The 144,179-nt window shown below is 35.5% G+C and overlaps 5 protein-coding genes, 1 non-coding gene and 3 pseudogenes across 7 annotated transcripts; 4 read left to right on the plus strand and 5 right to left on the minus strand.

The window, feature by feature from the left end:
* Positions 1–43,177: 43,177 nt before the first annotated feature.
* On the minus strand, positions 43,178–47,028 carry LOC120136931 (annotated as a pseudogene).
* Positions 47,029–64,686: 17,658 nt separating this feature from the next.
* LOC120136943 (actin-related protein 2/3 complex subunit 2B-like) lies at positions 64,687–94,775 on the plus strand. The gene is made up of 12 exons (XM_039152866.1): positions 64,687–64,875; positions 65,054–65,120; positions 65,236–65,440; positions 66,608–66,774; positions 66,891–66,968; positions 67,273–67,405; positions 67,542–67,633; positions 67,730–67,786; positions 68,000–68,051; positions 68,139–68,347; positions 93,655–93,666; positions 94,764–94,775. Exons 1-11 carry the CDS (start codon positions 64,817–64,819, stop codon positions 93,661–93,663), a joined length of 1,128 nt encoding a protein of 375 aa, XP_039008797.1. The 5' UTR covers positions 64,687–64,816; the 3' UTR covers positions 93,664–93,666; positions 94,764–94,775.
* On the plus strand, positions 69,329–69,988 carry LOC120136942 (protein PROTON GRADIENT REGULATION 5, chloroplastic-like). The gene is made up of 2 exons (XM_039152865.1): positions 69,329–69,615; positions 69,790–69,988. The coding sequence occupies exons 1-2, from the start codon at positions 69,346–69,348 to the stop codon at positions 69,892–69,894; spliced, it is 375 nt and encodes a 124-aa protein (XP_039008796.1). The 5' UTR covers positions 69,329–69,345; the 3' UTR covers positions 69,895–69,988.
* LOC120136940 (60S ribosomal protein L23-like) lies at positions 70,014–71,631 on the minus strand. 2 transcript variants are annotated; one of them, XM_039152864.1, is made up of 3 exons: positions 71,555–71,631; positions 71,136–71,431; positions 70,014–70,216 (listed from the first exon to the last, which is right to left on the minus strand). In XM_039152864.1, the coding sequence occupies exons 2-3, from the start codon at positions 71,386–71,388 to the stop codon at positions 70,110–70,112; spliced, it is 360 nt and encodes a 119-aa protein (XP_039008795.1). In that variant the 5' UTR covers positions 71,389–71,431; positions 71,555–71,631; the 3' UTR covers positions 70,014–70,109. The 2 variants fall into 2 exon arrangements, with proteins under 2 accessions (XP_039008795.1, XP_039008794.1); XM_039152863.1 differs by having other exon boundaries at positions 71,136–71,420; positions 71,555–71,611.
* On the minus strand, positions 89,742–93,219 carry LOC120136939. The gene is made up of 4 exons (XM_039152862.1): positions 92,874–93,219; positions 92,580–92,690; positions 90,246–92,019; positions 89,742–90,138 (listed from the first exon to the last, which is right to left on the minus strand). The coding sequence occupies exons 3-4, from the start codon at positions 91,890–91,892 to the stop codon at positions 89,971–89,973; spliced, it is 1,815 nt and encodes a 604-aa protein (XP_039008793.1). The 5' UTR covers positions 91,893–92,019; positions 92,580–92,690; positions 92,874–93,219; the 3' UTR covers positions 89,742–89,970.
* Positions 94,776–98,177: 3,402 nt separating the features above from the next.
* On the minus strand, positions 98,178–108,632 carry LOC120136932 (oxidation resistance protein 1-like). Its single transcript, XM_039152858.1, has 9 exons — positions 108,543–108,632; positions 108,263–108,276; positions 107,789–108,163; positions 107,627–107,699; positions 107,451–107,532; positions 107,301–107,363; positions 107,090–107,177; positions 98,581–98,665; positions 98,178–98,267 (listed from the first exon to the last, which is right to left on the minus strand). The coding sequence occupies exons 1-9, from the start codon at positions 108,630–108,632 to the stop codon at positions 98,178–98,180; spliced, it is 960 nt and encodes a 319-aa protein (XP_039008789.1).
* Positions 108,633–110,228: 1,596 nt separating this feature from the next.
* On the plus strand, positions 110,229–111,214 carry LOC120136933 (annotated as a pseudogene).
* A 5,727-nt stretch (positions 111,215–116,941) lies between these two features.
* On the plus strand, positions 116,942–118,577 carry LOC120136750 (annotated as a pseudogene).
* Positions 118,578–135,057: 16,480 nt separating this feature from the next.
* On the minus strand, positions 135,058–135,164 carry LOC120136956. Its single transcript, XR_005517393.1, has one exon. It is a non-coding gene; the product is annotated as a small nucleolar RNA R71 (small nucleolar RNA).
* Positions 135,165–144,179: the final 9,015 nt, after the last annotated feature.

A 144,179-nucleotide genomic window follows, 5' to 3' on the forward strand; every position in this document is an offset into this window, starting at 1 on the left:
GGTTCTTCATCAATTCTTACAACCAATTCTTTAAAATCACTTAACTCTTCAAAACCCATAAAACACAAAAATCAACATCCCCTTCATCAACTCAAGATGAACTTGAACATGAACCATAATAATATTCATGTCAAAACATAGAGAATTGAACGTAGAATATTTTTCCTAATCACACCTAAGTGTAATTCTCAACAAGATTGCTTCAAAATTGAAAACAAGAATACCTACCTTGCAAGCTTGGAGATGTCGGTCTTGGATGAAGAAGAAGCTGAAATTGCTCATCCATGATTGATATTTTATGATATAATAGTCTAACACATGCTTAATAATATATCATAATGGAATTTTTTATTCAACACCATAGGAAATTCCATTTTTGCCCTTAATGAATCTCCATAATCACCATAAAACCAAGCCATCTGATCCTTATCATATTAAAAAGTCAAACATGAATTATTTTGACTTTTATTTCCGAAATTCACCTTGAATTTTCAAATCTTACGTTTTAGTCACTAAATTCCACTGTTTCGGTTAAATCTAAAAAATTGCACAATTCCAAACCAAATTTCTCTAATACAAAATATTAAAATAATATTTCCAACCATTTTATAACATCTTTCAAATTTTTGTAAAATTCTAATTCGATCGGAATTACCGATTCCTTATCGGACTTTAACCCTTTCTAATTTTTCTTTATTAAAATTCCAATCCAAAAATATGATTTCTATAAAACCCCACTCTCAAGAGTAAACTATCTATTTATGGAATAAAATTCTTTTTAGGAAATTATCACTTAATTCCCTAAACTTTTTCCCAAATTTTCTACTTTGACCGTCAAACTTTCAAAATTTGTATTTTGATCATTATCTGAATTTTTGGGGTATTACAATTCTCCCCTCCTTAAGAAAATTCGTCTTCGAATTTTAAAACTTTCTATGAAAACCACAACTTCCTTTTTCCCTTGAAAATTCATATCTTAATTTAAGGTTGTACTGACTAGTAAGACGTGCTCACGCCTTAACTATTCTATTCAATTCTCAACCTGTTATGAAAATAAGTTGTGCCTATACTTTTTGTGAAAACCTCTTCTGGACTTGCCAACTTTTTGAATTCCGATTTTTCCTCTTTACTTTGGGAATTTCGTGAAGATCATGCAAATCATTATATTTTGAACCTATTCAATTCAATTCTCAACCTGTTATGAAAATATCTACACATTTTCATATCATCATCTCTTTCCCAAGTAAAGACCTCAACATTATGATTTTGCTAAATCACTTTGACTATAGGAATCATCTTATTACGTAGTTCTTTGATTTCTCGAGCTAAGACCCGAACCGATTCTTCTTCATAAGTCAAATGGTCAGATCTCAATTTCCTCTGATGAAATGACATATGAAAGATCTGATCGATACTTTAATAAAAACTTTATCGCCCTCATAAAATTTCAATCTCTTTTCACTTCAAGTATGCATAAGACTTTTGCCGATCAAATGCCATTTTGAGATTATCTTGAATTATCTTTACCTTATCCTCAATCTCTTTTAATAAATCTGGCCAACAGGATTTCGATCTTTTAACTTGAACCCATTCAATGATGTTTGGCATTTTCTCCCATATAAAACCTCATACGGAGCCATTTTGTTACTCAATTGATAACTGCCATTGTAGAAAAATTCTACAAAAATCAATTACTTTTCTTTTCCCATGATTCCTTGGAATAAATCTCACATGCACTCAGCATATATTTTAAAATCTGAATAGTACTTTCTGACTTACTATCCGTCTGTGGATGAAATATCGTACTGAAATTAAATCAAATACCAAAACTTTATGCAATTATTCCCAAAATCTTTAAGTAAACCATGGATCTCTCACCGATATAATGGACATTGATACTCCTTGTAATCAAACTATCTTCTTGATATACAACTATGTATATTTATTCAACGCATAGTCCATTTGCATCGGAATGAAATATGACAATTTAATTAACCAGTCACTATTACCTAAATGGAATCATTTTATTTGATATCAAAGGTAATTCAGTAACAAAATTCGTAGTGTATATTTACTATTTCCACTCTGGAATAGAAATCAGTTATAACAATTCCGAAAGCACTTGATTCTCTCAGCTTTTACCTTTTTGACATGTCAAACATGTAGCAACAACTCAGTAATGTTTCTTTTCATTCCTGACACCAAAATGACTCTTTACATCCTGATACATTTTGCTCCCGTCTGGATGCCTAGTCAGTGGACTATAATGTGCCTCAGAAAGAATATCTTTCTTTAACTCATCATTATGAGGAATACAATTTTTTCCTCGATAATCAGACATCCATCTAATTTGATTTCAACGTCTTTAGTCTTATTTTTTTTCCAAGCATCTGTCATCTTTCCTTTGTAGCTCTAATATCCGATATAAAAACATCCGTTTTACTTTTAATTCATCCAATAATGCTCTATTTTCTTTCAACAATAGTTGCACATCCAAAACTCGCAAAGCTGCAAAAGTTTTCCGACTAAGTGCATTTGCTACACATTTATCTTACCTGAATAATAATCAATGATCAAATCACAGTTCTTTAAAAGTTATATCCATCTTTGTTGTCTCAAATTGAGCTCTTTTTTTTTTCAGTCAACAAATATGTCAAACTCTTATAACCCGTGTAGATTTGGCATCTTTCACCATGATGCCAAATCTTTAGAGCAAAACAACTGCTGCTTACTCAAGATCATGAGTAGGATAATTCCTCTCATGCATCTTTAATTGTCGATAAACATAGGCTACCACCTTACCTTCTTGCATAAGTACACAACCCAAACCATTACGAGATGTATCATTATACACCACATACTCTTTGTTCGATTCCGGTTATACCAACACTGGTGCTTACGTTAAAATATTCTTTAAATCTTTAAAACTCTCTTGACATTTCTCAGTCCATGCAAATGAAACATCCTTTCTCAAGAGCTTGGTCAAATGAGAAGCAACCATCAAAAGTTTTTCACAAACCTTCGATAATAACCAACAAGTCCCAAAAACTTCGGACCTCTGAACATTCTTTGGAGGTTTCCAATGTTTCTTTTTATACCTTCTATCGGGACAACATAACCAAGAAAAGAAAATTCTGATAACCAACACTCACACTTTGACATTTTGGCATATAACTTTTTATCCTTAAGTATTTCAAGTACAATACGAAGATAAGCATCATGCTCTTTGTATTCGAGTATACCAGAATGTCATTAATACATACCACCTCAAATTAATCCAAGTAAAATTGAAATACTCAATTCATCAAATCCATGAATGCTGCCAAGGCATTTTTTTAAACCAAACGACATTACTACGAACTCGTAGTGTCTATACCGTTTCTTGAAAACTATCTTTGGAACATCTTCCTCTTTAATCTTTAACTGGTGATATCCCATTCGAATATCAATTCAAATTTTTTTATAAACAACACCGATTTACCCCAAGGTAAAATATTCGATCAAATGCATCCTCAATCTATCAATTATTGTAATTGGTTCTTTATTCTCTTAGCTCAATCACAACCATTCGATATGAACTCATAGATACATGATTAATGCCTTGATAACCATCAATATTAAATTCCACCTCTCAATCTAGAGGTAATCCACATAATAGATCTAAAAAGACATATGAAAATTCCCAAGTTATAGAAATATCATATGATCTTACTTCAAATACTTGAGTATCTATCACCTTAGCTACAAAAGATATGCATCCTTTTTATATCATTTTAATCGCAACCATTTATGATATCACTTATTTATGATTTCACCTTTTTCATCAATCATTAAAATATTTAACTTCTCTGAATTTTTCTAAATAAATCGCTTCTTGCGACCATTAACCCAACCTCAATGCAGAGACAACCAACTCATGATCAAAATGATCTTAAACTCGTTAATGATAATCCCGTAGGATTCATGCTCCTGAATCTTTATCGAACATTTACTATTTGTCCGACTAACACTTGTATCATGACCGTGACCTATTGGTCTTCCACTATAATATCACTCGATATCAAGTAGAATTGAATATTTCTTCTTTGAAATTCCTTATTTCATCTTAAGGAAATATGTATAATTTTTTTCCAAATCCCAAGATAATATTTTCGAATAGTTGAAACATTTTCAATCTCAAATGCAAGTCTCAATATTCACATCGTTCAACAAGAAAACTTGATAAATTTGTAGCAATAACTGCATAGCAGTTAATGCTAAAATCACACTAGCAAGCAAATTTACTATTTTTCCTCTCACTAGGAATTTGACACTTTTCACAATCTTGAGAATCCATCTCAATCCATACAATAATTCAATGTAGCATGGAAGGTTAGACAATCCATTTTCTCATATTTACCTTCACAAGGTAACTCTATCCATTTTTATGGACTTGATATATATTCTCAATCCAACTTATAACCATTTGATTCACTAATAACTCAACTTTCTTTAAACATGTAGCGGAAATCATATTTACCGCTTACTCAATTTCTCTTACTCAAATCAATAATGATTTAAACAATTTAATGCTTAGCTTAAATATTTCTCACTTATTTAAGCTTACTTGGATAAACCTCAGAATCATCATAGATTCAAAAAAAAACTCCTCTGGATCCTCATCCGATTCGACTTTTCTTGTAAGTCATTCAAACTTTTTAATCGATTCTTCCAATTTATAAAATTCATTGGAAACTGAAACATTTCTTCTACAAAATGGAGAAAAATCCTCTATAGCATCCACCCTTCTAAGGTGTTTTACATAAGTCATGTCGGGTCCCTTTTTGGTCGATTTCAATCTCAACCTTCTTTTCAACTTTTTCGATTTTCTACCTTTGTCTTTAATTCCAACATCTGAACATAGTCAGAATCATCATACATTAGTAAAGAATAACTTTACTCCCAATAAGCATCATCACAGTATATATACAACTATCAATAACTTTTGACATCCTAGTGGCATGTATACACTTTTTAACTCAAAACAACCTCGGTTTAGTCCTAGAATCGGCTAAACCTGTAGCTCTGATGCAAATAAATGTAACTCCCATAACCCGTATAATTATACCTATACAGATTATAGATGTTATCCGAATTTTATAAAACCATTTCTCAATTTGTGAGCGATTTAAAATTTATTTTCTTAAAATGGTAAATGATATTATAAAAATATCATATTATATAAATCATGTTTCGTTGTAACCAATTTAATTCGAAAGGTTTTTTTTAATTAGTAATGAACAATAACAGTTAACAGTACCCGTGAACTGTAGGGGAATCAGTACCCAAAATCATTCTGGAAATTTTGCTTAAAAACGTGGTTACTATTCATGCTACAATAGCTGCTACAGTAACTGCTACAATAACTTCCAAAAATACATATAAATTCATAAAAATTAACCTTTCATCACTATAAAAATTTCCAAAATTTGTCAACAAATAAATTGATTTAAATTGACACTATCTATACCTTTCGATTTATTGAAATATACCTTTCGATGCTTGATGTCACTTTGAACTCTTTAATCCACTATTGGCTTTTTACCTACGCGTGAAAATCATCACACGCTAAGTATAAACTTAGTGAGGCAATTAAAATATTTAACAGTGCAATACAATTCATGCATGATTTTCAATATCAAAAATCAAATTTCCATAAAATCATTTTACTAACATATCCAATATTTTACCATGATCAAAATAATATAAAATATCTTACCATTTATCCTATAAGCTCGTAAGCTTATTTACCAAAATACTTACCATTTAAATTCCATAAACTCATAAGCTTATTTTTCTAATATACTTGCCATTATTCCGTAAGCTCATAAGCTTATTTGCATGGTTACCATTTATTAACCAATAAAACATAATCCATAGCCAATAGCCCAATATTAAACCTTGAGGACCCTGGGTATTCGAGTAATATTTGCACCGTAGTGCTACACATAAGGTCGTGCCCACCATATACACCGAAGTGTATTATAAACCTGCAGCAGCTATACTCTATGGCATGCCAACTATACCCTGTCCCTCAATGACTTATTTGGGCATATAGTCTACTTTATTCGATCCATCCATGACAAAGTATATTATCAAATTTAACATTGGGCAGTTCATACCCGAAAACATTCATGGTAAAATATCACATTTTTCATGATCAATGCATTTTAATTTCATACTCTGACATATCAATGTCAATTTATAAAAAATGATATAAAATCATGCCGATATAAACAAGGTCGACTTATCGCAAGTCTTCCTTACGATGTATAAAACATCCATGTATAATTTCATGCATGTATTGCACTCACCTTCACACTTTATATCTTTCAAAATATATGAGCCTCACTATTGTCCACCATAAGCCCTTTTATATTTGATTTGCTTCGATTACAAATCAATCACAATCTGTATAAATCATCAATTCATAATGATACATATGTTAGTATTGTAGTAACATATACATATCCCAAAATAATTGCATAACATACTTCAAACTCATTTCCACCAAATAATTCATTACTTATTAATTATTTTAACATTGGAACCCACTTTTACCATTTACTCAAAATGGTCCTTCATAATTTTATCACTTAGATTCTTAATACCAATAATTACATTTAAGTACCCCAACTATGCAATGTTGTACTTAAACCACAAATCTTTTCAAACTTCCAAAATAGACATTTTTCATATATATATATATATATCACTCATTTAAATTCCCAATCAAAAACTTCCAGCATAATACATCAATTATACAACAACCCATCAATCTTCCAGAATTCCGACAACTCGCACTACCTTTAAAGAATCAGTATTCTGTACTAATATACACACTGGAATTCAATTCTGTTTCTTCCTTTAAAAACTAGACTCAAATACGGATCTATATATATATAAATAACTCCTTCTAATTAATTATGTATAATTTATGATGAATTTTCAAAGTTGACCAACAGAATCTGTTTTGCAGAATCTGCTGTCCGATTTTTCGACATTTCCTTGGTTAAAAATTCATATCTTTTTGTATACAACTTGAAATTGATCCCCGTTTGTTTTAAACGAAACTAGATCGATATAGCATAATATATAAAAAACTCCAAATTATTTTTATATAAATTCTGGTGAATTTTCGAACCTACTGCCAGATTCAAAATCCAAATTGTTTTCTTTAACTTCATTCTTAGGTTCTTCATCAATTCTTACAACCAATTCTTTAAAATCACTTAACTCTTCAAAACCCATAAAACACAAAAATCAACATCTCCTTCATCAACTCAAGATGAACTTGAACATGAACCCTATTAATATTCATGTCAAAACGTAGAGAATTGAACGTAGAATATTTTTCCTAATCACACCTAAGTGTAATTCTCAACAAGATTGCTTCAAAATTGAAAACAAGAATACTTACCTTGCAAGCTTGGAGATGTCGGTCTTGGATGAAGAAGAAGCTGAAATTGCTCATCCATGATTTATATTTTATGATATAATAGTCTAACACATGCTTAATAATATATCATAATGGAATTTTTTATTCAACACCATAGAAAATTCCATTTTTGCCCTTAATGAATCTCCATAATCACAATAAAACCAAGTCATCTAATCCTTATCATATTACAAAGTCAAACATGAATTATTTTGACTTTTATTTCCGAAATTCACCTTGAATTTTCAAATCTTACATCTTAGTCACTAAATTCCACTGTTTCGGTTAAATCTAAAAAGTTGCACAATTCCAAACCAAATTTCTCTAATCCAAAGTATTAAAATAATATTTCCAACCATTTTATAGCATCCTTCAAATTTTTATAAAATTCTAATTCGATCGGAATTACCGATTCCTTATCGGACTTTAACCCTTTCTAATTTTTCTTTATTATAATTCCAATCAAATAATATGATTTCTATAAAACCCTACTCTCAAGAGTAAACTATCTATTTATGGAATAAAATTCTTTTTAGGAAATTATCACTAAATTCCCTAAATTTTTTCCCAGATTTTCTACTTTGAAATTCAAACTTTCAAAATTTGCATTTTGATCATTATATGAATTTTTGGGTATTACAAACATATTCAAAGGTAAAAGGAAATATAGTTTAGTGATTTCCATGGATTGAATTCTGATTATGATATGTTTCATTGATGCACATAGTTGTATGAAATAATGATGTGAATTTCAGATATGAAATGTGATATGTGAATTGTGATGTATTCCGCAGCTCCACAACCGAACCCTCCTGTTGACATGTTGACTGAGGAAATCATAGGTGCCCTTTGTTGAGTCGTCCCTGATGTTGCGCCTGCTCCAGTGCCAGTTCCAGCGGGTAGAGGTTTTTTGATAGAATGTCCGAGAGCTTTGGGCTCTATGGAGTTTTCTGGTGCTCATCAGATTGAGCCGACAGTTGCTAAGGATTGGATCGAGAGTGTTGTTCGCATTTTAGATCAGATGGGTTATCCTGATGGCGAGAAGTTGGGTTGTGTTACGTCCTTGTTGCAAGGTGATGTGCATTGTTGGTGGACAACTATAAAAAGAAGTGTCACCGAGGACAGGTTGACTTGACCGCATTTCCTGGAGGTGTTTAGGAGTAAGTTTCTGGGTGAGCAATATATTGATGTAAGGAAGAAGAAATTTCTTGATTTGGTTCAGAGAAAGATGTCGGTAGCTGAGTATGAGGCAGAGTTTGTTCTTTTGAGTGGGTATGCCAGGGAGATAGTTCCGACAGAGTTAGATAGGTGTAAGAGGTTCAAAGATTGTCTCAAGAGGAAGATTCGTGCTTATATAGTTACCGGGTATTCTGAGGTGTTTGATATTTTGATGGATCAAGCTAGAGACGTTGAGAGTACTCTGGGCGGTGGTTTGATTCATGAGTTTACTGGGAAGAGACAAGGATATATGGGTTCTCAAAGTCGTTTGGAAAAGAGAGGTCAAAGTTTTGATCATCGTGATTCTCGTCATAGACAGTCTGGTAAGGGGTTACTTCAGCGGGTAATTGGCATCATTATCCTCTTTGTTCTATGTGTAGCAAGAGGTATCCAGCCAAGTGTTTGCGTTTTACTGGGGGGTTTTTTTGGTGTGGTGATTTAGGCCATCAATTACGATATTGTTTGAAGAGAGTTGAGGAGTGAGACAGTGCCCCTATTCTGGCCAAAGGAGGTGGTCGAGTTGGTCATAGAGGTAGAGGCTGTAGTCGTTCTATTACGACTGAGTCTGGTGATCGTGGTAGAGTGTACTCGATCCGTGAGCCTTAGGATCGTGTCCCGATAAATGTGATCACAAGTACCTGATCACATGTAAATAAATTATGTTGTGGCATGTAATTCTACGTAAGTACACAAAATCGATGCAAGTAATACAATAATGAGTGAGTGTCGTCTCCATAAAGATTTGGAGGTATTTTGCAAGCAAGCTATATCAAATAAAAGTTCTCACAAACTAAATCTAAATATATATATACGATGGTTAGAAAAATGAAAGTATAGATGTGGAAGATTGTATATATAAGGATGATGGAACGTTGTGGCAATAATGGAGTGAGGTGGACTGAAATTGCTATGGCAAAAGTTGATGAATTTGTAAAAGTGTGCCGAGGTAAGAATTAAAGTAAAATTCAAAAATATATTAAAGCAATAAAATAAATTGAACTTAGGAAAATGATATAAGATTGACAACCTCATACAATCAAGCTTCTCTAGAGGTAAATGACATGGATTTTATATGGTAACAATATTATGTGCTACGGATGATCTATGCTTATTGACAAGATTTGCTGAAAATGCCCTACACTTTCTCAAGCAAGAGACCTAATAAAACTAATGTTACGATATTACCTCTCAATTTCAACTGCAACACAAACCTATCGACGAAGTGATATCTCTTTTAGTTTAATAGAACCCTCTTTTATCTCTAAGGCCTATCAGAACCTCACCGCCTAGTTTAGCTTCCTTACTCACATAGATCTAACCTAGCTCTCTCGATACTGGGTATCTATACTTAGAATATGGCAATCTCTCAAAAGCTCTTACAAGACTAAGCATAATACACTTTAATAAATGGCAATCTCTCAAATGTTCTTACAATGCTAAAGCATATAAAAATAAAAATAGTGAGCAAAACAACATTTAAACATAAAACATCAAACCATCCATTAACATAAAAATCATCCAACACAAATCCAGCACCAAATAAGGTAGTACATGGTGTGGTTAAGTTCATCCAAGATCATTCAACTTTAATAAAAGCCCAAATAAGATAGAAAAATAAAAGTCCAAGGAGAAGAACACCCCCAATGAGATGCTTTTGTGACCCTTAGCTCCATCGCCATGCACCGACTTAGCAACCTAGCCTCTCTCGAGGGCCTAGCTGCTACCTCCTTGAAGCTCAGCTATGGAGGACACCACGAATAAGGGATGAAAAGAGGAAGGCAATGAAGGGTGTGTAGCCGTCTTTCTTTCTTAGGTCACCTCCCGAATATGCATCTTTAAATATAGTGTACCTTAGGTATTTATAGAGGGATTTTCTAGGTTTTGGGCCCAAAATTCTCTTTGTACCCTAGTTGGAGTCATCCTCATGTGAATTAGTGATTATTATGGAAGATAGTCCAAAAAAATTACAGTAGGGGCAGTGAGTCACGTGTGGCTGGACAACTTGGCAAATATATTTTTGCTTTTCTATCTTTTCTGGTCCAGATTCTACTGTCCACTTTTACTGAGGAAAGTCTTTCAGTTTCCCATCTACAGAATGCTACAACATCCATGTCTTCTCCTTAAACATTCCTCGCCTGCATAACACCACAAAAGCAAGACCTTTCCCTCAATAGTATTTGTTTTCAACAAATACGTGTTCCAGCAAGACTTTACCACCAAATGTAACTACATAACCTATATGTACTCTAATTGCTATAACATGGACTTTAAAACAAAGAACAACCTAAGTAAAAAGGCACAAAAATATAGCCTTTTTACTGGGTTATAACATCCCCAAACTTAAGTTATTGCTTTTCCTCAGGCAATGGAATGATTAGAAGAAAATAATGCTATGGCAAAAGTTTACTAAATGAAATAATGGTTGGATAAAATTTCAGCCCTAAAAAATAATTAGCTTCAACATGCTAGACAAGTCAAGATATCAAGAATGTTTCCCTAAAGTAAAACCTTTTGCATTGTGTGGGCGTGATTAATATCCAATCTATGCTTAATGAAGTTAAAAAATTTCTAGGCAAGTTCCTTATTTTGCGTTAGCATTTCTTTACTAATTTAGCATACATTTACTTCCATTTCCTTACCATTAATTAAATATTTTAAGCACTACAATGAGAGGAGTCAACATATCACAACTACCATCCTATACTCTAGATGAATTAGAGTAAACATGCCATCCCTGAGCTAGTCAGGTAGAGTCATCTCGTAACTACTTTCATTCACTCATATGCTACAATTGCGATTTATTGAAATGCAGTATCTATGTACTACTATAGAAAAGATGAGTATCACTCTATGCCGAAACATTTATTCGCAATTAAACAACATTGACAAACATAAGGGAGTTTAATTTAAGCATATACTCATTAAGTTCATTATTTACAAAGTTATGTTGCATTAGGTAAGAGTTCTTTAATAAAAAATATTCTAAGTTCCTTAAGCTTGGAAATCATACAATCGTGTATCAATATTCACAAAGGATCAGGCTATAAAGTTGTTCCTATCAACCCTAATAGTCATGTACATTCAATTTATAACCATGTCAAAAGTTTATCATCATCGGCCATCCTTAACTTATTTCAGCAAAAACTAACTTAACCTAACTAATGCCATAACAAAAATTCTACTAACATTATCAATGTAAATGCTTAACTATGGACAATACCTCCACCAAACTTGAAGGTTGCATTATCCTCAATGTATGGAGACTAAATTAGCTAAACTAAACTACATGAATGCAAGTTCTTAAAAAGGTACCTCATTGTGGTGGTGTCTTGTCCCCAGTACACTTGGTGTGTCTCTTTTTTAGGGTGGGCTCTTCTAGTTCGGTCTGTTAAGTGGTCTTGATTGGTGTTGTGGCTTTAGATTTGCGGCAACAATTTTGAATGTACGCCCGATTGACCTCTTCAAGCGATGTCGGGTCATGGGTGGGTCTACATTCTACGACAGAACATGTAAATGTGGGTTTTCCTTAGTTTTATTAGCAGAGTGTGGTAATGTTTCTTCATCAGTCTTATCGACGTCATCTTGACAGGAAGGAGTTTGTTACTCTGGAAAAAGAATCTCCTCATCCTCAACATCGGACAAAGGATAGGTGTTGAGCAACTCAACATCAAAGGGCTCCATGGGCTCGATTGCAATGAATTGGTTATCCTCGTCAAATGTTCTTCTTTAGTGGGTGGGGCAGTCGTCTATCTATTCTGGTTGTCTGTGGTATACGGGTCTTGGTCAGTAAATGTTATGGTAGCATTTTTCTCCTCCAAAATATTATGAGGGAAATGAGGAAAGCTATAAGTGTTGAGTGGCAGCATCTCCTAGAAAAAGAAGGACATAACCGCACCCCTTTGCCTCACATAGCTGAAGAAGGTATGCATCTTGGTCTCCAGCTTCCCCATTCATTCCTTAGTTTCTTGAGAGAAGGTCAATATAGGCGCCATTCTTGTCGTGGTAACAGTTTTTACACCTCTTTCGAGGGTCTCCTTGGGACCATCATCATCAAAGCCCATCAGCTTGGGAATCATCTTCATAGTTATGCCAGCCTTTGCTGGGATCGTCTTTTCGAACATCTCCACCTCTTTTTTTTCCATATGGATGTGATCAAGCTAGAAAAGACCAGTGCCCTTTTTGCTTGACATAATTGTATACTAGTTAGACGATGACCTCGCCAATATTGATCGGATGTCTAAAAATAATTGAATGCAAAAGAAGTATTCAATTCATAAGACAATTATATGGTGCGAGGTAGGCATTAATCGAGTTTTAAGGAAGTGATTACATATTCAGACAACACCTTTCCACGCTCCATTTACTCAGGTTCTCAACCTTCCATTGTGTCCCTTGGAAGCAGAGATCTTCCTAGACTACCATATAGGTTTTAGCATCTGCCTCGCCAACAAATTATGTATGAAGTCGGCCATGTTCTCCAGACCGAAGAATCGATTGATGGTTGTCGACGTGAAACAAATTTTCTTCCCTTTTACCCAAATTCCATGCATTGAAGGCTTGGTAATATGAGCGCAAAATTCCCTAACTATAGTTAGGGCAACATCACCTGTATGCTTAGTAAAACCCTCTCATTGATGTTTTGCTATAACATCTGTCATCTTAGGGATGAGAGGCTTTTTACCTTCCTCTAGCATAACAAAACCCTGCTCCAAGTACATTGTTCAACCTTTTATGTGTTAGAATCGCTCCCTCACTGCGTCATCTTTAAACTTATCGACAGGGGTTTGCGACAGTAGTTGAGAGGAAGATCCCTCAGTATCAGGCTATTTCTATTGTAACAGAAAAGAAAGATTTGTTACGACGACAATAGAGGTTACATGGTGGAAAGAAGAAAAAGAAAGAAAAGCTTGGACGATGGTTATGACAGTAATCGGGTAAACAAGAAAACATTGAGAGAAAAAGCGAAATAAAATAAAAAGATAAAGTGAATAAAGTGGGATTTAGACATTTAAATATAAAAGGGGTTGGTGTGATATGGAAGTTTTGGAAATGTAAATGGGGGAGTTAATGAAAAGTGGCAGAGAGAAAAGGAAAGAAATAAATAAAAAGATTTGATTACTAGGTTTGAAAATTAAAAATAAAAGCTCCTTGTTTTCTCATTCTTTTTGCTGCTTAAACCAAAAATTGCTAAGGTTTCTTTTTGTTATCTTTCAAGTCTCTCCCCCAAATAGCCACGTGTCCTTAGATGAACTAGAAAATAAACTAGAGTTAAAATCAAGCTGAAAAAGAAAGAAAAAAAAGAAAGGAAACAGTTAAGTTAAACCAATTATTTATATACAAATTATGAAAATAAAATAATGTAACAAAACTTTAAAAGGTAAATGGTGGAAACTCTAAAGCATCATTAAGGAGAAGTATTGACTTGTCTCACAGTATTGAGGCTCCACTATTCACCTTAAAGATCAAGCCATCATCGAGGTTCTTGATGTCCACGACTACATAGAGGTACAAGTGATGAATGAGGAAGGGTCCAGACCATCGGGACTTGTGCTTGCCTGAAAAAAGCTTCAGCCTAGAATTGTATAGGAGGACTTGTTAGGCTTTATGAAATTACCGCGGTAGAAGATTTTTGTCATGCCATCATTTGGTCTTCTCCTTATACAGTCAGACATTCTCGTAAGCTTGGGCCGAAATTCCTTCATTTCATTCAGCTCTAGCAATATTTTCTCTCCAGCTAGTTGTACATCCATATTGAGATTTTTAATCACCTAGTAGGCTGATAACTCCATAAAAAGACTCTATTTCTAGTCTTTTTACTCTTCTAAACAAAGTATGTTCAACACATTAGTTGCATTTAGGTTATATTTATTTGTGGTGGATAAGTTTTGCTTTGGTAAGATTTATTTGGTTTGACTGATGCTGCTGGGGAGAAAGGGTCTGTGTGGATTGTATATGTGCAGGAAATTTACTTAGGAAGAACATTTCAGTCACGACAACATAATTTGTAAGGGCCAATGGAATAGAGAAGTTAAAGAAAGTGAGGAGCAGATTTATCTCGCTAAGGTAAGGTTTATCTTAAAAGTCTGAAGCGGATATGAAGAAATCGCCTATGTCACATGCCAGCTGTACGACTTCCCTCATATGTAAGTAAGCCCTCAAGATTCTGACAACAGCCAGCCACCTTTCTTTTTTTAGCCTGGACAAGACAATAACGGGTATCTGGGGAATCTTCACTTATGCGAAACCCTAGGAGAATTCCCTTTATAAATACCCAGCCACAACCGTCAAAGAAAAAGGCACGGAAGTTAGGAGAGCTTTACCTTGAAGTGTGAGCAAGCAACTGTAGTGCTTCCCCACCGTTTACTAGCCGACCATCCTTGGCATCCTCCATAGCCAGACTGTAGCAGAGTAGAGGCTGGCCGCCAGGACAAGCATTGTGTTGATCAGAATTGTCACGATAGAGCCCCCGGTTTTGAGAGTCGTTCTTCCTTTGTTCTTAATTTCTTTACGTATTTGGGGTTGTATTAAAACAATGATACTTTGGTTGAATTTTTTATAACACCATGAACTGTCTTACTTGGTGTTAATCTTTGTTTTGCCTAAACAATTATTTTATGCTTTATGAATGATGAATTATGATTTTGTTCATGATTGTTTTGCTCATTGTTTTAATATTTTCCTTGACACTGTAAAAGCTTTGAGAGATTGCGTTAGGTCCAGGTGAAACACGTCTTGGCAATGTAAGAGCGTCGAGAGATTGTCGTTTGTCTAGATATTGATTCTTAGGTTCGAGAGAATTAAGATAGATCTATGTGAACAATGGAATAGATCCGAGATGGTGATGTTCTAACTTGTCTACCTTAGAGATAAGGAGTGGGTTTTAATCAACTAAAAGGGATAGATGCTAGAGTAGGATAAACAAAGATTATAGTTTGCGCTGAGAGGTATTGCTACAACAACAGTCTGACAAACCAAGGGTTGTAGTTAACGCTGAGTAGTATTGTTATAACAATTGTCTAAGAATACTTAGTAATCCTGTCGGGCAGCTTAAGCATGTTATAATAAATTCATTCTAAACTTAGAGTAATTACTTGGCATAACAAAATATTAGCATGAGCGCTCTGTGATAAGTCTGAATATGTGAGGTTGTTTTGAATATATTTGAATCAACGTTTGTCTTTGCTTTATTTTGATTCGATAGTTTTGCATATTTATTTTGTCTCGACCAAACTTTTCTGCAGTTATACTTTATAATATTTCCTTGTTTTGCTTTATTACTAATAGTTTCCTAATTTGACAAGATTGTGGGAATTAGCTTGTGACAACTAGTTCTGGTTGTGGTGAAGCTTAAAAATATTCGACCAATCCTTGAGGAGACAATAACTCACTTACCCTATATTACTTGATTCGATTGTGTATACTTGCACATAATTTCTTTCCTTAACATATACATTTACAAGCGATCAAGTTTTTGGCACCGTTGTCGGGGATTGGCAACTGACGAAATTTTTATTTTTTGCCATAACAAGTTTTTCTTGTCACCTTATATTTACTTAGTTTAACATATTTTATTTTTTATTTTCTTTTATACGTTTTTATCATTTCATGACCCTGAGATCTGCTGGTAAACCAATAGAACCATTCGACCATGAAATTGAATAGTTGTTCAGACAAAGATGACATAACGAACGAGCCAGAGAGCATATAAATCAACTAAAATTTCAGGACAACAACATGGGAGATTCTAATGCAACAATTAATCTTTAGAGAGAAGTTACAAGACCACAAGCAATACAAGATCACTTGAACCCAATTCTTGATAATTTAAATCCAGGCATCGTGGCACCTAAGATACAAACAACCCATTTTGAGCTTAAACCGGTGATTTTTAACATGCTAAATTTCATCGGTCAATTTGGTGGTTCACCTAATGAGGATGCTAGACAACATATTTGTGCCTTACTTGAAGTGTGTGATTTATTTCGACAACAAGGTGTGCATGAAGATGTGCTTAAACTTTTCCCGTATTCCTTACGTGATATATCAAGAGCTTGGCTCAGTGGAGTCCCTTCAGGCTCAATGGAATCTTGGGCGGATTTATGTAAAAGTTTCCTACTTCGATTCAATCCACCCAATATGAATACACAACTTCGAAATGATATTGCAAGTTTTCGCTAAGGAGATGACGAATCAATGTACGAATGTTGGAATAGGTATAAAAGTTTACTTCGTAAGTGTGTGAACCACATATTTCATGATTGGACTCAAGTCGTGATATTTTACAACGGAGTTAATGCACCCACTCGAATGATGTTAGATGCCTCAACAAATGGTACCTTACTTGACAAATCACTCGTGGAAGCCTTTGATATCCTCAACAGGATAGCAAATAACGACTAACAATTCCCAAATACAAGGCCGGGAACCGGAAGAAAAACATCTGGAGCATATGAAATTGAGGGTAAGGATTCAATAACTGCTCAACTTTCTGCTATAACTAATATGTTGAAAAATTTACAGCATCCTAATGAGGTGAGATAAGTAAATGCAACCAGTAATGCATGAATATTTTGTCACGACAACTATCATGAGAGTGAATATCCAGAATATCATGAGTCTACCAATATTGTGGGCAATTTCAACCGAAGCAACAATAACCCCTACTCAAATACATATAATCAAGGAAATAATAACAATCAAGTAGGGAATTAAAATAGGCCACAACTGAGTAACTCGGACCATCAACATTTTCAGAATCAACATCATCAACTACCTTGGCAAAACTAAAGGTACAACTTCTTCCTCTAATACCAATTCTAATTCTAACTCCTTAGAAGTTTCATTACAGGAACTCATGGCCTCGATAAAAGATTTCATGACTTCAACAAAGACTCTGATTCACGAGCACTCATCAACAATAAAAAACCAAGGAAATTTGTTGCAAAGTCAAGTGGTTCTTTTGTAAAGCCATAGCTCATCCCTGATAGAATTGAAGAACAAAGTGGGTCAAATTGCCACGACATTACACTCCTACCCACAAGGAAATCTCCCTAGTGATACTAAAATCACTAAACATCATGGAAAGGAGTAGTGCGGTGTACTTACACTAAGGAGTGAAACATAGGTTAACCAGAATGACAAGTTTGGGGGAGGACAGTCAAACAATTCTCGTCAAGGCATTACACAACTAGAAGATCAAGTTAAAGATGTGGAGAATGATGAATTGTATGATGAGAATGAAAAGGATGAGGGCCCCAAAAATCATCAACCAAATAATGAGAAATTTATGACCAAGGCCAAAAATTCTTTAGCACCAATTGTAGATGTCATGAGACCTCCACCACCATTTCCTCAATGATTAAAGAAACATAATGATGATATCCAGTTCAAGAAATTTGTTGATGTCCTGGATCAGTTGTTTATCAATGTGCCTTTACTTGAAGCCATCAAGCAAATGCCTTCATATACTAAGTTTCTAAAAGACATCATTACAAAGAAGAGGAATGAAGAAAATATTGCTACTGCAATAGAAATCTGCTCTGGAGTAAGCGAACTCCCACCAAAACAAAAAGACCCTGGCAGTTTTGTAATACCATGTTCAATTAGTAATAACTTTATAGGATGAGCTCTCGTTGACTTAGGGTCAAGCGTAAATTTAATACCAAAGTCTATATTTTTAAAACTAGAAAGGTATAACGCTAGCCCAACCACAGTTATTCTACAGCTAGCTGATCAGTCTTATGTGCGTCCTGAAGGAAGAATAGAAGATGTCATAGTAAAAGTGGATAAATTCGTATTTCCAGTTGATTTCCTTATCTTGGACTACGAAGCCGATGAAAACGCACTTATCATCCTTGGATGACCCTTTTTAGCCACTGGACGAATCCTAATTGATTGCGAGAAGGGAGAGTAAAGCATTACAATCAATGTATTCAACTCCATGAAAATGTGGACGACTTAGAAGAATGCCAATGCATTAGAAACATGGACCCAATAGAAGAAGAAGAAAAGGCAATTCTTGGCCATAATGAATATTTAAAGCTAGATGAATACAATACTTTGTGCCATGACTTAATAACCATGACACATGAACACGAAAATCATGGCCTATGTGAAATATTTTTAGAAGACGATTTTAAGAACTATGGCCTTGGCAGCAATAGTATGAATAAAGCACTAAACGGGTTCCTCGCCAATGACACCAAAGCATATTACAAAGGAAAATCGGAGGAACAATCTAGTTTCTTCATACTAGATCAGGTATGAAACTCGAACTCTTAGATTTTAATGAGGTTAGCCCCCAAAATAATCTCTACAGCATCCACCTAAATTGGAACTTAAAACTTTCCATCACATTTGAAATATGCCTACCTAGGTAGTGATGAAACTTTACCAGTAATAATTTCTGCCAATCTAATCTCCGAACAGGAGAATAGTTTGTTAAATGTTTTGTCACAACACAAAAAGGCTCCGGATGGACAATTACAAACTTGAAGGGAATTAGCCCTACCATATGCATGCATAAGATCAATTTAGAAGACAACCATAGTACTTCTGTGGAACCACAAAGAAGACTCAATCCGATCATGAAGAAGGTAGTCATGAAGAAATTCATAAAATGGCTAGATGCGGGAGTGATTTATCCTGTATCTGATAGTTCATGGGTTAGTCCGGTGCAATGTGTGCCTAAGAAGGGTGGTGTAACCGTGGTCAAAAATGAAAATGATGAGCTTTTAACTACTAGATTAGTCACGGGATGGCGAATATGTATGGACTATAGAAAGCTCAATAAAGCCACAAAGAAATACCATTTTCCCCTTTCTTTTATTAACCAAATGCTTGATAGGCTATCGGGAAAAGTTTTTTACTGCTTCCTTGATGGATATTCAGGATATAATCAAATAGCCATAGAACTAGAGGATCAAGAGAATACTACTTTCACAGGTCCATATGGTACCTATACATTTAGACGAATTTCGTTCGGGCTGTATAACGCCCCATCTACCTTTCAAAGATGCATGATGCCCATTTTTTCAGATATGGTGGAAGAGTGCATGGAAATATTTATGGATGACTTCTCCGTCTCAGGTGACGATTTCAACCGATGTCTCGTCAATTTATCCAAAGTATTAAAACGATTGAAGAAGCCAACCTAGTATTAAATTGGGAGAAATACCATTTTATAGTAACCGAGGAAATGATGTTGGGTCACAAAATTTCTTGTCAAGGCATTGAAGTCGACAGAGCCAAGGTGGAAGTAATCGCAAACCTACCTCCACTCACCAACATGAGAGGCGTACGTAGTTTCCTTGGACATGCAGGCTTCTACAGGCGGTTCATAAAAGATTTTTCTCAAATCTCAAAACCCTTGTGTCTTTTACTTCAACAAAATCAACCATTTGTATTTAATGATGATTGTTTGAATGCTTTATAGCTTTAAAGAAAAAACTTTTAGCAGCACCAATCGTTGTTCCATCTGACTGGAACGAACCTTTCGAGCTCATGTGTGATGCTAATGATTACGCAGTTGGAGCAGTGCTAGGAGAAAAAGTAAACTCTTTCATGTTATCTACTATGCTAGTCGTACTCTTAATTATGCACAAGTAAACTATACCACCAATGAAAAAGAACTTGCAGTAGTATTTACATTCGATACTTTTAGGCCATATCTCATAGGCACAATAATTGTGCATACAGGTCACTCAGCCATTAAATATTTGATCAATAAAAAAATGCAAAGCCTAGGCTAATCAGATGGATATTATTACTACAAGAATTCAATTTAGAGGTCAAGGATAGAAAGGGTATGAAAAACCAAGTAGCAAATCATTTGTCTAGACTAAATAACAAAATTAATTGTCATTACATGACAAAGATTCAAGAGGATTTCCCTTATGAGAAAATGTTATTTGTCATGGTTGTGTCGTTGAGGCTGACATAATAAACTTTCTTGTTAGTGGTATTGTGCCTCCAGATTTATCTAGCCAAGGCCAAAAAAAGTTTTAACGTGATGTGCAGATTACTATTGGGATGAACCATTCCTATTCAAACAATGTGGAGACCAAATAATCAGAAGATGTGTCCCATAATAAGAGTACAAAAGAAATTCTACTTCAATGTCACTCATTACCGTATGGACGACATTTTGGTGGAATAAGAACAGTGGTAAAGGTTCTTCAATCCAGATTTTATTGGCTAACCTTGTTCAATGATGTGCATGAATTCTACAAGTAATGTGATAGATGCCAACGAACAGGGAACATATCAAAAAGACATGAGATGCCATGGCAAAACATTCTGGAGGTTGAACTTTTCGACGTATGGGGGTAGATTTCATAGGACCCTTTCACACATCTTTTGGAGATCTGTATATTCTCTTGGCAGTAGATTATGTGTCCAAATGGGTGAAAGCCATCGCAACACCTAAAAATGATTCCAAGATCGTGCTGAAGTTTTTACACAAGAACATATTCACATGTTTTGGAACACCGCGAGCTATCATTATTGATGAAGGCACACATTTTGACAAAAAATTAACTTCAAAGGCGCTAAAATGATATGGAGTACGACATCGGATAGCTATGGCATATCACCTCTAGACTAATGGACAAGCCAAAGTCTCTAATCGGGAAATCAAACAGATCCCTGAGAAAGTGTCAACCCAAGATGAAAGGGCTGGTTGCCAAAGTTAGATGAAGTACTATGGGTCTATCGCATAACATTTAAGACACTACTAGGAATGTCCCCGTTCTAACTCATCTACGGTAAGAAATGCCATTTGCCTTTGGAACTTGAACATAAAGCTTAGTGGGCCATCAAGAAATTAAACATAGATGCTCAGTTTGCTAGAGAAAGAAGACTCTTGGAACTGAACGAAATGGATGAATTCAGAGCCCACGCTTACGAAAATGCCCGCCTATATAAAGAAAAAAACAAAACAATCGCATGACAGAAAAATATTTCCTAAGCAATTTTATTCTAGACAACAAGTACTACTCTATAATTCACGACTCAAATTATTCCCAGGCAAGTTCAAATCAAGATGGTCATGACCGTTCATCGTACATCAAGTCCATGATAATGGAGCAATAGAAACTAAGAACCGAGACGATGGATCCATTTTCAAAGTGAACGGGAAGAGACTAAAGGAATACAAAGGAGCACAAGTCATACGCGACAAACCAACATCAACAACACATGATGCCCAAGAGTTTACCTTACTCACCTGAACAAAATTCGTTGTCCAGGCAACGAAAATCTGAATTTTGTATATAAATAAATTAAGTTATTTTATGCACTATTTATTTGTTTTACTTTATTTTTTTTCTTTATTGCAGGCATACAAAGTACACGTGGCAGTATGGGCTGAGAACTTACTCATGAAAAGAAGAGAAACCCTAGGGCAAAGAAAATTTTGGGCGGCAATTGTAAAGAGGGAAAGTATCTTTTCCCCACTTTATGTCCAATCAAATATTGAGTATTCAATACAAAATATTTTTCCCTATCGTTTTCACTAATTTGCCTCGAAGAAACCACCAATTATTTTTCCAAAAAAACTAACTCCATCATATCTTCCTCATCATGCATCACTTTCTCACCTTCAAAAAGAAAAAATTTCCCTTCGAAAAATTTACCATGTCACCGCCGTGAAAAACACTGTACCAATGAATATCATGGCTAGATCAAAGAAAAACCCAGCCCCAACACCAAACTTTGAGCGTTTCCAGACAGTCAAAGTCGAGGCACGATTCAAGAACCTAAAAAAAGGCAAGTATATTTAGAGGATGGCTTTGTTTTTCCATCAAAAAATGAAGAACCATTCGGACCGGAAGTAATGGATGTGGTTCGAAAACACAACTGGGAGACGTTTACTCACCACCCTAAAGTCGTAGCACCAGTGATTATCAGAGAGTTTTACGCTCATCTAGAATACCCATCCCAACATATCATTTATGTTAGAGGGAAACTCCTTCGATTTTCCCCTTCAGCACTCAACAGATATTTCAAGTAAGGGAAAGTGGAGGATCAACATAAGAGGTTTGTGACTGAAGCAGACCAAGAGAGTTACAGTGGAGTACTCTAAGACCTTTGTTTCAGGCGGGCTAAGTTAGAGGGAAATACGCCAACAAGGAAACGGGTCGATTGTCAAGCCCTTAAACCGATGGTAAAGTTGTGGAATCACTTTCTCAAGGGCAAGCTAATGCTAACCTCACATAACATGACCGTGCTTGTGAAAAGACTGATGCTATTAGATTCGATAATCTATGGGAGAGCAATCAATGTTGGAGAACTCATCTTTGAGCAAATCCATGAATACGCGAAGAGAAACTAATGTAATCTCTTATTTTCTAACTTGATAACTACTCTGTGCAGGAAAAAGAAGATCCTGAGGAACCATTTGATAATTTCATCAAATCTAATGAGGGAATTACCAAAAACAAAGTGCCAAAGTTAATGAGCTTTGATGACAATGCCCCGCATGAAGGTCTGGAGAGAGGAGCAAAATCTATTGTCGCGACAAGAATGACAACAGTGATCATGCACACGCGAGAAACTTGTGAGAAGATCGAGCATTTGGAGAATCACATAGAGATCTTCTTTGGGTACGTCAAGGCATATGATGCACAACTCAATGCCTTTTTCAAGGAGTTACTCCCGATCACAAACGAAAACCTGGCGCCATTCCCTGATGTCATCATGAAACACACTATTAGCGGAAGCACATTCAACGCCTTGACACAGAATGTTCCCCCAGAGGTACCAACAGACGTTCTGCCACTCGTGTCTCGCCCATACCAGATGAAGGTCAAGGCGACACATATGAATTCCTCAGTTCCTCCTCCTTCTCTACTTTCAAAAGCACTCAGGAGATTCCACCAGACTTCTTTACCGATGAAGATTTCACTCCAGCCCGACTCAACCAGAGCAAGCACCAGTATAGTCCCCGGTCCGTCAAGCAATGCCAGTTCCTGAAAAGTTAAAGCCAAACTCCATTCGCTGCACAAGCCACTCTAGCTGAAGACCAACAAACACCAGCACGAGCCCCGAGCACCAAGCGACGTATCCAGCGAACGGCGGGCTGTGTCTTTCAGCCATCCCATCAACGATCACAATAGTAGATTCAGGATCATAAAGTCCCCTTTTTCCAAAATGATGCAGAACGCGTACGTCCAGTCAAGCCACACCACCACAGTAAGATCTCATTTTAATTTTTTTCCTTTTAGCATTTGCATATAGATACATGTAGTTTAATTTTTATGCATTGAAGACAATGCATCCCTCAAGTTTTGGGGAGGTATTGTAACAAACTTTGATAAAAAGCAATTGATTCTTTGAAAATCTATAAACATGATTGTAGGTTATCTCTGCTTAAGGTAATTAGTAAAAGTTTTAGGAAAGAACTCTCTTCTTGTCGAGACTTTGAAAAATTTTAAGGTTAAGGTCGAACTTCCTAGTATTTAAAACTTGAAAAATAAAAGGGACACTCCTCTAAGTAATGGCATAATCAGGAAACTCCATAAAAACTAAGAGTTACCGAGGCATATGAGTGAATGAAAGTAGTCACAGGATGACTCTACCCGACTAGCTTAGGGGTGGAAGGTATGCTCCCTTTCACCTAGAGTGTGGGAGGGTAGGTGTGATGAGCTAACTCCCAAAAAAATGATAAAGAACTAGGAGTGGAAAGTAAACCAGACAAATAATTTGACGTTTTGACAGACCAGAAGCACTTACTTGAAGTTTTCTAAATACCTTAATGCATAGGCTGATTATAATCACGCACACACAATAGCAAGGGATACTGACTAGGGAAGGTACTTGATTGATATAATAGTTGAACATATTGAGGCCAAACTTTTGCTGAGAGCTGAAATTTCAAACCATATGATTTGCCTAATACTACTTTGCCATGACAATTTTAATTTTTTTAGCTACTGTCCATTGCTTGAGGACAAGCAATAGCTTAAGTTTGGGGGTGTCATAACTCCATAAAAAGACTATATTTCTAGTCTTTTTACTTAAGTTATTGCTCGTCTAAACAAAGTATGCACAACATATTAGTTGCATTTAGGTTATATTTATTTGTGGTGGATAAGTTTTGCTTCGGTAAGATTTATTTGGTTTGACTGATGCTGCTAGGGAGAAAAGGGTATATGTGGATTGTATATGTGTAGGAAATTTACTTAGGAAGAACATTTCAATCGCGACAATGTAATTTGTAAGGGCTAATGGAATAGAGAAGTTACAGAAAGTGAGGAGAATATTTATCTTGCCAAAGCAAGGTTTATCTTGAAAGTCTGAAGCGGATATAACGAAATCGCCTATGTCACATGCCAACTATATAACTTTCCTCACGTGCAAGCAAGCCCTCAAGATTCTGATAACAGCCAGCCACCTTTCCTTTTTAGCCCGAACAAGACAATAACGGGTATCTAGGGAATCTTCACTTATGTGAAACCCTAGGCGAATTCCCTTTATAAATACCGAGCCACAGCCGCCAATAAAGAAGGCAAGGAAGTTAGGAGAGATTTAACTTGATGTGTGAGCAAGCAACTGCAGTGGTTCCTTACCGTTTACTAACCGACCGTCCTTGGTGTCCTCCATAGCCAAACTGTAGCAAAGCGGATGTCAGGCCTCGAGAGAGGCTGGCCACTAGGGCAGGAACGGTGTTGATCAGAATTGTCACGACAGAGCCCCCGATTTTGTGAGTCGTTCTTCTTTTGTTGTTAATTTCTTTATGTATCTAGGGTTGTATTAAAACGATGATACCTGGGTTAACTTTTTGATAACACCATGAACTGTCTTACTTGGTCTTAATCTTTGTTTTGCCTAAACAATTATTTTCTACTTTATGAATGATGAATTATGATTTTGCTCATAATTATTTTGTTCATTGTTTTAATATTTTGCCTTGACACTGTAAGAGCTTCGAGAGATTGCCTTGGGTCCAGGTGAAACACGTTTTGCCAATGTAAGAGCGTCGAGAGATTGTCGTTTGTCTAGATATTGATTCTTAGATTCGAGAGAATTAAGATATATCTACGTGAACAATGGAATGGATCAGGGATGGTGACGTTCTAACTTGTCTACCTTAGAGATAAAGAGGGAGTTTCAATCGACTAAAAGGGATAGACGCTATAGTAGGATAGACAACGATTATAGTTTTTGCTGAGAGGTATTGCTACAACAACAATCTGACAAACCAAGGGTTGTAGTTAACACTGAGTAGTATTGTTATAACAACCGTCTAAGAATACTTAGTAATCCTGTCGGGCAACTTAAGATTGTTATAATAAATTTATTCTAAACTTAGTGTAATTGCTTGGCATAATAAAATATTAGCATGAGTTCTCTGTGATAAGTCTGAATATGTGAGGTTGTTTTGAATATATTTAAATCAACATTCATCTTTGTTTTATTTTATTTTGATATTTTTGCATATTTATTTTGTCTCAACCAAACTTTTATGCAATTATACTTTATAATATTTCCTTGTTTTGCTTTATTACTAATAGTTTTCTAATTTGACAAGATTGAAATATTTGACCAATCCCCGAGGAGACGATAAATCACTTACCCTATATTACTTGATTCGATTGTATATACTTGCACATAATTGCTTGCCTTAGCATATACATTTACAAGCGACATAGTCCTTGTTCTCTAGCTCGATGGGAAGATGACACGCCTTGCCATAAATGAGCCTGAATGGTGACATACCACCAACTTCAACATCTCAAAACTCTTCTACCTCTCATCTGCCTACTAAAACTTGACATTATTTGAAACAACTTTGTCAGAGGAGATGCAATGAGCAAAAAATTCCACAAAGTGACGATAATAACCTGCTAACCCAAGGAAAGAACGAACCTCAGTAATACTCCTAAAGGGCTTCGACTCAACTATCGCCTTGTGGGTGAGCATATAATGTTGTGGCAATTTGGCCCATTTGGTTCTCCAATGCTCTCAAAGATGAGCTATGACTTTACAACAATGTTGCTTGGTTATGCTACAGTGTGCCTTAGATTTTAATGGATAATGAATGCTCATGTAGTAAAGCCCTCGTATGATCCATAAAATCATGGAGGGAGTCTTCTAGAGAGTTAGCACTTGAAGAAGATATTGAACCTTTGTTAACATTCTAACACGACATCTGTTGATACTGAAAATCTAAAGGTTTAATAATATTCTGTTATGACCTATTCTAGTTATTTGCATTATTGTTGTTAGCCATATGATTAACCAAAGAAAAGTTAGGATTTTGACACCATCCTCGATTGTAGGTGTTAGAGTAGGGGTTGTTGTTTCTTCGATTTAAATTCCCCATATAGTTGATAGATGCTTGCTTTTCGGGATATTCACTCTCATGGTGATTTTCACGGGATAAGATGCATATTTAGCTGGCCACCTTTACTTCTTTACCGGTTATAGCAGAAAGTTGGGCAGACACTGAATCTTTAGCATCTAACTTGAATGCTCCATATACCTTCCTTCCAATTCCAAGCCTTGAACAGGGAAACTGATAATTATTATTGGTTATCCTGTCAAGGATGTTAAAGGCCTCTTCGGGTAACTTATCAAGCAAAGTACCATTTGTTGAAGCATCTAACATCATGCGCGTAGGTGCATTTACTCCATTATAGAACAACATGACTTAAGTCTAGTCATGGAATTTGTAGTTGGTGTACTTGCGAAGCAAACCTTTATATCGATCTCAACACTTGTACATTGACTCGTCATTAGCTTGACGAAAACTTGTTATGTTATTTCTTAACTGAGTGTTCATGTTGGGTGGATTATATCACAACAAAAAGCTTTTATAAAGATCAACCCAAGATTTCATTGAGCCAGATGGAATTCCACTAAGCCAAGGTCTTGCGTGGTCACGTAAAGAATAGGGAAACATTTTTAGCTTTAACACATCCTTATGCACTTCTTCCTACCTGAATGAGTCACAAACTTCCAAGAAAGCACATATGTATTACCTAGCATCTTCATGAGGTGTGCCACCAAATTGTCTGATTAAATTGAACATATTGAACATGACTAGTTTAAGCTCAAAGTTGGGTGCCTGAATCTAAGGTGCCAAAATACCAAGGTTGAGATCATCAAGAATAGGAGCTAAGTGATCGTGAATAACTCTTTGTTAAGGTACAAGTCCTCATTCATAAATGTTGCAGCATTTGGATTTGCATGATCTCGAACTCATTGAACACCTTGGTTTTGATTGTTTATGACTCTATTAACACGTTGAGCGCATCTTCTTGATGGAATAAATGATCGATCTCTGAAACTAGAGGATAAAGTGGTTCCTCGACAGTTCTTCTTATCATGCAACAACAAAACCTAAAAAATAAATAATACAAAAGTAACAAATAAAACAAAAACAAAAATGACAAAAAAAACTCTTGCTATAATGAAACTTTCAAAATAACCAGTTGTTGATCCCCGATAATGACACCAAAAACTTGATCGCGTGTAAATATATTATGGTGTGGCACATAATTCTATACAAGTATACACAATTGATGCAAGTAATACAGTAGTGAGTGAGTATCATCTCCACAAGGATTGGAGGTATTTTGCAAGCAAGCTATATCAAACAAAAGTTGTCACAAACTAAATCTAAATATATATATGATGGTATATAAAAATTATAGTTGTGGAAGATGGTATGTATAAATGATGATGGAATATTTTGGCAATAATGGAGTGAGGTGGAGTGAAATTGTTGTGGTGAAAGTTGATGAATTGTAAAAGTGTGTTAAAGTAAGAATTTAAGTAAAATGCAAAAGTATGTTGAAGCAAAAAAATAAATTAAACCTTGGAAAATGAAATAAAGATTGACAACCTCACACAATCAAGCTTCTCTAGAGGTAAATGGCATGTATTTGCTATGGCAACAATATTCTGTGCTACAGATGATCTATTCTTCTATGAGTACGCTGCCAAACATGATTTGCTGAAAATGCCCCTAAACTCTCTCAAGTAAGGAACCTAATAAAACTAATGCTACGATAATACCTCTCAGCAAGAGATGTAACACTAGTCTATTAACAAAGTGTTATCCCTTCTAGTCGAAAGAAACTCTCTCCTTATCTCTGAGGCGAGTTAGAACCTCCCCATCCCATTTTGGCTCTCTTGCCCTAACTCTCTTGATACTAGGTATCTATACTTAGAAAATGACAATCTATCAAAAGCTCTTACAAGACTAAGCATAATAATATATAGCAAATGGAAATCTCTCAAAAGCTCTTACAATGCTAAAGCATATAAAAGTAAAAACAACAAACAAAACAACATTTAAATATAAAAACATCAAACCATCCATTAGCATAAAATAAAATCATCCAATATAAATCCAATACCAAATAAGGTAGTACATGGTGTGACTAAGTTCATCCAAGATCATTCAAGTTTAATACAAGCCCAAATAAGATAGAAAATAAAAGTACAAGGATAATAACACTCCTATGAGGTGTTGACGTAACCCTTAGCTCCCCTGCCATGTACCACTTTAGCAAGCTAGCCTCTTTAGAGGGCGTAACTACTACCTCCTTGAATCTCATCTATGGAGGACACCACAAATAATGAATGAAAAGAGGAAGGAAATGAAGGATGTGTAGCCACCTTTATCTCTTAGGTCACCTGCCAAAGATTCATCTTCAAATGTAGGGTACCTTAGGTATTTATAGAGGGAATATTTCTAGGGTTTTGGGCCCAAAATTCCCTTTTACCATAGGCGACATCACCCTCACGTGAATGGGTGGTTATTGTGGCATGTGGTCTAAAACATTACAACAAGGGCAATGAGTCACATGTGGCTAGACAGCTTTGTAAATCTACTTTGTTATTTTGTCTTTTCTGCTATCCACTTTTATTGTAGCAAGTCTTTCAGCTTTCCATCTACTGAATGCTACAGCATCCACATCTTCTCCTTGAGCTTTTCTCACCTGCACAACACTACAAAAGCAAGACTTTTCCCTTAGCATCACCAGTTTTCAACAAATACATGTTACAACAAGACATTATCACCAAATGCAACTACATGACATAAATGCACTTAAAATTCTATGACATGGGCTTTAAAAAACAACCTAAGTAAAAAGGCATAAAAATACAACATTTTTATGGGGTTATTAGTATCATTTTACTATAAACCTTTTCTTTGCTTGCCTTGATAAATTTTGGTTCTACGCATTCTTATATCCTTATTCATTCAATAAGTTGATTGAGTATTCCTGTTATTGTTAAGGATATAGGTTTGGTGGTAATCGTGTGCATTTGGATTTTGAGTTATCTCGTGCGATCTTGAAGACGTCATATAGAATGAAGCTTGTGGCGGTTGGTGAGAGGCCAGAGATCCTTTCAGTGTGGTTTCAACTTTGGATGCGAATAAGATGCTAAATCATGATTGTGAGGTGTTATTATCTTATGTTCTTAATTCAAGTGGTAAAGAGTTGTGTGTGCAAGATATTCGAGTGGTTAAGGACTTTTCAGATTTGTTCCCTGAAGAGCATTCAGTTTTACCGTTGGATCGTGAGATAGAGTTTTACATTGAAACTTATATTGATTTAGCCCCCGCATTTATTATTCCCTGTCGTATGGTACCTAAGGAGATGAAAGATTTGCAGGTGTTATTGTAAGATTTGTTGGATTGAGGGTTTATTCATCTAAGTATTTCTCTGTGGGGTGCTATAGTCTTGTTCGTTAAGAAGAATGATGGTACCATGTACATATTGATTATCGTCAGTTGAACAAGTTGATGATTGAGAATCAATACCCTTTATCAAGAATTTATGACTTGTTTGAAAAATTTTGAGGTGCTAAGGTATTTTCTAAGATCGACTTTTATTCAGGGTATTAAGAATTAAAGGTTAGTGAGTCAGATGTGATGAATACAACTTTTTGGATATGTTATGGTCATTATAAGTTCCTGGTGATGCTGTTTGGGTTGACTGCATTTATGGATCTAATAAATCATGTTTCCTATCAGTATCTCGACCGTTTTGTGGTGGTGTTCATTAACGACATCTTAATGTATTCATGTTCAGAGGAAGAGCATGATTTGCATCTTTGGATTGTATTGCAAGTGTTAAGAGAGAATAAGTTGTATGTGAAGTTTTAAGTGTGGGTTTTGGTTAAGTGAGGTGGCATTCCTTGGTCATGTTGTTTCAACTGAGGGTATTCAGGTTAATCTTAATAAGATTAAGGCGATAGTTGATTCAAAGCCACCTAGGAGTATTACCGAGGTTCGTTCTTTCCTTGGGTTAGCAGGTTATTATTGTCGCTTTATGGAATTTTTTTTGCTCGTTACGGCTCCTCTGACAAAGTTGTTGCAAAAGAATGTCAGGTTTGAGTAGACAGAAGAGAGGCAAAAGAGTTTTGAGAAGTTGAAGTTGGTGTTAACAAAGGCTACTATTTTGATACAACAAGTGTCAGGGAAGGATTTTTATAGTGTTTAGTGATGTGTCAATTACCGGTATTGGGCGTGTGTTAATGCAAGATGGTAGGGCGGTCATTTATGCCTCAAGGCAGTTGAAGCCACATGAGCGTAACTATCCCACGCATGATTTGGAGTTGGTTGCAGTAGTGTTTGCACTTATGATTTGGCGTCACTACTTGTATGGTGAGAGGTGTGTCGTTTACATCGATCATAAAAGTCTCAATCACCTTATTACACAGAATGAGTTAAATTTGAGGTAAATGCGTTGGGTAGAATTGTTAAAGGATTATAATTGTCCAATAGAGTATCATCTGGATAAAACAAATATAGTTGTTAATGCTTTGAGCCATAAGTCATTGGGTGAGTTGTGGGCTTTGTTCGTATATTTGAGTATGTCTGAAAGTGGAACATTGGTTGTCGAATTGTAAATTAGGTCTATGTGGTCTCCAGGTATTCGTGATATATAATCGAGTATAAGAAGTTAGAAATAAAGTTACAGCTTAAAATAGATGGTTGAGGTGGTGATTTCTCGTTGAATTATAAGGGTGTTTTATGTTTCCAAGGTAGGTTGTGTGTGCCTAAGGATGCGAGTTTGAGAAATGAGATTCTTTTGGAGGCACATAGTGGGTCGTTCGTGATGTATCCGGGCAGTACAAAGATGTACCTAGAGTTACGAGAGTTGTATTGGTGGTTAGGGTTGAATCATGTGGTTGTTGAGTTTGATGGTCAATGGTTGGTTTGTCAGCAAATTCGTATTCTATAGTGGAAGTGGGAGCGTATTAAGATGGTTTTTTTACGGGTCTGTCGTTGACGCCATCAAATAAGAATTCTATTTGGGTGATTGTTGATCTCTAAGATTGTGTATTTTCTGTCGATGCGTATTATGTTTACATTGCAGCATTTGTCAGAATTGTATATAGCGGAGATATTAAGGTTTCATGGGGTTCTTTTTCAATCATTTTAGATTATAATCCACGTTTGGAAGAGTTTGCATGAAGCAATAGGTTTGAAGCTTAGTTTTAGTATGACTTATCATCTGTAGAGAGATGGTTAGTCAGAGCGTCTAATTTAGGTTTTAGAGGTTATGCTTTGGGCTTGTTTTATAGATTTTGTAGGTTCTTGGGAGACTTATTTTCCATTGGTGGAGTTTATGTTTAATAATAGTTACCAGGTGAGTATTCAGATAGCTCCGTTTAAGGTGTTATATGGTCATAAGTGTTGTACTCCTTTGTGTTGGACTGAGTTGAGCAAGAGTCGTACTGTTGGCCCGAATTAGTTCAAGAGACTAAGGATAAGTTTAAGTTGATTAAGGAATGGTTAAAGGCTGCTTTTGATCGATAAAAGTCTTATGATGATTTGAAGCGTCGTGAGATTGAGTATGATGTGGGTGATTTTGAGTTCTTCAAGGTTTCACCTTGGAAGAAGGTGTTGCGATTTGGACGTAAGAGTAAGCTTAGTCCGAGATTTATAGGATCGTAAGAGGAATTAGAGCGCATTGGTCCAGTTGTGTATCATCTTAGGTTCCCGCCTAAGCTTGAGTGTATTCATGATGTGTTTCATGTGTCGATGTTATGTAGGTATCGGTCAGATCCTTCTAATGTTGTTGTGACAGATGAGGTTGAGGTCTGAGCCGATCTTTCTTATGAGGAAGAGTTTATTAAGATCTTAGCAAGTGACGTGAAAGTGCTTCGTAATAAGTCTGTTTCGTTAGTGAGGGTATTGTGGTATAATCACAAATGAAGAGGCGACGTAGGAGACAGAGGAGTCGATGTGAACTCAGTATTTGTAGTTGTTTGATTAAGGTAATTTCAAGGAAAAATTCTTTTTAGTGGAGATAGTTGTAACGTCCCAAACTTTGTGTTAGTAGTTTCAAGTCGGGTTTTGGATTTTCGGTAAAATATTGATTTTGATATTTTAGTAGTTAAATAATTATTAAATTGGTTTAAATGATTTGGAATTAGGGATTTGGTATTTTTGGGAATTTATTATTTTATTTTCCAAGTGATTAAATTGAATGATTTGAAAATAGTGTTTTAGTGATTAAATTGTAAAGATCGCAAAATAAAAGATTCCATCTAGATTCATTTTCCTAAACTAATCTCATTTTCATTTCTTAATTTTTATTTATCGTGTTTTTCATTTTCTATCTTCTAACCATTTTGTAACTTCTCCCTAATTCTCTCAAAATCATCTTGAATGGTTGAACATTCCTCTTTCTTTTTCTTCTCGTTTTGTTTCTAAATCTCATTTCGCATGATTTAATCAAAATTGTTTCTCTTTTCTTCTTCATTTGTCATTTTCTTTTTTTATCTTGATGGAGAGCCATTGATGATCATCATCCTTTTCTTTTTATTCATTTTTAGTAAGGTAATGCTCATTCTTTGGTTCTTTTATATGCTTCAACGATTAATGATCTACTGTGATAGATATTTTTTTATTTTAAACAATTCATTAAAGAGAGTTTTGTGAATTGAAATTGATTTTCAGAGTTAATTATTGAGATAATTCTCTTAAGTTTATTATGAGGTTTTCTTGATGAATTGAGATGTTTGGGATGATTATAATCATATTAAATCAGTTTTTCAATTGCTTTTGATTTTGGATAACGATTTTTAGAAAACAAGCTTGATTATATTATTTTTTGAAAATCTACGAATTAGATTAGAAGAAGTTAATTTTGAGCCTTTTAGTTGGGATTAGTTGTTAATAATAGTTATTTCTTATCAGTTCTTATCGAGGATGAGTTGTGCCAATTGAATCGGAAGTGCTAAGAATTTTGATTAGTTGTTGAGTTGCTTGTTGGGGGCGAATTGTTGGATTGTGTTTTTATGGTTGTTTCCTAAGTGTTCAGAGTCAATTTCAGTTTAGTGGATATCAAAGCTAAGTGACTCTCATTCTTTGTGTATGAACATATTCAAAGGTAAAAGTGGTATAGTTTAGTCATTTCCATAGATTTAATTCTCATTATGATATTTTTCATTGGCACACAAGTTGTATAAAGAAATGATGTGAATTTCGGATATGAATTGTGATATGTGAATTGTGATGTGTTGTGGATGATGCATGGCATTTTCAAAAGGTTATTTGGAAAATGTATATATATATATAAATATGTGTAGACGAGTGGAGTTATCTTGCAGTCCTTATGTATGGTTGATCATGACAACCAAAAGTAATAGTGTTTCAAAATGAATTTAAAAGTATATATACAAAAACATGCATCATTAACAACCACTCTTGATGAACTTGGATTAATTGGCTTATGTTCTTAATGGGACCATTGGATATGAAAGGCATGCCTAGGAAAGAGTACTCTATGTTTTTTGTCAAGTGTAAGTGTTATCGGGTTATGCGGGGCAAGGAAAGTGCATTAAGCTTTGCTCCGAGAAGTGTACGGGGTAAGGTAAGGCGTTAAGATTTGCTATGCAAACATGTGGTTTTGGACCTAAGTGAGTTCAGAAATAAAATGGAAGTTGTATAAATTCCGTTTATCCAATGAGTGATTTGTGTTTTGAACAAAGGCCATTGATCTTTAATTGGAAATAAAGTGTGTAAAATGTGTGTGTTAATCCAAAGAGGTAATTATACATGAGTGTATGTGATTGCTTTGGATAATTTGATGATTAATGGCATATGAATAATCTATTTATTTGCATATAATTATGGTGCATTATACCATGTCATAAGAACATGTGAGTTGTGAAAAGAGCATGAGAGGTATGATTGCACAAAGGACTTAGTTTAACTATTGAGTTGTGCATTGCTTAGAATGTCAGTTATTCAATGGGCTTTTCAGCTCACACTCGTTGTTTACCACTTTTAATAGGATTAGTTGCTAATTTGGAGGTAAGGAGAAGGCACTTGGTGTTATCAAGCAAGGCAATACTAAGAAATAAAGTGTATGTATGATTTTCCTAAAGATGGAAATGTAGGAACCCTTGGGAACCTAGACATTTTATTTGCATGTGATGTAATAAGGGGATTTTGAGTTTAGGAGGTTGATTGTGGTGATGATTGCTTAATGAGTTGGACTTGTGAAATTGTATGGTTACATGTGTGTTCTTGTTATTTTGAATATGTAAATTTGACCAATGTTGAAAAATGCTTTAAAAAAGTTATTGGAGTGTTTAGATAAGTGTCACTAAGTAAACTAAACATGGCACTCAAAAGTTGCATGAAATGACCCATAATGCATAATTGGCCTAGGTGACTTGTGTAAAAGATGAACTTTTATGCAATGTTTGACTTTTGTTGCCAAATTCTTGTTTGTTGTTGTGACTTGGGTTATGAAGCATGATACAACTGTATTTTTGTATGTATCATGTCGTGTGAAAGTTACCAAGCATGTATCTAGTTCCTAGGATCGATTACGTTAAAGTTTAGTGACACAACTATGCATGATCTTAAGGATTCTGCACTTTTCCAAGAAAAGGATCGATCCCTTAGGGGAAAGGATCGATACCTTCTCAAAAGGATCGATCCCTTGGCCTAGTGATCGATCCCAAACTCATTATTTTGCAAAAGATAGATCCCTTTCCAAAAAAAGGATCAATCTCTTGACTGTTGAGCCCAATGGGAAAGGGTAGAATTGCTTTCATTAAAGGTCAGAAGTATCTTAAAGTCTTAGTATGCATCCAACATGCTTGTATAAGTTCAGAATGGTCCATATCGTAAAACGTTAATTAAGAACAAACTGTAACTTAGAGTTTTAAGAAATTTTCTTGGTCACCCTTAAACTTAACTAATTACGTAATGGAAATGTCAATTGCACGTTTGCAAGACCGTATGCAACCTTTGAATTGTTTACGTTTTAGTCCCTAAAAATGTATGTTCGATTAGGTCCCTGTTTGATGTCTGATTGATCCAAAATTTTGCATTTAATTAATTCAGAATTATTAATGTTCAATGATAAACTTAATTTAATGATTTGACTATGAAATTATTTTTGGATGTGCTAAATGACGATTATGTCATTACTGATTGTTCCGATTATCATGCATCGCTCCGATTGATGCGAGAATTCAATTTATTATTTGTTAATCGCTACCACGTGTTATTTGATTATTGAATTTTAATTTGTATGCTTTCACATAGTGTGCATGTGTTAGGGTTATGTTTTGTCCGATAAGATTGGAACCTAATGTATGCTCAAGTATATGGGTTTTTCTTCAGACTGAGTATGGGGTGTTACAATACCATAGAATAGGCTTGATTTACTATAGTCAATGGTCTCATGTGGAAGATTTGGCCACGAACAGCAGCGTAAGTCTCATTAAGGCCCATCAAGAACTAAAAAAGTCACTGTTAAAGATCATGGCGAACAACATCTTGAGCTCTGGCACAATTGCAAGAAAAAAGTGGAACCATAACCGAATATCCATCCCATAGAAACTTTAACTAAACAGTCGCCTTGAACGAGTGTTGCAATTTCACGATGGAGAAAAAAATCCGAGAATCATCCCCTTTATCAATACGTTCCTTCAAATCGACCCAAACAAACGAGGCATTATAAGTGAAGACAACATCTATTGAAAGCTCATGCTGACGGAGTTGATGATCCAAGAAAGCACAATGGCATTGCACCAATCTTATTGTGATTGAAACGTTGCACCAAAGTCATCCTGATGATATAAACCATTGACAAAACCAATTTATTTTTTGTGAGCAAAGAAATTTTCATCGAACTACTCCAGAGACTAAAGTTATTGATCCCTGTGAGTGAATAAGACACAAGAAAAGCCCCTGGTGTATAAGAGGATGAATATACAGAGGATGATTAAGATCCAAAGGTTCTATCGAAGAAGACAAGGCAAAAACTTCGAAGGAATAATTAGGGGGAAAACCCTAACAATTGTCAAACTCAAAATCCCAAACACAAGAGGCCCAAGAAGATACCATCTGATACCATGTTGAGAAAATAAGAATCACGTGTATTTTCATATTTCTATATATTCAATAAATATGAAAACCAAGTTTATATACAAAGATATTCACTAACTAATTAACTGCCTAACAGAAAAGAATAACAAAATAACTACACAACAACTAAAAACAATTAAGCTTCTCTACAGTTTTAAGAAGCTTTATAGATGCAATGACAGAGAAATTATAAAACAAGAAACCCTAATCGATTTAATTTGGAAGTAGCAATAAATTGCCTGTCTACCAAGCACATGTATATGATCATTGATATATATATACACACTTTAGGCTTTTGATTTTCTGAAAAATAATGATTAAATAATTAATATATTACGAAATTTAGCTAATGATTTTAATAGTAAAAGGAAATATATATTGTTTTAAGTAATTTGGATTTGAATTGTATTATCTAAAAGAAATATATAAATTTTATTTAGAATCAGAACGAAACATATACTACACTAAGGTTATATTAAGAATGTTAAAAGAAATTAATTCATTCATTACCATTATTTTCATTTCTCATTTTTCAGAGGGTTGGTTAAGGTTGGACTCATGCATGTGTGTATTGATCGAAAAAGAACATGGTATTTAATCTATATTGGATTATGTCATTTTTATAACGTGGATAAAAAAATTATTCAATGATGTGAAATGATAAAGTATATGACAAATCCCTACTAAATGTGTCCAATCCTATTTAACATTTAATTTATTGAGCAACTATTTTCAAACTGAGTTGATATTAAATTATTTTATGACATGAATTCAGTCAATCATTTAATATATGATAAAGGAATCCAAACTCTGCCCGTATGAATACATTCGAGGTGGTAGGCAAGGGCATCGACCCACCTTAGTTGATGCACAATTGTAGTTTTACTCCCTTTAAAATTCAGTAATTCAATTTAATCCTTAGTTAAACGGAGAAAATACAGTTTCTCCTCTTTTTTAAGTAATAACAATTTAATTTAAAATGTTATAACACAGAAAAACTTTGACATGTTATTCTCTTAAGTTGAATTAAAAACTTTGAATAAATTATTTAAAACTTTTATATTCAAATATAAACGAGAACAAAGAATTAAATTTGAAACAACATAAATACTAATGAGGTAATATCAAAGAGGTATGGGTCAGCTACACCTATAAAACTCTTTATCTTATCATAAATAGTCCTAAAAACTTCCTTTTAAACTTGTGAAAATATTCTGAAATCTTCTTTCTCAAAATTTTAACTTGATCTTTCAAATTCTCTTTTATTTTCTCAAAATACATAAACTAGAGTGCTTCTCATGGTTCATCCCTACAGTGAATAATAAACAAGGTTTACTCTGAGTTTAATTCAATTAGTTCATAAAATTAATTAGTATAAAAAGTCGATAAGTTAAAATTTTGAATATCTTTACTACTAAACAAGCTTATAATTAGTTTTTCTGGTACGTAAACCAGATAAGGGTTGATCCCATGACTAGGGAAGAGAGCCTGACCTCGAGAGCTGGTTTGATACTTGATAATAGTAGCTAACATTATTACTTGGGGACTAAATGTGGCAAGTAAAGTAGTTAGTTGTTGACATGAATTAATGTGATCTCATTGGCCTATAAAAGCACATTGTCAGAATATGGATCTCATGAACGTAGTTAGAGTTGAATGAAAACGGTACGCTTTGCTAAAAGAATTGTCTTATTGTCTTTGCTTTGTTTTAATGTGTTTGTGGCGAATGTGGCTGCTAGAAATGTGGTGAAAGCATATAAGAATGAGGATGACAAGTACTTCCTGACAAAGGGTGTGGTGGTTTTGGAGGAGGTGGTGGTGGTGGAGGAGGGCTTGGAGGTGGAGTTGGTGGAGGGTTCGGGAAAGGAGGAGGCTTGGTGGTGGCATTGGAAAGGGTGGGGGACTTGGAGGTAGGTTTGGGAAAGGAGGAGACTTTGGTGGTGGCGGGATTGATGGTGGCATTGTAAAGAGAGGGGGACTTGGAGGTGGGTTTGGGAAAGGAAAAGGCTTTGGTGGTGGCTTTGGAAAGGGTTGAGGACTTGGTGGTCACATTGGAAAAGTCGGATGCCTTGGAGGAGGTATAGGAAAAGGTGGTGACATTGGTTTTGGTGGTGGAATTGGAAAGCGTGGAGGGCTTGATGGTGGCATTGGGAAAGGAGGAGGCCTTGGTGGTGGAATTGGTAAAGGATGAGGCATCGATGGTGGTATTGGCAAAGGAGGAGGCTTTAGGAAAAGAGTAGGATTTGGAGGTGGAATTGGAAAGGTTAGTGGACTTGGTGAAAGCATTGGGAAAGGTGGTGGCATTCGGGGTGGGATTGGAAAGGGTGGCCGCTTTGGTAAATGTGGTGGAATTGGAAAAGTGGGTGGCTTTGGAGGTCGTGTAAGTGGTGGTGGTGGATTTTGAGGTGATTTTGGTAGAGGTGCAAGTGTAGGTGGTGGTGGTGGAATTGGAGGACACACCTAAACTATAAGTACACATTCATGGTTGCATGGATCAAATTGTCTCAATTAGTCCAATATGAAAACATAAATTGAAAGATTGAATTAATAAAAACTTAATAAACTATATCAAATACCATATGTACTCAATGTTAAATTACTTTTACTTCTATTATTACCCATTTTAATTATTTCAGATATATATGTATTGTGTAAAACCTTTTTGTTATTGTCACGCCCACAGAGACTCCAACTCGAAAACATGTGGTTGTCACACCCTTGGACCTTTGAAACGTGCGGCTTTAGACACTCAATGACGATACTTGGTCGGTTTTGCGCCTAAGTCTTACACCACGTCTTAAGAGCACACTTTCTCGACAAAGGCTGGCAAAAAGTCCTCAAGACTTCAAAAGGATGACGAAGCTTTAACCCAATAGGCATCTAAAGCTACCAAAGTAGAACACTCGTGCGAAAGTGTAAATACCACGGGGGCTAAACTTAGCTACCTAGAGAGGCAACGAACAAAAAGAGAATAAACAACTTAAAACAACTAAATTGAGACAATAGAACTTAAAGCAAATGTCTCAAAGCTTTTGTTTACTCTTCTCTCAAAGTGATAGTGAAAGAATGATTTTGAATCATACAAATGAAAAGGAGAGACTCTATTTATAGTTAAGCTCCATCACAATCATTGGCTAGGATCGATTTATATCAACTGCCAAGATCAAATATAATCTCCTAAATCCCCAAATCAAAGAATTGTATCTACAATATATTCTTTTAACCGATTACATCAATTAGTACGATTTTTTCATTCGGTAAGCATTTACATTAGATATAGTAAGAATCCTCCACCATCTCTATTAATTTATTATCTCTTGTCATAATTACCGAGCTCCCATGATCATCTTCGCGCTTTCATGTTTGCACTGTCAATGTGTACACTCTCTAGCATTCTCCAATTGATGGGTCAAGTCTAATGGTCTTGGCAAGCCCGATGCCCCAAATCCACCCTCTTTGGCAAACTCATGCACCTCTTTGGCAAACTCATGCACTAATGTCTCAGACCTTATTGCACGGCATGTGACATTATCATCAATTTGGATGATACCTACATGTAAACAAAATTGGGGATATATTTTTTCCAATAAATAAATAATTTGAATAATGTGAGAAAATTGGGGATATATCATCAATTCGTGTGTTCATATGTTGTATGTTATGCTATTCGAATCTGGGACTTATGCATAAAAATTTCCATGTTCTAAAACATTGTATAATTCATGTGTCTTCAATAACTATGCAACTCCATACATGAAGAGCACAAAAGAGTATTTAAAGCACTTCAATTTGAGTCCATTAGCATTCAAAGCTACACATTGCCAATTAGAAAAAGCTAGTAACTTTGCCAAGATGGACTAAGGTCAAAGATTCACAAGCAAACTTCCAATGATGGTTCATTGAACATTTGAGTAAAATCTATATGAACATACACATATACAATGTGTCATCTCCACCGATCTGAAATCAATGTAGGATGATAACAAATAGCAGTGAAAGAGGCACATTTTGATGCAAGTCCATTAGCATTCAAAACTAAACATTGCCTATAAAAAGCTCTTTAGTTTTGCCAAGATGGACCGAGTTAAAAGCACTCAAACAAAACAACATTCAGGCACGTAATAATGTATCTTCCCCACTGATTTGAGCTCCTTGTTGAAGAAAAGAAGCACAAGAATAACTGTGAGAAAGACGATCATGTAAGTCCAATAACATTCAAAACTAAACATGGCCTGTTAAGGCTCTTCAGCTTTGCCAAGAGGACTAACATGCAAAAATGAATATTACAAACAACTCCAAATACAGAAAATGAGGTATTTTGAAGAACCAATCATACTAAAGAATAGATCTTTATGAAAGGAAACACAAAACCCAGAGACATAAACAACTTTAAACACTCAAAAGACAAGGAGGTAATCTTCCCCTTCCGAATACATCCGTACCCCCATCGTTTTTATTCACATTTTCTCGGCATCCAAACACTCAAAAGACTATGAAAGGACCAAGAAGAAAAGAACAGCAACGTGACGACCTTAGTGCGGGGATGAATTGGAGGCGCAGGGTAGAAGGAGAGAGTATTAGGGTTCTTGCCTTTAGAGATCGAGTAAGGGTGTATTTATCTTTGAATATTTGGGCCTTCTCATGAGAAGTATATGCAAATATTGGGCTTTGAATAAGACCCCTGCAATATTTCATATTTTTCTGGGAAAATTGGATTAAGTACACCGATATTCTCTAAACTTTGTAAAACCAAATTTTTTCAATGAACTCGCATACCAAGAGTCTAATGAAAATATCAAGCGTGTACATGATCATTCAAGGCCATTCAAAGCTAACACAAGTATATATGTACTTACAAATATAAGAATGACAGGAATATTGAGCTCATAACACAAGTACTGTATACCAAGGTTATTATTTTGCTTAGCAATAAGCTCCAAGTCTCACTCGAACAGGAACATATAGCTACCCACATCACAGCAACATCGTCATCAGCTTTCATTGCAGCTTTAATCTTGAAACCATATGCTCAGCCATTCGAAAAGGAATTGAGAGTGAATCCGACAACGGGGGTGGACCTGGGGGTGAGAGGGTGGAGGCGGTTGTCCCTCCTAAAAATATAAGATTATAATATATTTTATATTTTTTTCTTATGTATTTTCCATTGAAAATTTATTTTCGCTTTATTGAAATTTTATAAGTTCAAGTTCGTCACTCACAACTTAAATCCTGCGTCCGTCCCTGAGAAAAGTGTTCTATGTTGCTCCTGCTCGTCATTGTTTTCCTGGAAAACCATATCTGTTTTCGAACATGAGTATGAAATGTTACCCTTTAGGCTTTAGGTATCGTCCAGATACGTGAAAAAGACTTGTAAATCCGTATCCGCAGTCACATCCAAGGTTTCATCCCTATGCCAAAGGCAGATGCAAGTTTTGCACCAATTATGACGGGAGTTTCGATGTTCTAGTGGGGTAAGTGGTAACGAACCCTTTCTTAAGGTTATAAGATCAACTTTCGATCTAATAAAGTTATAATAGAAAAGCTTTCTGGATTGTATTTGAAATTTGGAATCAATCAGGGCAAGCTAGAGTGATTTTTTTTTGTATAAACATCGATATTTGATCTATTGATCGATTAATCCGAATCGGGTACTGCAGAGGTAAAGGTGGCTCTCCCAACCCAGTTTATTTCACTCGCAATCGTCAGAATTCGAACCTCTAACCTTGCATAAGGAATCTAGTGTCTCATCCTACTAGACCTACTGATTGTTGATCAAACTAGAGTGATTTGATATTGAAGTAACCTCTCGTTTTGTTACTTATTATTCACATTGTAAAAGTTATTATAGTAACCAAATTTTAAAAATGAGCACAACAAAGGGACCAAAACCTTAATCTTACCTTTATAATTATCAAACAAAGCTATCATATAAAGATTTAACAAAACACTCCACTTAAAAAACCTTTTATATCATTATGGTACATTTGCTCTCTGGAACCCCAATCTCCGTCCCCTGCCAGCAACATCTTCATATGTATACCAACAACAAACTAAAAAATTAGACCATAATTCACAGATTTCCCCAATCAAATCTGATTAAAACAATCATTTCAGTGAAAAACCCAATACACTATAAACCAAACCTGTTCTTCAAATTTCCAGTTTTATATACAATATGTTCTTGCCTGCTTCACAAGCTTCGTTTCGCCAAATGAAACGTTTTCTTCAAGAAATGGTTCGCCGTTCGGTCATTTTGATGGCACAACACTCTGAGTATTGTGTTCGGGTCCGATCGGTTCCATGTTCCTGTCCTTGGTGGCATTGGTAGCTTTTGGCCTATGCCACTGGTCTCATGTGGCAGTCCTGAACTCTTCTATTAGTTGTTCAGTGTTTTGCCCCATCAATGATATCACCCCTTCGGCTTTCTCGGCTTCCTTTTGGACTACGTCTTCGGATATCAACCTTTCTCCGAATGCGGAGAATACCCTTTTCAAGCTCTGGAAATCTTCCTCGATCATATTGTAATCGGATCGATTGAAGTTCCTCGCTGGCACTCCCGCGAGCAATATCACGAGGAACGCTTCAAACAATGTCTTCATGACTTCTTTCATTGCTAATGCTTGCACTTGGTCAATGAGGATTGAGTTGAGAAGCTTGATGTTCTCGTTTATGATTCTTAGGGCGGGTCGGATTCTCGAACTGGCTACACCGCTGATGTAAAGAGACTCGTAAAATACTAGGTTTGTATCGAGGAAGATCAGGCGGTAAGCGGCGATTTCCTATATGTGATCACATGCTGCTTTAATGAATGCATTGGCATGTTCGAAGTAGGAACGAAGCATCCTGTTGCTTCTGCTTGCGATTGCTGAAACGGTTTCGAGTTGAGACTCTTGGCGCAAGGGCGAGAGTTTTATTTAGGGAATGAATGTGGGAGATTAGATAGTGCAGTGTATTAAGGAGGATGTAAAGGCACTGTTTCTGAGGCTCGTCAATGGGGAGGGATGCTGGTATTCCATTGCCATGGCTTCGTGCATATCTTCGGCTCGAAAGCCGCATGGACTAGCCCTTTTCCAAAACCTGGACAACATTGAATCTTGGTTGCATCTGCTTAATGGAAAAAGTGTAGGAAGATAATTCTGCTTCGAACCTAGATAAAAGATACGGAACGATGAGAGTTCGACCGATCTATACGATGTTGATTTGCCGAGGGACGATAATCCAAAACGGTGAATGAAAAGTGACGAAAACAATGGTACACACCACATGATGCTGCAAAGGTGATATATTCTTGAATGACCTGCTCTATTCCTTCAGCCAGATCAAGAATCAAATCCTCTGTAATTCCAACTGGAATTTCAAGGAAATCATTCACAGTTTGCTTAATCAAGTTCATTAGCTCGACAGCAGAATGCGCGTACCGCTCGGATTTAGAAATCGGACACCATGTCTGCAACGTAAATTGCAACCGGTTAGTAAACTTAACCATAGACTATTTCAAAGGGGAAACAATAAGTGGATTTACTTCAGTTTTCTTTGCATTATAAATCAGCTTTCTCCCTTTGTTTAATCTTTCACCTATCCATTGTCCCAAAAGCCTTATTGTGACTGTCAATTTCATATAGCATCATTTCTTTGATAACCACTTTGCCTCCATTGGCACACTCTCCGAAATCTTCTACCACCATTTCATCCAAGACCTTTTCGAGTTTCGAAGCTCGTTCTAGTACCCAGACGATCTCGCTGTTCAGCATTCTTGTCCCGGCTAAATATTCCTTCAATACTGCTCCGTAGCATTGGTGCAGTATCACACCAGCAACACCGGCTGCAGTCGGATGCCATTTCTTCAATATCGGACTAAATAGCTCCCGCTCACGTGCTGCCAAATCCTCAGTTTCTTTAGCTAGTTGAAGAAGCTCTACATAAGCATCCTCTCTTCCTCCCATAGCATCATTTTTGGCATTTTCTTTTTCTACTATCTATAGCAAACAACAGAGTCAAGAAATGAGTATTTGATAACATGTAATTAATTGCGTATATGTGTACAAGTCACTCACCTTTGTAAAAGCTTTCTTCAGGGAAGATCGAAAGTAATGCTAGAAACGAGCACGTGTCGAATCAACACCCGGTGGTACATCCCTTCCGTTTTCTTAATGCATTCGACCAAGATCTTTGTCGACAACAATGCCATAGGTAAAAGATTCTCGATTCCACCAATATTTCCTCGATTGAAATATTCATGGTAGTTGAGCAGTTTTTTCTCTGCCCAATTCTGGATTGCAACCAACATGGATGACAACATCTTCACCTACATCTCGTCTCGGTTATGCGGCTTTCGAGCATCATTCTCCACCTCCGACAACATAATATAAGCTGCAAGAAGGTCGGGCTCCGTCTGGCTCGTCACGATGTATTGCTCGAAAAAGACCCAAGCGAAACAAGCATTGTGCATCGGTTTGTTGAGTCCCAACGTAGGCCATGTCTTCTTCATCAGTTCCAGCAACTCATCGACCTCATCCAATACTAATGTCTCATCCCTAATACTGAAAATAGACCGAAGGAGAGTCGTGTAGATGTGTACGTTGAGAGGGTACCCGTCAGCCCAATGGCAAGAAGTCGTAGGAGAGCCATTGTTACTTTGCCAACATAATGAAACGATACAGTTTCATAACGTTCTCATGGTGTCGGAGTTCTTTCCCATGTCGATAGGCTCGATTCACCGGATCGGATTATGTCACGTAAGGGGGATCATGAAGGAGCAGGCTTTGTCTATAGGGATTGATGGATATTGGATGAGCCCTGCATCTAGGATCTTAAGCTGACGTTTTTGCCAAAGATGGTACTCATGTGCATCGCTGAATTCAGATGGTTTTAAATACCTTAGAAGCTCAAGTGGTAGGATTATAGTCTCTGATCTCTTTCCAGTCTGTTGGAAAATATATATAAAAATTGCAGGGTTTAAGTTGTAAATAAACCCTGAGAAATTAGATACATTATAGAAAGGGTTAATTCCCTAAACATCCCAAACTATTTCTCTTATCCTAAATTGATCCCTAAACTTCAAAACACTAACGTAGAACGTATGTAAAAACATGTCAGTAAAGCCGTAAACATGCGTGTACATGTAGGCTTTGTCCATAATATGATTTGTTTCTTAAACTTAATTATATTTTTAAATTACGAATACAATGTCGCAGTGATTTTAAAAATGTTGATGTGACTGTTTTCCCGTGTTGTGGATGAAACTTAATACTATGCATGAAGGTATGTTATAATTTAATCAGAGGACTTCTACTTGAATTAACCCTTAAAATAGAATTTTAGGAAGTTATATTGAGACATACTTGGCCAACAAGGGTTCTCGTTATAGTCTTCCTGAGCCTATTATCACTTTGTTCCGTCACCTTCATTTGTTGCCTCATATCTCAGCCAACGTCAAAGGCCACCGCGGCCACAGTACTGGAGCCGTCAAAATCCCCATTCTAACGCTAGAACCATTGTGAATACTGAATACCGCCATGTCCTTGAGAAACAAAGGTCGACGTTCCAGACCCCGCACCACTGCCAGTGGATAAGCCCGTCGAAAACATTGACATCCTCCTAGAAGGTGACTTTTTCATCTTTAGACCCAAAGCCTTTTTAACCTTACTCGTCGGGGACATCACCACCCTATTCACCCGCCCGTTCGGTGAACCCGACCCCTGTGATTCATTCCCATTGTGATCATGTGAAGAATATAACGTTAACGTCGAGCCGGAAGCATTCCGACCACCTGAAAAACCCGGCGTCGATCGACAAGCCGTGAAGAATATCTCGTAGGCAGCTTCACGAATGTCATCCAGTCAAGGCTGTCAAGGTGGTCGAAAGGCCACTGGAGGTCAACAACAATGTCAACGTCGTCGTCGTTGTGTTGTTTATCTTCGAAGATGAAGTTGCTGCTGTTGGTGCTGCCATGTAGGGTACGGCAGTCCATGGCGGAAATGAAAATAGGGGATGGGGATAAGGATGGGGGCACTCGAACAACCGATGAAAATCAAAGATTCGGTGTGCATTTCAACGGGATGGGGAACGTGTTGAAAGTCAAAACTTTGGCTGCATAATAGTCCTATTTTGCTGTAAATTAGATTTTCAAGATTGGCAGCTGATTTTGGTTAAATTGACAAGGAAAATTATCCAATCTAATTCATGTATTTTGGGGTATTTATAAGATTTGTCCTTAAGATTCAATTATAAATACCATAACCAATTAGCTTCAAACATCCCAAATCATTCTAGGTTTCTCCAAATACTAGAGAAATTAGAGAGTTTTCTTGAAAATTGTTTTCTCTTTTTATCAAGAGAGAATTGTCATTGTTTTCTCCTGTTAGATCTAGAGAAGTTGTAATTCTTATTTTCTCATAGTGAAATTCTTTTATCTTTGCCCGTGGTTTTACCCTATATTATTTAGGGGTTTTCCAAGTAAAATTTGTGTTTTATTTATCTTCATTTTTATTTTTTTAAATTATCAGTTGCGATTTTGCTCTATCTGATAGCCGTATTCCTCAACAATTGTCATCAGAGCCAGATTTGAGTGTGTAATATCTACTTATTGTCTTTGTGGTTGCCACCAAAAGGTGGATCCTCCAACATAAGAAAGTAAGAAGGTATTACCCATTCTTTGAAGGTTCCAGAAACTATTCACTATAGTGAAATAGTGGGAGCTATCCGTAATAGAAGTTATGGCAACAAAATTTGATATTGAAAAGTTCAATGAGAGAAATTTCTCATTGTGAAAATTGAAGATGAAGGTCATCCTGGGGAAAGATGGTTGTCTAGCGGCTATTAGTGAAAGGCCGGTAGATTTCATAGATGACAAAAAATGGATCGAAATAGATGGGAATGCTATGGAAAAGTCTCATCTAGCATTAGCAGATGAAGTATTGTCAAACATCAAGGAGAAGAAGACAGCTAAGGGGATCATCTCACCAAATTATACGAGGTCACATCATTGCACAATAAAATTTTCCTTAAGAGGAAATTGTACACTCTTCGTATGCCAGAATCTACTTCAGTGATGGAGCACTTAAACATGCTGAACACTTTATTTTCTCAGCTTACATCCTTAAGATGTACAATAGGAGAACAAGAACGTGATGAACTTCTACTTTAAAGTCTACCTGATTCGTATGATCAACTCATCATCAACTTGACAAACAGTAATGCCATCAGTCTAGTCTTTGATGGCGTTAAATCCTTAATATGTACAATAGGAGAACAAGATCGTGATGGCGTTTGCGCAGTGCAAGGAAGAAAGATAAGTAAATCTGCAACAAGCAAAAGCGTTGACACGATGAGAGGGAGATCAACAGAACGTGGCCAAAGCAGCAGTCACAAAAATGGTAGATCAAAGTCGAGAAGTAAGAAGAATTTAAAGTGTTACAACTGTGGAAAGAAGGTCACTTGAAGAATGATTGTTGGAGTCTAGGTAAAAACTCCAATCCACAAGGCAATACCTCAAACACTTCAGATGATCGAGATGCTCTATGTTGTGAAGCGTTAACCACCGTGGAAGGTAGAAAGAGATTTTCAGATATATGGCTCATTGATTCGGGAGCAACATATCACATGACCTCAAGAGAGAATGATTTCATCATTATGAACCTGTCTCAAGAGGATCTGTGTAGTTGCAATGATCATGCCTTAGAGATCATTGGCGTTAGAACCATCAAATTGAAGATGTAGATGGAACAATTAAAGTTGTTCGAGATGTGCGGCACGTGAAAGGCCTAAAGAAAAATTATTATCTATGGATTGTTGGATAATAATGCAAGCAAGATGAAACACGGAAGGAATCATGAAGGTGTTTCGTGGAGCGCTTGTGGTGATGGAAAGGTAAAAAAATAGCAACAAACTTGTAAATTTTGAAGGGAGAGATTTTGCTAGAAGCATAAGTCTCTACTGCCTCATGTTCAGATTCTGTAATGCTATGTCATCAGAAACTTGAACACATGTCAGAACAAGTAATAAAAGTCCTTATGGAGCAAAAGCTACTTTCAGGCTTAACAAATGTATCACTTACTTTGTGTGTGAGCATTGTATAACAAGTAAGCATCACCGATTAAAATTCAACACGTCAAATTCTAGAGGCAAACGTTCTAGAATTGGTTCATTTGATATGTCAAGCACCAGTTACATCCTAGGCGGAGCAATACTTTCAGGCTTAACAAATGTATCACTTACTTTGTGTGAGCATTGTATAACAAGTAAGCATCACCGATTAAAATTCAACACGTCAAATTCTAGAGGCAAACGTGTTCTAGAATTGGTTCATTCTGTATGTCAAGCACCAGTTACATCCCTAGGCGGAGCAAAATACTTTTTCTCATTTATTGATGATTACTCTAGGAGATGTTGGGTATACCCTATTAAGAAGAAGTCAGATGTGTTTTCAAGTTTCAAAAACTTCAAAGCCCGGGTGGAACTTGATTTTAGAAATAAGATCAAATGATTCTAGAAATAAGATCAAGTGTTTCCGAACAGATAATGGAAGAGAATACACAAGTGAAGAATTTGATGACTTTTGCAAGAAAGAATGCATCAAAATATAGTTCACAGTGACGAACACTCCTCAACAAAATGGAGTGGAAGAGCGGATGAACAGAACCTTGTTAGAAAGAACAAGAGCAATGTTGAGGGCTGTAGGCCTAGAAAAATTATTTTGGGTAGAAGTAGTCAATATCGCCTATTATTTGGTGAATCGAGCTCCATCAACTGCAATAGAGATGAAGACACCAATGGAGATGTGGACTAGTAAACCAGCTGATTATTCAAACCTCCATGTATTTGGAAGTATATCTTGTAAAGATAAATTACAAAGAAAAGAAGAAGATGGTAGCGCTGAAAAGTCAAAGACTGCAAAGATACATATGGAAAATGAGTTTGAACAAGAAGATTCTTCTAAAGCATAACCAGCACATGATGAACAAGCACCAGAGAGTTATGAAGCTCCAACAACTCGTCAATCAGATCATGTGAAAAGACGTCCCAATTGGCACTCGATTATGTTATATAAGGAAATATTGCATATTGTCTTTTAACAGAGGACTGTAAGCCATCAATATTCCAGGAGGCAATAAACAGCCAGATGCTTCACTGTGGATGATGGCAATGCAAGAAGAAATTGAAGCCCTTTCATAAAAATAATAATGGTACCTTGTGCCACTACCACAAGGAAGGAAGCCAATTGGTACAAATGGTCTTTAAAATCAAGAGAAATGGTAACGATCAAGTTGAGAGGATTCGTGCAAAACTAGTGGTCAAAGGATATGCTTAAAAAGTATTGATTTCAATGAAATCTTTTCTCCTATGGTTTGACTAATAATAGTTCGAGTAGTCTTGGCAATGTGTGCTACATTGCACTTACATTTAGAGCACTAGATGTTAAATAGCTTTTCTTCATGGAGATCCTAAAAATAGATTTAATACTCCACCCTGAAGGTTTTGAAGAAAAATAAAAGAAGAACTGATTTACATGTGAACAAATCTCCGTACAGTCTAAAGGAGGTGCCAAGGTGTTGGTATAAGAGATTTGATTCCTTTATTATGTGCCTTGGATACAATGGACTTAATGCAGACCCTTGTGCTTATTTCAAGAGGTTTGGTGATAACGATTTTGTTATATTGTTGTTGTATGTAGATGACATTTGGTTGCAGGACCCAACAAAGATCATATTGAAGAATTGAAGGCCCAACTGGATAGGGAATTTGAAATGAAGGATTTGGTATCAGCAAACAAGATTCTAGGGATGCAAATTCACCGAGACAAAAGTAATAGGAAGATTTGCCTTTCACAAAATAATTACTTGAAGAAGATCTTGTCACGATTCAACATGCAAGATTGTAAGCCATTTTTACCTCTCTTCCTATTATCTTCAAATTATCTTCCAGTATGAGTCCTAGCATGAAGAAGAGAGGATAGAGATGTCTCGAGTACCGTATGCATCAGCAATGGGAAGTTTAATTTTCGCTATGATATGCACAAGACCAGACATTGCACAAGCATGGGAGTGGTTAGTCGATACATGGTGAATCCAGGAAAAGAGCATTGAATACAAAGAGGTACAGGTAGAAAGAATGGTGTGAAGATATGATTGTTTCAATCAAATCTTCAAGTGGGATTGAAAGTCAAAACTTTTGGCTGCATAATAGACCTATTTTGATGCAAATTAGATTTTCAAGATTGGCAACTGATTTTGGTTAAAAATTAGTAAGGGAAAATTACTCAATTTAGTCCCTATACTTTAGGGTATTTACAAGATTAGTCCTTAAGCTTCAACTATAAATACCCTAATCCATTTAGCTTCAAAACCATCCCAAATCATTCTAGTTTTCTCCCAATACTAGAGAAATTAGAGAGTTTTCTTGAGAATTATTTTCTCTTTTTTATCAAGAGAGAATTGTCATTGTTTTCTCCTTGTTAGATCGAGAGAAGTTGTAATTCCTATTTTCTCATAGTGAAATTCTTCTATCTTTGCCCGTGGTTTTTACCATATATAATTTAGGGGGTTTCCACATAAATTTGTGTTTCTTTATCTTCATTTTTATTTTCTCATATTATCAGTTGCGATTTTACTCTATCCGATAGTTATATTCCGCAACAGAACGGAGGGAGAGGGTTTGGTTTTCCTTTTATAGGGGTAGGAATAACGAAAGAACAGAGATTTTGTCGGCCATGCAATCAGTTTCATGCAATGAAAACCTGGAATGGTTGGCCGGTAAATTGCACTCAAGATAGCAAATCTTTCATTTCATCCGAGCTGTAATACTCATCTCTCTGTTTCCATATAAAATATGAACAATTTAAATAAAACATCAAAATGGAAAATCCATTCTAACCATATTATGGTAAAGTACACAAATAGTCCCTTGACTATAAGATATTACTTTATCAATTCCCTCGACTATTAAAAGTTACAAAATGATCATCTGACTATAGAGTGTTGTTTTGTTGAGTCCCTCAACTATTAAAAGTTACAAATTATCACCCGACTATTCATTAGTTCCTAACTCGTCATTTTCCGTTAAAAATTGACGGTATTCTAAGAGTTAAACGTTAACCTACTGACTGTGATATGATAAAATCTGATCTCAGAAACTCAAATGACTATCATATCCCAATCATAATGATAATGTCTAGCTCAGACAATCACCAATTTTTAAACGAAAAAGGATTGATCATGATAAATACTCGGGTGACCATTTTGTAACTTCGATGGCCGAGGGACTCAACAAAGCTAAACTCTATAGTCGGAGCTCCATTTTTTAACTTTTAATAATCGATGGACTTAATAAAACATATCCTATAGTCGAGGGGCCATTTGTGTACTTTACCCCATATTATTTGGTTTTACATTTATTATTTTATTAAATTGATTATTATTAATTATAAATTTATGATTTTTGGTGTTCACAGTTATTCATCTAATTGAAAAGATTAAATTATTTTATATAAAAAAATATATATTACATATTAAATATAAAATTTAAGAAGATAAAAACCTAGTTTAATTCAAATTTAAATTAAAAATAACTGAAAATATAATTATACCAAAAAACTTCCTTTCTCTATGATGAAATAGAATACAACCAATTACTGAAAATGAAACAATTATTTTTGTTTTGAGTTACACCTCTATAGGAATGTATTTTGTTAATATAATCAATAGGGTTGTGGTTCATGATGCTTTAGATAGATAGTAGATAAAACAGATTAGACGATAATTTATAATTAATTTCTTTTTATTTTCACAAAAAAAATCATTAAAGGACTAATTCGGGAGAGAAGAATTTTCATCTTTAGAAAATAACTATTCTCATCTGCCCTACGTTAGATTATATTTGATCTATTTTATTAATTTATTATCATATTTATAATGGATAATTAACTTTTTCTTGAATTGTCATATTTGTTAATATTTTTAAAGAAGCAATTAATTTATTCAAAATAGGAAATATCACAAATTATAACAAAGATTTAAAATCACAATCGTAAATTAAGCACATAATTAAGAAATTTTTCTATAATCATTGAAACAAAACTGACAACTTAAGATCACATAAATACCATAAAAGGAAGTATTAAAAATCTAATCAAGAAACTCGAACAAAGATAGATACAAGCAGATTTGATTGTATCGGCAAACAAACCACAAAATGAGATCAATTTATTAAAAGACCACCGATAAACCACATATCAGACTTGAGCTACGTGAAAAGCTATCCACGAATGCAAATTGGGTATCTAAATCCAATCCGTGGGTCCAAATCAGGGAAGATCAACAAGATGTTGGATAAGTGTCATCATGATCAATCGTGGCAATATCAAATTAACCCTTAGAAAAAATATAAATGAAAAAAAGGCCCAACAACCGAAAAGCATGCCAAAAACAATAAGAAACGTATCATAAAGTCAGATGAAAATGTGTCGTACATGCAGATTATTCAAAATCAAAAAACAAAAGAAAATAGAGATACAATATAGAAAAGAAAAAAGACAATAAAGAATATTGGTGTTTGGCAACCAACATTAAAATTGGTGTCACCGCTGATCAACAAAGACAAAAAGAAAATAGATGAACAACACACCAATAAAAGAAAACTAGGTTTTTTCAATATATATGTTAATATTTTTAAAGTAATGTCAAATTAATTTTTATTATAGTTCTATTTTAGATAAAATCATATTATAATAAGAAACTAACATATTTTTAGTAATTGATTAATGATGCTAGTTGCAATTTTCAATTAATGTTGTATGACGCCATAACAACACCAACATTTTACTGGACAATAAAAGTAAATTTTAAAAGTAGAATGATAAAATTTAAAATTTTGAAGATTAAATGATCAAAATATAAATAAAATGAAAGTTAAGTGTAAATGCATTGTTTTCCCTTTTACAATTTGACAAAGACATTATGGAGGGTCAAGATTTGAAATTATGGAAGGTTTTTTTTTTAAAAAAAAAGTAGATTTCATTAGGATCTAATTGTGTCCTTAATTACATCAGATTTAATACACTCATGCTTGTCATAATAGAATCAAAAATGATTGGGATTTAACAAAGCCAATTGAATGAGGTTATGTGTCACCTTGTTTGCCTCACAGATTGCGTAAAAAACTTTTAAGTCTCGTGTTGGAGACAAGTATTTTTACTTCGGAGTAACAATTCAATCGTGGAAACATCGTCAGTCTGATTGGAAAGCCTATTGACAATGGACACATCATCCCCTTCAATAATCGTATTGTTTCACCTGGTTTCTAATGTAAAATTGATCCCTTGGGTGAAGGCTTTAGCTTCTACTGATTCGGCGTTGAAAAGTGGTGAGATTTGTCTACACATTCCACCAAGCACCATTGCTATGTTATCCCTTGCCACAACTCCATTGGCAGCAGTATTTCTTGATGTGCAACAAGCCCCATCCACATCAATCTTAGTGATAGAGTTGGGGGTTTAGATCATCTCTGAGAATGGTAAGTGATTTTTGGTTTGTGTGTCCAACTCTCATTGATTTTAAAGAAATTAGAGAAAAAGTTCCAAGTTGCAATAACCACTTCTCTTTCATCATGTATGAGCGGATTACAACTAGATTAACCGTAGCAGATGTAACGTGTCCAAGTTCTTCAGTAAACATGTAACAGACTGATATGGATGGAGTATCAATGCGTAGGGTGTATCAATCAGAGGTATGACCAAATAATCATATTATGAGATAGCAGTCTCGTATACTGCAAGAACGACTAAGAGTGTTGGACGTACATTTATTCCTTTAATTTGAGGGTAAATTGAGGGAAAGCGTGGGATTAGCAAATAGAGTATCGCTACCTAGAAATAAACCCGAGTCAGAAACTAGGCCAGATAAAACCCTAGCCGGTAAGCAGTAACACAAAAATCATCGTGAAGTCTCAAATTATGTTGAGACTTCCCAACGTCATAGAATGAATATAATATCCTTGACTAGTGTATAACCAGAACAATATAGATTACCAGAAATAACATATTAGTAACTCCTCGCATAATGTTCTAGATTAGAGAACAAGAGAGTTAATAGCTAGGGTGAAAAGTAAATGAGATCAGAAATAAGTTAAAACATCTAAAAATAGTAACAACTAGAATCAATAACAGCTAGAAAAAGTAACAGCTATGATGTCATAAAATTGGCCTTTGTGTGACACTTGAGCAACAGCCCGGACACCCGAGTTACTTTAACAATACAACGTTATCTTGTTTGTTAGTATTTCCAGGTATATAACAGTCAGTATTTTAGCGCTTCTTTTTCTAGTTGGGCGTAGATGTCCCAAGACTTGACGGAGTAAGTTGGCAGGGTGTACATTTCCAATTTAGTTTCGGATCTGGCCCCATAAACCTAATAGGTTGGGTGTATATCTCCAATATAGTTTCGGATCTCACCCAGGCACCCAAGGGTATCCTTAGGTTGGCTAGAAGGGTGTGTGAGCTCCGAGATGCAGCCCCTCAACCGCACCATGATGCCTACCTCAACTTGTGTGTGTTGTATAGTAGTATTAGTGTTGCATTCAAACAATGCACAATAGAGTCAATACTTCATTCAGATAATGCACAACAGAATTGTCATGGAATTCAGTTAATGCATAGTAGAGCCACTATCATATTTAGATAATTCATAGTAGATTCAAACATTAGGGTTATAGACACCTCTTAGATGATTTAGAGAAGCTTAAGACCCCTACTTCACTGATAGAATAGTTAAGCCTTAAGTAGGTACCACTTGGTCGAGATCATACATGTACCTACTACTTAGTACCATGTCTTTAGCATACTTGTGTTTATGAAACTCTTATGATGCTCTAGATTACCGATTATATTGCTAGACTTTGTAAGCACAACATTCGAATATTTTTCGTTGGCATGTTAGTAGCATGAGCATTTCATGAAGCACCGTCGCAGCAAGATTTCTAGCATCTCCTTCAGAGTATTGTATCGTAGCTTAGTGAGCATATGTATTCATAGAACCTTACTCATGTATTCAGTTTATTAAACTCAAAGTCTTTATTATTTTTATTTTAAATTATGTGTCACAGAGTTCCATTTTGCAAAAGAATTCTATAACAATATTTATGTTTTATGTATGATACCATTCAACATGTTTGAAAAGAAAATGAACAGGTTTTGAAAATCAAGGGTATCCTCGGTAGCCCAATGTGACACTTTAGGTCTAATCAGGTTTAGGGTGTTATATTTAGTGGTATCAGAGTGTCAGGTTGAGTAGGTTCTAGGACCCAGTGGTCAATATTAGTAAGGTTATAGTGAATATATACCCCTAGGTACTGAAAGTACTTGTAAAAGCCTAGAATCCTGATGGTGCTTCCTTCCTTAACCTATGTTGTAGAATTTATGATGACATATATTTTCGATTGTAATTTAGAGAATCAGATAGAAAGGCGAGCCTCTCACCCTAGTAAAGTCAGGAAAGGATTTATGCGAAGGGTGGCAATTTTTTTTGTCCTGCCAGGAACGAGCATCGCAAAGGCGACCTTTTTCAGAGGTTTAATCTCCAATATCAGAATTAATGGATATCATTCCTGGATTGTAGATAGTTTAGATGACTAGTAGGGTACATTAGTTCCAATAGAATCCCTAGTAGAAAGGCTAAGGAAGTAATCAGACAGATGACTTCTTTGGTTCAAGCAGTAATGATATTATTCTAGCCGATCAGTAGGTACCAGAAACCGAGGTAATTTTAAGGTAGTTTCACCCTATCCATAAGATAAGCAAGTGTGTGTCACCATTTTGCTTTGAGTGATGTTATCGATTGGAAGAAGAATATAGGAATGACCCTACAACCAAAGGTACCCACGTGTAATCAATTCCTGGGTGAGTTTAAAGCAAGTATTTTAGTAAGGGACTTTATTTTGGATATAGTGAATAGTCAGCAACAGACTCGCTTAGAGATTTTAGTTCAAGGCATAAGGGTGATTTTGTTGCGTGAGTTTTGCACCCCGAGCAGAGGGACTTGTGTATCCATAGATCTATGCCAGTCAGTGGCATGGTGGACTAGAGTTTCGTGTAAGCATAGATGAGTGACGTCAGGTCAGTCACTCTAGTAAAGTTAGAATTTAGTTGTATAGTCTTATAGGGGACCGTCAGCTCCATTAACAGTGGTGAGCTTTAGAAGCTCTGGTAGAGTTTTTGATTATTTAAAAGTTATGGTAAAAATCAGTGAGGAAAATGACAGTTCTCTGCTCAGACATGAGAATAGTGGAGTAGATCAATCAGTTGTTGATTTAGCTTAGCAAATTGTAGAGAGACAAGGTCAAGATGTTGATGTCAGATAAAGAATCCAAAAGTGCAGATCCGAGTAGCTAGTAGGTAAAGCTTAGTGAATTAAGCGAGGTTACCCTAGTAAGTTGTTGAGGGCTTAGTTCAAACCCAATTATCGACCCAAGAGAGTAGTTTTAGCATAAGAGTTACTTGACCCAATAATTTCATGATTCAAGATCAGGAGAGCATGTGGTTGTTCCTTGTTGAGTTGAATACAAACTATAAGAAATGCTTAGTAGCAGAATCTTTCACCCTTGCGTGTTTCCAATGAGTATCTTTGTTTATAATTCCATCAAATACGAGACTATAAGAAGCATTTTTTGCATCGTCAATATAGGGATCATGTGATAGACCTATAGAGAATTAGTAATTCAAGGTTCAATCTTGGAGGTAGAGGCCTCCATGAGAATATTGAGAGTACTCAGGTTACTCTTCTCAGTATAACAATCACCATGTTGTCAAAAATCTCAGAATATGTCTCAGTAAGTGTCAAAGCATTTTAGTTGCTAAAAGGGTACAAGTGTCCCAAGTTCTCGTAAGGAGTAAGTTAGATGTGTATATTCCGATGCAGCAGTTTTAGAATTTCACCCCAGATTCTATAGGTGTTATAGTGAGTTGTGAGTCTCGAGGTGTAGTGAACCCTCAAACGTCACCATGATGTCTTGTTGTATGACTAAGTAAACCAAGCCTCGTTAGTGGCATCTTCGTGTTGATATATAAGCGTGAGCTATATACAACACATATCAGTAGTCAGTGTTCTATAGTACCAAGAATTTTAGTGCTTCAGACTTATAGAGATCAAGTGTGTTAAGCCACGTTTGACCAGCTTTAACTGTCATCGAATAACTTAGTAGTGGTGAGCGATAGTGAATGTCAAATACAGAGTATCAATATCTTTAGTCAGAATATGGTTGCGACAGATCTCCTCCTTGTGAGACGTACTCTCTGGGAACCAGATGTTGTTAGTTTGACTCATTTAAATGGCCAATTTCTAGTTGTAAGCACCTTAGATGCTTGATCAAGTGAGTAAAGCACATGTAAGTCGCAAGGTTATGAGAAACAACCTGGTACTTTGGATGAGTATTAAACTAGAGTTGTGCAAGAGAAGCATAGAGATCAACGTTGGTCGAGAATTATCAGTATGTATTTAGTAGTCAGTAACGAGACAGGGTTGACAAGTGCCATAAGATCTTAGGGTCTAGCTCGACAAGTTATCTATGTTCAGTAGGTAAAAGAGATTATTGGGTTATGCAGTGAATTAAATCGATTGAGCAAGGCTAGCCAGAGAAGGATTCAACGATAGCAGTGAGTTTGGATTAAGGTCCTCCTTGGGAAATGCCCCAAACAACTAGTATCAGACAGTAAGAGTGTGATTTCCTTAGCTTTATACTTCTTGAAGGGTTTCGCTTAAATATCAGCGTTGGTAGTGCCCTCAGAAAAGCATATACTAATTTTTTTTAGTCTAAAATGACATGTTAGGTTGCAAGGCCTTCTTCTTCGAGGATCAAATCAGATAAGAACCTTAGTATTTAGCCAAAGGTAAGTTGCTTTCAGTCCAAGGAAATTTTGAGGACGAAATTTCTTTTAAGGAGTGGAGAGTTGTAACGCCCTAAATTTCAGGTTAGTAGTTTTACATCTACCCGAGAGGTAAATGAACCCCGTAAAATTTATAATTTAAGTTGTTGTGCTTAATTGGGTTAGAGTTGAGCCCAATTAACATAAAAAGGAGATTTGTGAATTTCAAAAATATGAGGAATGACCTTTAGTGTAATTTTCCCATTTTGGAAAGATTGAGACTTTTTATCTTTTCCAACTTCATTTTCTCTTCATTTTCCGATCTTTTTATTTTCTTTTCCTCCCTCCTATCTAAGTTTCTTAGCAAAGGTAAGATCTTGATCCCATTTCAAGTTTTATTTTCGTTCTTAACCCCTCAAGCAAGATGGATTTAACCATTCAAGCCATTAGTTCTTTGTTTGTAAGAGAAAATTAAGGGTTTTATCATCCAAGCCATGGTGGGGGATGATTTCTAGATAAAGGAGATCAATTTTGGGATTCAATCAGAAAGGTATTGTATTTATAATCCTTTGGAGTATTTAGATTCCATAAATTACAAGTTTTAGCTAAAGATTTGGGTAGTTGAGCATATTAGGGTTTAAACTTGATTTCTAGATCAAATCACGTTGTAGACGTTAAAAATGTGTTTTTATGGCACCTTAAGACCCTAAATAACTTCCTAAATCTTCAAAACAAGTTCAGAAACCAACCCAAGATGTTTATGATGGTTTTAGGTGTTTTCCTAATCCTAAAATAACCATTCTTGAGTTTCAGAATCAAGACCGATTGAGCAGTATCAAGACTGGGGTGATTAAGGGGAAGATTAGGGTTTTTAGGCAAAGAGTATCGATTCTGCAGTAAAGGTATCGATACTTCCTGTTGAGATCGAGACCAAGAGTGATGGTCTCAAGATATGGCTATATTTTCAGCAGCAGAACGAAGTTTTGTATCAATACTCAATGGGGTAACGATACTTAACCTTAGGGTATCAATACTACAAATAGAGTATCGATACTGCCCATCTTGGAAGAACAAATTTGACCTAATTAAGATCCAAAAGAGCTAAGGATGATCAGTAAGGATAAAATTTAGTCTATGAGGGTCGTAAATGGCCAAAAGGGGCTTAGAACCACTCAAATGAGCGAATTACAACCAAAGTAACCATAGTAGACGTAACGCGTCCAAGTATCTTCATTAAGCATGTAACATATATATATGGATGGAGTACTAGTGTGCAGGGTGTATCGATGAGAGGTACGACCAAGTAATAAAATTATAAGACAACAATGTCGTATACCGCAAGAATGATTGAGAGTGTTGTACATACAATTATTCTTTTAGTTCGAGGATGAATGGAAGAAAAATGTAGGATTAGCGATTAGAGTATCGCTACCCATAAATAAACCCGAGTCAAATAACAGGTCAGACAGAACCCTAGATGGTAAGTAGTAAACATAGAAATAACCTTGAAGTCTTGAGCGCATAGAGACTTCTCCAGAGTCAAAGAATGGCTAGAATATCCTTGCGTAGTGTATAACCAAAACAATACAGATTACCAGAAATAACAGACTAGTAGCTCCTCGCATAACATTGTAGATTAGAGAACGAGAGATTTAACAGCTAAGGTGAATAGTAAACAAGATTAGTAATAACTCATAACATCTAAAAAATAGTAACAGCTAGAATCAGTAATAGCTAGAAACATAAATAACTAGGATGTCATAAAATTAGCCTTTGTGTGACACTCGGAAAACAACCCGAACACCCAAGTTACTTTAACAGTATGACGTTGTCTTGTATGTTAGTATGTCCATGTATATTCCAGTCAGTGCTTTAGCACTTCTTTTGCCAGCTAGGCGTAGATGCCCCAAGACTCGACGGAGTAAGTTGGCGAGGTGTATATTTTTGATATAGTTCTGGATCTCACCCCATAAACCGGTGTACGTCTCCGATGCAGGTTCGGATCTCACCCAGGCACCCAAGGGTATCCTTAGGTAGGCTAGAGGGGTGTGTGAGCTCCGAGATATAGCCCCTCAGCCACACCATGATGCCTACCTCAGCTTGTGTGTGTTGCATAGTAGTATTAGAGTTGCATTCAAACAATGCACAATAGAGTCAAAACTTCATTCAGATAATACACAACAAAATTAGCATGGCATTTAGTTAATGAATAGTAGAGCTAGTATCGTATTTAGATAATGCATAGTAGATTCAAACATTAGGGTTATAGACACCTTTTAGATGATTCAGAGACGCATGAGCCCCTTACTTTAGTGATAGAACAACTAAGCCTTAACTAGGTAGCACTTGATCTAGATCATGCATGTACCTACTGCTTAGTACCATGTCTTCAATATACTTGTGTTTATGAAACTGATATGCTGCTCTAGATTAGCGATTATACTGATGGGCTTTGTAAGCTCAACATTCGGATGTTTTTGTTGGCAGGTTAGTAGCATGATCAGTTCATGGAGCACCGTCGTAGCAGGATTTCCAATATCTCCTTCAGATTACTATATCGTAGCTTAGTGAGCATATGTATTCATAGAACATTACTTATGTATTCAGTTTATTAAACTCAAAGTCTGTATTATTTTAGTTTTAAATTATGTGTAACGAAGCTCCAATTTTGCAAAAGGATTTTATAACAGTATTTATGTTTTATGCATGATACCATTCGACGTGTTTTAAAAGAAAAAGAACAGGTTCTGAAAATCAAGGATTGTCTCGGTAACCCAATGTGGCACTTTAGGCCTAATTGGGTTTAGGTGTTACACAACCAATCTCCAAATTGGAGCTTCTTTATGCTATTGGCTGAATAGGTCTTTCATTCAATGATCGTGTGCCCAATGAGTCCACACCAATGGAAAAAACTTTGGAGTTTTTCGTATTTCAGGGGAAACCTTATTGGTTGTCCGTTCGCCCCAGTGCCAAGACTCAAGCAACGTCGAATGGGTTTTGTGATGTCAGTTTTGACCCGGGTGCGCAAGAAAGTGCCAAGTATTCCCTTTTCATTCCTAAAATCCACTGCTACTGCCGTGCATATGGTGTGACCAATCTTGACACCCAAGATCTTCCCTTTTCATTCCTAAGTCCGAGAGAACTGTTGCATCCAAAAGGGGAGGAAGGAGAAGTCATATTCCATGACTTCTTTCAGGTTTCTAAGGACCCAAAGCTTGACTTCTTTGTAAGATTCAGGACCAGCCTTGGAGAGTCCACAGCTGAGAAAGGTTTCTAAGGGCTGGACGTCTTTCAAAAAATAAACTGGTGACCAGGTCTTCGCTGTTGACTTCCTTTATCTAGTAAAAACCGTTCCTCCTTTGTAATGTGACCTTGTGAAACCTTTGTGCCGCCTTATTTTTGCTTTCCCCTCGATCTTCCTCTTGTTAGAATGAGGTTTGTTAATATAACATACCAAGTTTCCTTAGCTTCCTCTCTATTTCGTTTTCCTTTTTTCCCCTTCGTTTGCAAGTCCATGGGAATTTTCCAAGTGTCCATGATGAAATCTTGCTTCCTTTCCATCTTTCCTTTCTACGTGTGTTCTAGTTTGCAACTTGTTCTCTCTCTCCCCATTCCTTCCAAAATTGAATATACCTACTCGATCCTGCAAAACTACTAAAGAGATAATGTCAAATCTGAAGAAACACTTACCTTGCACAGGAGCACCTTGAAGAATTCTTCAAATCTGAAGAAACACTTACCTTGCACAGGAGCACCTTGAAGAATTCTTCCTAGAAGGTCTTGGCTTGGGAGAGGTGGGATAGACAAACGGACAAATATCTTTTGAAAAGAAGATAAATGACCCATTTTAACAACATTCCTATGAAAATCATGATAAGCATGATCGGGTTTAGGTGGACAACTAAAGAAACCATTTCTTTTGGAGAACCAAGATGAGGGAACAAGAGAGAAGGGAGAGTTTCTCTCACTAGAAACAACCATGTCTCCTAAAGAAAACTATGGAGGTGGGCAGTGATGTATGGTCGTTAATATTGTTATTTTCTTTGAATAATTATAAATTGCTTTGTATAGTATCTGTTATTGTCATTAAAACTTTATTTAAATCGAATATTTTTATTTTATATTCATTTTATTTTTCATGCTCAGAATTTAGAAATGTTCTTTTTAAGTATATTGTCTTGGTTTGAACACAATATGAAGAAAAATTAATACAAGCCTTTATTTTCCTCAGAAAAAGATTATATCATAATCAAATGCTATATAAATTATTCGATACGTTATTATGGTGATGATTTGGTCCAACAAATTCTCATTAGGTGCTTGGTAATCATCAATGAAACTTGGACTACAATAAAAGTTTGCAATATTAAAAATTAGTAAAACGGACACATCAACTAGAATTTCGTTGGTGCTTCTTATGCTTTATTTTCGAATAAACTTGAATTCAATTTTTTTTAAATATCATTTTTCAGAATAATTAGATAAATATGTATGCTTCAAATATTGAATTATAATTTTATTTTATGTTTAAATAATTAGATTAACTACCCAACTAATTTGATGTTTGATTTTCAGTTTAATAAGTTTAACCAGCTTGATTTAATAATTTTAACTACTTTTATATTTAAACACCAAGCATGAGTTCTAATATAAAATTAATTAATTAATTAAAGGTTCATTTCTCGTCGTTAATCATAAATAAAATTTGAAAAAATATAAAAACATTTTTTATTGATTCAATTATATTGAAGGATCTTTCTTAATTACATAGTCTATCAGAATCTTTAGGTGTTTTTGTTGGTGGATCTTTCAAATTACATGTTCGGTCTAAACTTCCAACAATTAAATATTATATTCCTCAAATGATAATGTAGTAGAGTGACTAAGGATTTTTCGCCCTACCCTGTTATGGGTCCCCGGGAGCTGAGGTTTTTAGTATTATTATTTTTTTTATAATCATCTGTTTTTGATATATAGATCGACTAATATAGATTAGATACTGTAGAGGTAAGAGCGACCCTTCCAACCTAATTTACTCAATTCACAATCGTAAGGATTCGAAACTAACATTGCTTAAGATATCTAATTCCTCATCCCACTAGACCAACTGGTTATTTGTAGAGGAGGAGATTATAGTATTGTGTAGGACGTGGAATATTTAATTTACCTTTGAATAGTGAGTCGCCGCATGATCATTTGGTTAAAAAATTTATTATAATGAGGATTAAATCGTAATATCTTCATGTGATCGATAAATTTTATTTTTATTATCGAACTGAATTTATTTTGATTACGTCAATTATCGATTGCAATATCCTAATTCAATCTGTTAAATATTTCCAACAAAATATTCCCAAAATAATGAGGCACAGCATTTAAATTTGGAAGAACCAACAAATCTATAATGAGACTCTAAAGTGAAATCCCACCTTGATTTAATTAGTTTATTGAAAATAAAAATCAATTGAATCCAATGTCTAGTTTTAGCACAAAGTTACAGAAAAAACAAATCAAAATTTAATATCAATGATTGCGAAACATCATGAGAGGACTCATCTTTTCACGGTGGAAACTGATCAATGAAGTAACATGATGATAGCTGACAAATCATCAATTTGGCTTACTCTACAAATGAGTTAATTTGTAAAGCAAATTTTATAAAAACATAGAGAGAGAGAGAGAGAGAGAGAGAGGAAAGTGGGTGATTGCTTAAGAGATGGCTAAGCATGATTGCAACATTGAACTTGCATTTTACTCCAAAACAAACAGATCATTCTCTCTCTTTTTTCAAATACATTTTATATTTCAGTTCAGAACCGCCATTGTTGAAGCTTTAAACACTTTGGGTGCTTGAGTTTTGAGGATATAATTGAGGGAGAAGAATTGGGTGCTTGAGTTTTGATCCAAAATGGCCAGTTTAGAGAGAGCTTCACCAGCTTTGAAGGAGATACTTCTCAGAATATACAAGTAAGCCACTGTTTCTTTTATGTTGAAAGAACTAAGAATCAGTCCATTGCAATCCATGTGTTCGTATAAGTGCCCGTGCTATATATCAATCTATAGAATATAGAATATGCAAATCGTTAGATGAATCAAAATAGACCATTGAGGAGGTGTGATGAAATTTAATTGTTTTTCATGGCAGTGCAGAGAGGCCTATAGAGATTGATCATCACTTGTATGAATTCGGGTCTGTTGAATACTACATTAAGGTAATCTTCCAACATTGTCTGCTATTTCGAGATCAAACATGACCAATCCTAAACCTGAACAAATTGTTTGAAAGCCACGCTTAACAATTCATCTTTCTGGTTTTCGTTTCAACAGTCTTCAGCATCCGAACCGTTTACCTACCTGTCGATATCGACGCCTCTGCTGTCCCAAGGAGTGTTTCTATCACATGGGCTATCCCCATATACCCTGCAAATGGTAAGGGGAATCTCCATTGATGTTCTTGACATTGTAGAGCCTCCGACAGATGGATACCAGCTTACTCTAAGACTTGATTTTTCCAAGCTCCCACGTAACAAAGGTTTGTAACTATCCACCATCTCAATGATATTTCAAGTTTTTATCAAAATATTTATATGGGATGTGAGTGTCGGATATAAGTATATGTCTGAAATGTGCATGTTCATTTGTTTTTTATTTTAATTTGTTTAGAATATCATCAGAAAGTTTATATTCCCTTATCCATCTCCAATAGGCAAAATTTTCGAGATAATGTTCTCGAATTTTTTATTTAACGATATAACGTACTCCCAAGATTAATTGTTCAAATAGGGCCGTAGGTCGCCATGCCTTCCGGGCGACCTACGGCTGCACTCCGGGCGACCTTGTAGGTCGCCATGCACTCCTGGCGACCTTGTAGGTCGCCATGCACTCCTCCTGCTCCTCGCGTGATTCCTCTTGCCCTCGGATGCCCTCGCATAGCTCGCTCGAATGGCCTCGGTCGGATGCCCTCTGTCGGATGGCTTCGGATGCCCAACGTGTTGGAACGTGCATGACACATGCAATCTCTCTCATAGCTCGCCGGGAAGACATGGCGACCTAGTAGGTCGCCCGGATGGCATGGCGACCTACGACCAACACTGTAAATTTCACCCTATTTGAGCAATTAATCTGAGGAGTGCATTATCTCGTGAATTAATTTATTCGAGAACGTTATCTCGAGAGTTTAGCCTCTCCACAATATGTATGGAACTAATGGACAAAGCAATTTTTAGTGTCAATTTTCCAACTTAGTCCTTAAACTATTTTTGTCCACGTTAGTCCTTGAACATGGCACATTATAATAAATGTCACATTACCAAAAAGATTCGAAATGAGAAAAGTTGACAAATTCAATGTGGATCGAAAAGGGATAAAGCAACTTTTAGTCCTCGAACTTGATCATTTTTCCAATTTAGTCCTTTGACTTTTTTGTTCGCATTAATCCCTGAATGTGGCACATTATCAAAATGCTACATCATCAGAAGGACTAAAGATGGGAAAAAATTTCAAATTCAAGGTTTAAAAGTTGTTTTATCCCTATGAAAAATGGAAATCGGGGACTGTAACGATGTAAGCAATGAAACTCTGAAAAGAGATACAACTACAATACAAGTCTTTGCTTGAATATGTTGAATTGAAAGCATATAAAAGCTAAACATGGGTATATCACAGAAATGTTAATGCTTTCTAATATATTTTTTTTCAGAATCTTTGAAGGTGGTCACAGAAGTTTCCTCAGTCCAAGCAGTAGTACTAAGTTCACAACTGAAAGAAATGTTGCAGAATGTGAATTCTTGGGATATATCTCAGGGGATGTATAAACCCATCAAACTTATTTATCATCCCAAAGAGCCTTTCTATGTCATCAGACAGGTAATTTACTAAATGAATGCTGTATGTCTATGTTACACAGAGCTAGGGTGTGAATGTCGAAAACGGATATATGTCAAACTTTATTTTTTCTAAATGAATGAGAACATTTTTGGCAGCCTCAAAAAATAATAGCAGTGTTTCCCATGAGGTTCAAAGATCATTCAGATGTGATCATTGCAACATCCTTCTTTCAGGTTTCTGATTAAGAACACAACACTTTCATTTTTGTTGAGGGATCTTCGGATTGTGTGGTTGGTTGGAATTCTCAACAATCAGGTATTGTCCAGGATTGCACTGTCATGGAATGCCCGGGTTTTGTCTCCCAACCCTTAGTGGATCCCGAGCGTTCCATGGCAGTTCTGTCTCAAAGATACAATACTTGGTTGCTATAGTTTTCCGACCAACTTCATAATTGAGAGGTCCCTCAACAATTCTCGCTATTACTACAGCTGCAAAATAATGGGATTTTTTTTTCTCCATACTTTGTTTCCTTGATAGGAGCTAATGGATGTGGGAAGTTCTGGGAAATGGGCTAAAGTACCTCCTTGCAACTGGTCACCTATTCCTCCTCCAGAACTCAGAGGGGAACCTTTTGAAGATTTGAGCACTAATGGAGGATTCGTCTCTTTTGGTATCTTCGTTTTTCTTTGTTGAAATACTCAGTATTGCATATTAACATGCTGGTCTTGGCAACATAACATAATCTTAAATTACATGCGACATGTTCAAATCCGAGTAAAATGTTCCGATGTCTTTCTGTTTAACAGATATATCTTCACACCATGTTGAAGGTAAAAGACTAGACAAGACCGTGTGGAGTTTGTTAAATTTCTATACCTATGTGAAACACCATGTAAAGGTAAACAGCAAAACTTTCTTAAATCCTTGTTTTCATATTTGGAATTGTAAGAACTGGAGCTTTAAACTTCCTTCTTCTGGCAATTTTTTTCCACAGTGCACCAGAGGCTTCATTCAGAGAAGGATGAGAAGGCGAATGGATAGTTTAGTTCAGGTACTGAGCTCAGTTCATGATCATACAGCATACGTATAACTATCTGACACCTACACGAATCTGGATATCCGAACACGGATATTTTTTAAAAAACTGTCGATCTAAAATTAGGGTTCATAGTATATATTGATATCGTTAACACACCCTACGTGATATAAATTACTTCATACCTCAACAACTAACTAACCAGTAATGTTGTTTGATCAACCTCAGGTCCTGGAAAAATCAATGAAAGAAGAGAATGGACAGATTCAAAAGGTTAAGGGTATGAATTCAGCTATTAGCACATGTGTGTGTGCATATATATATATTTGGAAATGATTATCTTCTCATTGTATTGTTTGGCTCGAAGGAAATGCAGGATGGAAGAAGATGAAAAACTGGGTGAGATTAACATCAAAATCCAAAATGATCAAACGAAGATATCATGATATCACGAAGAAGATAAAGAGAATCCGTTTCCGTATTAAAATCCATGGTTTCGGGCGTTTCCGTAGGCGATGGTTGACAATGCCCAACTTCTCTTCTTCAATGGGATACACTAAACTAAAGAAAACTAATTAATTATCCTTTGTTTTTACATAACTCGATTACCTTTTTTTATTGTGATAAAAAACAAATTAATGTTCATAAATTTAAAAAAATCACTCAATTAATAATTTGGTTATGAGTAATGTTTTTTTTTCAGGTATTAGATGTAATAATGGTTTGGTTTGATATAATAATAGTAGTTTGTTTTAAAAACTCGTACATTCTAAAAATTGTGTCTTAATTGTAAATAGATTAATAAATTTAATTCTTTATATCTAAAAATTACATCAGTATAGTTATTTTTTGTAACACTATCAAGTCAAGCGAGTCTATCTAATCAAAACAACAGTTGAATAATTGTATTTACTATAAAAATAAAATTGTAGGAGAAGAAAAAGTTAAATTTATATAAACTTAAATATGAAATATGAAATTTATTGAATTTAATTAAATTACAATCAAATTTATATAATTTATAAATTTTGAGAATTAAAATTATTATTATATCATACCGTGTTATTATTATATCTAATATATAATGTTCATTGATTTATTTGTAGCAATATTTAATTAATGATTGAATTATAATTTTTTTTAAAAAAAGTTGTTCATTTGTAACCCAACTAATAATCAATAGCCTAAAATTTATTTTACCTTAAAATAAATGGTGGAGAGGAATCTAAATTTGACGTTCAAGATCGTCGTATGAACAATCCAATGGATGTCATCATAACATCCAAAGAAGACCCACTAGATTACCAGATCCAGATTTTTCTGGAAATGGTGGACTGTAAATCACAAAAACAGTAACCAAGACACATATGTCAATCCCACCTTCCAAAGCCACTCGTATATGTGTGGCCACCAAATGCTTCAATGGCTCTCTTTCCTCCACACACAACCAAACCCTCAAAAAGAAGATATAAATCATTTCGCATAAACAAGAAAATACCAATCACAAGCTGGTGAACAACAAACAAAAGAAGAAAACCGGTGTCTCACATCAGAGCTAGAAGATAGCTTCTACTATGTCGTCGATGGCGGTTTCTTCGGTTTCCGCGGTCGGGTTTAAGGGAGGTTTGGGAAGTTCGTTTAAAGGAGGTGAAGACTATGCCATGTTGGCTAAATCGGTTCCGAACGTTGTACGCGTGGGAAAGGCGGTTAGAGCTCAGCCGGTGATGAAGAACGTTAACGAAGGGAAAGGATTGTTCGCTCCGCTGGTGGTGGTTACCCGCCAGATTGTTGGCAAGAAGAGGTTCAATCAGCTTAGAGGAAAAGCCATTGCCTTGCATTCTCAGGTCCGTTACATGAAATTTTTGGATAAATTAGAAGAATTAAATTTTAACAAGGTAGAGGGATTTAAACTATAATTAGACAGATTAAGAAACATGGAAATGAATGCATGAATTGTGAGACTCGACCAAGAATTGTGATAATTTTATTAATTATTCAAAAAAATTAATTATTTTCAGGTAATTAATGAGTTCTGCAAAGCAATAGGAGCTGACGGTAAACAAAGGCAAGGCTTGATTCGTCTGGCTAAAAAGAATGGCGAAAGGCTTGGATTCCTTGCGTGATTATATGACCGTAGACGTGTACTTTTTGTCTTTGATTATCATTACAGATGCTCCAAGTTTATGTAGTTTTTTGTTAAGAACATCCATCACTCTAGTTTGTATTATAGTATTTCAGACAATCAAACAAATTCTTCATCGATTAAGGTAACAAGTTATCCAAATTCGGTTCGAATTCAACTAGATTTCAAACTATGTAATTCGGAGAAGCAAAATCTCTATACAACGGCATTGGCTGCACTTACAATCCTTGGCCATAAATCAGCACTCTCCTTTCCGATCGGACCAGTTTCTCCCTTTGGATTCACAATGACACCGGCATTATCTGCAATTCAAACAAGATTCGAAACACAAACTTAGAACGGCAGAGCATCAGAAAAGCTGCGTCTGTTGAACATATAATTGATGGCAAATACAGGGCCCAAACGGAGCAGATGAATGCTCCAAGAACGAAATGCATCTACAATGACAGAGGCACTCGGTTTTCCAAACTAGTAGCTGCATCGATTCGTATGCTATAAATGATTATCTGAGACTGTCGAGACCATTTTCAATTACAAGGTTGACATCTTAGAATATGTAGGGCTCAAATAGAGCAGCTCAAATAGAGCAGATGCAAGCGTCAAAAGCTCAATGCATCTGCAACGATGAACACACTTGATTTTCCAGGCTAGTAACTGTATCAACCATTGAAGATTTGAAGTAGATACATGACTACCGTCTGGAATAAGATCGACAGGGAAAATTCCCGGAATAAGATAGTTATGCTGCTCGTAGGAAGCATCAAACGAGAGTAACGTCTACATCACGACACCGATTAACAACAAACCTCTATCTTCAGTAAACAGTCCAAACACCACTCATCGATTCCATACCAATAGCATCTACAATTTTACTAGACCTCAGTCCTAGACAAACTATGAACATTCATATTTCAGATGCTCAAGACCGATCCCGACCAACATATATCGATAGTTATGCTGCTCGAGGGAAGCATCAAAAGAGAGTAACATATACATCGTGACGCCCTTTAATGAAAAGAATCTGTCTTCAGCAATTCCATACCAATAGCATCCACAGTTTTTACTAGACCTAAGTCCTAAACTAAGTATGAACATTTGCATTTCAGATGCTTCCGACCGTGACCGAACAGAATAAGTCGATAAGTCTCTAATTTCAATCCACATTTCACCGACTACAAAACAATGACAATTCGCACATCTAGAAAGGATAAAAGAATCTACATTCAAAGTACATGTAAACACCATCCTTTCGGCGCCAGGGCTTGCGCTGCCTCACGATGACGGCAGGCAACACCTTCTTCCTCAGATCAGGCTTCCCTTTCTTGACAGTACCCATCACCATGTCTCCAACACAGGCTGATGGCAAGCGGTTAAGGCGGCCCTTGATTCCTTTCACCGATATGATGTAGACGTTTTTAGCACCAGTGTTATCGGCACAGTTCACGGTGACTGCCACCGGTAAACCCAGTGACATCCTAAACTTGTTTACAGCTGATCTTCCGCGTCCTAGTCGGAAACTGGAAAGAGAAGTAAAGATGAATACTTTTTCAGCTATCAAACAGCTTATGAAAAATACACAATAACCCATTTTTCTCGGGAAACAAACGGATGTGTTCCGAGAAATGGATATGTAAACTTACCTCGCTTCGACATTTTCGACGGCTGAAGAGAAACAATGAGTGAAAGCTAAGGTTTTCCGAAAATATATGCGGTTTTTTTTAACGTATTGTTGAAGATGATGATGGCTTCAAGCTCTAGACCTTGGTTTGTTTTTTTGGCCCATTATCCATAAATTAATTGGCCCAATAAGTCAGTCAAGTTTTTATTTTACAATATACGGTAAATGCTACAGTGAAGTAAGAATTTGTCACTTCGATATGATGAGTTTAATAAAAAATATTTTTAATGATCTCATGTCTATGGCCCATGTGAGTTAATATTATAATATATTTCTTAAGATTCATCATGTCAATGTGATAAATCTTATTTAAAGTTATTTTTTTAATTCAGTAATAATTTAGAAATAAAAAAAAATAAGGTAACTTGTCACGTAGAGGTAACGAGTTATCCTGAAATTTAAAAAAAATAGTCGTTGGGCAACAGACAGCTTTTGAATTTTAAAAATTTTATCCGATGAAACTCGTCACGCTGAGGTGATAAGTTTCGTCAAAATTAAATTTAAAAAATAATTTTCAAATTTACTAAAAAAATACAAAATAATTTAATTACAAACTATTAATAAAAGTTCCTACAAACTAATACAATGCATAATAAATTTATTTATATTTTCGTAATTCTTGACAATACCGAGAAATGATTGAATGATAATGACGCGAGACTCATCAAGTTCTCGTGGTCGTTCGCCTTGATCATCTTCATCTTTGTCTTCGTTTGTTTGTTGAACAGAAGGCGTACTGAACATCACTTCACTTTGAGATCCACCTTCGAAATATGGTGATGGAGTACTTAAAGTATTTGATCTCATCATTACCGTCATTAACTTGACTTGGCTACCAAAATTAGTACCTTCTTGACTATATATAATATGATCACGTTCACCCTTACACACATGCTTTGTCGAAGATGCTTGAGTACTTTGCATTGCATCCCATGAACCTTCAATCTAATTCGGCTGACTCTCCATTGAAGCATAATATATAGGATAAAAACCATAATTGGTCTGACATGCAAAATAATAGGTAGAAGCAAAAGATGAAGATGAAGATAATGATGTTTCCTTGCCCTATGCGAACTTGGCCTTCATTTGTTCCCATTGTTCCCTCTCTTCCGGTGTTGTTAAATATGGTTTCTTATTTGCTTCATAATTTCAGAGGTAGGGAGAAATGTTGAAATCAATGTCAACAACTGTAATTTCGAAATGCATAGGGACATATAAATGTCGTTCATTCTATTTTGAATGTATACAACATGCTTTATAGGCTAATTATCTTTATGTTCCCACACTTATCAATTTTATGGAGCACGCCCATATCAAATATTTGCATAGGAATTGTTGATAAAACACAAATTGTCACAACACTCTATCTGCGATATGCTTCTCAACAATCGCAAAGTGTAGTAAAGGCATAACGACACACCATAACTCCAACTCTTCAAAAAATTCCAATGGCAGTAACCATTGGATCTCATAGTCATAATACGGAATCCAAGAAAATGTAAACATTAATTATAAAAGTTAGTATAAATAAAAAAATTAGTATAAAAAATATAAAAGTTAGTAATTTACAGCATGTCGATCAATGATATTGATCCTTATCCGTACATATTTCTTATTTGCACCGGACAACTTAGTCTCGATAATTTTATGTCGTCATATAAATAATATAATAAATAAATTTAAAATAAATTTAAAAATTTACTAAAAAATTAAAGTTATAAAATTACATTACAACCAAAGGAAACTCGACGGGATGATGTAATTGGCGTAAAAAACGAGAACAAGTACCATGCCCAAGACTGTAGCAAGATTAGACAATCGGCAACATCGACTTTTTGACCCCTTTCAACGATTGTAGCCTTGCAAAGTACCTAGTATAAAAATGTAAAAATGATCGAGCCTCAACTAGTGTTGTGACACTTGGTAAAATTCTCCAATATATGTGAGCCAAATAACCAGACATATTCGGTAATAATATACCTTCAATCAATTGGAGAAGATACACTTAGGCTGCAAATATGACCTCCTCCTTGATAGAATCGTTAGTCACATTAAATTCGGACTCCAACCAAGTGATCCATATCTAGTACCCCTTTAAGACATTTGATGGTGGCATCCTTCCCAAAACTTGGTGAACAATAGCGAATCAGTTGAAATCGTTCTGCCTCACTAGTGTTGCACTATTAACCAGAACATCGAGTTAGTAAGCGACATCTTCCAACGTAATCGTTAATTCACCACTCAAAAAACGTAAAGTATGAATCTCAGGCCTCTAACGTTCAATCAAAGCCGAAATTAATGCCGGGTTCACCTTAAAACCAACACAAAAATATGACATTCCCAAAACTTTCAGATTGTGTAACACCCTAGTCTGATCCGACCCAAAACCCGATAGATTAGAATGTCACACGGAACCACGTAAGTTGCTAACCATTTTTTTAAAAATCTTTTTACCAAATCGACATATGCATAAAACAAAATATAATACGTTTACAAAATATAAGTATTTAAAATATAGGGAGCTCCCAACATCAATCTCCATAACATGTAAAAACAAAATAACATAGTTTATGACTCAATTTCAAATAAGGGTCTATGACAGTACATGCCCTCTACAACAGTTGAAACGTACTCTGAAAAGATGGATGAGTCTGGAATCCAAGTCTGGTGATGAGCTCCTCAGCTGGAACCTAAGAACCTGTGCACGGAAACACATTCCATACGCAAAGCTCACAAGCTCATTGCCACACAAATAACCCTACTATACTACATCATTTAACATATGATCATGCTACCAGTATGATTATGCATATTCTCACAAACTACTCAACAACCAAGGTAAGCATCATGGTGTACCTCGGGGTCACTTAGCATTATGGAACTCATATCCATCTTTGCTTTCTTAAGAATCTTAGTCGAGACCCAGGTTACAAAGCATCGGTGTCTCCCTATACTTTGAGCTGAGTCTGGGTCACGTATCATCGGAGCTCACTCATCTAGTCTATTCCTACAGAGTACTTGGGATTTTCTCGGGTCACATAGCATCGGTGTATCATCCAACTAGCATTTTAAGTGCACCAACACTTGATTTGGATATATCCGGATATTCCTTATACTATCACACTACCTTCATTTAAGTTTCGGGTTTCTTCATCATTTCTCGAGCATCAAACAAATGCATAAGTCTTATGGAATCTTACCTCATTTAGACTTAATGTTATCACATAATTATTAAGGTTTTCACTTGTATACTTATGGAAGAGTATCCCCTCTTAATAAAATCCCAACATGTTTCATCTAACTCAAACTAGCCTTACTTCCCAACATATCATATTGGTATCGATACTCCTTCTAAGGTATTGGTACTCCCTTTCTAGTGGTATAGATACTCCATTGGGTATCAGTAGCAAATTTGATTTTGATGTTTGTAATTTAATATCAGTATTGATAATCACCTGGAAGTATTGATACTCACCCTCCTCAGTATCGATACTCCCAAGAGTATCGATACTAAAGTTGTATTCGATGTTTTGAAAAATACCCCAATATCGATACCCCTTGGGGAATATTGATACTCCACTCATGGTATTGATACTCTGATGAGTACTGATACCAAACTCTGCTACTGAAATCCAATTTAGATCCCGAAGTATCGATATCATCTGAACAATATTGATACTTCTTAATGACGTATCGATACTCTCCTCACAAACCTTTGAATTTTGTCATTTTCGAATAGGCAGTATCATTACTATTCTTACAACACTGATACCCTCAAATCAAAAACTCTATTTTCTCTCATGAAAACTCTCCCAAATCACCCCTGAAGTTACCCTAAGGCCCCCAAATGGTGTTTAAAGCTTATGTATGGCTAGAGGATCATGAAAAGTCATTACTTTAATCATGAATAGCATCAAATCCATGTTTTAATGATTTGAACCCCGCAAGCGCACCAAATGGCTCATACATACAAAAAACAAGCAACAAACTACATATGCTGATCTACAAGCAGTAAGGAAGGGTAGAGATGTGTTATATTTCACCCATGAGTTGAAAAATAACTTCAAACTCAACCAAGGGTGACTTTCTCCTTGTTATTCACCTTTAAGCTTTCACCCACTTCTATCATTAACCAAAAGCAAATTAAATGATAAATAACTTACTTGAAGGCTTAAATAAGGCAAGAATTTGACTCTAAACTCTTTAGGAGATATTTAGACACCCAAGAGCCCTAGAATCCAAAACCCTTCTAACCCTCCCCCCCCCCCACAATGGCTTCCTTGAACATACCTTGAGATTTGGAGCTTCATTATGACTTTACATCCACAAATCCAGAATGAGAATAAAGAGAAACATACTTTCACCTTTTACTTGGAAACAAGAAGAATAATAAAATAGTTTGAATGAAATGTAGAATATAAAGAAGGAATAAGAAAAAAAAGGAAGCCTGGCACGTTTACATCATCGATTCTTAATAAGAATTCAACTTTCAAAAAGTTTAGAGGTTAATTGTCCTCTTAGTCCTCCTATTTTTTGTTCAATTTAAAAAAATCTTTTTTAGTCTTGATGGGTCTAAGCCCAACTATAATAAGTCCAAACCCTTAAATTCTTGGACAAGGCCTTCTCGCAAATCTAAAGGATTTATATAAATTTTATCTCGGGTTAGCCCAAACTTCTAACTCGAAATTTGGGGCGTTACAACTCTCTCATGCTAAAAACAATTGTCATCAAAATTTACCTGAGTAGAACGAATGTGGATACTGGAGCTATATATCCTCCTCGGTATCCCAAGTTGTTTCCTCAGTCTCATGGTTCCTCTACAAGACTTTCACTAATGGTATCCGTTTATTTCTTAATTCTTTTACATTTCGATCCAAATTCCTTATCGGTTCCTCTTCATAAGTCATTTCTTGACTTACTTCGATTTTTTTCAAATGAAATGATATGTGACGAGTCTGAATGATATCTTCTAAGCATCAAGACATGAAAAATAATGTGGATACACTCCATCTCCAATGGCAAAGCTAGTCGGTAGGCTACAAGTCTGACTCTCTCAAGGATCTCATATGATCCAATGGAACCCAGGGTCGATTTCCCTTTGTGTCCAAATCAAAACACTCTCTCCCACGGTAATACCTTTAGGAAAACCTTGTCACCTACTTTGAACTATATGTCTTTGCACTTCAAATTTGCATAGGATCTTTGATGGTCAAAAGCTTCCCTCAATCGATCTTGAATCAATCGAACATTCTCTTTCGCCTCTCGGGTCAAATGGGGACTAACTAGTTTCCTATCATCGAGCTCTATCCAACATAAAGGTTTCCTATATTTTCTCCTATACAAGGCTTCATATGGATCCATTTGAATGCTTGACTGGTAGTTGTTGTTGTATGCGAACTCAACCAACAGAAGGTGATCCTCTCAACTACCTTGAGGTCTATTATACAAAATCTGACCATATCCTCTAAAATTTGAATTATACGCTCGGACTGACCATTAGTTTACGAGTGGAAGATGGTAATAAAATGCAATTGGGTACCCAAGGCCTCATGAAGTACTCTTCAAAACCTCAATATAAAAATATGGATCTCAATCGAAGATAATCGACATTGGTACTCCATGCAATCTCACTATCTCTTGAATGTATAGCCTATCCAACCTATCTAGAATAAAGTTCATGCTAAACGGTAGAAAGTGAATGAACTTGGCCAATCTGTCGATTGCTACCTAGATAGCATCGTGCTTCCTTCACGTCATAGGCAATCCAGTCACAAAATCTATGGTCACTCTACCCCATTTCCACTATGGAATCTGAATAGGCTGAAGCAACCTGATGGAATGTGATGTTCTATTTTCACTTATTGGCACACCAAGCACCTAGATAGGAACTCAAATATCTTTTTTTTAATGACTGACCACTAATATAACTGACAAAGGTCTTGGTACATCTTGTTTCCAACTGGATAGACAGAAAATGGACTATAGTGTGCCTTCGTAAGAATCTTGGCTCGTAATTCATTTATTGACGAAACACACAATCATCCCTGAAAGTACAACACATCGTCACTCTTCAGTTCAAAACCTGACGCCTTACCTCAATGAGTTTGTTCAACCTTAGCCAACAAGCGAGAATCGATTATCTAAAGTTCTTTCACCTCCTTAACCAAATCGGGCTAAACTTGCACTCAACTAATAATCCCTTATCGGTGGTCAAACTCAAATGCATAAGCAAGGCTAGAATATTGGATACTATCTTTCGACTCAAAGCATCAGCCACCACATTCGGTTTACCCGGGTGGTAATTAATCATACAATCATAATCCTTAAGCAATTCCTCTCAACAATGTTGCCTCAAATTTAGCTCATTTTGCGTGTGCAAATACTTCAAACTCTTATGATTTGTGAAAATGTAACATTTCTCTCCGAACAAGTAGTGTCTTTAAATTTTTCAAGGCAAAAACCACAGTTGCTAGCTCCAAGTCATGCGTGGGGTAGTTGCACTCATGAGATTTAAGCTGTCTGGAATCATACGAAACCACTCGACCTTCTTGCATCAATACGCAACCCAAGCCATTCAATAAAGCAGCGCTGAACACGATAAAATCCTTGTTTGATTTCGGTTAAGTCAGCACTAATGCCTGAGTCAACACTTCCTTCAGCTTCTTGAAACTTTACTGACTCTTGTCATCCAAAACAAATGGTACCCCTTTTGTAAAAGTTTGGTCATCGAAACAGGAGATCATAGAAAACCCCTTAACAAAACGGTGGTAGTACCCAATAAGTTCTAGAAAGCTACGTACCTCTATTAAGTTTTGTGATGGTTCTCACTCGACCACTGCTCGAATCTTTTGAGGGTCAACTTTGATGCCTTTTGCGAACACCACGTGACCCAAAAATGGTACCTCGGACAACCAAAATTCGTACTTAATGAATAACTGGTGCTCCATCAAAGTCTATAGTACAATACAAAGATGGTAAATTGTTCTCCTCCTCTGAACGCAATTATACTAAGATGTCGTCAATGAACACCACTGTGAACTGGTCTAGATACTGATGGAAGATTCTATTCATTAAATCAATGAACAAGGATAGGGTATTCAGAGATCGAAAAACATCACTAGAAACTCATAATGACCATACCGAGTCCTAAACACATTCTTTGCTATGTCGACCTCTTTAACCTTTAACTGGTAGTACCCTGACCTCAAATCGAACTTAGAGAACACTCTAGCTCCCTTAAGATGGTCAAACAAATCTTTAATCATTGGGAGTGAGTATCGGTTATTCACAGTTAACTTGTTCAATTGACGATAGATAATTTACAACCTCATTGACCCATAATTCATTTTCACGAATAACACTGGTGCTCCCTACAGTGATACGCTTGGACGGATGAACCTCGCTCCAAAAATTCTTAGATTTTTCCTTGATTTCCTTTACCTTTTTCAGTTCCATGTGGTACGGGTTGATGGATACCGGGGTTAAACCAGGCATAAACTCGATACAAAATTCTAACTCTCGATCGGGAGGTAAGCCCAACAACTTCTCCGAGAATACTTCTGAGAAATCTCTCACTGTGCAAATTTTCTCTAGAACTGAATTGAAAACACAAGTTTCAACCACGTGAGCTAAAAGCACCTCACAACCCGTGCTTATCAACTTGTGGGCCTCCAAGACCGAAACAACCCTCGAGGTACAATTGAGTTTCTTGTTTTCCATTACAATCTTGGTGCCATCAGATTTATGAAGTTTGTTGTCTCGCTCTACACTTCAGGCTCGCATCATGTTCAGATGACCAATCCATCTCAAGGATCACATCAAACTCTCATAAAGGTAGTTCCATCAAATCAACTGGAAAGGTTTGTCTTTGAATTTCTACAATGCATCTACGGTGGATATTATTCACTAGCACATCTAACCCTAGAGGACTTGAAACATGAACCTTAACTTCTAAGTCTTCAACCGGAACATCTATATCTCAGATAAGATTACATCATATATATGAATGGGTTAACCTCGGATCTACCGAAGCAGTAACAAACATACCAAAAAATGTAAAGATACCTAAGATGATGTCAGCGGCCTCACAATCCTCCTACGCTCGGACTATTGATCTAGTGATACCTCTACTCTACTACCTAGAAGCCAAACTATCTCCCTCTAAAAGGATCCCTGACCTATATACACAGACTGAGTTAGTTTCTGAACAGTCGGTGACATTACATTCCCTGCCTCAAGGCAATCTATGATAAAATGATCAAATAACCCACATCCATAGCATGCTTGGGAGGCTCGATGACACTCCCCTGAGTGCCTCCTATCGTAAAGTCTATAAGTTGGGGACTTCATGGCCCTAGCTGAATCACACATACTCACTACATATATCGAAGCTAGTGGCATACTACGACCATCTGATCTTTTCTACAGACTGAACCCTATCCTGATCTCTGAGACTAAAAATATGAGGGTCTCATCGACCCTCGAGAGTCTCTGGCCCTCTTGACTGATGATTGGGATGATTTTACAGTGTCAGGAAGTCGATGACTTTACCCTGCAGAGCTACCCGACAAACTAGTTTTCCTCTTCAGAATCCTCCTAACTGCCTTTTCCTAACGGGTCAGGTCGGAGAACACTTTCAGTGGGTCAGCTACTAGATGAGTGAGAATATCAATGTGGAGGCCTTCCCTAAACCTCATACAGTGATGCTTCTATATGGATACTAGTTTTGGCATATATCGGCTCAAGCGAAAGAACTTGCTCTCATACTCATACATTGAGCGATCATCCTGGGTTAACAGTAAAAACTAATCTCTCACGTCATCAATGTAGGTCTCGTCTATGTATTTTTCTTTAAAGTCTGTCAAGAAAAGCTCCCAAGTTGGCCACTCAAGCTCCAGTGCCATCTCTACATTCTCCCACCAGTTTATCACATCACCTTTCAGCAGGGTGGTGATGCACTAAGGTAAGGTGAAGTTGTCACAAAGTGCGAAGGGTCTCGCGGAGCCTCTAGTCTATAGCTACATGATCATCGTTATCTGATCCCAGAAAATCGATTGTCTTATAGCTGTAAAATCTCTCGATGAGGGACTCTTGCAGGGATACTAGGGATGGTGTAGATAGAGTAGGTGCAACAAGTGCCCAAGAATAGGCCATAACGATATGCCCAGCGCCTGCGTGAGGTCTCTAAAGAATGTCGTCTCATCTATCCCAGCCTCCTCATGGAGGCCTAAATCTTTAAAGTCGGGGACGAATTTGTCACCCGTATCTCCAGCTAAAGTGGCACGACTCTCTTCACGATCCTTCTGAGGCGAGATCATCAACCATAACCTATAATTTCCAAGAAGAGAAAGGAGTCAGTATCGCCTTTTCCAGACATTTAAGTACGTTTAACACTCTAGAGGCAAGCACTTCATGGACACTTAACACCACTAACCCGTGAGTCCTAAAAAGACTGAACCTGGCGTTCTGATACCACTAAATATAACACCCTAATATGATCTGACCTAAAACATAATGGATTAAAATGTCATGCGGAACCACTTAAGTAGCTAACCAGTTTTTTAAATCAATTGATCAAATTGACATATGCATAAGCCAAAATATAATACGTTTACAAAATATAAATATTTATAATATGGGGGAACTCCCAACATCATTCTCTATAACATGTAAATACAAAATAACAGAGTTTACGACTCAATTTCAAATAAGGGTCTATGATAGTACATGCCCTCTACAATAACCTGGACGCACTCTAAAAAGACAGACGAGTCTGGAATCCAAGTCTGACGATGAGCTCTATAGCTGGCACCTAAAAACCTACATACATAAACACATTCCATAAGCTAAGCTCAATACCACACAGATAATCGTACTATATTATGTTCATTTAATATATGAGCATGATACAAGTATGGTTATGAACATTCGCATGCACTACTCAACAACCAAAGTAAGCATCATGGCGTAGCTCAGGATTACTTAGCATCACGGAACTGACACCCCTCTTTGCTTACTTAATAACCTTATCCAAGACCAGGGTCACAAAACATCAATGTCTCCATATACTTCAAACTTAGTCTGAGTCACGTATCATTGAAGCTCACTCGGCTAGTCTACTCCTCTAGAGTACTTGGGATTTACCTGGGTCACATAGCATCAGTGCATCATCCAACTAGCATTTTAAGTGCACCAGCACTTGATTTTGATATATTCGGATATTCCTTATACTATCACACTATTATCATTTCAATATCTCAGGTGTCTTCATTGTTTCTCGAGCATCAAACAAAGGTATAAGTCTTATTAAATCTTACCTCATTAAGACCTTATGTTATCACACAATTATTAAGGTTTTCACTTGTATTCCTATGGAATAGTATCACCTGTTAATAAAATCCCAACATGTTTCCTCTAATTCAAACTAGTCTTACTACCCAACATATCTTGCTGGTACCGATACTCCCCCTTAGGTATCAGTACTTCCTTTCTAGTGGTATCGATACTCCCTTGGGTATCTATACCAAATTTGTCATCGATAATTGGAATTTAATCTCAGTATCGATACTCACCTGAGAGTATCGATACTCGCCTGAGAGTATCGATACTCGCCTGAGAGTATCGATACTCACCCTTCTCAGTATCATACTCTCATGACTACCTATACTAAAATTGTATTCGATGTTTTAAAAAATCCCCCAGTATCGATACCTCTATGGGGAATATCGATTCTCCACCCTTGGTATCGATACTCCCATGAGTACCAATACTAAATTTGGCTACTAGAATCTGATTTGGGTCCCCCGAGTATCGATACTAGCTCACAAGTATCAATACCATTGGAGGAATACCGATACTCTATGATGGCGTATCATTATTCTCATCACGAACCTTTGAATTTTGTTATTTTTCAGTAGGTAGTATTGGTATTGTTCTTACAATGTCAATACCCTCAACCAGAAACAATGTTTTTTCTCGTGAAAACTCTCTCAAATCACCCCTAAAGTTACCTTAAGGCCCCAAATAATATTTAAAGCTTATGTATGGTTAGAGAATCATGAAAGGTTATTACTTTAAGCATGAATAACACCAAATCCCCATTTTCATGATTTAAACCCCCAAGTGCACCAAATAGCTCATACACACAAAAACAAGCAACAAACTACACATGATGATCTAAAAGTATAAAGGAAGGGTTAGAGGTGTGTTACCTTTCGCTCAACTAAGGGTCACTTTCTCCTTGTCATTCACCTTTGAGCTTTCAACCATTTCTCTCACTAATCAAAAGCAAATGAAAGGATTACTAATTTACTTGAAGGCTTAAAGATGGGAAGAACGTGACTCTAAACTCTTTGGGACGGATTTGGAGCACCCAAGAGCCCTATAATCCAAAATTGTTGAGCTTGTAAGAACAACCGAATATGCCAAGGGGGTGGATTGGCCTTTCAAAAAGCTTGGTGGAAGCAATCGAAAAATAGAACTTTTTGCACAAAGATTTGGTGTGGTTAACTTCTAAACCAAGTCTACATCCACTACCTTATCATCCACACTAAGGATTTCTCAAATCCAATATATTTTCTTACCTTTAAGGACAAGGTGTAACCTTACAAACACTACAAGATTTATACCCCAAAACCTTGAATAAACTCTCTCCTAAAGAGTAATTATAAATTTAGAAAACTAAAGAAAAACCTCACAAAGGCAAATAAGTTGCACTAATTAAGCTCTCACCTAAATTACACTTGAGAAAAATAAACAATGTAGCTCACAAATGTGTTTACAACAAAGAATTTACAAATTAAGCACAAAACTAAGCTTTGATGTTGGTAGATTGGTTCAATATGATTCTTGATGACCTTGGGAAGCTTTTATCTTCAATTTATACATTCTTCATTAATTCTAGCCGTTTGGAACCATTGGGGATCATTATAGTCATTACCTATAACCAAAAATAGCATTTAATGCACATGGGGTCGATTTTTTGTTGAAAAGAAGCGATTATTTTTCAAACAATTTGACCGTTGTAACAAAGAGATCGATCCTTTTGGTGAAAGGATCGATCCTAAACTCACTATTATCAAAAAACCCTTGGAAACTTAACTTTAAAGCATGAAAATGATCGAGTTTGTTTTTGAAAAGGTTTGACTAAGTCGGAAAACATTTAAAACATATTTTTCAAATAATTTGGATTTTGAATTATTTTTTTATAATTTTTTGACAAATTCAATTAAGTCCAAAATCAATTTTACAATTTAATGTTATATCAAAAATATTAATTCAACAATCTCCGCCTTTTTGATATAACAAAACTCTTTGAAAAATTGTTTTTGAAAAATACCCCCCTTTGAAAAATACTAAAACAATTTAAGAATTTGTGAAAAAAAATTAACCTTCAATTTTAATTTTGAAAAATCATTTTTCATTTTATATTTACTTCTCTGCCATTTTATATCAAAAATGATTTTAACAATGTTAGTAGCATATAACAATGGATATAAATTAATTAAAGTAAAGATAGAAACAATTACAGACATATGGAGAATTATATACATGAAGTATCAAGGTACTTTAACATAAATAGATGAATCCATATAAGGCATAAAGTACCAATTCAAATAACCAAATAAAAACATTCAAGTACCAAATACCAAATAAACATCAAAGATCCAAATAAAATAAATTTAGCAAAGTCTAAAAATGCAATAACAATGATATTATATGCATGGCCTAAGATGGTGACAAATGAGGGGGTAAAATCTGTCAATCTGACACTGAATAGCTCGAACCTCCTCGATTGTAGCATCCTGACGACGCACTATCTCATTAAGGCATGAATTGAAATAAGCTTAGATAGAATCAATCGACTGAAATATCTTCTCTTCAAACCCTCAAAAGAAATATGCATGAGGTATCGGGTCAATATGAGGCGCTCTCTCGGGCTCCTTGCCAACGTCGTCATGTACATTGTCCATGTGCTCATCTCCACCAATAATAACATTTGAGTAAAAATAATATGTCATTGAAGATCATGCTCACAAGATGAATCTTGCAACTTTGTTGGATGCAAAACATCCACCAATAGTCGCTCTCACGAACGGTCAGGAATTTTGTGCCTCGAGAACGGATGCAATATGAGACAACGAGATGGAGCAAAAAGTCATGTAGGGAGAATAGAGTCACTCTATTATTTCTAAGGCACATCAAGACAGGAAAAGGGCCTTTTTCATTATCATCGACGGTAAGAGGAAGGTCAAAAGACTTGGCGATGAAATCAACAGTGATAGTGATGGACTGACCCATAAGATATGAAACTATGGTCCAATAGATGGTGCCATCACGAGAAGTGGATGACACACGAGCATTTGAGTAAAAAGATCATACAAATAATGATAAGTGGGGCCATTGAAGTTTAAAAAAGTAAAAAGCTTTATATTTTTCAAGTATTGTTTGTTAGGAAAACCCAAGTTGTTTAAAAAAATCAAAATCAATTTTTTGAGTTTCTTTAATATGTCGAGATGCAAAGAACATATCAAAACGTTCATGAGCATTGGAATTTCGAAAACATCGGTTCATCCAAGACTCAATTGTAGGATTGCCAGAGAATGCCCCCTTTGAAGCCATGTTTTTTCTTTTCGGCGTTTTAGAAAAATGATGAAAAATATATTTTTGAACGAAAATCAGTGTTTAAGGATCCCAAAAAGGAATTTTGGAAGATTTAAAAATGAATTTTGTGCTTAAAATTGAGGTGTGGTCGAATGGGATAAAGGGTGGTTTTTGGTTGGATACTTTTATCGAACACCTAGTGGGTGTTAGATAAATATTTGGGATTTTCAAAATAATTGATTATGGGTAAAGCTCCCTACAATAAAACAACAATTTTTACAATAAATAAGTGTTCTCTAACCACCTAATTCAACCCAATTTTACCAAAATTGAAAAATTGAAAAATTGAAAAGTTAAGGTTTTGAAAAATTCTTACCCAAATGTGTTGATTCCTTCAAAATGATGATATGAAATGTTGAAAGGAAGTTTGAAGGATTATTTTAGCATAAAACCCAATTGTAATTCATTTGGATTGAAGATTTTTAGTAAAAATCAGACTCTGTGAGTTTTTTTTTTTTTTGAGGTTTTTGATTTGAAATAGGGCTTTGTAAGAGTAATATGCACCTAAAACAGATTTAAAGCGCCTTTTCTCTACAATTTCGACAATAAGGGATCGATCCTTTGAAAAAAGAGATTGATCCTTTATGAAAAGGGATCGATCCTTTTCAGGAATATGCAAGGGATCGATTCTTTTTACAAAAGGGATCAATCATTTTCCTTAAAAATTGTATCTTTTATTCCAATGACCAAAATTGATGACATAAGACACTAAATGGATGCAACCTAAGTCATATTATTGATAGAAAATTAATATTAGTGACCTAGGGGATACTAAATGTGTATGAATGTCAACTTGAAACTTCAAATTACGCAAAATTTTATTATTGATCAATTTAGTCCATAATTTGCACAAATAAGGTCCAAATAAAGTCACACAAACATACAATGACTCTAAAGATCCTAAATATGCATCTCAAAATCAACATATATAATCAATAGAAAGCATGAAGAACATGATTTCACCACAACAAACAAACATTGCAAATTTAAGGCCAAGATCATCATCATAAGCATTTAAGGCCATAAAATTGCAACTCATGCAAAAACTAAATTCCACTAACTAATTGTAATTTAGCACTATGTGGGGACACACAATCATGCATACAAACATATAAAATCATATAAAGCACAACATTGCATGAAATAAAAACTTGTTACCACTTGAATTAAGGTCGTCTCCCTTTCTTCAAGTGTCCTTCCTTAGTGTGTTTTAGAGCCTCAAAATTCATTGTCTTTGCTCATCATTGCTCCAACACACCTACAAGAGACATTTACTTGTCTTATTTTATAAGATTTTTTTCTTTATAGGACAAGTATTGGAATTATGACCATGATAATGGCAATACGAACATTTTGCCATTATTGACTTTGATGAATTGTGAGAAATAATTTTTTTCTATTTTATTAAGATATCAAGATTGATTTTCAAATCAAAATTTTCTTTTTCAAAATTTTCATTTTTCAATTTTGAAAGCTCCAAATCCTTTTTCTATATTTTATTTTTGCTTTTAAAATCCAATTTAGTTTCCAAAAAAAGAATCATTTTCAGTTTTAAATTTAGAAATTATTTTCTTATATTTGGAATTTATGGTCTCAAATTCCAAAATCAATTCATCATAAGCATCTTCTAACTCATCAAAAGAATATGAATTTAATTCATTTGAGTTAGAAGATACCTTGGGTTCTTCAATAGCCATTAAGCACACTACCTTTGGTACTTCTTCTTTATTGTCACCATATAGCTCTTCAAGCTTATTCCAAAGCTCATTGCATTTGAATAAAAAGAAATGCCTTCATAGACATCGAGACCAAATGCACAAAACAACATGTGCATGGCCTTGGTATTTTGTTGGATGTTCTTTCGTTCTTGGTCACTCCTCTCCTTCGTCTTCTTCATTGGAGAAGAGTAGTCATTCTCGATTATCTCCCATGCATTAAGATCATTGGATTGGATGAATAACTTCATTAATTTCTTCCAATGATGTTAGTTGGCCTCATTGAAGTTTGGAGGCTTGGTGATCGGTTGGGAGTCTTCCATGTAGAAATAGCCGAAAGTGGAAGCCATCTTTATCGATTGATTGAAGAAGTTGATAGAGCTCTTCTAGGATCTTCACAAGGTTGTTAAACCTCCAGTTGTGACCTGTTATAATACCAATTTTTGAGCTCATATAAAGAACTGAATATGCCAAGAGGGGTGAATTGGCCTTTTAAAAAGTTTGGTGGAAGCAATCGAAAAATAGAACTTTTTGCACAACAATTTATAGTGGTTCGACTTCTAAACCAAGTCGACATCCACTACCTTAGCATCCACACTAAGGATTTCTCAAATCCACTATATTTTCTTATCTTTAAGGACAAGGTGTAACCTTACAAACACTTCAAGTAAAATACCCCAAAACCTTGAATACACTCTCTCCCAAAGAGTACTTACAAATTTAGAAAACTAAAGAAAAACCTCACAAAGGTAAATAAGTTTGCACTAATTAAGTTCTCACCCAAATTACACTTGAGCAAAATAAACAATGTAGCTCACAAGTGTGTTTACAACAAAGAATTTACAAATTAAGCACAAAAATAAGCTTTGATGTTGGTAGATTGGTTTAATATGATTTTTGATGACCTTGGGAAGCTTTTACCTTCGATTTATACCTTCTCCATTAATTCTAGCCGTTTGGAGTTGTTAGGGATCATTATAGTCATTACCTACAACCAAAAATAACATTTAATGCACAATGGATCGAACCTTTGTTGAAAGGGATTGATTCTTTTTAAAAAATTTCAACCGTTGTAACAAAGGGATCAATCCTTTAAGGGAAATGATCGATCCTTTTCATCGAGGGGTCGATCCTTTTGTTGAAGGGATCGATCTTTTTCCTCTATGGATCGATCATTTTTGTAAAGGGATCGATCCCAAAGTTACTGTTATCCAAGGGATTGATCCTTTGGTCAAATGGATCGATCCTTTTGCTAGGGGATTGATACTTTGAGCCAAAAATCCTTGAAACTTAACTTTAAAGTACGAAAACGATCGAGTTTGTTTTTGAAAATGTTTGACTAAGTTGGAAAACATTTAAAACATATTTTTAAAGTTAATTTGGATTTTGAATTATTTTTGATAAATTTTTGACAAATTCAATTAAGTCGAAAATCAATTTTGCAATTTAATGTTATATCAAAATCTTAATTCAACAAAAACCCCTTTTAAAACCCCCACCATGGCTTTCATGGCCATACCTTGAGATTTGGAGCTTAAATGAAAGCTCTAGGGAAGGAGGTTATGACTCTTCCCTTCACAAATCCAAAATGAGAATAAAGAGCAACAAGTTTTCTCCTTTTGTTTGGACATAAGAAGAAGAATGAAAGAGTTTGAATGAAAGGAAGAAGACAAAAAAGGATGAAGAAAAAGAGGAAGCATGACACGTTTACGTCATCAATTATTAATGAGAATTCAACTTTAAAAAAGTTTAGGGGATAATTATTCTCTTAGTCCTCCTACTTTTATGTTCTCTTTTTTAGTCTTGATGGGTTTAAGACCAATTATAATAACCCCAAACCCTTAAATTCTTAAACAAAGCATTCTTACAAACCTAAAGGATTTATAAAAAGTTTCTCCCGGGTTAGCCTGAACTTCCAACCCGAAAATCGGGAAGTTACAGACCAAGTTCGGTCGAAGAAATATAGACATCAACAAGGCGTAACATTTCTTCTCAAGTATACATTTTTCAGGAATTCTTCAAAAATTATGAATTTTCTCAATTTTTTATTAACATTACATAATAAAATCCTAAACCTTAAACCCCTATTTATAACCCCCAAACCCAATGGCTATAAAAGGTTACATTTTTCAAAAATCCCACCGAACTCGTGACCTGGAGGTGACGAATTTCGCCTTGATCATTAATATTTAACTGTTGTAGTTGCCTGTTGCACATCAACTATAAAACGACTAGTTTTTTTTATTCAACAAAAAGTCTTTACCTCAACCTGAGGAGTTACCATTTTTTATTTTTAAAAAAATTATTAAATTTTAAAAAATTAACTTTAACCAGACGTAACGAGTCTTGAAAAATATATTTTAATATTGATCCATGTGGGACCCATGGACTTGAGATCATTAAACAATATTTTTTTATTAAATTTATCACATCAAAATGATGAGTTTCTACTTTACTGTAACATTTGTTGTATATTTTTAAATAAAAATTTGATTGACCTATTGGGCTAATTAATTTATCCACTTGAAGAATTGTGCAGAGAAACCCTATACCTTTCCCTACTTTGCTAGTTGAGGCCTGAGATCGACATTGGGCTTCCAGAATAAAACACGATTATTTCAGGAAAAATGACAGGCTAGAGGCAAAATATTCTTATCCATAGTAATTTGAGTATACATACCCTATGATTTTAGTCTGACACGATACGATATGATAAAAATATTATAAATTAATACGAACATACGAACAATGTATACCGTATACAAATAAATATACAATCACTCCCTCTAAAATTTATACATTCGATCAAAATGTGCAAAATACATTATATTTTTGTTTATGAGGAATGGAGGATAAATCAAAGCCTAGATAACATAACAATCTTAAACAACAGTCAAACTAGGTGCAACAAAACACGACAAAATATCAATCTCGAGTTGTAGTATAGAACACCTAAATTTCAACCTGCACAGGCTGCGATACAGTAAGGGGTCGGTTACAACTACATGAACTCTGATTCTAGATCGATCAACCTCAACTGCTGTACATTTTTCGAATGGATGTATGCCACTGCGATGGAGAAGGACTGTAGAGCTGAGAGTGTGGGTTGAAAATGAATGAAATACAGGCCATCATGAACATTTGATATGCTCAATGTGTGCTCGGAACCCTGAAACATGGAAGTCCAGAAACGGTCATCGCTGTGATTATGATATCATATAGTTTTTGTGTTTACACCACCATAATCTAAGGGGAAGCAGGGACGCTGGTGTGTACCTGAATGAAAAAATCGAATGACTTGCAGGCCACGGATGTTTCACTTTGAGACGATACTCCTTTATTTGATCTGGCTTTAAGTACCGTCAGCGGACATCCCAAGTCCCAGCCACCACAGTCGCAATGTCCACCAGAACTCCATCTTTCGATAAGGCTCGAGGGGCCGAAGTTTCGGATTCTTGGACCACCATGAATACCTGCTGGAACTATAATGTCCATACTTGTTGAGCAATCACCAGTATCGCGAGAACAAGCAGAACGAACAGGGGTTTCCGAAGGGTCAACCTTTAGCTTAATCCCTGTTTTCCTGAGAAAGTTTAAGCCCCAACCTCCGAGTTCCAAATGAGGATTTTCAGGCAAATGATCCTTCGAGACGATAGCAAGCAATTCAGAATTGGATGGATGTTGTTCCTCTAAAAGATCAGTGTCATCTACTGCATCAGAAATGTTGATCATATCTCGGCATGGATCTGAAGAAGAGCCTTCGATCAAGGAAATTGATCGACGAAATCTAGACATTGTTCTCTGCTTGGACAAAGGACCACTCTTGAATACTTGTGATACCTTTCTCGTTAGACCCTTATTCTTCCTGTGGTTATGGCTCGAAGTTTGCAGATCCGGACTAAAAGTTCCATCACCACCGAACAAAACAAACTCCGTCTCCATGATGTTAGAATCTCGGGAGCCGATGGAGAAAGAAGTAGATACCTTCATCTTACCAACAAGATGTAGCTCGTTATCACTAGTCCCATGTTCCATACGGCTGCCCTTGCTGGAACGGAACAAATACGTATAGCCCAGACCTTTTTTCCGAGCTGACCCCTCCTTCAACAAATTAGCTAAATATACCTCTCCCTGATTATCCAAGGATAAAACAAAATACGGAATCCCACCCTTCCAAGAGCATTGAAGCATTCCCTGCGAAATCGTTGAAGAATTCGACGAAAAGGACTGATCGGAGCATGTCGAGTTCGAGCTTGACACCGAAACAAGCTTTTTCTGCACAGTTTCAGATCCATATTTACAAGTATTTGATACCAGTGCTTCACTTCCGACCTCATTCGAACTCGGATCAACATCCAATGCACCAAACTTCTTTAACAACGGGCTCTTCAATATATTTGCCATACTCCTGCTGCCCATTATAGAACCTACGACCCATGGATCCACAGGACCAATGATGACACTTCCTGTATCAGCATCGAGTGGACAGTCGAAAACAAACCTGCCAAAATCGCATGCATCTCCATCTGGAATTTTAGTTGGATTCAGTCCATCGGCTAAAATACCAGTGTTTAGAGAGCTCAAGTTCACAGAGATGTTGCATTGAGCTGCTTTTGCTGCATTGATCTGAATCAAATCCAGGCAACGACGAAGATATTTCTCATCTAGAGTGACGATATGCCTCGGAATCTTACTACTTATGCCAGAAATACTCCGTCGGAACGAATCCTTTATAAGACTCTTTCCACCTTGTAAGCGTTTAACACTCAACATCAAAGCATGCCATGGATTTACCTTTCTCACCAGCTTCTTCAACTTCAATTCAGAATATTCCATTCCATTATCTCCCGAGATATCCCTGTTTTGTGACGAATCCTCATTCCCCTTGTTGTCTTTCCGACTGGTAACGAAGGCTTTCTCCATCTGCTTCCTCCAATCAACTACGGTGCCTAGCGACAGGTATGACTGATCACCATTTTTCTGTCTCAACGTGGATGATTCCGTGCCTATATAAGGCTCCAACTATTCGGATTCGTAACTCACAAGAAATCTGAAGAAAAACACGAATGATTACATCGATACAGAACCGAAAACAGGAAGAAAATACAAACGTAAATAGAGCCATGACTCATGCATTAACAATTCTTACTGCAACTAGAAGTACAATAACAAATATCCCACAGATCGAAGCATACTGTGTCGAACACCAGTCGTGTTTATATGTGTACATAAACTGTATGAAATATCCTACATTCCGAGCAAATGCCAATCAAAGGTAAGTTAGTTGGCAATCAAAATCAGTGGCATACAGAACATTTTTGCTCCAAAATAATCTATGTTACTCCAACTCTTCATTATTCCTAAACCATCCGCCCCCTACACATAACATTCGAATATACACGAAAAACTAAACATACTCGCATCGAACACAAACAGAACAATTAATCAACATACATAACCAAAATCAAAAGGCTTGATCTTTAATTCTCATGTCCATGAATCTCACTGTACAAACACAAAGAAATCAAATTGAAGATCACATCTCATTAGTTTCACCATAACAAGACCCCAGAAAGCTGGCTGGAAATTCATGCCACGAAAAAATCTTACCCTCAAAGCAGCGAGGAGATGAACCCCAAACCAGATTGATGAGAGGAATTCTTATGATCTCGATTAGCTTGATTTGCATAAAAAGTCGGAGCCTTTCGACCAGCACCTCAGCTGCACATAAAAACACTTTGAATCTAAGAAAACCAAACACTGAACCCCAGAAAATTTCAGTATTGAACACAAAGTTAAAGAACTAGAGAAAACCAACATAAAAATAGAAAATAAAGAGGAAAGTTGCAGACTTTTATGAATAGAATATGTGAAAAGATCCACTTTTTTTTAAAATTCTCTTACCTCAAGAGAAAAGGATCCAATAAACAAATATCAACCACCCCGATTCACCACACTAGAAAGAAGATTTCCAGTAATGGGGGAAAGCATGGCAATCACCTGTTAACCCTGAGTTTAATCCGAGTGAAGAAACGAGGATTTAGCCAATATAATGAAGGAATGAACAGAGACGAGTTTGTTTTTGGTCAGGAAGAAGCCAAGTCTTGTACTAGGTTCCAGAAAACACTGTTTTGGTTTGCTTTGCTGTTAGCCTATGATAATAATATAAGTACCAAAATTAATAGTATAAACACGACATGGATTTATGAATGCGGGTTAAGACGGCGATGTTACTTAGGCAGGGGAGGTAGTGGGAGGCGTGGAGGAGGAAGAAATGGTGCTGTGAGGCACGTTTTGTTGTGGAATTTTTGGTTTCCATGTTCATGTCTCCTCCATGGTTCTCAACTTTCGAGGAGGACCCCACTTTTTGGAAATATTACACCCAAAGTCAATTAATTATGTTTGATAAATAAATAAGTTAATTCTCTTCTAAACGTTACAAATAGGTCATTCATAATCATATTGGACTTGAATATTGACATGATGTGATCTGATATAATAATAGGTTTAGTTCTTAAATTTTATATAGTATATTAATTGAGTCCTAATTTGAGATAATTTAATAAATTCAGTCTTTCATATTAAAAATTGTTATTTTAATATTTATTCTTCACTTAAATTATTTGTTCTTCTCTTAGAAATGTTACATTAAATTCTATTATTTTTCCTATAATAACAGTTTAACAGTAAGTAATTAGTTATTACTTTATAATATAATGTAATTATTCAACTACTATTTTGATTCAATATACACTGAATTTGATAATATTATAAAAATATTAAATCAATAAAAAATTAAATATAAAACTTTAAATTTATTAAGTTATTTCAAATTATGATAAAATTGATAAGATGAGTAAATTTTCAAGACAAAATATTATTATATTATATTATATATCACATTAGACATTTGTTGCAATTTTATTCGAAGTGATATATTTGTAATAATATTTTAATTGAGAGGTAAATTTAAAACTTTTAAAAAAATGATATCTCTGTTATTAAACCCATAATTAAGTGGCATTGAATGTAAATTACCTTTTATTTTTATTTTAGTTTAGTCAAATTTGAAGATAATAATTAGAAATGGAAAAGGACCCAGATAAGGAAAAGGGGAAATCTTGATAAAGAAACCATTAAAAATTGCATTAAGAAAAAGAACGTAGAGTGAGCTGGAAACGCAGTGTGTAGACTTGCTAAATAGGAAGTATATCTGTGGATTTAATAGATGAGGCAGATATCATTAACATTAATATAAGATAAATCAATAATTAATTTTATTATAACTTAAACTTGATATATTTAAAATGATTATAAGTCTCTATTAATAAAGAATAATTAATGTACCGTCTTCAATTAGTAACATTTGATTAATAAGTATATTTAGTCAGTTGATAAATTTACTTATTATTTTTCATATTTTTAAGATTCATGAGTTTTAGATTCATTGAGAGTATTTTATTCTTTTTCTTTTATAGAATTTTTTCTTCACTCTAAATAAATTTAAGATTATAATTAAAATTTGTGTAAAGAAAAACCAGTAACATTTGATAACTGATTTTATAAAATATGAACATTGTTTTAATTATTTTACACAGATTAACTAATTTATCTCAAAAGGGTTATCTTTAAATTATTTTAATAATGTTTCACTATTGATTTCCTTGTTGAAAAAAATTTATATTTTCCCCAAGACATGTGAAGGAGAGAGAAAGAAGATAGAATAATGGAAGATTTGTGTGCAATGGTCAAAGTAGTGCCAAGTGGGTACCGTCATTTCCTTCTTTTTCAAAGATGGGTAAAATATAGGCGCTGTAAATTTGAAAGATGGATAAAATATAGAAGCTTTAGATGACATAAGATATATTGTATGCTATTCGAAATCGATTCGATTAAAATTTAATAAATATTTGACTCGAATGATTTGATTCGAGCTCAAACTCGACTCGACTTCTTAACGAATCGAAAATAGTTACTTGGTATTCGACTCAAAAGCTCACGAACAATTTGAAAATATAATATACTAAGATTTTATTTTAAGGAAATAAATTATTAATAATATTAATATTTATGTATTGATATTTTTTTAAATGTAATATAAGGTTTTCATATATTAAAGGTTCAGGTTCGAGTTTGAATTTGAGGTTTCAATCGAGTTAAGTTTAATCTTTTTTCCATTTCAAGATTTTACGAGCTTCAATTTATGGTTTTGAGTTCAAGTTGAGCTTAAAAATTATATACTCGCGAATTTTCAGGCAGAGTGGAGTTTCATTTTAAAGTTTTCGAGTTGAGTCGAGCTCAATAATACTCGAACTCGATTAGACTCGTTTACAGTCCTAGATACACTCAACAATATTCGAACTCAACTCGACTTCATTTTAATCAAATTTCAATTAAATTATTTTTTTAATTAATAAAAGTCATCAACTCGATAAAGATATTTGGTATTATCACTTTTTGAATTTGTCCCATGAGATTTTTTCTTTAATATGAAATTTTATATTTCTTTCACTCAAATATATTAAGAGTACAACACAATCTTATTTATGTATTTTAAAGACCAAACCACATAACCAACCACTCCTGAATGTCGTCTTCATTCGTCTCCACCTCTAAACCTGATTTGACGGTATCCGGTTTTTCAAGTCGATCTTGTCATAAGTCTCCCGGGGAGTCCATTAAACTTAAAAAAATATTATTAGTTTAGAGAAGAGTGATGAAATATAATTTTGAAAATAATTTGACTTTCGTAATCAATCATTAAGTTAGGTATGTTGGAAACAAAAAAAATGGTTTGCGTTTTATTAAAAATTCGTTTTTAAGAGTTCAGGAGTCGGTTACGTATGGGGAAGAGTGAGCACCCCACAACGCCCAAATTTTGATACCTAAACGATTATATATTGTTTAAATATTGAGAATTACAAACTCGAAAATATATTTAAATTACGATCCTTTTATTCATTTGACTTTATTCAAAAAGTGTCAATTTTCTGATAATTATGCCATTTTATGTGAACAATCTTCGGGAAAATCACTTACTTTGTAGTTAGGATACTTTCCCATAAATTCCCCTCACAAAAAAACATTGTTTTGCAATTTTCGTAAAGATAAAATACCATAAAATAAAACAAAATAAAAGTGAAAAGCGGTGAAAAATACTCGAAATAAATAAACGTGGAACAAATAAAATTATCGAATATAAAACAACATTTGTGTGGAAAACCCTCAAAAAAACATCTTCCCTTTAGTTAGGAGAAGTATTTGTAGATTTCTCTCACAATAAAATTTCTCATTTACATATAAGTATAAAATATGTAAAACAAATAAATATGTAAAAAGAATCAATCATAACAAAAAAAAATATTACATATCAAATTACAAATAGTCAAAACAATAAATAATCATATTCTATTTAAAAAGATCAAAATAGAAAAAAAGAAACTTAAGGGACTAAAATAGCAAAAATAGGAATTAAAAGGACTAAAATAGCAAAAATCAAAACTTAAGGGATTAAAATAGCAAAAATAAAAATTAAAAGGACTAAAATAGAAAGAAAAACAAAACTTAAGGGATTAAAATAGCATAAACATAAATTTAAAGGACTAAAATAGTAAAAATATACATTTAAGGGACTAAAATCACAAAAACAAAAACTTAAGGGACTAAATTAGTAAAAATACATTTAAAGGACTAAAATAGCAAAAACATAAATTTAAGGGACTAAAATAGCAAAACAAAAACTTAAGGGACTAAAACACAAATAAAATAAACCAGGTTCCCAAAATTGAAAATACTAAATAACACATGTACTAGAAATGAAAATAACCCCTAAACAATATTATGGACTAAAATAAAATAACAAGAAATATGAAGGATTAAACAATAATTAAACCATATGCAAGTAGTGACCAAAATAAAAGATACATAAATATCATGGCCAAATTCAAACATTCACAAAAATACACAAAACACAAAATTAGTGACTAAATTGAAATAATTACAAATATTGCAACAAAGTCAAACATTTACAATAATAATAATATTAGGATCATAAAATAAATACAGAAACTTAAGTGCTCAAAACATAATAAAGTAAAATTTTATTATGACTGAAACAATAAATTACAATTATGAGGGACCTAGGGTGCTATTTACCTTACCCAGAAAACACGGAGAAGACCCCTAGCAAAAACGACGCCATTTAGGTTTGATATTTAAGCCCAAAAAACCGAGCTTTCTTTGCTCACTTGCTTCATTTCTCATCTTCGCAAGAAAGAGAAAGAATGAGAGAGAGCTCCAGAGAGTTCTCAAGAACCGACGAGGAACCGTCGTGTTAGTCGCCACTGATCGGTGGCCACCGCCGTTAGCCAGCGTCGGAGAGGAGAGAAAAAGATATCCTCGAAGCGTCCTTTTGGCCCTGAACAAGGATCCGGGGCCCGTTTGGCCTAAAAAGGACCCAAACATTGTAGATCTATGAAGAACCTTTCGGTTCCTTCGGCTCCGACGACTGTTCAAGGGTGGGTATCACCTAAAGGTAACCTATTTTCCTTTGTTTTCTCTCATATTTCGCATTATTTCTCTCTATTTTTTCCTTTGGGTTTTTCTGTTTTTTTCTCTCCCTATGTATATTTTTTTTCTATATTTTCTCTTAAACCCCAAATGCCCCTTGCTACTTTCTCTATCCCCTTTTATTTATGCATGCCTCTATTTTTATCTTGCCTCTGATGGATTGGTGATGGATGTTGCAGATCTCCCTTGATTTGCTTTTTGATATTCTTTCATTTTTATGGGGATTTTAGATTGATATGATCTGATTCGGTCACTATAGGATGGATGGGTGCAGGCGGGATAGTCGACAGCAGCATCAGACAAGCGGCAGCGACTATAACAGCATCATACCTCTAGGGTTAGGTTTCAGAAACCCTAGGGGGTTGGGTCAAATTCGGGTCTCGGGTCGGATCTTGAGCTGCTTAGTGATTTCGGGTCGGGCTGGTAATGTTTTGGGCTTGACCAAGTGTAATTGGGTCTGGGTTGAGTTGGGCTGCTAATTTGGGCCTTGGGGATTGGGCTCCAAGTGGCCTGCAACAAAAATATAATTTGTAATTTAATAAAAATAAAAATAATAATATAATATCTTTGTAGACCTGGACAAAAATAGGTATCTAGAGATCTTTGAAAACACCTTATTTTATTTTTTTTGAAAACACCTTAAAACCATGCAAATGAAGTATTAGTATGTGATGACTCTTTCAGTGGCTTTCGATTGACGTATGGTGATCCATGTATGAAACCCCATAACTACAAGTAAACACATGATGGGCTCAAAACCAAAGGACAAATGTTATGCAAGTGAGTTCCTCGTAAGTGAAGGACCAAAGGCCCCCCTAAGTTTTGAATAGAATAATATTTTAAGTCCTCATTAGTCTAAATATTAGTCAAACAAGGTCTTCAATTGTCCCTCCCACTTTTTAGGTTTAAATACTTAATAGATGCTTACTCCTTCCGTTCGATTCAAAATCATGAGATTTCTAGGGGTTCTCTTTGTCCCTGAGATGATTACTAAAGTTGTTGTTTTGCACTCAACGTTGGGGAACAAATAACCAAACATTACCTCCACATTGTTTAGCTCAAAGTCCTGGTCGTGAGCCAAGCACAAGTTCCCAAATGTTTCACAAAGTCCCCTACTTCCACTCAAACTAAGAAAATCACAGACCACGAAAAAGAAAAGACACGATATTTTTAATAAGAGAAAATAACCTCAGTGACCGAAAATGCCTTATAATATACGATTTTAACCAATTTTTTTTGGATTTGCCAAAATGACCAACAAATTCGCAACACGAACTCCAATTTCGCAACCCAGTTTCCAATTTCGCAACGCGAATATGTAAATCGCATTGCGATTTTCCAAATTCACGTTGCGATTTTCCAAATTCGCGTTGCGATTTTCTAAATTCGCGTTGCGATTTTCTAAATTCGCGTTGCGATTTTCCAAATTCGCAACGTGAATCTGTAAATCGCAACGCGAATTTGTAAATCGCAACACAGAAGTCAAATTCGCAACGCGATAGTCAAATTCGCAACACAAAAGTCAAATTCGCAACACGGAATTTCAAATTCGTAACTAAATTTCAAATTCGCAACTGAATTTCAAATTCGCAACTAGATTTTCGAATTCGCAACACGAGTTTAATTTCGCAACAGGTTTTAGTTTCGCAACACAAATGTTTTGGGTATATTAACAACGCAGCAGCAGCAGCAGCAACTCATAACATAAATCCCTAAATCGCAACTCATTCCATCTCCATCTATCACTCTCTCTGATGACATCTGTTCCTATATCCAACGACATCCTTCCCAATCTCTAATTGTTTTTACATAATTTTATTTCTATATAATTTTTCAATGATTTCTCTCCCAAATTATCAGCTATCAACTTAATAAAGGTATGTTTTTCTCTAAGTTAGTGATGATATCTAGTTTATAGCTCGTTTGTTTAGTAAATTAATTTACAATTTGTATAATGAAATCATCTAATGTTGATCATGTTTGGATAGATTTGTGTTTTGGAGGGTCATGGGAGAATGTTCATGGTGTTTTACGATATGTGCCTTTACCCATGAATCTTCAACTAAAATTGTCATTAAAAAAGTTAACTTATGAAACTCTAATGTTATGTGTTGCAAAGAAATTGAATTTAGAGCCTCTAAGTGGATTTAGGCTATCTTATCAGAGAAAATGTAAAGTTTATTTGTTAACCGACAATGAAGATGTTGAACGATTCATTTTTTCATTAGTGTTTCGCAAGAAGATGATGTTACATTGTATGTTGTTTAACCTAGAAGTAGTGAAGTTGGGTCAGTAGCGGGTAGTAATCAACTAAGTTCTTCGACCCCAGTTTATGGTGCTCACAATGTACAACGTTGTTATCAACCTCAAAATTTAATGGTTCCACTACAATTTCATCACCAAGAAAATTTTGTTTCACCACATTTCCAATACCAAACACAATATCAAACACAGTCTCAAAACCCACAACCTTTTCCTAATCCAAATCCCAATCAACTTTCAGCACCAAATTCCGATTTTCGTATTGACCAGTTAGACGATTATGAGCCAATAGAAAAAATTGTGAGTACTAGTCAGGATTTGAAATTTGATCTTGGTCAATACCCGGACTTTGATATTAGTCAATACTCGGATTTTGATGATGTTTCAGAAGAATAAACAGACCCTGCAATTAATGATTTTGATATTGGTCAATACCCAAATTTTGATGATGAAACAGCCGCTGTCGAGGAATATGTTATTGATAATAATGAGGAGGAAGTTACGACTGTGAATGAACATATTGAACATCCATTATGTAATTCATATAACCTTGAATAAGAAAAAGAAGAAGTCCCCAAAGAAAAGAAAAAGAAGAAAATACCACGGGAGTATAACTGGAATATACCAGAATTACATCAGATACCGGAAGAAGAGTTGATAAAGATAGCAGTTGATTGTTACACAAAAGTTATTCGTATCAAGAAAGATGATTGTTTTGATACAAAGGAAGACTTGAAGATAGCTTTGTATACGAAATGTGTAGAAGATGGCTATCAACTAAAAGTTAACAAATCAAGCAAAGATCGTTTCGAAACAAAGTGTATGATTGACAAAAACTGTACGCGGCGTATGATTGCAAAAAGGATAAAAGATTGCGAAATGTTTCAAGTTAGGACTTTTATTGATAAACATACATGTTCAAGAACCCAAGTTTTTCCTCACCATAGACAGGCAAACAAAAAGGTGTTGGGTGATTTTCTGGCTGAGTTAATGTTTTTGAATGGCAGAGTATATCGGGGACATGAAATTATGACTGACATGAATGCTCAGTTCAAGATTAGTGTCTCATATTCTCAAGCTTGGAGAGCCAAATGTTATGCCTTGGAATTGTTGAGGGGGTCTCCAGAAGCATCGTTTGCCCAACTGCCGGCTTATTGTCATAATTTAAAGCTGAAAAATCCTGGGTCGATAACTCATATCAAAACAGATAGAGACGGACGCTTTGGGTTGTTGTTTATCGCCATTGGTGTTGCGGTTAGTAAATCAATATAATTTTGTTGACTCATTTTTGTTAGTTACATGCATTTCACATTTAAATGATTATGTCTTGTATATATTATTTTGTAGATTCGTTCGTTTATTACTTGCATGCGCCCAGTTATTATAGTTGATGGAGCACATTTGAAAGGTCGATACCTTGGAGTAAACTTATTAGCAGTAGCTATGGATGCTAACAATGGAATACTGCCAATAGCTTATGGGGTTGGCAAATCTGAAACCTCTTATTCATGGACATGTTTATGGGGCATCTTAGGGATTACATAAGTCCTATTAGCAATCTGATAATCATATTCGATAGGGCAAACTCAATTGACAACGCTGTTAGAATGTGTTTCCCAGATGTTTTTCATGGACTTTGTGGTGTTCATTTGTACAGAAATCTAAAATCAAGGTCTGCTGGTATAAAAAATCACAAATGGACATACTGGAAGGCTGTAAAAGCTTATCGAGAAGTGGATTTTAATAAGCATATAAATTGTTTAAGAAGTGCTTTGCCTCAATGTGCTCAAACACTAGAAGATGTCGGGTTTGAAAGATGGTCAAGAGTACATCAACTTGGAGCAATTTATGGCTTCATGACGTCTAATAGTGCAGAATCAATCAACGCTCTAAGTCGTCATTCCCAGAAATTACCCATTACTATGTTAATGGAGTTTTTTCGAGCCTCTATTCAACAGTGGTACTACAAGAAAAGAAACCATGCAGGTATTATTTCTTTAAATTCGTAACTTATCATATATTTTACTAAATATTATTTATTTAAATTTACAGGACCATTGGAACGTCGTGTTACACCATGGACTGAAAAAAATATAACGAAATGTGTTGTGAAGTCAACGTCATGGAGAGTTGAACCATGTTCAAACACTTTGTTTGAAGTATTGGATAATAACTTAAATGGGCTTGTCGATATAAATGAAAAGACGTGTAGTTGTATGAAATGGCAAACATCTGGTTATCCGTGTGGCCATGTTATAAAAGTTGCTCTTCATCTAAACCAAGATGAATCAAGCACATACGCTATGGATTGCTACACTACAGAATTATATCAACAGACTTATGTCGAGATTGTCTACCCTGTTCTACATCCTTCTGAGTGGGACATACCAAATGACTTACAAACAGTTTTGCCACCAGTCATGGACAGCAGGCTACCTGGCCGACCAAAAAATCACGATCGTATACCGTCTAAGGGTGAAAAGAAGAGGATATCGACATGTAGTCGGTGCAAGGAAAGTGGTCATACAAGGTTGACCTGTAGATCACCAGTGCCATCACAATCATCTTTTCCTCTACCAAAAAATGGATCCTCATCAAAATCCAAAGCTCATATGGTGTCAAGAAAAAGGAAATCAAAATCGCAATCAAAATCAAAATCCCAATCACAACCAGCTTCACCTTTTGGGACTTATTAACTTAGATGATTTTTAAATGCAAACATTGTATTATGTGTATTTTATGTGTGAATTCATACATTTTCAATTAGACATTCATTAGTAACTTGAGTTTGAACATTGCTATGATCTGTTCAGTTGTTATTATGTTGGGATTTTCTCTTGTGTTTGATTGCTTGGATAGTTGTTCTCTTCCTTCTTCAAGTGTCCTTAGCTTGTATTTATAGCTTGGAATGTGTTTGATGTTGTATATAACTTGATGTTGTATGTTGTGATCAACGCGAAATCGCAAACCGAAAATCGCAACACGAATTTGACTTTCGTGTTGCGAATTTAACTTTCGCGTTGCGAATTTACCTTTCGCGTTGTGAATTTGTACCCTTCAACAGGTCTTTTTTGCCTTCAACATAATACAGATTGAATTTAAAACAACAAATCAACTTTTACAAATCAATTAAACAAGAAAAAATAATAATTCTTATTTACACATCAAATTAAACAAATCAACTTTTATAAATAAACTTTTACAAATCAATTAAACAAACAAAAAATAATTCTTATTTCCTCATCAATTAAACAAATCAACTTTCAATGTAAAATTCAATTAAACAAGCAAAAAAGTGTACCCATACTGTTGTTTATGCACAAATACATCAATTTCACGCAGTTCACGTCAGGAATAACCTGCAGAAACCAAACATTTGCTCAAACAACACTTTCTACACATCTAAAACCAACAAACAGCAAATTATTGAATTCTAGGTACTTAACCAAACATTTTCAAACCAACAAAGAGTATATATGTTAACAACACTTGCTCAAACTTACCAATTGTTTATGCAAACTTTCAGCACGCGGATGCAGGTAGGCAACGTCTCGCATATATCGCTCGAGCCATAAAATGCCGAAACCATAAGCCTACTGCACCTCTATCTTTATCTGTGGGAGACAGAAGGTGTTTACTTCCTGTCGTCAAACGCTCCAAGCACATGCATACAAGAGGACCACAATCCCATCTGGCTCCCTCCGTTTATTGTGGCGCAATATCGTCTATGATCATTGTAACTTTAAACTTTTTTGGCTTCTTGTTTCCAGAATTAGTCCAATAATCAATCGCATCCAAGTATTTCGCCAAATGAGCGCTCCAACCCTTACAAATAATATCTCTCAAATTAGACAATGGTATGTAATTCAACATGTTGTCATATACCATTGTCTTCAGAGATGGGAGCTGAAGCTCAACGAGAAGCCAATGACGACGTTTCAAAATAGGGATAAACACTTGCAATCATAAATAATTGCGCACATCAAATAAAATTTATGAAAACCTTTAAAATATTCAAAAAATAAATACTAACCTTATCGACCTCCCACCACGCAGGATAAAGTTTAGCTTTTCCATTACCCAACGTATATGAAGCATCTCTCGGATCCTTCAAGTGAGCTACGTGAAAAGACGTCGGCATAATAGTTTATCGAGTATTTCTTATTTTCCTCAATTTCCTTATTATTAGAATACGTGACACTCATGCATCAATATGTTGTTTTATAAAAAAATACATATATTAGTGAATTTATTAATAATTTTAAAAAAATTAATCAAAATGCAATATAAGAAGAATATAAGACTTACCACCCCTTCGAGATAGTCATTATCTTCAACCCCTAATAAAATACCCCACCAAGACCGATCAAGAAACAAATGCATAACATCGTCGAGTTGGCATAGGTCAGAATAACACCCCCTGCTCTGCTCATGTAGATAAAAATCAATTGCGCTCTTAGCCCAGAGGGTATTATCCGTAATTGTGTCTGGTAGTGTTTCTCTCTCCTGCTAAGGAATGGTACTGGCCGGTAACACATACGAAATCCAACTCGCATCCATCATATCGGGCACGGGAGGGGTTTATCAATATGTCGACATATGACGTCATGTGAATCGGGCTCTTGAACGACGGACGGGACCTCTTGAACGATGACAGGGGCCTCTTGAACGGTGGGAGGAGCCTCTTCGATGATGAGAGGGGACTCTTGAACGATAGGAGGCGACTCTTGAATGATGATAGGTGCATCGGGCTTCTTCTTATGGAGTCTTGGCATTAGTGGGGTGAACAGAGAAGTAATGGCATGTGCACGATGTCTGATGCGTAAATCTCGTCGTGCAAGAAAAACCCGACGTAAAGCATCTACCTTATCAGGCCGCTGAAAATAAATTAATACATAAATCAGTAAATAAATAAATAAATAAATAATGTCAAAAAAAGGTTATTTGCAGTTTTAGTATAGTATAAAACAAATTTACCTCATTGCGTAGAGTATGAACCTCATTTTGCAATGATAAAATAATCTCGCGTAGAGCGACAACCTCATCACGTAAAATAGATACCTCACCACGTAGCGCACCATTGTCATCGCGTAAAAAATCTACCTCACCACGTAAAGATCGAACCTCATCACGCCATGCACCATTATCTTCACGTAAAGTACCGACCTCATGACGCAAAGTACTGACCTCATCACGTAACTCCCCTAACTCATCCCGTGGAGGTGGAGAACATGGAGATAAATGTCGTGGCCTCTTTTCCGATCGCCTATCATGAGGTGATGGTGGAGAAGAGGCTCAATGATGTGATGAAATAGGTGATGGTGGAGGTGGAGAAGAGGCTCGATCAGGTGATGGCTCCGGGTGTCGAGATAAAGAATCAGCCCGATCAGGTGATGGCTATCGAAGTGGGGGGTGTTCATCATCCGTCCCATCAAAAAACCGCTTACTAGCTTGCCACCAATCAGTGGCAAGCTCAGCCTCTGTGGGTGTCAGCCTCTGTAATGGATAGTTGGCCTCTTAACAATATAAAAGCTCAAACAAAGTTAAACTTGTACTAGTAATAACTTGTTTATATATGGTATTATTTGTGTGTTAACTTACATCATTCATCGTCGTATATGGGAGTAACTCTTCCCAATCCAACATGCGGATCCTCTTCCAGGTAATAGCCCTAGGAATATCATTTGATCTTTTTATTGCATATGTTCGCATGTTGGGGAAAGCCTCAAATATCCAAATCTACAAACAATATAATACACAAACATTAGTAATTGTTAAATAATTAATTATAATTTTGGAAACATTATATAGAAATTCTTACCTTAAAGGCCCAATTAAAGCCTGTCAAAGTGTATTTAGAACCATCGCCCCGCAAACGTTTTCGGTCCTCAAAGGCATACGACAACTTCTTCCAGGTAGCTTTCCATAGATATGAACCCCACGAAAACATGTTCCATGCATTTAGGTCCTCTACCAATAATATTAGGTCCTCAGAGATAGGTTGTCTGCCCTCTTTGCCTAAAAAGCCGACATGCAAAAGTAATAAATGGCATACTCGGACAACATCAAGGTCATCCATCCGAGTAAAACCATCTTTAACAAATAATCTCTTCAAGTCGTCGACGTGTAAACTCGGCTTCGACTTTGCCAGCTCAGGAAAAACCCGAGATAATCATGATGGGCGGGAGATATGACTAGTGTACCGGGTTACTTCATCGTGTCAAAAGCGTAGACCAGTGATTAAGCAAAACTCCTCCCGCCCAAAACAAGTATACGTCGGTGCCAGAGGAAAATGAAACCATATCTCTTCATCACCACGTTGTATCCTCTCGGGTAGATCGTTAGTCATGGTCTGAAGAAACAAATGTGTCAATATAGCATCTCCACCCGTATGTTGTACTTTCAGCCATGACCCGAAGCAAGTATCCTCAAACAATTTTCTTTGCAGAGGTGTAAGCGTCGACGCAATTTTAGTGGCTAGGCTTAATTTATTCCTTAAGGTCAATACAACCGAAAAAAATTTCTACAAAAACAATAAACATACCAAGTTAGATATACCAAAAACTACAAATTATACACTATAAACAGACATGATATTAAACAGTGAAAACAAAGCCAAATATGTTTCAAACTAGCACGGTATTCACATGCTGTCATTATTCCATCATAGTTCACAAAATGCATCAAATAACATTCCAGAAGTAAGTACTTATATAAACATTTAAAATGACAACATATAGGTTTAGTGCAGGTTCAATGACAACATAAAGAGTAGTAGTTTATTCTTGAAACTTAAATTAGCAACACTGTGAAGTTAGTATTTGTCTTTGTTTTATCTTTTTGTTGAAGTAATTCAATTCATTTAAGTTTCAATTTGCAGAATAAGAGTAGTTTCTGAAACTTAAATTCGCAACGCGAAAATGAAAATCGCAACACAAAAATGAAAATCGCAACGCGAAACTAATATTGTGTTTCGCGTTGCGAATTTGAAATTCAGTATTGCGAATTTGACTATCGCGTTGCGAATTTGACTTTTGTGTTGCGAATTTGTCTTTTGTGTTGCGGATTTGACTATCGCGTTGCGAATTTGACTTCTGTGTTGCGATTTACAGATTCGCGTTGCGAAATTAGAAACTGTGTTGCGAATTTGGAGTTCGCGTTGCGAATTTGTTGGTCATTTTGGTAAATCCAAAAAAATTGATTAAAATCGTATATTATAAGGCATTTTCGGTCACTGGGATTATTATCTCTTTTAATAAAAGAATTGGTTTGAAGAAATTGCAACTTACAGATCTGCATCCAAGCACAGAGCAAAGCTGCTGCCGCCACCAACTGCTAACAGGTCATTCAAGCATATATAGTAATAACGATTGGCAACTGTTTCGATCGGTACGACACAAGATCAAAGCCTATAATAGCACAGAAATTGTTTACCAGTTGGTCTAAATAAACAAAGAATCTGTTCAAAAATACCAATCTTTATTTGACAGAATCGTTTACCAGTTGGCCTAAATAGCATAGGTTCACCGTATATGGTTGTGAATACAAATGTCTGATGTTCCCTGTCATAGAACAAGAGAAATAAGGCTAAAAAGCAAGGGGCATCATGCTGAAAACCATATTCCTAAATTAAAGAGGCATGTCATCGTACTTGATATTTTCTCTTCGGTGTAGGCTTCAAGGGACATTCTAGCATCGCACCGAAGACTGCTCCTTTCCTATCTCCAGTAATCTAGAATCCGTACAACACCATGAAAAAAATTTCAAGGTTCAGATGGAAAGCCTCTCAAGAGAATAGATTTATTTACATATAACCATGAACATACCACCAAACAAGGGCCAGGGAGCTCATCACTCTTCCGAATAAGTGTGCGAAGTGATATACCATGTTTCAACGTACTGCCCCTCGTTTCAAAGAGTCAATACCAAATCAAGAATACAAATGAAGCTTTCGCTGAAAGAACTTAAAATCTTATTGCAAAACTTACCTATACAACAGCATCCATTGACACCCTTCAACAATATTAGGAAGGGAAGACACCAAGGATTCATACAAATCAGGTGTAATAAACACAGATTCATCAGAAAGGTTCAGTGGAGGCTTTACTGGACTCCGTTGAACTTGTGCATCTCGATATTCATCGGAATCACTGCTACACCTCTCGGAGGTACTATCCTTATTCTTGCACCGAGGATTAAGAGTCCGCTTGTTGTCATTATGTTTTGAAACTTTCTCAACTTCGTGAGCCTTTTGTAAGTTCTCCAAGGATTCATCTTGCAACTCAAGTGTCCTACATTTCCATCTAACAGGATGTGACTGAGTTGTATTCAGTTGACTTCCATGATCATTCCATTTAGACCACCTAAGCTTACAGCAGGGGTAATGTAAGAATGAATCCAAGACCGAGTGCTTGATCCTTCGGAATAAAATCTGGCCAAAATATTCAAAAACTTCATATCACCAGAACGCTGGAAACTACAATTCACCAATAAATTATAACTTCAAACAGATGCAAATAAAATGAAACATAAAATAATCAAAACGAAGAGAAAAAAACAACTTGAAATAAAGGAAGAATATTTAATTACTCAAACAATCAAAAATCCACTTTTTTGAAGTTTTACACAATTGAAACTTAAAAATATTAATTTAGTCCAATCTATGAAGTGGCTGATCTTAGTACTAAATACAAAGAAAGAACAAAAAATTCAGATACCAGAAGAGAAAGGAAAAGCAGTTACCTGAGAAGGATCAGATGGAGAAGAATGATTCGGTGAACCTGAAAACAAACGTGAAAGACTCTCAGCTACTTTAGCTTCCAATGTATACATTTTCAAGTTCCTCTCTTTTTTCAATGATTTAGTGTTAAATATATTTTCCTTTTAAATTTAGCTCATGAAATTAAACAATTGAATGAACTTCGAGTGATAAATGAAGATTTTTCGGTAGGAAAATGACTGCAAAATAGAAGAAAAACGAAACCAAGGTTTGATGTTTGACCTTTGCTTAGAACCTTTTTAAAATAATTGAATTTTTTATTTTATTTTTTCTAAAGATGTTATATTTAGATTTACTATAGAGTAACATCACTTATTCCATATTTCCAAAAAAATAGTTAAAAAACATTATTAAGTACTCCGTTATTTTATATAATAAATAATAGCAGTGTGATTATCAAATAGGGTAAACTGTTTAGATTTACTAAAGAAGTTTCTATAAGATTTAGCATGCAGTATTTTTTATCAATAATTGTTATTTATTATTGTTCAGATTCAAACTTTATATTGGTTTACAAAAGGAAAGTTAATGACGATATTGATTTTGTTAGGAGGAGGATAGTTTTGATGATTAAATATATATTTAAAAAGATTAAATGATTACAGATAAGGAAATAAAATATATGTATATAAATTTATTAGTGTCATTTAATAATATTTCATATTTTATTAAATAAATAATTTAAACTTCTATAGTTTTAGATAAATTTAAAATATCTTACCAAAATCCATCGCTATTGATCTAAAGGGCAGATTACACATTTAGTATCTAAACTAGTATTATTTTTTTCAAAAGCATATTTAATATTTAGTTTAGGTTTTAAATTGGTATCCACTGAATTACCTGTACAACTTAGTTGGTAGAGCGCAAGGCTCTTAAACTTGTGGTTGTGGGATCGAGTCCTACGGTGGACAATTCATAATTCTGACTGTCGGAGGTCTTTCACGAAAGTTGCTCTCAACCTGGTGTTGTGGGCAGCCTACTACCCTACATCCCCTTACCTCCATTACATATGAGAATAAGATTTAATATTTTTTTGTATTTTTAATAATTACATATCATTACCATTTAATGACACGTCAACATCACCATTAAATTTTTAACGAAATATTAGGTATGAGTTTTAGATATCAAAATGGAATAAAAATAACAGTTTAGATACTAAACGTGTACTCTACCCTTAAATATATAACAAATTCAAACTCGTATTACAAAATCATCTTATGTGTTTTAAGTGCATTCATGACTGTCATTTTCTCGAGAAACAAATGAAAAAGGCAGAAAGCAAGAAAGAACAACTCAACTGAAGTGAGATATGGTACTGTTATTCCCGGTCAAAGTTCATGGCAGATTCCTTTCCATCCATATCTGCTTACCGTTTCCCCAAGAAGTGAATATTTTTCAACTATTCAAATCTTTTCTTTTACTTCAAACAAACCCCATTTTTGTTCTTATTCTCTTCAAAAATAAAAAATCTTACTTTAATCAAGTTTCATCATTCCCATGAACTATGTTTCTCCTTTATCAGAACTCTCTCTGCTTTGCACACTTATCTAAGTGCATTAAAATATACAAACTTGTTTTAGCTAAAACCCACTAATCTTTCCTACAAAAACAAATGATTTGATCCCAAAAAATCCACCTAAAAAATGGGTTTTTGTTTATCTTCAAGACCCTTGTTCCTTTTCATTTCATTCCTTGTTTTGTTTCCAAATCTTAAGCCTTCTCCAATGGTGGAATCAGGTTCAGACATCACAGCTCTGGTATACAAAGGATGTGCAAAGCAGGCGTTCACAGATCCAGCGGGGTTATTCTCCCAGGCTCTTTCAGCTTTGTTCCAAACATTGGTTTCACAATCCATGAAACTAAGGTTTTACAAGACGACGACAGGGACAGCTCAGACCACCATTAATGGTCTGTTCCAATGTAGGGGGGACCTAACGAACAACGACTGCTACAAGAGTGAGTCAGCTCCCAACTTTATCCGACAAACTCTGTGGCAAATCCATTGCTTCAAGGATCCAACTTCACGGCTGCTATAAGTCGTACGAGGTTGCCGGATTCCCACAAATATCTGTCATGCAAATGCTGTTAAAAGCTTGCGGCGGCGGCGGAATTGGATTTCAAGAGAAAAGGGACACTGCCTTCTCGTATCTGGAGAATGGGGTTATCAGTGACCTTGGATTCCTTACCAAGAATTACCAATCTGTTTACGTTTTGGGACAGTGTGAAAGTGACGTGGGGGATTCGGATTGTGGTGCTTGTGTTCGAATTGCAGCTCAAAGAGCTCAAGTCGAATGCGGAGAAGCGATTGCGGGTCAAGTTTATCTACATAAATATTTCATTGCGTACGCATACCATGTCAATGGAATTCCTAAACGATCATCGTCGTCTTCATGGTCATCCTCATTCTCACATGATTCATCTTCTTCATCAGGCCAAGATACAGGGAAAACAGTGGCGATTATACTAGGAGGGGCAGCTGGAGTTGGATTTGTTGTTATTTTGTTGATGTTTGCCAGAAATGCGATGAAATACCACGACGGTATGCCATTTCTTTTTAATCATCTGCAAGATTTCTCCATTACTGCTTCATGTTTTTTATTTTTATTTTTTTGGGGTTGCAGATTCTTGAAGTGAGCTCATTCGAAGGTGTAGAATGTAGAGACTTTTCTTCTCTTTGTTGATTCGATGCGACTCCTTTCCGTGTTGAATTTTCAACAAAGAGTTAGGCTGTAACACCTTCAGACCGTCTCATACCGATGTAGGTGACCCAATCCGATCTAAGGTGTTATATTAGGGCTACCGGAATGACCCACAATAAAAATTTAGGAAAAATTAATTTTTTTTGTTAAAACGTGTAAAATCATAAAACAATTTATAATTAAATACAATTTTACAAAACCATTCATATATTACAAACGTAATTAAAATTATATAAGTTCCAGACTCAATATATATGTAAAAAAATGATCAAATGTGACCTACATGCCCCCTAATTACATTGTACCGTACTCTGCAAGCAAAGTCGAAGGAACTCCCAATACTGAAGTTGATAGTTGTACTAGATCGATTCTTTTAACCTAAAATGGTGATTAAATAGTGAGCTTTGGGAAGCTTAGTAATACAGAAATACCAAATGAATGCAATATGCCATCGGGTATAAGGTAAAGCATAAATTCCTTAGCGAGACAATCATCATCAGATTCTAGTGGTGAATTCAGATTCCATTAGCTAAGTCTTCAGTTACAAACATGAATTTATGGTCTAAATGAAATATTCAGAGAGAGACAAATTCAAAAAATTGAATGGGGGAGTCTAGTGTGTTCTAACAAAACAAAGAAATGTGTACAGATCATTTAAAAACATTAGTAGTGTAAAACATATTTTAAAACCACAGTAATATCCTTCAACCAAACACTGATATGTAGTTCCCCAGAACTGCATCCATAAGGACTTACCCTAGGCCCATTGAGCGTATGAGCCAACTTAAGGGAATATCTTGGTGCATGAGAGCCTACCAAAGGGAGTACCTTAGGGCTTAAGAGCCTACCCAAGGAAGTACCTTGGGGCCTTAGAGCCTACCCAATGAAATGCCTTGGGGCCTCAAAGCCTACCCAAGATCACCTTAGGTCCGTAAGGAATTACTAGCTTGATTAGAGATGAACCTCTATACTATAGAATCCTACCCAAATAGTATCCCAATAATCGGTTCATACAGTAAACAGTAGATTTACATGATCCATAAATCAAGAACGATTATATTTTCCAGTGAAAATAGGTAATCATAGAGCACATATCATGTAGATATAGTTCATAAACAGTGAATCAATACATCAGTAAATTAGAATATCGAACAATTAAAAGATTTAATAAATTAGTAACTTCGGTAAATCACATTTCAGAGCAGATAAAATAATCATATAGCACATAGGGAAAACACTAGAGGATCCAATTATTTTTCGGAGGTACTTAGTAATTATCAAGCGGGGAAAACATGAAACTTCTGCAAACTAATTGAATTTCAGAAATGAGATCCCTATAAAAAGAGGGTTTGATAGCTAGTGGATTCATCAGCCATTCAATAAGTGATTTATTAAGATCATATAGTATTTGAATATATCAACAAGGTATTCCGAAATTATTGCATCAAATTTATTTAGGATTAAGACATTCCTAAAGTGATCCCATCAATCAGGCTTATCAAGACATTTTAGACATTTAATTCCTGAGAAATTTGATAAATCAATTTAATAAGGGTATGCAGCGATTTAAATATTTTTTTGGATTTCAAGCATCTTAACAAGTTTCCAATTTTAATCGCACTGTAAAATTCCCAACAAAGGCGACACTTATATATTATGCAGGTAGAGAAACTTCACGAATATTCATTTCTTAAAACTGGTTGTACTGTAGAATTGAATGATCACCTTCAAACCTCTTTGGACTAATCATGAGGAGAGAAATAGGTATTTAATCAGTATTTATTTACTTCCTGTATTGTAATAGTATTAGGGATGATCGACCTACTTAGGTCGTACTCTAAAAACCTGAGGGGCGTTACAACATTTAAAGCTTCACTAGTATCTTCAGAAGTTATCCAAAGACATTTGCTTAATTCAAGTCATGAAGGTATTTAGATCATTATGGTATTTGAGGTAGATTTATTCATTCCATAGGTTAAGGGTATTCAGTCATTCCAGAACTTAAGGGTATTCAGTCATTCCAGGGTTTGGGGGTATTTTGGTCATTTTATAGTTCAAGGGTATTTCAGTTCTTTCTTTCCATCCAGTATTTCCATTTAATTCAAACTTGTCATTTATTTCAGTCATTTCAGACAATTCAGACATAAAAAGTACTTCCACGGTGTTAGCCTTTAAGTACTTGCTCAAAAACCAGGAATCCTAGGTTTTGAGCCTTTACGGAGGTCATGAAGTAATTATCAATGATTCTCTGGAGAAATCATGAAATTAACAGGTAAATCAGTAATTTTATCAGGTCGAAACCAATTATCGTGTCAAATCCACTAATAAGAGCAATTCCATGTCATTTTGTACATCTTAGGGGCAATTTCGTAATTTCTTGTCTGGGTATTTTTGGTATTACAACTTTTAATAGGGATAATCAGAATTTATGGTTTATGCGGTTGACCACGTCGTTGATTAATCACTGAAATTGGAATTATTTAATACTAGACTTCTAATTTCTGATAGAGTCATCCGAGTCTTATTAATTGACATACTTTTTACTGTATTCAGATTGAGTTTAGAGATGATTAACTACATACGTGTGACTAAATATATTCATCCATGTATTAACCAATACCAACATGTTCTATAAAGAATGCAAAAGATAGTAATGTATTACTTCTATTTTCAAGCCATATCGATTAACTAATTGAACTCCATTTGATCACCCTTGAACTTTAATTCCACGTATCATAATGTCTCGGATACATGGCAAAACCAATTACATTAGAAACAAAACTTAAACGTGAAAAATCGAATTGAATCAGGAAATTAAATGCCGAAAAACAACTTACCGAGTTTGAATTTAACAAAACGAACTTCGGATTCGAGCTTAGGACGTCGAAAAACAAAAAAATAACTTTTTGAAAATTTTTAACTTTTTGGTCAAAGTTAACGGTCAACGGTCAAGTCAAAGTCAAATGATAGATCGGTTCGGGTTGACCCAGTTCGATCAAACATAACCGGTTCCAGAAGAGTCATGGATTGCCAGAGGAGCCCCATGCGCACTACCAGTGCGTGCGGCGGTGACGAGGGTCGTTTTAGGCGGCTGATCTTTCCCCGTTCATCTACATACTCGAATCAATATAATAATCACCCAAAATCAAAACAAAACTCGCCGAAATAACCCAAAAATATAACACCAAGCTTACCTACGCCGTCAATGAAGAAATCAACAACCATGTTATGACCCACGGGTTGGGTTTCGAGCGGGCGGTGACGGCGTCTAGATCGACAAAAATCGAGGGAAAACCTAGCATCGGGGGTGAGTTTTTGATGAACTTCTACGGCTTTTTTCACGACGATCGACAGCTGATTTCGGTGAGTGGTAAAAGGTCTTTTGGTCGTCGGTCGACGACGAGTCGAATGGAGGTGGGCTGAATGGTGGCCGGGCAGTGGAGGATTGGTGAGGGTCGACGGAAGTACGATTATGGGGTTAAGGAATTGGGAATTAGGGATTTTAGGGTTTAAATATTATAATTCGAACTTAAAACGATAATATATATATATATATATATATATATATATATAATATAATACAAAAAACATAAACAGTGCCTTAGCCTAAACATCTAAGGCATGGACGGCCACCTGGGGTTAGGGGTTTAAATCCCCGTAGCTATTTAACCCGTATATTTTTTTACAACAGGGAAAAATATGAGTAAATTCAGAGTTAAGTCCCTGAACTTCTTGTATATGCTAAATCGAGCTGTAAATTCTGTAAACTTACAATTTGGTCCCAAAATTTATTAAATAAGTTTATAATTTTTATTTTTATTTCAAAATAGGTTGTGACATAGGCATTAGGGTGAAGCTTTGAAAATGTAACACAGTGCTAAAAGTGTTTCTTTCATTTAAGTGTTTTTTATACCTTTGGATTTTAAATATAATCAAAATTTAATATCATTAGTATTAAAAAAATTAATACCACTTGTTATATTAAAGATTAAAGAGCGAGTTGAACTCAATGTTTTTAAAACTGGACCGGACATTGAACCGATGAAGGTACTGGTTCACTGGTTCAACCGCGGTTGAATCGGATTTTATATAAAATAATATTTTTTTTCAATTTTACATAATATTCAAAGTAATATTAATATATATGTAACACTTTTTTAAGTTTACAATATTAAAAGGTATAAAAATATCACAAGTCATAACATATATAAATTAAAAACTATAAAATCAAGTGAAACAAAATGATTCAAATCAACTACAACATAATATTTAAGGTAAACCATATTAAATAATAAATATAATTATATAACTATAATAAAAAAAATAAAATTGAGGCTTAAAAAAATCATAACAGATAATATCATTTGGTTTAATTTAAAAAAAAAATAATCTCACATGACTAAGAAACATAGAAGAGCATCCCAAAAGTTTATAGAGTAAAAATATGAGAACAAAACAATCTCATGTCTAAGAAACATAGAAGAGCATCCCAACTTACTTCTATAAATAATAGAGGTAATTTGACATTCAAAATCATGGAGTCTTTTGGTGAGCACAGAGCGAACTATTCTTTTGCTTCAATTGAGCTCAAATTTAGGCTTCAATCGAATTCTAATTTTTTTTGACTTCGAGCCTTTTCGAGTTCAAGTTTTAATATTATATTTCGAGTTCGATTTGAACTTGATAATTTTTAGCTCGTGAGTTTTTGAGTCGAGTTGAGTTTACTTTTAAAGTTTTCGAGTTCGAGTCGAGCTCAGCAATACTCGAATTTGACTTGGCTCATTGAACAAACAACGTCGTTTGGTTTTATTTTTTTTAAAAGAAAAAAAGTGAACCGGCGGTTAAAACTGGTTTTGCCAGTTTTCAGCCGGTTCACCCCAATTTTCAGTCGGTTCTACCGGTTCATTGTCAAACCGATTTTGTGAGGTAACCGGACCGGATAGGCCACTGGTTCACAGTTCAACCGGTTGAATCGACCGGTTAGTCCGGTTTTGATAACCATGGTTAAACTCTTCAAATTTAATAAATTTTTGATATGATATTATTTGAAGTTCTTAAAATTTTCTATTCAGAAATAAATTAATTAATTTTTCCATCAAGATCATAAATTTCATATCTAAAATTATACCCATTAGATTTTTAATTTTAAAATCCATCCATTAATTCATTTAAATTAGATTTTAAATATTTAAAAAGTAATTTGATGTTAAATAAAAATTAAATATAGTAAATAAAAGTTATCGTGGAAAGGCAATATATGGAGATAGAAAACTCCGAGTTTTATTGAGAAGTACTCAAATAATAATCATTAAATTTTAATACTAAAAGTGATCAAATTGAGGAAAAGTGACTAAACTTTACAACTTAATCATAATATATGGACCAATAATAAAATTTAACTAAACGTATTCAACTACTATTGTTTGATTTATCAATAAAATTTCAAAATACAAGGATTGAAAACAATTAGATTAAAATATAAGAACTAAATTTATAATTGTAATAATAATTTTAATTAAAAATTTCCAAGAAATAAAATAAAATAAAATAATTAATCAATTAAAACACCTAGGCAGGGTCAAAACTCCATAATTTCGCGGAAGTTAAACTGACCTTTTTGTGTATCTTGCTTTTGATAATAATATTCTCTCTCGCCCTGATCGTCGTCGGAGATGATTTCGACGACGAGAATCGGGTCCATTTCCGTCGTTATAACAAGAAGAACATCATTATACCTAAACTAAAAGGAAACAACGGCATATTTAACAAAATTTTCTTTTAAAAGCTAAATTATGAGCGATTTGAAAACTCTATTCCAGCTCTTGGAACTCAACGTCATCTGGGCACAAGATTTGGAGCGATATGTCGCCGTCGCAAGATGCGAACCTACGCGGTGGTTTGGGTCCATTCGGAGATAAAACTCTCGACCCGAATCGACAACCGAGGTCACGTCAACCCGACGTGGAACGACAAGTTCATTTTCAAGGTGGACGAAGAGTTACTTTACCGCGAAACATCTGCGAACATGATCGAGATCTACGCCGTCCATTGGTTCCGTGAAATCCACGTGGGAACTGTTCAAGCCATCATCTGAAATCTCATTCCTCACATCACTTCCAGGCCGAATCGGCGAGACGAAGTTCAATTAGGGACGACGTTCGTCGCGCTTCAGGTTTGGAGTCCATCGGGACGGCCGCAAGGGATATTGAACATTGGGGTGACGTTGATTGATAGCTCGAAGAGGAGCATGCCGTTGTATCTTCAAATGGGGTCATCGGCGATTGGGTACAATCATTTAATGGGCGAAGAAGAGTACCCGGTTTCCACCGCTTCGAAAAGCAACGACGATGAAAACCCTAGTCCTTTGCCTAAACCGAAGCTCCGACGAACCAAGAGCGATTCGAGTTCAGTTTTCCCTTGCGATTTGCTGCCTAAGATACCCGGCGGCGGCAGTTCTGTGGTTAACGGGTTTGAACCCGTGAAGAGGAGAGACTCCATGGTTAACGGGTTTGAACCCGTGAGAGGGGAGGCTCCATGGTAAATTACTCCGTCGAGAATATTTATCCGGGAAAGGGTAAATCGGGTTCGGTTGGTAACGGATCGGAGGAGGGTAATCAAAAAGGAAGTTCCATGGTAAATTTCCCCGTTTCAAAGATCACTTATAAAAAGGTAGCATCTAGGGGGAGCTCCATGGTAAATTACACCGTCGGGAAACTTAATCCCAGAAAGGGAAAAGAAGGTTCAGTTGTTAACCGGATGGAGGATCCGGGAAGAAAATCAAATTCAAGGTCGGTTGTTAACGGTCGGAGAATCCGGGAAAGGGAGGGAGAAAGGGAAAATCAGGATCAGGCTCTGTAGTTAACGGGTTGAAAACACCGCAAAGAAAGTCACCGAGCGGGTCGTACGTCGGGGCTCCAAGAAAAGCGGGTGGGGAGAAAGCTTGGACCAATTCAGAAGTAGGTCCGTCGCCGTCGGAAGTGGCGGAGAATATGGCGAAAAACATGCACCATAACAGATTCGATGACTGCGAGAGTTCCCTATTAGGTTGGAGTGTAGAAGACGACGACAGCATCGAAGGGCTTCGATCCAAGCTGGAGCGGTGGAGGAATTAACTAACGCCGGATCGCGACTGGAGCAGCGACGGTTCTAGTACCTGGTCGGGGTCTAGCTTTAGTCCTCCGAACGAAGAAGACATGCTAGAAGACACTCCGACGGTGGCGGATCGTTTGCATGCTTTGGTAACATTTGTGGGTGCCATATTTCCATTACTTGCGGCGGAGGCGGTGAGGAAGCACCGGTAATAGAAGGCATCGAGCACTCGATAGCTCCATTGCAGATGACATGAGTTACTTTTGAAATAGACAAAAAGATAGTCAGGGACTTAATTAAAAAGAAAGTAAATATTGAGTGGCCATATATACAAATACCTGGAATTAAAAAGGTTTGGATAACTTTTTATTCAGTTTGTGAGCTCTTTTTTTTTAATTTAAGTTTAATTATTCGTAATATTTATTTATTAAATTTACTAAACATTATATTATTATAATTATTTGTTAAAATATTTTTAAAATATTTATTATTAAATAATTACATTGTATAACTATAAAATGAAATATAGATTTTGATTACTATTAGATAAGCTACAATATTAAAAAACAGATATTAAAATTTAAAATACAATGTGTTATATATATTGAAAATAAATCTATATAAAATCTAATATTAGTTATAAGACTATTTAAAAAAAATAATAAATAAGAAATATTTTAATTAATTTAATAGATTATGCATGGGTTATTTTTTAAATATACACATATTATAATTATTAATTTTAAACGCGTTATTAAAAAATGATAATTATATGTTAATCTAATTTGGGTATAAGATTCAATTTATATCTTATATATGACAATAATTTTATTTGTCCCGTTTTAAAATAAAGTGTAAAAATTTCTAATTAGGATAGTTGTTGTAATTTTTCGTGATTATTGTAAATTTTACAATCTCGTATTTATCTCATTATAAATAAAAAATATATATGAAATATTTTGTGAACTGATATATGAACTATTACATTGACAGATATAAATAGAGTCGAGGGTGGATTGATGATTATCCTAAAAATTATTGGGTTTATTAAATAAAAAAAACTCCATTAAATCATTTATTAGAACAATAACCCTGATAGCGTGTAAATACATTATGTTGTGACACGTAATTTTGTGCAAGTATACACAATCGTACAAATAATACAATAGTATGTGAGTATCGTCTCTACGGGGATTGGAGGTATTTTACAAGCAAGCTATAGCAAACAAAAGTTGTCACAAACTAAATCTAAGTATATATGTACGATGGTATAAACAAGTGAAAGTAATGATGTGACATATGGTATCTATAAAGGATGATGGAATGCTGTGGCAATAATGGAGTGAGGTGGAGTGAAATTGTTGTGGCGAAAGTTGATGAAATTGTAGGAGTATGCCGAGGCAAGTATTTAAGTAAGTTGCAAAAGTATGCTAAAGCAGTAAAATAAATTGAACCTTGGAAAATGAGATAAGACTGACAACCTCACACAATCAAGCTTCTCTAGGGGTAATTGACAAGGATTTGCTATGACAACCATATCATGTGCTAAGAATGGTCTCTGCTCCTATGAGTATGCTGCCCGAGAGGATTTGCTGAAAATGCTCCTAAACTCTCTCAAGCAAAGAACCTGATAAAACTAATGCTATGGCAATACCTCTCAACGTGAAATGTAAACACTAGCCTATCAATTAAGTACAATCACTTTTAGTCAAATAAAACCCTCTCCTTATCTCTATGGCATGTTAGAACCTCCCCATCTCTGTTTGGCTCTCTTGCTCACATAGATCTAACCCAGTTCTTTCGATACTAGGTATTTATACTTAGAAAATGACAATCTCTCAAAAGCTCTTACAAGACTAAGCATATTACGTTACCGCAAACGACAATCTCTCAAAAGCTCTTACAATGTTACGACATATAAAATAAAAACAATGAGCAAAACAACATTTAAACATAAAAACATCAAACCATTCATTCACACAAAATAAAATCATCCAACACAAATCCAACACCAAATAAGTTAATACATGGTGTGGCTAAGATCATACAAGATCATTCAAGTTTAGTACAAGTCCAAATAAGATAGAAAAATAAAAGCACAAAGAGAAGAACACTCTTAGTGAGTTGTTGCCATGACACTTAGCTCCACAACCATGCATCGCCTTAGCAAGCTAGCCTCTTTCGAGGGACTAGCTGCTACCTCTTTGAAGCTCGAATATTGAGGAAACCATGAAAAAGGGATAAGAAGTAGAAGGAAATGAAGAAATGTACAACCACTTTATCTCTTAGGTTACCTCCCAAATATTGCTTTAAAATGTAGGGCACCTTGGTATTTATATAGGGGAATTTTTTTAGGGTTTTAAACCCTAAAATTCCCTTTTACCCTAGGTTTCATCATCCTTACGTGAATGGGAGGTTTTGTGGTAGGTGGTCCCAAAATTTGCAGCAAGGCAATGTGTCACGTGTGGCTAGATAGCTTCACAAAGATATTTTGCTATTTTGTCTTTCTTGCTCCAGATTTTGCTGTCCATTTTTCGTTGCGGCAAGTCTTTCAACATTCCATCTCCAAAATGCTACAGCAACCACATCTTCTCCTTAAGATTTCCTCACTTGCACAACACCCAAAGAGCAAGACCTTTCCTTCAGCAGCACCAGTTTTCAATAAATAAATGTTGCAGTAAGAATTTACCACCAAATACAACTACATGACCTAAATGCACTCTAAATGCTATGAAATGGGCTTTAATACAAAAAATAACCTAAGTAAAAAGGCACAAAATACAACCTTTTTGTGGGGTTATCACACCCCCAAACTTAAGCTATTGTTTGACCTCAAGTAATGGATAATGATCAGCAGAAATTAATGCTATGGAAGAAGTTTAGTCAAGTCAGTAATGTTGGGATAAAATTTTAGCCCTTAGAAATATTTGGCTTCAACATGCTAGACAAGTCAGGATATCAAGAACGTTTCCCTATAGCAGGATCCTTTGCATGTGTGTGTGTGTGTGATTGTATCCAGTCTATGCTTAACAAAGTTAGAAAATTTCTAGGTAAGTTCCCTATTTTGCTTTAGCATTTCTTTATTAATTAAGCACACAATTACTATCATTTCCATATGTTAACATAATATTTTTTCCACTGCTACGAGGGGGTTAGCCTATCACGAAAACCATCCCACACTCTAAATGAATTAGAGCAAACATTCTATCCCCGGGCTAGTCAGGTAGAGTCATCCAGTAACTACTTTCATTCATTCATATGCTACAACTTCCATTTATTGAAAAGCAGTATCCAAGGACTAGTATAGCAAAAAAGAGTGTACCTCTACAGTTATGCCGAAACATTTATTCACAATTCAACAAAAATTACAAACATAAGAGAGTTTAATCAAGCATTTAAACATTAAGTACATTGTTCATTAATTTACGCTGCAACATACAAAGGTTATTCCATAAAAAATTTCTAAGTTTCATAAGCATAGAGAGCATACAATCGTGTATCAAAGGTTAACAAAGAATTAAGCTCTAAAGTTGGTCCTATCAATCCTAACAGTCATGTACATTCAATTCACCGCCATGGCAAAAATTTATCATCATTGGACATCTTTAACTTATTCAAAAAAAACTAATTCAACCTAACTAATTCCATAACAAAATTCTACAAATATTATCAATACAAATGCTTAACTATGGATAATACCTCCTCCAAACTTGAACGTAGCATTGTTCTCAATGCATGAAAACTAAAGTAGCTAAACTAAACTACATGAATGCAAATGCTAAAAGAAGTACCTCATTGTGATGGTGTCTTGTCCCCAGTACGCCTGGTGTGTCTCTTCTTTGGGGTAGATTCTTTAGGTTCGGTATGTTAGGTGGTCTTTATTAGTATTGTGGCTTCAGATGCCGCAAAAGACGTTTTCCGATGTACGCCCGACTAACCTCTTCAAGCAATGTTGGGTCATGGTGGATTGGCAGGTTGCGACAGAACAAGTGAATGTGGGATCTCCTTGGTTTCATCAACAGAGTCTGGCAATGCTTCCTTATCAGTCTTGTTAGTGTCGTCTTGATGGTCAGGGCTCTGTTGCTCTGGTGAAAGATTATCCTCATCCTCAGTATTAGATTAAGGGCAGGTGTTGAGCAACTTAGCGTCAAATGGCTCCATAGGCTCTATGGCAGTGGACTAGTCTTTCTAATCAAATTGTTCCTCTTCAACAGGTGGGGCAGTCGTTTTTCTAGTCTGGTGATATGTGGCTCTAGGGTCCCATTCAAGAAATGTTGTTGCAACAATTTTCACCTCTAAAATGTCATCAGAAAAAGGATGGAAGCTGTCAGTGTTGAGGGGAAGCATTTCCTTGAAAAGTAGCATATGACCTCGTCTCTTTGCCTCACATAACAGAAGAAGGTATGCATCATGGCCTCCAACCTCTACACTTGCTCCTTTGTTTCTCGAGAGGAGGCCACTATAGCCGTCATTCTTGTTGCATCAACAGTTTTTGTACCTCTTTCGAGATTCTCCTTGGGGCCATCCTTGGAGAAGCCCATTATCTCGGGTATCATTTCCATAGTTATGCCAACCTTCGTTGGGATTATCTCTTTGAACATCTCCTCCACCACTTTCTTATTTTTACATATGGCGGTGATCAAGTTAGAAAGATCAACGTACCCTTTTTTCTGCTTGACACAGTCTTATACTTGTTTGAAGATGACCTCGCCAATATTGATCGGTCAACCAAAAATAATGGAATGTAAAAGAAGCATTTGATGTAGCGAGACAGTTGTGTGGTGTGAGGTAAGTATTACTCGAGTTTTAAGGAAGTGATTCTATACCTTTGCTTGGGCCTTTAAGCAACACCTTTTCACACTCAGCTTGCTTGGAGTGTCACATTTCTATTGCATCCCTTGAAAGCAAAGATCTTCCAAGTCTCCATTGTATGTCTCTCCGTTTGCTTTAGTAATGAATTTCACATGGTGGTTGGGCATGTTCTCCAGCCTGAAAAAATAGTTGATGGTTATCGGCGTGAAACAAACTTTATTCCCTCTCACCCAAATTCCATGCTCTGAAGGCTTGGTGAGATGAGCATAAAATTCCCTAACTACGACTGAGGCAACGTCACCCGGTTGCTTAGCAAAAACCTCCCTCTGATGTTTTGCTATGACATTCATCACCTCAGGGGCAAAAAGCTCTTCACCTTCCTCCAACAGAATAAAACCTGCTCCAAGTACACCGTCTGGCCTTTGATGTGTTGGAATCTTTCCCTCGTCGCATCGTCTTTAAACTTCTCGACAAGGGTTTGCGATGATTGTTGAGAGGAAGATCTCTCGCTAAAAATATTCTTGCAACGGGCCATCACTGTTGTGACAAAAGAAAACCAAAAAAAGAAAGCTTTGTTACAACAACAATGAAGGTTTCACGGTGAAAAGAAAAAAAATTGAGAGTAAAACTAAAGAAAAAATGTAACATAAAGAAGAAAGAGAAGAAGATGGACAATTTTTAAAGAAATAAAGTGGGTGTGGGTGGTTTTTGGAGAAGTTAATGCAAAAGTTAAAATGTAAGAAAGAGAAAATTAAGGTAATGATGAGGTAGAATATGATTGGTTAGTTTGAAAAGATAAAAAGGAATAAAAATAATTAAAGGGATTTATTTCCCCCCCTTTTTTTTTTGCCTTAACATAAAACCATTAGGGTTTCTTTTTATCATCTTTTAATCCTTCCCCCAAGCTGTCACGTGTCCTTGGATGAATTAGAAAAAAAATTAAAGTTAAAATCAAACTGAAAAATAAATAAAGGAAACAATTAAGATAAAACAAGTTATTTATATACAAACTACAAAAATAAATGTCGTAGAGAAATTAAGAGAAAATAACTTCAGTGACCTAAAATGCCTTATAATATACGATTTTAACCAACTTTTTTGGATTTGCGAAAATGACCAACAAATTCGCAACGCGAACTCCAATTTCGTAACTCAGTTTCCAAATTCGCAACGCGAATATGTAAATCACAACGCGAATTTGTAAATCGCAACGCGAATTTGTAATTCGCAACACAGAAGTTAAATTCGCAACACAGAAGTCAAATTCACAAAGTGCATTTATTTTCGCAACACGAATTTTATTTTTGAATTCGAAACACAATATTAATTTCGCAACACAAATATAAACAGTATAATCACAAAGCATAACCTAAAACCCTAAATCACAACTCAATCTCATCTCCATCTCTCACTCTCAACGGCGACATCCGTCCCCATCTCCGACGAAATCCGTCCCCATCTCCGACGAAATCCGTCTATCTCCATCTCTCAGAGCCACCCTTACAACCATTCATAGTCAGAAATGGAAAATCAACCACCGAGGGTTAGTTTTTTTAATTATTTTTATTTTGAAATTTTTGTATTATTATTATATTTTTCATATTTAAATTGATGATAAATTTACTGGTAATTTCAATAATAGATTAACCATTTCACTTAGATTGCTTAGTAAATTCATTCGATTGCTGCCAATACTGCTAAACTGTTTAGTCTTTAACCTTGTGAAGTTAGTATTTGTCTTTGTTTTGTCTTTTGGTTGAAGTAATGCAATTCATTCAAGTTTCAATTTGTAAAAGACTATTTGAAACTTAAATTCGCAACACGAAAATGAAAATCGCAACGCGATTTTAGTTTCACGTTGCGATTTTCATTTCGCGTTGCGATTTTAAGTTTCAGAAACTATTCTTCTTCTGCAAATTGAAACTTGAATAAATTGCATTACTTCAACAAAAAAACAAAGACAAATACTAACTTCACAGTGTTGCGAATTTAAGTTTCAAGAATAAACTGCTACTTTTATGTTGTCCTTGAACCTGCACTAGACCTATATGTTGTCCTTTTAAATGTTTATATAAGTTCTTACTTCTGGAATGTTATCTGATGCATTTTGTGAACTATGATAGAATAATGACTTAGGTGAATACCGTGCAAATTTGAAACATATTTGGCTTTGTTTTCACTGTTTAATATCATGTCTGTTTATAGTGTATAATTTGTAGAATGGTATATCTAACTTGGTATGTTTATTGTTTTAGTAGAAATTTTTTTTCGGCTTCATTGACCTTAAAATAATTAAGCCACCACTACAATTGCATCGGCTTACACCTGTACAAAGAAAATTGTTTGAGGATACTTGCTTCGAGCCATGGCTGAAAGTACAATATTTGCTTAATCACCGGTCTACACTTCGGACACGATGATGTAGGTCGGTACACTAGTCATATCGCCCGTCCATCATGGTTATCTCGGGTTTTTCCTGAGCTGGCAAAGGTAAAGCCGAGTTTATACGTCGACGACTTGAAAAGATTATTTGTTAAAGATGAGTTTACTCGGATGGATGACCTCAATGTTGTCCGAGTATGCCATTTATTACCTTTGCATGCCAGCTTTTTAGGCAAAGAGGCAGACAACCTATTTTTGAGGACCTAATATTATTGGTAGAGGACCTAAATACATGGAACCTATTTCCGTGGGGTTCATATCTATGGAAAGCTACCTGGAAAAAGTTGTCGTCTGCCTTTGAGGACCGAAAAAGTTTACGTGGCCATGGTTCCAAATACACTTTGGCAGGCTTTATTTGGGCCTTTAAGGTAAGAATTTCTATATAATGTTTCCAAAATTATAATTAATTATTTAACAATTACTAATGTATGTGTATTATATTGTTTGTAGATTTAGATATTTGAGGCTTTTCCCAGCATGCAGACATATCAAAATTCAATAAGAAAATCCGATGATTAAGTACCATATACGACAAATGATGTAAGTTATCAAATACTACCATATAAATAAGTTATACTAGTAGACGTTTAACTTTGTTTGAGCTTTTATATTGTTAGGAGACCAACTATCTATTTCAGAGGCTGAGCTTGCCACTGATTGGTGGCAAGCTAGTAAGTGTTTTTTTATGGCACGAATGATGAGCAACCCCCACTTCGAGAGCCATCACCTGATCGAGCCGATTATACACCTCCATAACGAGAGCCATCACCTATTCCGTCACATCATCGAGCCTCTTCTCCACCATCACCTCATGATAGGTGACCGACAAAGATGCCACGACATTTATCTCTCTGTTCTCCACCTCCACGGGATGAGTTAGGGGAGTTACGTGATGAGGTCAATGCTTTGCGTGAGGAGGTCGGTACTTTACTTGAAGACAATGGTGCATGGCGTGATGAGGTACGGTCTTTACGTGGTAAGGTAGAGGTTTTACGCGATGATAATGGTGCTTTACGTGGTGAGGTATCTACTTTACGTGATGAGGGTAGCCGCTCTACGTGAGATTGTTGCATCGTTGTAGAATGAGGTAAGTTTGTTTAATACTATACTAAAAATGCAAATAACCTTTTTTCGACATTATTTATTTATTTATTTACTGATTTATGTATTAATTTATTTTTAGCGGCCCGATAAGGTAGATGTTTTACGTTTGATTTTTCTTGCACGACGGGGTTCACGCATCAGACGTCGTGCACGTGTCATTACGTCTCTGTTCACCCCAATAGTGCCAAGACTCTGTAAGAAGAAGCCCGATTCACTTGTCATAGTTCAAGAGGCCTCTCCTATCATTCAAGATGCCCCTATCATCCTTCAAGAGGCCCCTCTCACCATTCAAGAGGCCCCTGTCATCGTTCAAGAGGTATCTCCCACCGTTCGGGATCCCGATTCACATGGCATAATATGTCGACATATTGATAAACCCCCTCACGTACCCGACATAATGGATGAGAGTTGGCTTTCGTATGATTTATCGGTCAGTACCATTCCGATATCTGAAGTGGAGAGGAGAACACTACCGGACACAATTCTGGATAATACCCTTTGGGCTAAGACCGCAGTTGATTTTTATCTGCATGAGCGGAGCCAGGGGTGTTACGCTGACATATGCAAACTCGACGATGATATGTATTTGTTTCTTGATCGGTCTTGGTGGGGTGTGTTATCAGGGGTTGAAGACAATGGCTATTTCGACGGTGGTTAAGTCTTATATTCTTCTTATATTGCATTTTGATTAATTTTTTTTTTTAAATTTATGAAATTCACTAATATATGTATTTTTTTTATAAAACAACATATTGATGCATGGGTGTCACGTCTTCTGATAATAAGGAAATAGACTTTTATGCCGAAGTCTTTTCATGTAGCTCACTTGAAGGATCAGAGAGACACTTCATATGTGTTGGGTAATGGAAAAACTAAACTTTATCCTGCGTAGTGGGAGGTCGATAAGGTTAGTATTTATTTTTAAATATTTTAAAGGTGTTCATAAATAAAAATTTGATGTGCGCAATTGAATTATTATTTATGATTGCAGGTGTTTATCCATGTTTTAGAACGTCGTCATTGGATTCTCGTCGAGCTTCAACTCCCATCCCTGAATACAATGGTATATGACAGCATGTTGAATTACATACCATTGTCTGATTTGAGAGATATTATTCGTAAGGGATGGAGCGCTCATTTGGCTAAATACTTGGATGCGATTGATTATCGGACTAATTCTGGAAACAAGAAGCCAAAGAAGTTCAAAGTTACAATGATCAGAGACGAGACCATGCCACAAAAAACGCAGGGAGCCAGAGGGGATTGTGGTCCTCTCGTATGCATGTGCTTGGAATGTTTTGACGACAGGAAGTAAACAGTTTCTACCTCCCACAGATAGAGATAGAGGTGCAATAGGTTTTTGGTTTTGACATTTTATGGCTAGAGCGATATATGCGAGACGCTACCTACCTGCATCCGCGTGCTGAAAGTGTGCATAAACAATTGGTAAGTTTGAACAAGTGTTGATAACATATATACTCTTTGCTAGTTTGAAAATGTTTGGTTAAGTACCTAGAATTCAAAAATTTGTTGTTTGTTGGTTTAAGATGTGTAAAAAGTGTTGTTTGAGCTAATGTTTGGTTTCTGCAGGTTAATCCTGAAGTGAGCTGCTTGAAATTGATGTATTTGTGCATAAACAACTGTCTGCATGAAATTGATGTATTTGTAAAAGTTGATTTGTTTAATTGATGAGGAAATAAAAATTATTTTTTGCTTGTTTAATTGATTTGTAAAAGTTGATTTGTTTAATTGATGTGTAAATAATTCTTATTTTTTGCTTGTTTAATTGATTTGTAAAAGTTGATTTGTTGTTTTAAATTTCAATCTGCATTATGTTGAAGGCAAAAAAGACCTATTGAAGGTACACTTTCGCAACGCGAAAGTCAAATTCGCGTTGCGATGGTCAAATTCGCAACGTGAAAGTCAAATTCGCAACACGAAAGTCAAATTCGCAACACGAAAGTCAAATTCGCGTTGCGATTTCCCGTTTCAAATTTGACTTTCGCAACAATCGCAACAAAAAATCTGATAAGTGATAACAACTAAACAGATCATAGCAATGTTCAAACTCATGTTACTAATGAATGTCTAACTGAAATGTATGCATTCACACATAAAATAAACATAATACAACGTTTGCATTTCAAAATCACCTAAGTTAATAAGTCCCAAAAGGTGAAGCCGGGTTGTGATTGAGATTTTGATTTTCTTTTGCTTGGCACCATATGAGCTTTGGATTTTGATGAGGATCCATATTTTGGTAGAGGAAAAGATGATTGTGATGGCACTGGTGATCCACAGGTCAACCTTGTATGACCACTTTCCTTGCACCGACTACATGTCGATATCCTCTTCTCTTCACCCTTAGACGGTATACGATCGTGATTTTTTGGTCGGCCAGGTAGCCTGCTGTCCATGACTGGTGGCAAAACTGTTTGTAAGTCATTTGGTATGTCCCACTCAGAAGAATGTATAATAGGGCAGACAATCTCGGCATAAGTCTGTCGATATACTTTTGTAGTGTAGCAATCCATAGCGTATGCCCTTGAATCATCTTGGTTTAGATGAAGAGCAACTTTTATAACATGGCCACACGGATAACCAGATATTTTCCATTTCATACAACTACACGTCTTTGCATTTAGATCGACAAGCCCATTTAAGTTATTATCCAATACTTCAAACAAAGTGTTTGAACATGGTTCAACTCTCCATGACGTTGACTTCACAACACGTTTCGTTATCTTTTTTTCAGTCCATGGTGTAACACGACGTTCCAATGTTCCTGTAAATTTAAATAAATAATACTTAGTAAAATATATAATAAGTTACGAATTTAAAGAAATAATACCTGCATGGTTTCTTTTCTTGTAGTACCACTGTTGAATAGAGGCTCGAAAAAACTCCATTAACATAGTAATGGGTAATTTCCGGGAATGACGACTTAGAGCGTTGATTGATTCTGCACTATTAGACGTCACAAAGCCATAACTTGCTCCAAGTTGATGTACTCTTGACCATCTTTCAAACCCGACATCTTCTAGTGTTTAAGCACATTGAGGCAAAACATGTCTTAAACAATTTATATGCTTATTAAAATCCACTTCTCGATAAGCTTTTACAGCCTTCCAGTATGTCCATTTGTGATTTTTTATACCAGCAGACCTTGATTTTAGATTTCTGTACAAATGAACACCACAAAGTCCATGAAAAATATCTGGGAAACACATTCTAACAGCGTTGTCAATTGAGTTTGCCCTATCGGATATGATTATCAGATTACTAATAGGACCTATGCAATCCCTAAGATGCCCCATAAACCATGTCCATGAATCAGAGGTTTCATATTTGCCAACCCCATAAGCTATTGGCAGTATTCCATTGTTAGCATCCATAGCTACTGCTAATAAGTTTACTCCAAGGTATCGACCTTTCAAATGTGCTCCATCAACTATAATAACTGGGCGCATGCAAGTAATAAACGAACGAATCTACAAAATAATATACACAAGACATAATCATTTAAATGTGAAATGCATGTAACTAACAAAAATGAGTCAACAAAATTATATTGATTTACTAACCGCAGCACCAATGGCGATAAACAGCAACCCAAAGCATCTGTCTCTATCTGTTTTGATATGAGTTACCGACCCATGATTTTTTAGCTTTAAATTATGACAATAAGCTGACAGTTGGGCAAACGATGCTTCTGGAGACCCCCTCAATAATTCCAAGGCATAGCATTTGGCTCTCCAAGCTTGAGAATATGATACACTAATCTTGAACTGAGCATTCATGTCAGTCATAATTTCATGTCCCCGATATACCCTACCATTCAAAAACATTAACTCAGCCAGAAAACCACCCAACACCTTTTTGTTTGCCTGTCTATGGTGAGGAAAAACTTGGGTTCTTGAACATGTATGTTTATCAATAAAAGTCCTAACTTGAAACATTTCGCAATCTTTTATCCTCTTTGCAATCATACGCCACGTACAGTTTTTTTCAATCATACACTTTGTTTCGAAACGATCTTTGTTTGATTTGTTAACTTTTAGTTGATAGCCATCTTCCACACATTTCGTATACAAAGCTATCTTCAAGTCTTCCTTTGTATCAAAACAATCATCTTTCTTGATACGAATAACTTTTTTGTAACAATCAACTGCTATCTTTACCAACTCTTCTTCCGGCATCTGAAGTAATTCTGGCATATTCCAGTTATACTCCCGTGGTATTTTCTTCTTTTTCTTTTCTTTGGGGACTTCTTCTTCTTCTTTTTCTTCTTCAAGGTTATATGAATTACATAATGGATGTTCAACATGTTCATTCACAATAGTAACTTCCTCCTCATTATTATCAACAATATCTTCCTCGACAGCGGCTGTTTCATCATCAAAATTTGGGTATTGACTAATATCAAAATCATTACATGCAGGGTCTGTTTCTTCTTCTGAAACATCATCAAAATCCGAGTATTGACCAATATCAAAGTCCGGGTATTGACCAATATCAAAGTCTGGGTATTGACCAATATCAAATTTTGAATACTGACTAGTACTCACAATTTTTTCTGTTGGCTCATAATCGTCTAACTGGTCAATACGAAAACTGGAATTTGGTGCTGAAAGTTGATTGAGATTTGGATTAGGAAAAGATTGTGGGTTTTGAGACTGTGTTTGATATTGTGTTTGGTATTGGAAATGTGGTGAAACAAAATTTTCTTGGTGATGAAATTGTAGTGGAACCATTAAATTTTGAGGTTGATAACAACGTTGTACATTGTGAGCATCATAAACTGGGGTTGAAGAACTTAGTTGATTACTACCCACTACTGACCCAACTTCACTACTTCTAGGTTCAACAACATACAATGTAACATCATCTTCTTGCAAAACACTAATGTAAGCAATGAATCGTTCAACATCTTCATTGTCGGTTAACAAATAAACTTTACCTTTTCTCTGATAAGATAGCCTAAATCCACTTAGAGGCTCTAAATTCAATTTCTTTGCAACACGTAACATTAGAGTTTCATAAGTTAACTTTTTTAATGACAGTTTTAGTTAAAGATTCATGGGTAAAGGCATATATTGTAAAACACCATGAATATTCTCCCATGACCCTCAAAAACACAAATCTATCCAAACATGATCAATATTAGATGATTTCATTCTACAAATTATAAAATTAATTTACTAAACAAACGAGCTATAAACTACATATCATCACTAACTTAGAGAAAAACATACCTTTATTAAGTTGACAGTTAATAATTTGGGAGAGAAATCATTGAAAAATTATATAGAAATAAAATTATGTAAAACAAATAGAGATGTGGAAGGATGTCGTTGGATATAGGAACGAATGTCATCAGAAAGAGTGATAGATGGAGATAGAATGAGTTCCAATTTAGGGATTAAGGTTATGAGTTGTTGCTACTGCGTAGTTATATACCCAAAACATTTGTGTTACGAAACTAAAACATGTTATGAAATTAAAATTCATGTTGCGAATTCGAAAACCAAGTTGCGAAAACAAAAATTCCCGTTACGAATTCAGAAATCGAGTTGGGAATTTGAAATTCAGTGTTGTGAATTTGGAAAATCACAACGCGTTTTACATATTCGCGTTGCGATTTTGAAAATTGCGTTACAAATTTGGAAAATCGCAACGCGAATTCGGAAAATTGCAGTGCGATTTACATATTCGCATTGCGAATTTGGAAACTGAGTTACGAAATTGGAGTTCGCGTTGCGAATTTGTTGGTCATTTTCGTAAATCCAAAAAAACTTGGTTAAAATCATATATTATAAGGCATTTTCGGTCACTGAAGTTATTTTCTCAAAATTTAAAGGGTAGATGGTGTAAACTCTAAAACATCATAGAGGAGAAGTGATGACTTGTCACGCAGGATTGGGGCTCTAGTATACACCTTGAGGCATTGGCCATTCACCTTAATGATTTAGCCATCGTCGAGGTTCTTGATACCCTCAGCTTCATTTGGGTACACGTGATGCACTTGAAAGAGTCTATACCATCAAGACTTTAGTTTGCCCGGGAAAAACTTTAGCCTTGAATTGTATAGGAGGAATTGTTAGCCTTCATGGAATTGCCTCGGTAAAATAATTTTGTTGTGAAAATGTTTAGTCTTATCCTTGTATAGGCGGGCACTCTCATAAGCTTGGGCACAAAATTCCTCAATTTCATTTAGCTCTAGCAACCTTTTCTCACCAGCTAGTTGGGCATCTATGTTGAGCTTCTTGATTACCCAGTAGGCCTTATGCTCTAGCTCGATGGGTAAATGGAATACCTTGCCATAAACAAGTGTGAATGATGACATTCCCACTGGCGTTTTAAATGTTATGCGATAATCCCAGAGTGCTTCATCCAACTTTTGGCGAAAAGTCTTTTCTCTTCGAGTTCACCACTTTCTCAAGGATATACTTGATCTCTCAGTTGGACACCTCAACCTGCCCATTGGTCTAGGGGTGATATGTGATTACTCCCCAAAAGAGTTATTTTTAGTAGCCTTTTTCACCTAGGTTTAGTTTGAACTTGAGCATGTTCAATAGCAATTTATAATTACTTAGTTTTACATATTTTGCATGATAGGAGCAGTGGGTTGTTAAGGGCTAAAATCAATTTTTCCTGTTGAAAATTGTTACACTGATGCTGTAGCATTACAGAAAATACTGAGCGGATGTTGTAGCAGTAGTCCAAGATCCAGATGATTAGGGGAAACTTTTGAATTGGGAGAACTGGCTCGAGCAGCTGTCATTTGGATGTATATCACTTGAAACGTGGAAATCTTGTATTGGGAGATGAAATTCACATCCAAGCTATAAAAGGGGACTATTTGAGCACAAAATGGGCGACGTTCAAGAGCCTTTTCAAGTACCCAAATTTCCATGTTAAATCTTCAAGCACATGAAAGACTAAGTCCTCTACCAGGGATTGCTGAAGCACAAGGGAATATTGCTAAGTAGCTTCAACAGTCAGCGAATCTCCATTCAAGGTCTTCTATTGAGAGAGGGAGTGATTTGAATGCTTAAACTTTTGTTGGATGATATTATGAATTTCATATTTTTATGTTTACTTTGATACTTATTTTATGGCTTAGAACTTGATGATTGTGAGTAGAAATACTTATAATTAAATATATAGTATTTTTTTGTTAAATCTAGAAATAACTTCATGCGATTTGCTAAATACCTTTGTGAGCATTGGTGTTGCTGAGTAGCATAGTGTATGCTGAAAAGTATACAACCAAGTGATTAGTGTTGTTAATATTTTGAGTCTTTAATTGATGAAAATTGTTAAAGTAGTTTAAAAGGTTTTAATCAATGTTTATCGTATAAATTGAGTATACAATGTTTGCATGAGATTTGAAGTTCAATATATTGTATCCATTGATTTGATAGCTGATTAAGTGCTTCTTGGAATACTGTAGCATGAACTGATGTTTTTCCTTATTGTTTTTAATATCTTCTTTTTAGCATCTCTTACAACTGATAAATATTATTTTTGCGAACTCTAATAATAACACTTTGCTCCCTGTGGGTTCGATATCTGTAGCATCAATTGCTTCCACTTTATTACTTGAGCGATACATATACTTGAATTAAATGCTATAGCATCTTACGTAGCATCAAGCTTTTGGCGCTATTTTCGGGGAGCATCAGTTTGATTTAGAGTTCTCTTAATTTTGCTTAATTGTTTGTTTTCTTTTGTAGGTATTCTTAGTTTCTGTTTTTACTAGTGTATGCCTCAAAGCGACAAAAAATTAGAGTCGTATGATCCAGAGACTGAAAGAACATTTCATAGAGGTCACCGTGAAGCTGATATGGTTGAATAAGGGAATATTATATTACCCATACTACAAAATGGAGAGAATGATGAGCTGCCAGTTGGCATTAGATCTGGGCAACCATATCAGAACTTGGATGATTGTAATCGCCCTATTCGTGAGCATGTGGTGCAAAATTAGATGATTTGTATCTGGGTATTGTGAGGCCAATTATTAATGCTGCGAATTTCAAACTAAATCCTATTATGTTCCAAATGCTACAATATGTGGGACAGTATGGAGGATCTGTTGCTAAAGATCCTAGGGCTCATTTAAGATAATTTATGGAGGTTTGTGATTCTTTTAATTCAACAAGGTGTTCAAGAGGAGGCGCTAAAGTTGAAATTATTTCCTTATCTATTGTATGATAAAGCATGTGTTTGGTTGTGTTCACTGCCACCATATGTTATAACATCCTATAATAAATTAGAGTAGAAATTATTGTGGTTGTTCAATATGCCAAATATGAATGCTAATCTTCGAAATGATGTAACTTCATTTAAGCAGTATGAAGTTGAAAGCTTGTATGAAGCATATGAAAGATTTAAAAAATTACTACGGACGTGTCCTATGCATGGATTCCCATATTAGACTCTAATAGAGATGTTTTATAATGGGTTAAATATACATACTCATATGGTGGTTGATGCTTCAACAAATGAAGCATTGCTAGATAAGACATACAATGAAGCATATGATATCTTAGAAAGAATCTCCATAAATGATTGTTAATATCCTAATATGCATAACACATTTGGTCAATGTGGTGATGTAGCAGTAGACTCTGAAACTTTCAACTCTATGGCATCTTAGATTTCAGCATTGACTGAAATGGTGAAGAAATTGCACAAATCAGGATGAATGTATGAAGTCAAAGTTGTATCTCTTATCACTTGCGTAGACCGTGGCAATGACCATAATTTTGATGAATGCCCCCAAAATCTGGAGTCTATCTATTATGTATGGAATTATTAAATGAATGATAATTCTTTTGGGAATACATACAATGCAAATTTCAAAAAGCATCATAATCTTTCTTTGAGAAGTTAGAATGTTGCCAATCCATGGCACCGGCATAATCAACAACAACATTATACTAAGCAAAGTCAAATACCACAGCCACATGCACAACAATATGTTGCTCAACCACAACAAAGGCAGAATTACCAAGGTCAATCTTCAAGCCAAACTTCAACTTAACACCTTTAGAAGCTATGATGAAAGAGAATCAGATAGGAGAAGTGGCTAATGCTCTAAATAGTCGATTGCAAGGATCACTTTATAGCAACACTGAGAATCCCAAACAAAATAGTAAAGAGCATTGCAAGGCCATTACCACAAGAAGTGGAATTCATATTGGGGAACCATTTGAAGTACCAAGGGGAAATAATGACATAGCTCATAAGCATGGTAAAAGGAAGAGCAAGAAAGTTGAGCCTGAATCGCATGAGAGTCAATTTACAACACTAGATATAAGGTTTATTAGTAATTCAAAATCGTTGCCAATAGCAGCCCCTGTTGCATCTGACGTTCAGTTGAATTTAATGCCTCAGCAACAACAATAAAGAATGCCTCCACCATTTCCATAACGCTTCAAGAAGATAAAGGAAGTTTAACAATACAAAAAACACTCGTAAGAACGGGTTACATCAGGTGTAACTATATTAAGTGTAATACGTCAAATTATCTTCAATCCAGGACATATACAGATAGTTGGGACTGAGGATCGTTAAAGGGGACATTCGATAAACGATACAATAAATATGTCAGATTCAGTGGTAGTGGAAAGTATGAGCTTAGAGAATGCTCGTGAACCCAGGAAAAGTAAGTTGTCATTTTTCAGTTCAAGAGGATTTGAAGGGAAGTACAATAAGATCAATTAGAGTATCACTACTTAGAATCGAACCTGAGCCAGATATCTACTAACCAGTTCCTCATATAATAATTACGCCTTTGCATAACGTTCTAGATGAGAGAATGAGCAAGGTAGCAGTTAGTGAGATGATAACATTACTTTTATAAGTCCAGTCAGGCTAAGGATGAAAGTTTCGATGCACGTAAATTCCAATTCTAATTCTGAGGCTTCTGGATGTTCAATGTAGGCTAGTGTGATGTCCTGAGATCCACGTGAAATTCCTCTGACCACACCACTAGACCCACCTCATGTTTGTGTCAGTTATACATGCATAGTTATGTCAATTCAATATAATCAGGTAAGCTTCCGATGCACGTAAATTTTGGTTCATACCTTTACGACTATTCTGTATTTAGGGTAGATTGGGGTGTTGTTTCGATATGCACATAAATTCCTCCGACCACTCCATCAGACCTACTTTATATATGTTTGTTAGGTCATACATTTATGGTTCCGTCAATTTAGTATGTCCGATATGTTAAAGCTTGGCTTGAAGGCTATGTGAGACCAAGCCAATGCTTCAATTTGTGTGGGAATTGTATTGATGCTATGTGATATTTGGTTCCCCTCCTTGATCTACCTGATGGCTATATGGGGACTAGGAGATCATTTTTTATGTTTTGTGAAAATTACGCCAATGCTATGTGATATTAGGGTTCCCTCAGTAACTAGTCTCTGAGAGCTATGTGAGACCAGATACTAGTCAGGTTTTTATTCAGTTAGTGCACAGCATGTCATGGTGCATTCAGGTAATGCATAGTATGTTTATGTTGCATTTAGGTAATGCATATCAGTACAAGCTTTTGGGTTAGAGACCTTTTAGAGGTGTTCTCATGGGGAGACCCTTAGTAGAGGATTAAGGAAAACGTGAGACCCTTACTTTAGTCGTATAGCAGTAAAGCCTTAAGTAGGTAGCACTTGATCTAGGTCATGCATGCACATACTGCTTAATACCATGTCTTTAACATACTTTTGTTTATGAAATTCTTATGCTACTCTAGATTAACGATTATATTGTTGGGCTTTGTAAGCTCATCCTTCGAATATTTTTCATTGGCAGGTCAGTAACATGGGTAGTTCGTGGAGCACCGTCGAAATAGAGCTTCCAACATCTCTAACAAAGAACTGTACTGTAGCTTTAGTGTGCATATGTATTCATAGGACCTTAATCATATATTCAGTTTATTAAACTCAGTGTCTGTATTATTTTGGTTTAAATCATATGTCACGGAGCTCCGGTTTTGTAAAATGATTTTTACAATAATTATTTAAGTCCTTTTATGATACAATTCAGTATGTTTGAAAAGGAAATAAATAGTGTTTAAAAATCAAGGGTCACCTCAGTGGCACAGTGTGGCACTTTAGGCCAAATCGTGTTTATGGTGTTATATTTAGTGGTATTAGAGCGTCAGGTTAAGTCAGTCCTATGACTATGTGGTCAGTTCTAGTAAGGTGTCAGTGAATACATTCCCCTAGGCACTTAAAGTACTTGTATAAGTCTGGAATCCTGATGGTGTTTCTTTTCTAAATCTGTGTTATAGAGCGTTTCGATGGCTGATAGTTCCGAGCATAGTTTTGAAAATAGTATAGAGAGTTGAGCCTTTCATCCAGATAGTTTTAGTAGGGAGGTAGAGGATGAAAGGATTCCATTAGGCGCAAGAGTCACAGAGTCAACCTTTTTCTCACATTTGATCTCCAATCTCAATGACATAGCGGACGCTATTCCTGGAGTACAGACTGTTCAGCCGGCCACCCAGAGTGCATTAGTAGCGTCAGAGACCCAGTAAAGAGACTAAGGAGGTATAAGATAGTCGAATTTTATGGTTTAGGGGATGATGATCTGATTTTGGTCGATCACTGGTTGAGAGAAACCATTAGGACTTTGAGGCAACTTCATCTTAACCCAGAGGGTAAGTTAGAGTGCACCATCGCTTTACTCAAGGGTGATTCTATCGATTGGTGACATACTATAGAGATGTATCTACAACCATATGTACCTACGTGGGATCAATTATTAGATGATTTTAGAGGCAATTATATTGGTGATGCGCACATAGATGGTTTGAGGATACAGTTCTCTCAGTTGGTTCAGATGGACCACTCAGTGTTCGAGTATGAGAGAGATTTTCTCCGGTTAAGTGGTTATGCTCCAGAGTTAGTTGTAATTGTGTCCTTGAGGTGTAAGAGGTTCCTTGAGGATATACATATTGATATTCATGAGAAGTTGGTGACAAACCCTCGTAAAGTGTTTTCTAAATGGACACGACATACTAAGGTCGTGGAGATAATATAAGTTATGAGGAAAAGTTTGTTGGGTAAATCAGGTAGCCCGAGTATGAGGACTTATGTGCCAATAGACCAATCTCAATCGTTGGCTGAGAGGACCAGAGGTCCACGTGAGAAAATGAGAGTGACGTCAGCTTTTTCACTCCAGCCGAGTCAGAAGTCAAACGTAGGGTCTCATAGGAGACCGCCATCTTTTCCATTTGTGACGAGCTCTAGAGGCTCTGATGGAGTTTCAAGGTATCCAGAGTGCAAGCATTGTGCAAAGAATCTTCGAGGAATATGCTTCAAGCTTTCTAGGAAGTGTTATGGATGCGGATCTTTAACACGGATGGTGAAGGATTGTACTAGTTCAGTTAAACTTGGTTTTATGCTCAAACAGGAGAGTACATGAGTAGTTCAACCTATTTCTGGTTCGACGATGTTTGATCTCATTTATAAGATAGCAGAGGGGTAAGGTCAGATGTCGAGGACATATATGAGATGTCAGGTACTTTTTTCAAATGTTTCAGCTTTTTATGTTGCTTTAGTAACCATGAGTTCATGGATTCTTTTGTGGTGTTAAGTAAACTAAATAGAAAAAGTCCTCGTGTGAGGATCTAAGTGTTGAGTTGGTAGACCTTAGTAGAATAAGCAATTTACCTTAGATATTATTTGAGGGTTCGTGTGATCGACCCGTAGAGAATTTCAAAATCCCAAGTTCAACAGTAGATATGAAGATCTCTACAAGTGTTAAGAATACACATGTCTCTTTAACTAATATCTACCTCAGTCAGTGCCACGGCACTTCAGTTGCTAACAGGTCACAGATGCCCCAAGTACTCTCGAGGAGTAAGCTAACAATGTATATATTCTGATACTAAGAGCACTAAAGGTCAGGTAGGGAGTTGTGAGTCTCGAAGTGCAGAAATTCCTTCAATTTTTTTTGTATGTATTTGTGCATGATCAGTAAGTGAATCAACTAGGTGAGTCAAGTCTTCGTCAATAATGTCTTCGTGTTGTATATGAATGTGATCTATATATCACACTCATTAATGTGCAGCGTTGCATAGTATCATTGAATTTGGGTGCTTCAGATTAAAGGAAATCAAGTTTGTTGTAATACCTAAAATTTTGGTTAGTGACCAAAATATAAATTTCGAAAGTTTGGTGGCAAAATTAGAAAATTGGGAAAAGTTTAGGGACCTAAGTGGTAATTTTCCTAAAAAGATTTTTTTTTCATAAATGGATAGTTTACTCTTAAGATTAGGGTTTTATTGAAATCATTTCTTGATATGGAAATTGTGTTAAAACTAGAGAGTATTAAAGTTCGATAAAAATTCGATAAATCGGATCGAATAGAAATTTCAGGAAAATTTGAAGGATGATAAATTAAGCTTAGAAATATTATTTCTTCATTTTAAAATGATGGAAAATAATATGGAGCCTTGGATTTGATAATTTATTTCCATGTTCAATTTAGACAATTGGATTTAAATGGCAAGATTGCAATTTTTGAAAAGTTGCTTGGTAAAATTGGAAAAGGGTAAAATATTTTGTTCATCTTTGACTTTGGAAAGATGATAAGATTATGTGGCTTGGTATTATTGTAAATATCAAGTTTCATTAATGGCAAAATGGATATTTCTCATTAAATTAATATTTTATTAATTTAAACTTAAATAAAGGCTAAATTAACATGAAATTCATTAGAAATTTCATGAAAACTTAGTCATTTTAAGCCAACATTTCGTTCTCCCCGTGAACAAGGTAGGAGAATTATTATTTTTCATTTTTTAAGCAATTTCCTTTGAATTTTGGACCATATTGTGAAATAGAAAATTGTTGTATTCGAAAAACACTATCATTTGGTACCATTATTGTTTACTAATTTGGTTTACGTTTAAAGATCCCAAATTATAGGGTTTATGTTCACATTAGGCTTTATGGAATTGATGAAGGATTTGATGTTATTGAGGTTGTAGAATCATTTCCAAGCATGATTGATGATTAAAATCACTTGTACATGATCATATGAACATATGAAGTTTCAACCTAACCCTAATCTTGGGAGAAAGATGTGTTTTTATGAAATTAAGTTAGAGTTTTGATTGTAGAGATTTTATAAGGTTGAATCAAAGTTAATTACATGCTTGAATCGAATCAAAATTGTGTAAAATCATGAAAACCCTAATCTTGAATATATAAAGCATTCGGCCTTGACTATAGAGGATGAGAAAAATTATTGAAAAATTAGGTAGGGGCTGGAAATGATGTAGGAAGTATTATACAAGCCTTATAAAAATTTGGGGACTTTTATGTAATTTTATGAAAGTTAGGGGGACCTAATCGACAATTTTAGAAAATTTGTGGGTTGTTGTGTAATTGTTCAATAGTTGATGTGATATGCTGGAAATTAATGTTTGAGTGTTGAAATTGAAGTTAGGATGTGAAATTGGATTATTTTGGAAAGCTTGTAAAAATTGAGGTTTAAATCACAAATATGGAAATGTTGGGAGCTTAAGTGAAAATATTTTGTGAAGTTGGGATAAAAAGGAACTTGAGTGGTCAATTAGAAGTATTAAGGTCAACATTTATATTGTGACATGGAAATTATATCGAATAGGCATCAGAAAAATTGTTAGGAATTTATTTTCTAAAGTATGTCTATGTTAGTAAGATTCTAACATTTGGTTTGAATTTTTATATTTTGGTAATGATGCTTATTTAGATTGTGTGCTTGAAATCAAGATCAAGCAATATCAAATATAAGGAAAAGCTTAAGGATGGAATGTGAAATCCTAAGGGAAGTTTGCAAGCTAAGGACATCAGGTGAGTGCAAATTTAATTTTACTTATGTTATCAAACAAACATTGGCTTGCGATGAGCTAATGACAAAGTTACTATGGTAAGGAGTGACTCCTAAAATGTTATGTGATTTGTGATGCATGCATATATGTGCATTTGGTGAGCTAATAGAATTAGTGAACAAGTTAAAAATGCAAATTGGTGAAACCTGCTTAGAATTTATGTTCTGAACAATAAGTTTAGAAAATCACTATAAATTTTAAAAAAATGATTAGAGGATGATTTTTATACAGTTGGACTAGTATACCAGTTTAGTTTTGTTTAGAATAAACAGAAACTGATTTTGAGGTGTATACAAAAATATATAAATTTTTAACTGAGGATAAGTCAGAAAACGAGGCAGCAGATTCTGCTCAAAATATATTTTGTCGATCAACTTTGGAAATTTACCATAAATTGTAAATATTTAACTATTAGGAGTGCCTTATATAGATAGATTTGTATTTGAGTCGAGTTTGCATTGGTATAAACGGAATAATTTTTTAAAGGTTTATATTAATACATAATAATATTTCTTTAAAGGTAGTGCAAACTGCCAGGATATGAAATTATGACCAATTTTGGGATTTAACCAAATTAGAAGCAAAGGATTAAGTTAAAGCTTAGTGAGGCTTACATTTTGGCTTGTATATAATGTCAAAATGAGTGCAATGCATACATAACATTATACATGGATGTTTTATACATCATTGGGTAAGACTTCCGATAAGTCTACCTTATTTATAATGGCATGATATTTATGTCATATATCATACATTTGACATATTCTAAATATGTCAAAAGTTGAATATAAAATGCATTGATCACTGATCGTTACATATGATGTTTATCATGAACACATATGCTATTTAACACGAATGATATTTCGGGTATGAACTACCCAATGTTAAATTATGATAATATACTTTGCCATAGATGGATCAAATAAAATAGACTATATGCCCAAGTAAGTCATTGAAGGACAGGGTACAGTTGGTATTCCATAGAATATAGCAGCTGCAGGTTTATATTAGCACTAGTGTGTAAGGACACTAGGTACTGGTGGTGGGCACAACCTTATGTGTCATATACAGATCAATACTACAGTGTAAACCTAGTGTAGGTGGTGGGCACGACCTTATTGTCATATCTGGATTAGCATTAGAGTGTAAGCTTAGTGCAGGTTTAGCACTATGGTGCATGTATTTGACTCGAATACTCAGGGTCTTCAAGGTTAGATTGGGCTATGCTTTATTGGTTAATAAATGGTAAACAGAAAAATAAGCTTAGGAGCTTGTAGAATGAATGGCAAGTATATTGGTAAGAAACTTGATATTCAATTATATCATGTTAATTTATGGTAGCATGGTTGGAATACATGTAAGTGATCATATTGCATTGAATATAGTTATTCATTTAAATATATATGTTACATTGCTTTAAATATTCATATGATTGTCTCACTAAGTGTATACTTAGCGTGTGATGATTTTCACGTATAGGAAAAAGGAGGAAAAGGAGTAAGGAGTTGAGCTTGGCATCAATCACCAAGGAAATATTTAAAGGTAACAATGATGACATCCTACTGTGTTCTAAAAGTCTTAGCTGGCATGTATACGAGAATGAAATGTCTGTAATTTCTTAATATTGTTAGTATTAAATATAATTTTTAGTATACATAAATATTATGATATTAAACTATTCTTAGCAAAAATTAATTTGGGTTGTAAATCAAACGTGTTAGACTATCTTATTTATTTTATGAAAATAGAACATAACTGTCTATCACTGCTTGAAACTTGTTTTGAATTGGTAACCAACAATATTATATTTTGATTTTTTTCTTTATAATTATTTTATAATAATTGTTCAAGTTATGAAACTTGATATGTTTGAATGAAAAAAATTTCACTCAGTTCAATTAAAGAAATGTTTTGAATTTTTGATGTGACATTTTTAACTCGTATTGGTTCACCTATATGGGTTATGGGTGTTACATTTGTTAAGTGTCCTATGACTAGTGTTAGCTGTCATCGAATAGCTCAATGATGGTAAGCGTTAGCGAGTGCAAGATATAGTCTTAGAACCCCTAATCAGAGTTCGGCCATGTAAGATTTTCTCTTTATTTTGTGTACTCTCCAGGAGAGTCAAATGTTACAAGTTTTTCTAGTTGAGTAGTTAATTTTTAGTTGTGAGTACCTTAGGTGCTTTATCAAGTGACAAAAGTTTGTGTGGGCCGTAAGGTATTTGAGAGACAGTCAGGTTCTGTGGATGAGTATTGAATCAGAGTTGCGCAATAGAAGCATAGTGATTGATGTTGGTCCAAAATTATCATCACCTCTTCAGTAGTCGGAATCGAGACAGTGCTAGCAAGTGTCGTAAGATCTCAAGGTATGGCATAATGAGTTGCCTATGTTCAACAAGTAAAAGGTATCGGGTTATGTAGTGAGTTAACTCAATTAAGGTTAACTAGAAAAGAGATTTAGCGATAGTAGTGTCAGATAGCAAGAATGTGATTTCTTTACCTTCGTGCTTCTCAAAGGTTTCCACTTGAAGCTCTACGTTGATAGCG

This window comes from Hibiscus syriacus, unplaced genomic scaffold (genome assembly GCF_006381635.1).
Source record: "Hibiscus syriacus cultivar Baekdansim isolate YM2019G1 unplaced genomic scaffold, ASM638163v2 tig00110637_pilon, whole genome shotgun sequence".
Classification (NCBI taxonomy): Eukaryota; Viridiplantae; Streptophyta; class Magnoliopsida; order Malvales; family Malvaceae; genus Hibiscus; species Hibiscus syriacus.

Excerpts from the sequence above, each read along its gene's own strand:
- LOC120136943 (XM_039152866.1), top strand. The coding sequence starts at position 64,817 with ATGGCCAGTTTAGAGAGAGCTTCACCAGCTTTGAAGGAGATACTTCTC. Across the intron at positions 66,969-67,272 it reads TTGCAACATCCTTCTTTCAG|GAGCTAATGGATGTGGGAAG; the intron begins GTTTCTGATTAA and ends TTTCCTTGATAG. Across the intron at positions 67,406-67,541 it reads TGGAGGATTCGTCTCTTTTG|ATATATCTTCACACCATGTT; the intron begins GTATCTTCGTTT and ends TCTGTTTAACAG.
- LOC120136942 (XM_039152865.1), top strand. The coding sequence starts at position 69,346 with ATGTCGTCGATGGCGGTTTCTTCGGTTTCCGCGGTCGGGTTTAAGGGA. Across the intron at positions 69,616-69,789 it reads CCATTGCCTTGCATTCTCAG|GTAATTAATGAGTTCTGCAA; the intron begins GTCCGTTACATG and ends AATTATTTTCAG.
- LOC120136940 (XM_039152863.1), bottom strand. Across the intron at positions 70,217-71,135 it reads TGTTTACATGTACTTTGAAT|ATAATGCCGGTGTCATTGTG; the intron begins GTAGATTCTTTT and ends TTTGAATTGCAG.
- LOC120136939 (XM_039152862.1), bottom strand. The coding sequence starts at position 91,892 with ATGGAGAAAGCCTTCGTTACCAGTCGGAAAGACAACAAGGGGAATGAG. Across the intron at positions 90,139-90,245 it reads CATTCGATTTTTTCATTCAG|GGTTCCGAGCACACATTGAG; the intron begins GTACACACCAGC and ends TCCATGTTTCAG.
- LOC120136932 (XM_039152858.1), bottom strand. The coding sequence starts at position 108,632 with ATGTATACATTGGAAGCTAAAGTAGCTGAGAGTCTTTCACGTTTGTTT. Across the intron at positions 107,700-107,788 it reads CAATGGATGCTGTTGTATAG|TACGTTGAAACATGGTATAT; the intron begins GTAAGTTTTGCA and ends AACGAGGGGCAG. Across the intron at positions 107,364-107,450 it reads ACCGAAGAGAAAATATCAAG|GGGAACATCAGACATTTGTA; the intron begins TACGATGACATG and ends TGTTCTATGACA.